General features: G+C 36.7%; 1 protein-coding gene and 1 long non-coding RNA gene across 7 annotated transcripts; one reads left to right on the top strand and one right to left on the bottom strand.

Annotated features, from left to right (window-relative positions):
- Positions 1-11,856: 11,856 nt before the first annotated feature.
- Positions 11,857-110,147, bottom strand: LOC149794750 (equilibrative nucleoside transporter 1-like). Its single transcript, XM_089964377.1, has 15 exons — positions 110,039-110,147; positions 103,679-103,853; positions 101,324-101,453; positions 93,770-93,851; positions 92,245-92,384; positions 91,150-91,244; positions 86,352-86,402; positions 82,473-82,558; positions 74,003-74,051; positions 70,144-70,241; positions 53,281-53,403; positions 45,276-45,378; positions 40,418-40,503; positions 34,389-34,585; positions 11,857-13,225 (listed from the first exon to the last, which is right to left on the bottom strand). The coding sequence occupies exons 2-15, from the start codon at positions 103,806-103,808 to the stop codon at positions 13,105-13,107; spliced, it is 1,491 nt and encodes a 496-aa protein (XP_089820503.1). The 5' UTR covers positions 103,809-103,853; positions 110,039-110,147; the 3' UTR covers positions 11,857-13,104.
- Positions 54,559-110,291, top strand: LOC149794749 (uncharacterized). Of its 6 annotated transcripts, none has more exons than XR_016422192.1 (12): positions 54,559-54,703; positions 75,687-75,775; positions 82,508-82,640; positions 85,919-86,004; positions 91,676-91,879; positions 92,586-92,733; positions 98,944-99,107; positions 102,999-103,080; positions 103,550-103,780; positions 104,071-104,168; positions 105,679-105,752; positions 110,116-110,291. It is a non-coding gene; the product is annotated as an uncharacterized LOC149794749 (long non-coding RNA). The 6 variants fall into 6 exon arrangements; XR_016422188.1 differs by having other exon boundaries at positions 103,512-103,780; XR_016422189.1 differs by lacking the exon at positions 98,944-99,107 and having other exon boundaries at positions 75,687-75,758; positions 103,512-103,780.
- Positions 110,292-121,896: the final 11,605 nt, after the last annotated feature.

The raw sequence follows: 121,896 nt of genomic DNA, 5'->3' as shown, positions 1-121,896 counted from the left end.
AAAATGAGAATGGTTTAGATTCGGAGAATCTGCACACATGTATATGCTTTTATCAGTGGAGGCACATACACAGGTAACAGTAAAACATTTTCCCTGTAATTATATAGGTGAGCTAAAAACAAGGGGCAATCAAGTATTGATCAATGATAAAAATATTACCGGATACAAATCTAGACGTAGAAAGAGGATACAAATCTAGACGTAGAAAGAGGATAGAAAAATGACAAACATCTTCTAAATACTTGTGTAATGAGTCTAACTGTAATATACTTCTCTTGGGATTCCGATCCAAGGAATATTCCTGTTGCTACTTAAGTTACACTTATGATATAGATGTAATTAAGTCTACATGAAATAGCAATAATAAAATTATCAGGCATGAGAAAATAATAATTAGCTATGATGACTGATGTCATTAAATAGGAAGGTATTTAGAAATGAAATACATAAGGCTGGTAATCAACAGCACCTATCTATGATGATGAAAATAAAATCAAAGATATGAAAAAATAAAATCAAGTATATAAAAAAATATAACTTCTGGAGAAATACACCTATTTGGTACCAGCAGTTTTCATTTAGTTCCATTCCAATGTAAAGATAATATTTTTGGCAGTTTCTGTATAATATAGAAGGCATAAAATATAAAAGCATAAAAAAGTGATAAGTGCAAAAGATTACATGTGTCAAACAGATACATACGCTAAATGCTTTAATATTTAAAAAGCCTTGTAGCCACCATCTTTGTCAGCCAAGGTTCCACTATGTTAACCATATCTACACCCTGGTGAATCAATCTGATATTTCCGTGCTTCAGATTTGTGAATTTCCACTGCGTCCAATAAAAATCAAGTCGTTCAAATTTGAACACTGTTCCTAAATGATCAAGACAAAGGGAGCAAACAGCTGGAATGGACTTATTACTACACGATTTTCCTCTGCCTATCTTTGTTTGTACAAATCCATTCTTTCACTCAAATACATCTGTAATGGTTTCTCTCTGCTACGCAGTCAGTTTCGATATTAAACCTACAAACTAGCCTTTTGAAGTCGATTGCCTTCACCAATTTCGGCAGATGTATAATGCACCGCTGTTACACGCTATTGTTTAGTTTGCATTACAAGGGGAGGCAACTCATGAAACCCAACTGATGTCACTAGGACAAAGCACCAACATATCTGATTGATCCGCCAAAGTGTGGATAGGGTTAACATATCAGAACCTTGGTTTGGCAAAGATGTGTATCTAAACCGGGACTAGAACATTAAAACCCATGTACATGTACAATAAAAACATCATATTCAGTTATGGCACAATCATTTCACAGCTCCTGAATTTTGATAATGCTTTTACCAACTACTTAAAGTAATACAATGCTTCAGTGCCCAAAAAGGGTTTAATTTCATAATCTGGCAACATACTGTATTTTTGAAGAATTACTTCTTTCTTATTTCTGTTAATCTGTTTATTATTGAGCCTATTAGTCTGCTCTGTGTACGTCAGTACATCCTGTATACAAATCATTGTTCTGCCATGGGTAAACAACAGCCAACTGATGTCGTTTTAGTACATCCTAGTATACAAATCATTGTTCTGCCATGGGTAAACAACAGCCAACTGATGTCGTTTCAGTACATCCTGTATACAAACCATTGTTCTGCCATGGGTAAACAACAGCCAACTGATGTCGTTTTAGTACATCCTGTATACAAATCATTGCTCTGCCATGGGTAAACAACAGCCAACTGAGGTTGTTTCAGTACATCCTAGTATACAAATCATTGCTCTGCCATGGGTAAACAACAGCCAACTGATGTCGTTTTAGTACATCCTAGTATACAAATCATTGTTCTGCCATGGGTAAACAACAGCCAACTGATGTCGTTTCAGTACATCCTGTATACAAACCATTGTTCTGCCATGGGTAAACAACAGCCAACTGATGTCGTTTTAGTACATCCTGTATACAAACCATTGTTCTGCCATGGGCAAACAACAGCCAACTGATGTTGTTTCAGTACATCCTGTATACAAACCATTGTTCTGCCATGGGTAAACAACAGCCAACTGATGTTGTTTCAGTACATCCGAGTATACAAATCATTGTTCTGCCATGGGTAAACAACAGCCAACTGATGTTGTTTCAGTACATCCGAGTATACAAATCATTGTTCTGCCATGGGTAAACAACAGCCAACTGATGTTGTTTCAGTACATCCGAGTATACAAATCATTGTTCTGCCATGGGTAAACAACAGCCAACTGATGTCATTTCAGTACATCCCAGTATACAAATCATTGTTCTGCCATGGGTAACCAACAGCCAACTGATGTTGTTTTAGTACATCCTGTATACAAATTATTGTTCTGCCATGGGTAAACAACAGCCAACTGAAGTCGTTTCAGTACATCCTGTATACAAATCATTGTTTTACCATGGGTAAACAACAGCCAACTGATGTTGTTTCAGTACATCCTAGTATACAAATCATTGTTCTGCCATGGGTAAACAACAACCAACTGACGTCGTTTCAGTACATCCTAGTATACAAATCATTGTTCTGCCATGGGTAAACAACAGCAAACTGATGTCGTTTCAGTCATCTGGTTAACACATCGAAACAAGTTCTTCTAAAATTTTCACTTTGTAACTAAGAAAAAATATATTTATTTGTTAAATTTATTGGTTTAGCTAGTTTCTCTTTCTTAGTTTAAAACCACAGAGTCATAATACTCTTCCCCTCCCTTCATTTTGAGTCAGAAATCCAAACAGCAGGTCAAAGTAACTTACATATACACAAACCAATTTTCAGTCTAAAGCTAAACCTCCGTGTACAGCAGGTGTACGTTTGTCAACCACTGCCTGAAACAGAACCATTTAAGTTGTACTGGTGGAGGGATTGTCAAACACTGACTGGAACGAACCATTTGAGTTGTACTGGTGAAGGGATTTGTCATTATCATCAAACATAACTTTAATAATATGTCAACCACTGACTGGAATCGAACCATTTAAGGTGTACTGGAGGAGGGATTTGCCATTATCATCAAACATAGGGATTTGCCATTATCATCAAACATAATTTTAATAATGGTCATTTAAAAAACTTAGTTGCATCATATTGACAATTTGTGCTGAAGTAGAGTAAAACACTACTGCATACCATATATATATAGTAATGGCAGTCATATCTGATGCTGGATTAGTACAATTTGTACAAATATTCAAGTCCTTAATGCTAGGATGCTTTCTGTTACGTTTAATCTAATCTTACTCAGCAGTTGTCGAGAAGCAGATGCTTAATGGTTTTTCTATTTTTAGTAATGGTGGCCATATTTAATGGCAGATGAGCAACATTTATGACAGTTCAAAGTTGTTCATGCCAGGTTCCTCTGTGCCAAGTTTGGTTGATAGATGCAAAAACAGATGAGGCACTTGAATGACCTGGTGAACTAAAAAAAAAAATCTGTCCACCTAGCTCCATGATGCAGTGCAATGAAAAACACAAATATTGTAAATAATTACCATTAGTATGAAATCACTGGTATTAAGAAAAATGGATCATAATATTTTCTAAACTCTTGCTTCAAATGAAAGCAAGTAGTGACACTGAAAGTACAACATACTTGTCAGTTACAGGACTGAGATCTGGGAGTACAAAACATCATCATCAGAAAATAATATTTCATATTTGATTTAAGAAATGTGTGTGTGTGTCTATATATATATATATATATATATATGCATGCAAACCTAACAATAGTTGCCACCCAGATTCAATTTTAAAATTGACTTGAACAAATACCATGCACAAAATATCATTAATGTTATTATTATTATTATTATTATAATTATTATATCTGAACTGTCTCATGCACTATTCATTCAAATGATAAAAAATAGGGTACATGTTGTTCTCTTCCAAATTTATATCCACACCAGATTATTGTATCCTGCTTACTTTACAGAGTGTTGTTTTGTGGACCAGGAAAAAAAAAACAACAATGATTTCACTGCTGGATGACAACTTAGATACTACTGGAAAACTGAGAATGGACTCTCTGACTGGCCAAATTGTATAAATCAGGCTTGGAAACAGCTGTAAAACTGAGAATGGACCCTAACTTGCCATTATGTATACATTAGGCTTGGAAACAGCTGTAAAACTGAGAATGGACCCTAACTAGCCATTATGTATACATTAGGCTTGGAATCAGCTGTAAAACTGAGAACGGACTCTCTGATTGGCCAAATTGCATAAATTTGGCTTGGAATCAGCTGCGCATGCTTTAAGAACAATATCCATTCTAGCCAGTTGCTCATTTGCCAAGATTGAATGAAAGTAAGATTATGTGAGAAGCCTGTGATGAACTGGAAATAAAAAAAGCCTTATATGACTATTTTTTGTGACCCATGAACTGAATCTCACCTGCCTTTACAGACAAATTTTAAATGTTAACCTCTGACCTTAATGAAATGAGATTAACTCGTGAAGATTAAGTTTTACTTTTGAAATGGCTTACTTCACAATCAAAGATATCAAACTATACTTGTGCAACTGGCACAAAAATCAACTTGTATTTCTGCTGTGAAAACATGACTATTTTAGACACCATCCAGCAAACAAATTGCTTTGACCCTGTGCCATAATGATAAAAACTGCCTCACTTTCAAATCTGACATATTGACATGTTTGAGTTGCACTGTCAGCATAACAGAATATGGTGAGTGCAAGTGAAATATAATATGCTTGCACATCGATTCACATGATATTACTTTATCTATTCAATGTCTTCCTCACTGAACAAGATTCAGGTTAGCACAGACTAAAGGTCACTGCAGATACTCTCCTGTGAAGGCAGGCAGAAACCATTGTACTGTATATACTCGCTTATAAGTGGAGTCAAACTGCAAACAACAAAGATCCTGATCTGCCATAGCATAATATACTTTCAGATCATGGTTTATGTTGTTTTACTAATTACTCCATACAATCTGTACAGACCCAGATCTGCTGGCACATTATACGACGGCATATCTGGGTTTGCGCAGTTTGCACTTGGACTCAACAACTTATAAGGATATATGATAGCTAAGAAACATTTTGTTGGTGACAATTACATACAGGACCTTTAAACAGGTAATTTTCTAAGGAAAATTAAAATGGCCATTATAATTATTTGATGAGGTTTGACTATATATATATATATATATATATATATATATATATATATATATATATATATATATATATATATATATCAACACACACACACAGACATTCATATATAAGACTAAAAGAAACAAATTATAAAGCAAATATGAATGCATCAGATCTTTGCGAGATCTTTTTTGCCAAGGAAACAACATGACAAATCAAGGAGTAGACACACAAAAATAGCATTTACAAACATATATATGAAAAACAGAATATCTATTTGCATACGTTTGTGGTAATGAAACCAAAATGTTAAAAATCCCAATGTATCCTATACAAGCAGAAAATAGTACACTTTAAACAACCCTGAGTTTGGCTAATCAGATGTTTTAATCTGACGACACTCTTTTATGTTTAACTTGCACACAGGTAACTAGAGTTGGACAGTTACAGATATACCAGGTTATAGAAATATTTTGTTTCCAGTACTTTTTCACTGTACTGTGATACTTCAGCAGTTTCTGTAAGGTATGAACAGAAATTAACGAGGAATCTTGTTACAAATTAAATGACATCAAAAGCATGTTTTCAGTTTTCATAATAAAATAATTCCAACAATTATTGTTTAAAAAATAGTTGTATTGTGAGAAATTAATTTGAACTACAAATATATTAAATGAACCTCTGTTTGACATGTGCCACATGCCAGCATATCAATGGAAAGCTGTGAAAGATATCTAGGCCAAATCCATTGAAACATTTCACATAAAGGAAAAATAAGCAGTGTTTAAAAAAACATAGGTATTTAGTAGCATATGTCAATGTGTTAAGTACATGTGTTCCTTCCTAACATAGAGAATCATCCAAAGATGTTTGGGACAGCAGTTTTTTTTTATGTAATTTATCTAGTCGACTAACTATTTTCTCATTGTTTTCAGGCTTGTTTTAAGTTTACTAGCCCTCTCTGATAAATATTTTGCCTGGGTCTTGGCATCCCAAAGTTTTCCTGCCCATTATATCAATAATATAGTAAGTAAATTGCAGTCTTCAGTGTCTATGCTTCCTATTTGCATCAACATTCTCAAGTCATCACTGTCTTTTACAGTAAGTGTATTCAGACTCAACCCACTCTGTAACTGTCACAGAATAAGGCAACACAATAACTTGGTAATACATTAGAAGTAATCAACGTAATGGATTTCTTAGATGTGTACAGTGTTACCGAGATTTTTTTTTTCTTTTCCCAACTAATCATAACTGAGTAATTGATGTATCTTGTTGGTTGTTTGCAGCGAGATACCCATATTTCATGTTCATGGGTACTTTAGCACTTTGGGTCTTTTAAATGTTCTTTAAAAAGTACTATTGTTAATGCAATAGCAAGGCAGTATACCTGGTAGTGTGTAATGGACAACCCAGCTGAATCACTGAAAAGGGGATGGAGGATCAAGAATTCATTCCTAAGATATGAATTTTGAACTCCAATTGTGAATTTAATTTGTCAGGACGTACCAGTAATATGAACTGTACTTTTTTTTCCCAACAACAGATCAGCAGTATGGTGAGATATAATTCGTTTTACATACTTGTGAGAATCTAGTTTCGAATCTAGAATCTAATCATAGTGTGTAAGGCAGTTCATTATAAAAAGTAAATGTGTTTGCTTGCTGTATATTTGTATCCATTTCTGAGTTACATTAATATTCATGGTGACAGTTTTGAGACTTGTGTACTTCATTTAACTGTTTTCATTCGTGTTTTCACTGGATCCAAAATCAATCAAGTTTCTATCCTGCAGTTAAATTTTTTTAGTAACTTGTACAACAATTAACATACACATAACAAATTCATATACAACAAAGTACAGACCATTTCATGGGGTGGGTGGGAGCTGCGATTTCCAAGACACTTTATTTATTCTTTATATGAAGATAATTAATATTTTCCCCGCAAAGAATCTACTATATATAATACTGTGTTATTCTGAAATGAATCAGAGCAATTTCTTTTTTTCCAAGCTGAAAGCCAGAAATCAAAATAAAATGTACCTGGCTCCAGCCACACACACACGCACACACCGACTTCCTACATTGAAAATATGTTTACACTTATTTAACACGAATTTCCAATAACGTTTGATGGTAATTCTTTGTTTTTTTTAATTCAGACCCAGATTTTGTGCATTTCATTCTAACGACATCAAGTGCCAACACACATTACAAACCGTAAGAGATTGATCTAAGTCTTTTATTCTGACCTAGGAGCAATCATTCAGTTAATGGCATTTTGACCAGTAGATAAGCTTTAATAGCCTTGTGTCTTGTGGTTATGAAGTGTTTAAACAATTTGGAAAACATACTGACCAAACCAAGTAAATCAGACCTAGCCACCCTTTCAAATTAAGCTTAGTCCACATCTTAACTTACTGTCCAACAAAAAGACTATCTGAAACTGAACTACTTCATTTTATGTTTATCTTTTGCAGTTAAATGTATAAACAAATCAAAGACATGTTCATACATGTTCACATGCTTTACACTGTCTATTGTAGGACTAATGCTAATATTTACAAAATCATACCAGTAACATTAAGCAAATGCACTAGAAACCTCCACTTATCCCTCAATTTTGAGGCCTTTTACAATAGAGACCATGGTACCCCCGATCCGAAGCCACCATATACACCTGATAACATGTGCATACCCAACCTTTAATTACTTAATTAAATCCCTTATATTTAGAAATGCTCCGCAAATTTTTCTAATGATGGAGCAATTTCCTCTTGAACTTGCTGATTCTAGAATCGACCCTACTTTATTCAGCGACCACTGTAGTATTATCCATATTTGTGGATCCTTTTCTATTAAGCAAATCATAAAAAGCAGTAAAAAATTATTTAAGATCAATTTAAATTTTCTAAACAAACATGATATATATCAACATTTTCTGAAAAGCACACTCAAAAACCATCATGGGTATATTAGGACTGTTAACATACCAAAACAGGATTTCTAACATTCAATCAAATATTTACAGCAAAACTGTAGAAAACAAAAGGAACCTTTATACTGGAATGAAAAATAACACACCATCCAATATAATAAGGTTAGCTCCATTCTGAGCATGGGGATACATTCTGGGACAGTATATGGCAATTACAAATATACCTATCATAGTCTAAAAGAAACTTCTGACATTACAGCTAAGAAAGTCATGAAAAACTAAGACATACATGTAGTGTACATACCTTCCCAAGCTAGTACATTTTTTAGCTGTGTCATAAGTAACTTTTAAATGCAAATTTAAAAAACATAAACACTCCAAATTAGTAAACAAAATAGAATCTAGACAAAAAAATATCTTTGCAGACAAACACTTTTATAACAGTAACATACAGAAAATATATTTAAACAAAATTTGTGTCTGTAAAACATCTGCCACCCCCCTTCCAGATGTTTGTTGAAAACAAAATTCTGTTAGACTGAATACGAACATGTTGAAACAATGCGGTGGAGAGAGAGAGAGAGAGAGAGAGAGAGAGAGGAAAAAAGGTAAAATGGATAAAAGCAAGCAAGTAATGTGCATAGTAAGAGGCCCAATATGGGCCAGAGTTCACTCACATGCCTGACATCTGTCCAATAATAACAATGACTTTATTTAAAAAGGGTAAAACATTTAGCTAAGAACTAATCTGCCTTGAGGCTCTCATACAAACATTTTTTTTATTTGACTGCATCTCTGAAGCCACTGGATATAATGGGTTTGGATGAAGGAAACAGAGCGGGCATTTCTAATCTCAACTGGAATATTATTCCAGAGCAAAGTTACAGTGTTGGAAACACTTGTAAAATAATTCCTTATTTGGTTTGGGAATTTTATACTGTTTGATAGACATGGATCGCAGGTGGGATGTATTGCCAGGTAGCCTATACTGGAATAGTGATTGTAAATATTCAGGAGCACTATTTTTGAATATTCCGTATATTAATTTGGCTTTTCTCAAACTGATTCGGTCTGTATAGGTAATATTTTTTAACTTACCAGCAAAATTTTTCTTGCTTTCTTTCTGGATTGATATTAGCCCAAAATGAAGATGTGCCAGCTTTGCTATGTTTGAATTATCCCATACTGTATTACAGTAGTCTTAATAGGGTTGTATGTAACTGTTATAAAATTGCTTTCTGTGTCTTTCAGGGAGAAAATGTCTTATCCAACAGAGAAGCCATAAACCTGAATTGACAACTTTTTACAGATATCTTTGATTTTGCAAATTTTTATCCTTCCATGTCAGACATAGTTCATCACTATCTGGATTTGTCCTTTTTTGCCGTGTTGAGATAAGTAATATTTTAGTTTTCCCAGTATTTACCACCATGCCAATGCTTGTGCACCAGTTGTTTCGTTTGTTTAGGGCATCCTGTAAAGAAATTTCCAGTTCATGCTTTGTGATTTGGATGTCTGACAATGTTGTGTCATCTGCATCGAGATCTTTTGATGATATTGAGTCCCTTAGTAAAAGTGGTAGGTCATTAATAAATAAAATGAATAGTAATGGACCTAGAATTGAGCCTTGTGGTACTCCATATCTAATTGTTCCAGGTTCAATATCCAAATGTAATAGCAGTTTGCCAAGAATTCTAGGTCATTAAAATAATTTCTGTGTAAAATTCTTCCAGTGCTGGTAACTGCATATTGTACAAGTCAATTGCTTCATGTTTTCTCTACATTTATGTTTGTATTTTCATCAGTTTTTCATGGCACATCAGCACCATTTGTCCAATATTTAAAGATCTTTAGACCAGGATGATTTGGGTCAAAGTTGGTTAACTCCAGCATTCCCACTCATATCATTGTGGGTAAATGCATCCCTTAATGCGACATGGATATATATATATATATATATATATATATATATATATATATATATATATATATATATATATATATATATATATAAAAGGGGTTACAATACAATTTATGGTCAATACTGGTGTAATGTTCCATCATTATGTAGTATGTATAATACACGACAATAAACTGATTCAGTACCAGTGACTTAAGGTCAGTTGTAATTGCTTTCATTGTCAATTTCTACACCATGGACATAATCTCAACAATATATAGCATTTAGCAATCAATCAGCGATACCTTGAAACATTACCATTTTATAGTATGCTAAGAATTACCCACATAGCCAACTTATCTCCACTTGTTTTGGGCAGTATCTCCCAACTTATCTCCACTTGTTTTGGGCATTAGTTTCCAAATTGCAGTCATAACATCAAATGAGACCCATCACGTGTATACCAGAGGTTGCAGTTAAAAATAAAGCAGCAAGACACGATGGAAATGAAACAGGAAGGGGATGTGGATGCAGAATCTTCTAGGGAGAAATGCTACTATGAAGGGTGGGACGGGAGTGGGTACAGGGGTTTTTGCCCTGCATTAGCTGAAATAGTGTTGGTTAATCAGCTAATGTTAAATCATCTTTCCTTGCTGAAGAAACCTACATTTTTGTTTAGAAATAATTTTGTTGCATTAAAAACTTCTGCTTAAAATTCATTTTGATAATTTGTATCTGATGTGTGTGTATTTGTGTGTGTATGTGTGTTCCCTGACGATTTTATGGCTTCCATCCTATAAGGTAACAATTTATTATGCAGAATCATCGGGTTCATTGATACTGAACCACTACAATTTATTATGCAGAATCATCGGGTCCATTGATACTGAACCACTACAATTTATTATGCAGAATCATCGGGTTCATTGATACCAATACCGACCCACTGCAAAACAGTTTGAATAAATGATTATGTTTCTTTGCTGATAAAAAAAAACTAATTAAAAAAGTGAAGAAAGAAAAAGATGTGAAATTGATGCAATGTGATAGAATATCAGAGAAAAAAGAAGAAAAAAAAAAGATTTCATTATAATACACAAACAACAATCATCAATAATCAACAATATCGTCAATTTAAAACAAGGATGCATTTTGATGTGGGCAAATCCCGGGGCAAGAAGGTGCTGTAGACCACAAAATACTGTACAGGTAATAAGAATAGTACAAATTAGTACAAGAACTTAAGGATGTAGACATACTTTCAATGTTTAATGGATGTAATATTTGTATTCTGTTTTCAGGATATGTTTTTATCTGCTGCATTTAGGTCGAACTATAAGCAACCTTTTTTGGGGACATTTTATAATCTCTAGCATTGTTCATATATTACATTATATCAGTAATTGTCATCAACATCTTATGATGCTATTGTGTCAGGCCATTCCCGCCATGTTGCATGAGAACTCTAAAAATCAGTTTAAAACCATTTTGTCTCTTTTCTCTGTACCTGATTGACAGCGCTTTAGACTACTCGGCAACTTTGAATGTAATTCAATAGCTGGGAGTGGGATCCCACAGGGATCACCCTTGCACATGAATCATAAGTTTTGAAATTTAAAAAAAAAATATCTTGTGCAAGTAGTAGCTGATTACTTACTTACAATATCTAGGTAATCATATCAGTTAAAATTAAACATAATACCAGTAATCATTTCAGCTAAAAGTTACCGACAGTGTAGTCATATGACTAAAATTGATTGCATATCTCTCTCTCCATCCAAACATACACACTTTCACGACAGTACAACACAGAATTTTCTACTCAAGATAAAGATACAAATCAACACAGAAACTTCATGTAAAAGTGGTTATTAAATGGCCAGGAAAGTACATCATTATACATGTGGAACACATATATATTGGATCCTTTATAGTAAACATGATGCTGAGACAGGATAATTAGCATGGAACTGGCAAGGGGGTAGCAGATTACCAACCACATTACTTTGTGTTAATGTGCAGAATGTGACTGAGTGTTCTCAATAGTATATTTCCTAACAAAAATGATTACCTGTATTTCAAGCAAATGCTGTTTCAGATAAATTTTCAGTTAAAGCATAACAGGGAAAACAGTATCATCTTGTATCAATTCTCCATTCTTGTACTGATATATGTATTAGTGTGTCAAAAGTACTGATGCCAAGTTTCAACCCTAATCAAGATAATTTCTAGCTCTCAATTCTCTCTTTTCAGCTTTCACTTCTTCCTGCCATGTCCAAAAGACACATTTACCAAAATTCAAGTAGTTCTTTGATCCCTTATCAGGACAACTCAAGACAAACACATGCATTTGTAAAATTTAAAGCCCTTTTGTCTTCCTGTCAAATTTGGTCACCTTTCTCTAAAGCATTTTTTTTAAGATGGCATTTAAAGTTTGTATCCTACTCCTCAGGATTGGTGTACTTAATGGCAGCTTACCATTATTTGTACTAAATGCTGAAATGTTGGCCACATCAACTTTAATCAGGGATTGCATGTAAACACCAAATCTACCTACATAAAGCTAAAATGAGTGTTTGGGACTAAAAAGACAAACGTGACACTCTGATCAAAAATGTTTGCAATGCGAACAACATATAACAGGAACCAAAGGTAATTTACATGATCTGTTATTCCGCTGGGTTTTAAAAATTAGTTTTATTAATAATTTTTTTCAAGAACCCCCATAGCCTAACATCATCTCTGTGAAAGCCTTTTAAGAAAGATTGTTTCTCTTGAGAGGTAAAAAAAGTTTCTTATTCAAAAAAATGTGGCCATATCTGATAGCAGAGCAACTTAATTTATATAAAATTGAAACCCAGTTAGGCCAGGATGCTTCCTGTCAAATCTGGACAAGTTCTATTGAGCAGGTTTTAGGTTTTAGAAGTATTTTAAATGTTTTTCTGTTTTAAGTGACACTGTCCATATCTGAAGGTGGACTGAAGATTCCATACCTTGACTTCAAGTATGATATAAAAATCACTGTGTTCTTCATACTTGACAAAATATGTGGCACACAAATTCCACAAAAACATTGTACCCACTCATAATCTTGATCAGTTCTATGCTTGTGTAACCATCTTCGTGATAGCCAGGGCAAAATTTACCCCCAATGTGATCCCTAACACCAGACAGAAGGCCATCAACATTCCAGCACGTCCAGCTAGTTGAGGGTCAACCAACCTGTAATATGTAGAAAGTAAATGCTGTAGTACAGTATACTTCTCCAAAAACACTTACCTTACTAATCACATTTACACAGAAAATTCCCTCCACTACCTCCAAAACCAGCACTCCCTGACAGACAATTTAAAAAAAAATATCGCCTTTCCTACTACATGACAAACAGATGAAGGGAAGTAACTTAAATTAATTCCCATTCTGTCCATTAGGTGATCTTCTGTATCCTGATGTCTACCTGTTTAATCTTGACCAAAACAGGCTGCTAGGATTTGCAGGAAAGGGTGGAAGGAAATGACAGCGACTTAACTGGGCAAGTTTTTATCCTGAGAACTATAATTTACTAAAATAATCTGTTTCCTTCGTCAAATACATGACCTAAGCACATTAATATCAGAAGAATAGATAAGAGGAGGAAATGCTTCAGCATCCAACTTATACCCACATTACTCCAAAGGAGGAAATGCTTCAACATCAAACCTATACCCACATTATTCTGTAAGAGGAAATGCTTCAGCATCCAACCTATACCCACATTACACTGAAGGAGGAAATGCTTCAGCATCCAACTTATACCCACATTACTCTGAAGGAGGAAATGCTTCAGCATCCAACCTATACCCACATTACTCTCTAGGAGGAAATGCTTCAGCATCCAACCTATACCCACATTACTCTGGAGGAAATGCTTCAGCATCCAACCTATACCCACACTACTCTGAATGAGGAAATGCTTCAGCATCCAACCTATACCCACATTACACTGAAGGAGGAAATGCTTCAGCATCCAACCTATACCCACATTACTCTGAAGGAGGAAATGCTTCAGCATCTAACCTATACCCACATTACTCTGAAGGAGGAAATGCTTCAGCATCCAACCTATACCCACACTACTCTGAATGAGGAAATGCTTCAGCATCCAACCTATACCCACATTACACTGAAGGAGGAAATGCTTCAGCATCCAACCTATACCCACATTACTCTGAAGGAGGAAATGCTTCAGCATCTAACCTATACCCACATTACTCTGAAGGAGGAAATGCTTCAGCATCCAACCTATACCCACATTATTCTGTAAGAGGAAATGCTTTAGCATCCAACCTATACCCACATTACACTGAAGGAGCACAATGATTGCTAAACTGAAAGTTCGAACTTTCAATATGAAGGTAACACAAGCAAAGATCATGCATTTTTACATGTGCGAGGTCAATCCTGTGAGATTTCACACCTAGTCATTGGCTAATGTGCAAAAGTTTCACCTTGCAAAGTCAGTCAAAGCTGCAAGGTCATGTCTAGTTTTAAAGATGTATACAGAGAGTGATAAGACTGACCTCTGTGAGGTCATGCCATGCAAATAAAAGCCAGACAATGTAGACCGAGTGTGCCAGCCAGCCTCCAGCAAGTCTTGAATTGGGAGATTCCTTTTGAAAGCTAGGCTTATCTTCACAAATCTTATCGTATCCTGTGACAGTCTGGAGTATACTGTTCTAATAACCCCAATTAGCCAAGCAGCCAGTGCTTTTGGGGTTATGCCTTGCTTTGCTGCCTAAACCAGTAGTAAAGACTTTAGTGGCCACCATGGACACTCTCGATGCACCTCACATAGCAACCGATGGCTATTACTGGCTTCTGCAGGTTTGCCTCTCTTCATGAACTGAATGAGGAGAGAGGGTGGCTGCCTATCGATGGTAATCTGGTTTACTGCATGTACTTTGGCTCCAAATACAGCACATTTAGTTCACTCACCATGCAAGCTGAACCTAGTGCTATAAGGAAGCAAGTCTTGTAATGAAAATTGTGACATGGTAGATGAGGGCTTGAACTTTGATAAGCTGAACCATGTCAAGATTGAAGAACGGTTCCATTTTGAGAACAAGGTGAGCTAGTGTAACCTGGATATGTTGACTATGGACAGACACTTGTTATGGTCAATAGCATCTTTTCCATGATATCTGAATGCGTCACAGATCATGGATTAGTATCCCTTTATTGTGATGAGCGAACTTCTTGTCTTGACAAGAGAAAAAACAGAAATCCCAGTTTACCCAGTTGATAAAGGAGAGTTGTTGTTGTTGTGGGGTTTAACGCCATTTTTCAGCACGATAGGCTATACATGGCGGCCAGTATTAATGGTGGAGGAAGAACCCGGAAAACCCCGGAAAGAACCACCGACCCACGAGAAGCTACTGGCAAGCTTTCTCACATGCCCACATTGGCTGAATCTTAGACTCGAACCGCCGCAGACAGAGGTGAGATGGCAGTGATCCGTAACGAAGAGCGCTTTAGACCACTCGGCCACCCCAATAAAGGAGAGAAACAGACTCATAACTATTGCTGAGGTGTAATAACCTTTCTTTCTAACAGATAAGGCATGAATCTCATTTTCTCCATGCAAACACAAAGGACATCAGAAAGATGGTTTAAAGGGTTAAGGTTCTTGAAGGAAGCACAACACTGGGCTCATCAGCTAAAAATATTCAACAAGATTGTGGAGATGAGGATTAAAGTCAATGGCAGAACCCTTGGAGAACTTGAGCATGTTAGACAAAGGTATCCAACAGCCCTTAATAGTAGAGACAGAAGAAATCATTGCAATCATAGAGGGACAGATAGGATGGATGCATTTCCTAGTGCCCCAATCACAAAAGATTCTCCACACTGTATGTTAGACCAAGGTATCCAACAGCCCTTAATAGTAGAGACAGAAGAAACCACTGCATTCATAGAGGGACAGATAGGATGGATGCATTTCCTACTGCCCCAATCACAAAAGATTCTCCACACTGCATGTTAGACCAAGGTATCCAACAGCCCTTAATAGTAGAGACAGAAGAAACCATTGCAATCACAGAGGGACTGATAGGATGGATGCATTTCCTACTGCCCCAATCACAAAAGATTCTCCACACTGCATGTTAGACCAAGGTATCCAACAGCCCTTAATAGTAGAGACAGAAGAAACCATTGCAATCATAGAGGGACAGATAGGATGGATGCATTTCCTACTGCCCCAATCACAAAAGATTCTCCACACTGCATGTTAGACCAAGGTATCCAACAGCCCTTAATAGCAGAGACAGAGGAAACCATTGCAATCATAGAGGGACAGATAGGATGGATGCATTTCCTACTGCCCCAATCACAAAAGATTCTCCACATTGCATGTTAGACCAAAGTATCCAACAGCCCTTAATAGCAGAGACAGAAGAAACCATTGCAATCATAGAGGGACAGATAAGATGCATGCATTTCCTACTGCCCCAATCACAAAAGATTCTCCACACTGCATGTTAGACCATGGAAATGGACAACCTCTTTGTCTGGATGATGCAATTATTAACTCTGCTTGAAAACTTGTCTTGGCAGATTGCTTGCTTCAGTGGTGTGTGTCCCATTAGGCCCAGTTCCACAAACTCTGCAACATTTTATGTGGGAACCCTGTGGGAGACTTGGAAGATGAGGAATTTTACTTTTTCCCTCCCTCTGGGCATATCTGCAGGGGCATATGGCCACCTGTAGCTCACCTGGCCACAAAAAGATTGCCCTCGTTGCTGAAAATTAACCCAGCGGTCTTTCTGTTGATATTCCTTTACCCTTTACCGGTACACCTACTGGTGTTGTGCAGAGACAGGGGCTTACATAAAGAGTAGAGGGAGCAACCTCTCTGCTGTCTGCTTTCTCACATGCTCAATGTGACCCTCAAACTGATGTGGGGAATGGCGTAAGAAAGAGGAGGATGCGCAGGGTTTCTACATAGTAGGGCTTGAGAGATATCACATGAGTGCATATCTTTTTACCAGGTCAAATTACAGGTCAAGATTGCAAAAAGACATTCACCATTGTGTGGTAAGCAGCCCTACTGACTACCCTGGCAATATGGCATACTGATTTTGAGGCAAGGTCACTTCTTGATGCTAGGCAGAGTAGGGATGAAGTTGACACATTTTTTTTACCCACTTAGACAAGGCATTAAACACTAGTCTGTCCACTTTGCAAGAAAGTGGTGCAGACACTTTTTTTTAAAATTTATTTGTTTTCTTCATTTTTTAAAGGATTTGGGGGTGGGTATTTCCTGAGGTAAAAAAAATTGTTTTGTTTTGTTGTTGTTGAGGTTTTTGAGATCTGCTTCTAACCCTGAGTTCCACATGAAAATTGCAGACAACTGATTTACTAAAAAGATGGCCATCCAAATACAGGAGTTGTGAATTTTTTCCAAGATGTGCTTAATTCCTGCAATCTTTGACGACTGTTGTAAAACTATAAAGGATGTATGCTGGTCATCTTTTTCAACATCCACTGAGGTTTTGACCTTGTATGTAGTATCAACTGCTGGTAGAGAAGGGCATTCAGATGGAGGCAATTTTCATACATATTTTCCACTTCAAAACTGAATTTTATCCTTTCCATGGTTGGATCAGAATGTTCAGACAAGTAACTGTTGGATATGCTAGTAGGAATGACCAAGTCATGTCCACGAAGTCATGTAGTCTGGCTGGTAATGCTGGTTTGGTGCAAATGGTTGGGCTGTCTTTGATGGCTCCAATTGTCATGCTGGTTCTCCAAGTACTGATACCATGGATTTGGCTGGTCCAGTTGGTCAGCCGGTGGTCTGTTGGGTGTATGGTACTGTCCTTTCTTGAAAATGGAAAAATGACTGATTTTCATGGTATGACTGTAGAGTATTTCTCACAGAATTTATGCTTCACTTTTGTTCTCTTTGCACAGCCATCATAAGTCAAAAGGTATTTTAAAAAAAAATTCTTTGTCATTTTTAAAAATAAGGATTTTGTGCAAAAAATAAGGAAATTGGGATTTTCTGAATTTGAAACAAAATATTCTGAATGATCCCAAAAAAATCGGGATAAAAGGTGTGTCTGCACATGGCTTTCACAAACAAACAAATTCTAATTCAATAACTTCTTTTGTTGTAAGGCCATGGTTTGTTTTACTGTGGGAATTAGATCTGCAAGTGTTTCTGGAGAAAAGCATATTAGGGTACCAAAGATAAAGATAGAAGATAAATGTCAAATAATATGTGAGTATGAGCAATAAATTGCAATATAATGATACATAATATAAGTGATAACACAAATGATTAATGTTTCAGGTATTTTGAATGGTATTACTAGCAACTGTCAAATTCTATTAATCAATCTTGCTTTAAAAATTCAAAAGGTGGTCATGTATTTTGCAATAATTATCTGCAAAGAAATGAATAAACATGGACATGGTTTTCACAATAAATATGATGTTATTAAAGCAAACAACTTTTCTTGTGGATTAAAAAAATGTGTAACGAAACTACAATTTCTGGGTGCGCATTAGTGACATACAATCATAGTTTGGTTTGGTTTGGTTAAACCCCCTTTTAGTTGCTTTTTTCTTGAGCCTAGATTGTATTATTAGTAAACACCCAGCCTGCTTTTTTGTTACTTAGAAAACACATCATCCACAAGATTGTCATAACTAAACATGTCAATTGTTATAATACTTTTTTATATTTGTCTCTAGTTTATATTACAAGTCATTAATTATAATCAACACATGCATATATTTGCATGCGTAAATTTATTTTAATTTAGGGATGGACCCAGCCTAGTAAAGAAAACAACATGAAATCTGTAGAGCATGCATAAAGTACACAATTTTACAAGTAACTGAAAAAACATGCACACTTCCAGAATCATCAAAACAGGTAAGAAAAGATTATTAACTGTTATTATCGTTTATTGACTTGAAAACTGTTCCCTGTACATGAATATAGCTACTGTATCAATATACAGGTACTCTATTCTATCGGCCTCCTTGTAATGTGGGAAAGAATTCGCATCTGGTTCATGCTTAGGTCCTGCTTACCAAAGGTAATCCAGGCCTTTTGTCTGACAGGGAATTTTGAGTGCTGGATTCTTATTTTTTCATGTAATGTTTAAGTGCACAATTTTCAAGTATTAGTTTCTTGCCAGCTGATCAATACTGCTGACTGGAGATAATCTATACTGAATTCTTAGATATACAATCTACTGCACATTTTTATTTGTATCCACTGTTTGTAATCAATCATCTTTTGTTCTTTTGTCTATCAGCCATGTATGTTTCTTGATTTGTCAGAAATAATCAAAAATTTAAACTTGTGAAAGTGATGCTGCATTATTTATGCCTGCTTGTACTCTATATAATCTCTTGTCTTAAAAATATATTTCTGCAAGAGACCTGTCTTATTTGTATGCCTTGCTGCATGATTGATATAAAACAAGAAAAGAAATATAGCATGTCAAAACTGTTTCAACATTTCTACTGATCAATTCAATTTATCATTATCATCGATCAGGTTTCTGCCATCATCAGGCCACAATAAATTAGTTCCATGATTTTCATCCCAACCAACCACTGGATGTACTTAAAATATTTGATACAATGGCTGTCCCTGTCCTGAAAACATTTTTTTAGTATCTAAAACCCACCTTGAATCAGATTACAAAAATGGATGAAAATTGAGGAATAATTATTTTGGGCCCAGTGTACTTTTAAGATCAACATCATTCTTGTCAACTGTCTCTTGTCAACAGCAGCAGCATCACTGGTGGCCAAGCAGTAACATGATGTACTTTTAACTTGGCAGAGTGGTATAAGATATTGTTTCATGATTACTTGCTCTTCATCATATTGGTTTAAACCCCACGTTGGCCTTTTACGACCTCTTCAGTAGTAAAATAGGCTGCCATAGATTCTCTTGTGCTGAAAATGGTGTAAAAGCTTTAATGATTACACTGGTCAACAGTGAAATCATTACTGACTTGAAAAGGCCCTAATCTGTAGTATTTTGGTGTGCCGAACACGAATATAACCGTGAAAAATTTGTATTGGCTCTCGTTTTGAAGATATTCATATACCTCATTTTCTATGTTTCACTGTGTAAATTTCTCCAGTAGGACTGCAGCAACATCCGGAATAAGGATGTAACATTGCATAATACCATCATGCTCACATCATCCACAGTTGATTGCATCATTTTCTGATGCAATGCAATACTAATGCCATGCGGCTGCTGAAGTAAGTTGACGTCAGCAGTGTACTATACATGTGTAGGCCTATTATACTAATGCCAGGCGGCTGCTGAAGCTGACGTAAGCAGTGTACTATATAAAGCCCAATCAGATAGGTTCAGCATTTAAAATATTTTAGATGTTGTGCGAGACAGTTCAAGCTACTGTTACATAAAACTTATTATTTTATCCATTTACGTACAATAAAGAACAGTAATGCCTCGAAAGTGTGTTAATACCGCGGACAATTTTTGCTATATTTGTGGGGAAGTGACATTTGCCAACCAGAAGAAAAGTATCAATTCTCAAGTGAAGAAGGCATATCATCTTTACTTCGGATGCAAGGTTGGTGACCAAGACAAGCCTTGGGCTCCGCATATATGCTGTGCTACATGTACAACACAGCTTTCACAGTGGTTGAATTGCAAAAGGTCATCAATGCCGTTTGCAGTCCCAATGGTGTGGAGAGAGCCAAGCAACCACCTAAATGACTGTTACTTCTGCTTGGTTCCTCCTCTTTCCGGCGGAATAACGAAGCGAAAGAAGTCGAGAATAGTCTACCCAAACATTCCGTCTGCATTGAGACCAGTTCCACATGGTGAGGGACTTCCTATTCCAGAACCTCCAGCAGAATATTCTCTTGATTCATCTGACGAAGACAAAGGTGAGTCGACCTGTTCTTCTCCTGGTCCATCAGCATGCAGTGATCCAGATTTTCACTGTGGTGCATCATCAACCCCACACAGAATAACACAGGAAGAACTAAATGACCTGATTCGTGATTTGGACTTATCAAAGAACAAGGCAGAATTGCTAGGATCAAGACTCCAACAATGGAATCTTCTAGAAGAAGATGTCACAATTACTGCATATCGAAAGCGCCACCAGCAATTGGAGCCTTTCTTCAGAAAGGAAAGTAATCTGATATTCTGTTCCGATATTGAGGGCCTCATGAATGCTTTAAAAATCACTCATGACCCACAAGAATGGAGACTATTTGTGGACTCTTCGAAACTGAGTCTCAAGGCTGTGCTTTTGCACAATGGAAACATTCTTCCATCTATTCCAGTAGCGTATGCTGTCCACATGAAAGAGACATACGATAACTTAAGGCAGCTACTGAATTCCATTGAGTATAACAAGTACAGCTGGCACCTCTGTGGTGATTTGAAGGTAGTTGCCCTTTTAATGGGACTGCAGCAAGGATATACAAAATACATGTGTTTCTTATGCGAGTGGGATAGCCGAGCAAGGGAAATGCACTACATGAGGAAGGAATGGACTCACAGGCAGAATGTAGCCATTGGAGAGAAGAATATCCAACACCCAGCTCTGGTTGAGGCTCAGAAAATCTTGCTACCACCCCTTCACATCAAACTAGGTTTGATGAAGAACTTCGTGAAAGCCATTGACCGGACTTTGCCAGCATTCCGATACCTGCATGAAAAATTCCCTCGACTCAGCGAAGCAAAGATTAAAGAGGGAGTTTTTGTGGGTCCTCAGATTCGAGAGCTTTTCAAAGATGACCGGTTCAACAACTTGCTGGAAGGTGACGCGAAACAAGCATGGAATGCTTTTCGCCTAGTTTCTACAAACTTCCTCGGAAATGTTAGGGCAGAAAACTATAAGGAACTAGTAGAAGACATGTTGATGAAGTATAAGAAACTTGGCTGCAATATGTCTCTAAAGATTCACTTCCTTCATTCCCATTTGGATTTCTTTCCTAGCAACTGTGGTATTGTTAGTGATGAACACGGCGAACGTTTTCATCAAGATATCGCAACAATGGAACAAAGATACCAGGGAAAATGGTCCACTACAATGCTGGCTGACTACTGCTGGACACTCCTCAGAGATGCTCCCGAACAGCTGTACAAGAGACAGGCGAAGAAATCTAAGATGTAGTCAATGACTTGATTTTTTATAGGTAGGCTATTACAGTTGACCTTTTACTATTGGAATGCATTTCGTTATGTAAACATTAATTTCTTGCAGATTACAAAAAAACTAGAGCCAATTTTGCAATTTGACTGTCATATTCGTGTTCAGCACATAAAAATTGATAAGAATTGACTAATTTTATTTCAGTAACATGACTTTTGTAAAAATTTGTTGTCCAGTGTTAACCAACAACCCGAGGTCTCGTCCCTAAATGACACTGGGTGTTGGAGAGACCTAAAAAACCAAATGAAGCAACTTATCAACAGCACCTGAAGTACTGTTTTATCATTTATGCCAGTTTATGAGTGTATCGTTTCTGACCATAGTAATTGTCTTCAAACCAATGAATATTGTCAGTTGTTTTTCTAACATCCATCAAAATGAACGGCCATCATTGTCATGTTTGCCTTTTCTGATAACTGCCATCTATACTGGTTTGAGTCCCTGCACCGGTACAATGTGTATTTGTGAAAACTTGCCAATAGCCATCTTTGTCATGTCCTGCCTTTTCTGATAACTGCCATATATGCTGGTTTGAGTCCCTGCACCGGTACAATGTGTATTTGTGAAAACTTGCCAACAGCCATCATCGTCATGTCCTGCCTGTTCTGATAACTGCATCTATACTGGTTTGAGTCCCTGCGCCAGTACAATGTGTATTTTGTGAAAACTTGCCAATAGCTATCATCGTAATGTCTGCCTTTTCTGATAACTGCCATCTATACTGGTTTGAGTCCCTGCGCCAGTAGTGTGTGTATTTGTGAAAACTTGCCAACAGCCATCATCGTCATGTCCTGCCTGTTCTGATAACTGCATCTATACTGGTTTGAGTCCCTGCGCCAGTAGAATGTGTATTTTGTGAAAACTTGCCAATAGCTATCATCGTCATGTCCTGCCTTTTCTGATAACTGCCATCTATACTGGTTTGATGTTATTCACACTATCTTTTAGATTGTTTACTGTTTCATCCGAAGATAAACTACAAGCATTACTGTCATACCACATACTGTTTTTGCTTGCCATATTTTTCTTACAATCTCTCTTTTCATTTAAATTTTTCAGTTGTCACTTTGATTTCAGAATATCTGCCTCAGTATAGCACAAAGAGGGCAAACTTGAAGTTGATGTCTTATTTAGTTTTTTGAAATTAGGACAGTTGCTTGCCCCTCATGTAGATCACATTGAATCATTCTACTATATTCACTTAAAAGAAATTTTGCAAATTTGTCATCTCGACAGCAAAGGACTGCTGTACCATTTCCTTATTCTACAGCCTCATGAAATGTAATGTCTTTCTGGTAATGTCGATGTCTTTCTGGTAACGTACATGTGAGTTAAAAACCATCTGTATTTGGTTTTTAATCAAAACCAAAAATGTATGGCTTGGCTTGAGGGTAATAATAATTGCCTACTTTGACTCTTTAGAAAGGCAACTCTGAAAAACATCATAAAGAATGGATTTGTCAATTCCAGCATTAGTACCCCACCACACTTCCTTTTCTATGTAATACTGACCAGTGACACCCAAGATCTTACTAGCATCAGGCAGGAATGATGGTCCTAATTTGTTAGAATGCCATGTGTGACTAAACATTTTGCACACAATTCAAATAAACATTCAGACAGCCTGGCAAGTCATATGCATTTAAAGTGAGGCCACCATCTAAATATTTTACTGCTGTGCACAGGGATATAGCCATGCATGCACTAAAGCCTTCTTCAATGCTGAAACTGCCACAACTGAACTGAGACATTGCAGACATTAGCGCATCCATCACCATGTTTGCGTTGAAATAGAGGGACTGTGGTTGCTCTGTTTGAACTGCAATGACATCTGCAGCAGTTTGCTCTATCATCCCCTCTCTTCTTGATGTGGGTACTTCAGTGTTTTCTACTGTCCCCTCACTGCCTGTTGTAGTTATTTCAGTACTATATCCTATCACCCTCCCCACTTTTCAATGTAGGTACTTCGTGTTGTCTTCTATCATTTCCTCACTTCTTGTAGGTACTTCAATGCTGTCTTCTATTGTCTCCTCACTTCTTGTAGGTACTTCAGTGCTGTCTTCTATTGTCTCTTGTGATGTAGGTGTTGCTACTTCAGTAATCTGGTCTTGATTAATCCCTTGACTGTTTGGCTTTACAAAGCTCATAGACGGTCCTTCAAAGATGATTTCTTGTTCTCCTTTGACTACCTCACATTCATCAATTGTGTCATATTCTTCTTCATTACTGTCCAACTCCAACACATCACGTTTTGTCTTCAAGTCTCTTGCACATTTGAGGACTATAGCAGTTTTACTCTTTCTGCCTCTTTTTTTTGTGGGAGGGGTCCATCTCTTATCTATTTACGCAATGCTGTATCCCAGTTTTTGCCAACAGTATCTATTTCTGTCATTAGCAATGTCCTTCGCTGTTTATGAAAGTCTATCAGCTCACTGATATTTCTCTTGTTTTGTGGATCCAAATGTCTCTTCTTTATTCTATCAACTTTCTCCAACTCCTTTTTTTTGATTAAGTCATCTATTTCAGATATTTCTTGTTATCCTTTTGTATTTTCTGTTATATTTCTCTTGTTATCCTTTTGTATTTACTGTTATACTTCTCTTGTTATCCTTTTGTATTTACTGTTATACTTCTCTTGTTATCCTTTTGTATTTACTGTTATACTTCTCTTGTTATCCTTTTGTATTTATTGTTATACTTCTCTTGTTATCCTTTTGTATTTACTGTTATACTTCTCTTGTTATCCTTTTGTATTCACTGTTATACTTCTCTTGTTATCCTTTTGTATTTGCTGTTATACTTCTCTTGTTATCCTTTTGTATTTACTGTTATATTTCTCAAATGGATCTTTATCTGGTGAAGATACTTTTATGGAACTTAAATCCTGTAATGCCTCCCTTCTCCCCCAAAGTATCCAGTTTGTCAACATGATTCCATCTATGAACTTTTTCTGTTTGTTTTCTTTCACCAGTTTCAAAGACTCTTCATTTCGAAATTGATAGAATTTCTGTCATACTGGTGGTTGTGCCTTTACAAATTCTTCTTCATACATTTTTATTCCATGTACTCGAAGAAGATGATACCTGAAAGACATAACATGAAAACAACAACTGACAACATTGTTTGTATTTTTTTCAATCATTAACAAGAGGCCCGTGAAGGCCTATATTGCTCTACTGGGTAAATTAATATACCTGTTGTGATGGCAAAACATAAGTTCAGAGCCTTTACCTTGTGCTGCATATATAATAGTTTAAGGAGATTTTCAAAACTGTACCTTACACAAGACTATATGGAATTTTCAATGCCATGGTGCAACCATATAGACCTCAGGGTCGTGCAATATGAAAGCTGTAGCTATATTAGTTTTAGAAAGGAAATTATTTAGAATTTGACATATTTATCATTATATGAAATATCTGACCCTCAGAGTGGGGCCATTTATGTTTTTTTCAGAGTCGTGAGTCATGCAAAAACAATTCAGTACCATGCCCAAATGCTTTATGCAAAATAGTAAAACTGCAACAATAATATTGTCAGAGGAGAAGATTTTCAATGAATATATTATATAAGTATATAAACAGAGTAATTGACCTCCTACCCCCAAGGCAAAGACATTTTTGCTTGATGATAATAAAGGTCAAGGTCAGAGACTTAGCAGGGTTCATCCGCTCTGAATATGTAAATGACATTACTATCCAATAATGAAGAAACATAAATTATATCATTAACACAGAAAATAATCATTAAAGTTTTTTTTTTAAAATATCAAAGTCATTTATGGGTGTGGGATTTTTCCAGGGTATGCTCACCACTGGTGAATGTTTTTACTAAGTAACAAAACATTAGCAATCTGAGTTTTCTGAGTAAATAAAAAGTTCCTTAACCAAAATATCAACCCTAAAAAAGGTCCCAGTCAAGTCAGCAGGTGATTTGAGCTTTGTCCCCTCAGCAGGGCAAGCCAAGATGAATATCAAAATAATACTGTAAATAGTTAGAAAAGATTTAAGGTTAACTAAAAACTTGAAACAAAACTCTAAATCAAATAAACATCCTACATTCTTTTGCCTGTAGTGTCAGGGTCACAGAGAGGGTGGGGCTTCAAAGCAATAACTTCAAAGGTTTCTGAGATACAATATTTTCTGAGTGTTGACAGCTTGACAGCAATGTTGCCTTTGCTGTAAGAAATTGTATAATACCTGTCAGCCATCTTTTCAATGGTTCCAGCAGCTCCTAAAATAGTCTCTACAGTGCAATTTGCTGTTGTTAGTCACAGGTGTTGACTGGTTACTGGTAACAATTGGGGTAGCTGTCATTTCTGGTTTTTGGGATGGCACATAACCAATTTTGTTATGTCCGAAGTTGGCAATACTGGACAGACAGTGTTTCCTTTTTCCACCTGTAAGAGCACATATAAAACTGCATTAATAATCTTACAATATGTCGCATCTGGTTACATTAAACATGAATAATATTTTCCATGATTAACAATAGATCTTACTTCCAATCCACATAAACAGCTATGTATACACAACATGAGGGCTTTCAGTTGATTGACCCAAATGTTTACGAGATGTCAAGGTAATAATGTATAATCTTATTTTAACTAAAATACATCTACAAATCAAAACCTTTCTTTTAAAAAAAAACTGCTGCCAGACAACAACATTACTGAATTTACTCATCTTGGATATTTTAAGGTTATGCAAGCTTAGTACACTTTTGGCATGTGTCAACCAACTTTGATTGCAAATTTTTAATTGATTATGTTGCTATTACTTGTATTACATACTTTATTTGGTTACTTTTCCACAAAAAATACAGTCATGTGGATATCTTCAAACTGTACAAAAATGACAGAAACCTTGCCCTTGGACCAGTCCTTGGAAATATTTCCACATGGTCACTATGTTCCAGAAGGAACAGACTTTCACCATCAATTTCATATTTAAAATATAAAAGTGCGAAATCTGTACCATTATAAGAACAGAACCACATCACTATTGAGCAATATTGCATGACATACTTCCTCGATGCTAAGAATAAAAGTGAAAAAGTAATTCTGAAATGCATGCATTGACTGGTTTAATAAAAAGCCCTTGCCATTGCTCTAACAATACCACTATATGACTTTAGAATCGCGTAATGTTGACTTTGATGCTAAAAATCATCAATGAGAAAAATAAATGAATTCAGATTATCTTTAAAATTCACTTGATACTGCAGCTAGTCAACTACATTTTTAACAAAAATACATGTATCACAGAAAAGATGATTTCCCTCAGTGACCCCACAGCATTTGTCCAGAGGTCATTCCAATAACCTGGTAATATTAAATTAGGAATTTAGATCATCCAAACTGGTTCTATTTTCAGTATACATTCTAGAATAAACATCTAAATACATGAAATGTGACAAGAAAAGAAGCAGTGAACTAGCACTCAAAGATAATGTACAGATACCAATCACTAACCATCTTGCACATATATAATATACATGAACCCAGACTAGTTAACTATACATGCATTTTGAACATACTGTAACAGATGAAGTTACTAGCAGTGTTCACTAGTAAAAGTTAAAGTCTTCAATAACACGTACTGACATATACTTGTATACAAACATGTAGCTGGAGTAGGTGTATAGGCCATGTGGTATTAAGTTTTATATTTCATCCATGCAATGTAAACATTATGAAAAGCTGACATCCAAGAAGATTCTTTGATTTCTTTTGAGATAATATTCCAAATAATGATTGAATACAAAACTGCATGTCACTTAAGTGAATGATAAAAATTGTATATATTGAATGATTGTAACATCTTGACATTAACCCTAATAGATACCAGTAATTTTTCACTAACTGCAAAAATAACCACCAAAAAAATGCTACTGCAAACATGGAAACAAAGAGAGATTCTTTTTTATAGTGATCAGTTAAGATGGTCAGAAATTATGTCATATAAATTTGTTCTGAATATGATAATAAATAGTATCAGGAAACAAAAGTATTTCCTGCAGTCTAATTCAACAGTTAATATAAGCAGAAACAGTTCTGACGTTCAAGCAAGTTCTGGTGATTATATCTTAGTCTAATAAATGACCCCCCCAACATGTACTGATGGACGATCTGATGTCACCTGTTTCATTAAAATGCTGCATACAAATTTGTCCAGAACACGCCAGCCTATAGTTTAGACACTTACCAGTACATGGTAACAGGCACATGTAGCCACAACAATTTCGAAATGACCGCATGACACATGGTTGTGTTATTCCACGTGGATTTACAAGTCGTCAAACATGGGAATGGGTAATAATAATATTTACGTATGCGAGAAATACCGGTAAGTGTCTTAAACATATACTGATGTGTTGCAGATAGAACTACATCAGACCAAATGTGAAATGGAACTGAAAGACTGAATTCCAAGATAGCAAACCTCTAAATTTCTGGATATATTCTTCTTGGATTCCATGTTTCCGTGGAAAACTTGAGAGTTCATCAATTCCCAACTGTCTAACACTTTCTTCGGCCATGCTGACCAAACACGCTGTAGAATAATGACCGAGTGACTCGAATACGGGATATGCAAACACAACGGGATAACTCGGGACGAATAAAATCAAATAACCTGTTAAAATTCTCTCCCCTGTATGTTGATTCGCAGCGATTTAGACCACAAAGAAGGAGGTTAGGTGTGATTTAAGGACTATATATTCACTTTTTCCGACACTCCATACATGTGATTTCTGATTTTGTTAACACAACCCAAACCTGAACTGAGTTTTCAAACCTACTGTCCACTATCAGAATCAAAATAGTTTCAAACATAACCTCCTACATAAATTTTTTGAAAGTGCTGTCCCTGGTGGGATATGTTTTACTGGAACAGCCCCGACTGACCAACCTTCTGCTACAAATGATATCATGGCTGAATATCATATTTTTAAATCTACTTTGCATTTTATTTTCTGCATAGGAAGAACTTTGACTCCAACATGTGACTCTAAATAGTGGTTATGAAAAGATACTTCCCTTGCTTTCCGTGCATGCATGATTTACTTATGAAATGTAGTTTTTTGGGGGGATAAGGGTGGAAGAATCAAGTAAAAGGATGCAATACTTACTTGTCGGCAATGCTTAACTTATTCTGGGATGGAATTGTCCTCACCCTTATGACAAGAATTCTTCCATCAGATGAACCTCTAGACTATCCGAGTTTGGAAAGAATCCATAACATAATACACCATTTGCTGCTTAAGTCCCTGGTGAAATTGCTGCAGTCCTTATTTTTTTCAGGACCAGACTAATATTGGGACTTTACAGCAGAGTAGGAGGAGGGTATCTGGCAATAAGACAGGTAAATATCATGTCATTAAAATTAGTTTTATACACACACAAACACACACATCCAGCTAAATTTTAATATCAGTAATATGACACCAGTCAGCAGAGAACAGCTGAATTTGCTGATGGCTTCAAGATCCGGCATAAACAAGGATATACCCACCCTTACTCCAAGTTACAAACTACATCAACCACTTTCTGTGCTATAACTATGGGCCCTAAAGAATAAATGCCTTTGCTCTGACGCATTTGGAATGAAGATAGAAGGAAAAAGTCATGTGATTGTCAAAACATGGGGTTGATAACATCCTCCAATAGTGAATGATTTAGATAGGTCTTCTGAGTAACAATGGCCTAGAATATATGGATTTAATCGTCATGAATGAAAGATCCCAGTTGGTCAAGGACTCTCTGTATTGGATACTGAAATGCAAGCAGAGACCTGTTTTCTTAAGCCGCCACACAGAATGCCCAACCTAGGCATAAAAGTTGATCTTGAATCATCCCCAGCAAAGGTCCAACTGTTACTAGGGATCTCTGACGTAAGCGGTACTAGTAAGACTCTCTGCTGTGCCCTTCTGTAGAAGAGTGTGTGCCTTGAGATTGTGGAACTGCATGGGGGTCCATGTAAGAGGAGGATATTCCCTGTAGGGTTTAACACCATTCTTCAGCACACGATAGGCTATACATGGCGGCCAGTATTAATGGTGAAGGAACAACCCAGTTAAGAACCACTAGCCCACGAGAAAACAGAAACCTGTATCCTGCTGTTATTTTGAGTGGACCAACCCATCATCCATTGTTTGACCAGACTTCCTAAAAGAGAACCCTAAAAGAGAACAAGTGAGCCAAAAAGAATATATGGAAGAGGAATGCATAGAAAATGAAAGGGCAAGTCACCAGAATAGCTCCCCACCAACATCTGGGGAGTACAAAAGACTCAACCTTTTCACTGTCTAGCCACCTCTTGACCCTTGCTAAACATTTGGTAAAGCTACATGATCATGGCTGAGGTAGGGGTGGGGTGGAGGCACAATAGTAACTTTGGCTGGGGGAGTCCTGGGGGAGTCTCTCAAAACAAATTCTGGGAAAGATAAAAGTAAACCTTATTTACCACCTTGTCAAATTACATGATCTTCTCCACCTCAGTCAACAGGTGGGAAGGGGTGCTAGGGAATGTAAAAGAAATGAGATGCCACCTCATCTTGCTCCAGACCACATCACTGGCCTAGTGGTTGGAGCATCTGCTTTGGATGCGGAAGGTTAAGAGTCCGAACCCTGGACTAGTCATACCTCACTAGGCACTCATCATAAAGAGGTCTGTGTTTTTGGATTGGTTGGCCTGGTGTCAGGATAATGTGACTCAGTGGTACATCATGCTACATGTCTGCGGCATGATGCCCCAGTGTTACACATCACTATAAGCTGTCACACTGCACACATTGCAGTGATATAGCTAAAACATTGTTAAAACTATGTTAAAAATAATTTTAAAAAAAACACAAACACTCATCTTACTCATTGTCTAACTCCCAGAGTCCACCACGACTGATATGTCATCATCTTGCTTCCACTATGGAGAGGCAGGACTTTGTAAGCCTCTCTCTATGATGGAGATAGTGGAGTAACTACTGCGGTAGTAGATACAGCCGTGCTGTGGGGCCTGGACACCTTGGGAGGCTGGAGAGAGTCAGTATATATGAAGGGATATGATACTTACCTGAGGCTGGAAGGAATAAAACACAGTAAGTATATATATAAGGGAGAGGATACCTACCTCAGGTTGGAAGGAATAAAACACAGTAAGTATATATATAAGGGAGAGGATACCTACCTCAGGTTGGAAGGAATAAAACACAGTAAGTATATATATAAGGAAGAGGATACCTACCTCAGGCTGGAAGGAATAAAACACAGTAAGTACATATATAAGGAAGAGGATACCTACCTCAGGTTGGAAGGAATAAAACACAGTAAGTATATATATATATAAGGAAGAGGATACCTACCTCAGGTTGGAAGGAATAAAACACAGTAAGTATATATATATAAGGGAGAGGATACCTACTTCAGGTTGGAAGGAATAAAACACAGTAAGTATATATATAAGGAAGAGGATACCTACCTCAGGTTGGAAGGAATAAAACACAGTAAGTATATATATATAAGGGAGAGGATACCTACTTCAGTTTGGAAGGAATAAAACACAGTAAGTATATATATGTAAGGGAGAGGATACCTACCTCAGGTTGGAAGGAATAAAACACAGTAAGTATATATATATAAGGGAGAGGATACCTACTTCAGTTTGGAAGGAATAAAACACAGTAAGTATATATATATATATAAGGAAGAGGATACCTACCTCAGGTTGGAAGGAATAAAACACAGTAAGTAGATATATATAAGGGAGAGGATACCTAAATCAGTTTGGAAGGAATAAAACACAGTAAGTATATATGAAGAGAGATGATACTTACCTGAAATAAGTATAAACTAAAATACAGCTCACCCACACACCATGAGTGTGTAACCAGGCACTGATGGGATCGTAAAGAACAAGTGGAAAACTCGCAACAGAACTCAATATTTTACAAAACAGAAATATGGACAAAGATAATAGCCTCTGAAAGATTCCAGATGTCATATTAATGTGGCTGAAGCAAAATTTAACATGAGCTGAAGGCATATTTCTCAAAGCAACCTTGCAAACATGCAATTGTGTCCTAGAAAAAGATGAGGACTTATAGGTTACTACATTTGTATGGGAAAATATGAACAAGTTTTTTGGGTGGAATACTGCATTGACCCTGAACATGTTTTTGAAGTAACTTGTGTTGATTGTGTAAAATTTTTAGGTTACTGCATTTGTATGGGAAAATATGAATGAGTTTTTCGAATGGAAATACTGTATGACCTTGCGACTGCAGTATATCCATCCGACAAAACAAGTTCATATTTTCCCATACAAATGCAGTAACCTTTTTATTATATGCTCATTTTCTTATTCTACCTAAGGCGTAACTATATAAACAAAATACACAAGAAACAACGTAAATGAATGAATGCCGTATTCCAAACTAAATACAAAAGCATAGATTCATCATTACACAACATTATTAATGCGCACATAACTCCGCCCAGATAAATTTGAACTTGTCGCGCGCTAGACATAAGTTTCGTAAGAAAATGGCATTTTTTTCTACTTAAAATTGAAATTTGGAGTCATATTATGTATGAATGCACACTGCAACAAGTTTTCCATTTGATCTGGAATGAACAGATTTTTGTATTTTTGTCGATTCTACGAAATTTTGTGATTATGGACTGGATTCATCTGTGCAAATTGCACATGAAATACATTGGATTGAAACAGCGTGGGAGAAGCGTGTTTACATTTGCAAGTGTGTTTGTTCTGTCATTAACTATTTGAAATCATAATGTGGGAAAAATATGAAGTGTTTCAATTACAATTATCAAACAGACGCTATTGAATTTAAGGTTTATTTCATTTTGAGCGCAGTAAGGAGGATGTAATTGCACTTGGGATATGGTCGAAATTACAGTACAATTTTGAAATGTGTAATCAAACTTGAGAACTCATGACATGGCTCATGTAATTCAGATTTGCATAACTAAGAAAGTACATTTTGAGGAAATTCAGAAAGTAAAACTGTAAGTACATTTTTTTGCCATTCTTATTACCAGCTAAAGGAGACAGTTTATGCCTTTATAGCTTGCATGTTATTTGTACATACCAAGCAATTTTATGAAATCTGGCATCTACCACCAAAATCCAAAACAATGTATCAAATAAGTTAACGCAGAATGTAGCAAAGCAGCTGGTATGTGGCAGTCCACGAAATATCTGCTTTAGTTCATTCAGAAACAAACTTAATCAACCAAAACATAAAGCATAAGCTACATGAGTATGTGATTTGTTTACAAAGTAGTTCATAATACCCTATTGGGCACACATGTCATGCGTGTGAGTGTAATATGAAGGTGTGCAATATCGTAAAATACTGAAAGATTCTGACAATGTCAAGTTAACAGAGAAAAAAATGAGCATATAATAATATGGAGTATGTGCCAGGGACTTTTGGGAGTAGAATGAGCCTGTGTCATGTTCTGGACTCTATACAGAACTATCTTTGGAGGTTCATCTGTGGGAGGATTAAGTGCAATGAATAATAATGTAACTCATTTTAGATCTTAATATAAACTTCCATATTAAGTCAAATTAGAAATAACACCTGTACTGTGGCAACAAGCTCTATCGGATGCAAGACCACCTCAATAATATGTGTGGATGTTGCTGATAACCAAAATCATCTGAGATGCTGATGATACAAGCTTACATACCACGTTTGATCAAAATCGGATAAGAAATATGGTCTCAAAAGTGTTCTCAAAATCAGCCAATCATATGCATGATCATCTCATTTAAATGTTTTGAAATCATTAAGAACCAAATTTATCCAAGATCTTGATGCTAGCTTATAAACCAAGTCGGATCAAATCTGATCAGAAATGTGTCCTCTATTGTATTCACAAGCTCAGTTAATCAGATAGAAGCAAGATCATCTTTTGAATATGTATTGATATCACTTATCAAGCTTACCAGTGATCTTGATGATATAAGCTTACAGCCACTTATTAGAAATGAAGCCTGTATAGCTAACTAACAAAGACTGATGGATGGAAGTTGACAGATGATGGAGAGCCACACTATGAGTTCACTTGGCCTTTGTCCAGGTGAGCTAAAAGCTGATAATACAACGAAGTAAAAGAAAACAACTATTGGTTCAGTACTTACTTGGGTCCATACATCATGGTTAAACTGCTGTAGTAGCCACTAGTGAATGACATTAGAGAACCACCGATAATGTAAGCATAGTCACTACTAATGATGACAGGTAGTGACCGCTTTGCTGGGTTGTAATTACACAGAATGAAGAAAGGAATAAAAAGAACTCGCAGAAGAACTGGAATCCACACATATTTTGGACCTGGCTGTAAGAGACGAAAAAAATCAGAAATAATAACTGTAACAATGAAATGAGCTAAAGGAAGAAATGAACACTATGCACCTCTCTGAGTATAAATAATGCACAATTATGAGTATAAACAATGCACAATTCTGAGCATAAACAATGCACAATTCTGAGCCACAGAGTAAACTTATAGGTATTCTAAACAAAACAGAAAAAGAAATATATCTTATACAGTAGTCAGATCATTGATTACTATTAGTCTGGCAAAGTTTTGTCCATAATTAATGTCACGTGACAGTAGTGAATCCTGTTACAACTGACAGCTGAATAATTTTTTTTGGGTACATTAACAGTTTTCAAGCACCTCAAAGAATGCATGTGGCTGTTTCTACTAGAGATAATCCTCCACCATCCTCCTCCCTTCCGTGTCAACCATAGTTTGCATAGACTGGCATAAACAGAAAAAAGGGAAACTACTCTTACACTATTCTTACACAGCAGTCACCTTTTTAAGAATATTCTCAAATTTATGAGTGGAATTGAAGAGATGATAATAAAAATGACATAAACAGCTATATATTGCTTTTTTTATTTTATATATTTTGGTACCAAAAAGCATAATCCATATATAGTCTAGCATAATACATAATTTGGTGGGGAAAAAAGTGTAATGATTTGCGCCAAAAGCATAATGGTTGGCATGTATGCTCAACACATTTAAGGATTTGCCAGATTTGTTGAAATGATGTACATTATGCCAAGAGATGGCTGTTCATGTATGCTTACTTTTAAAGGGAAAAATTTGTTCCTGTACTTGCATTGGTAAAGATGGTCTTATATTAAATAAAACGGCTAACAATGTTAGATTAGAAAGAAAGAAAAAAAAAAACAAGAGGTCAAAGTGGACCTGAGATCACTCAGTTGGCTGACATCTACATAACAGCTAATGGAAAGAGCAGTTGACTAATATACCTAGTCGTAGGATACTGTTCATTGACGTTTCTTCCAATGCTGTTGATTGCATATGTTATGAAAGCAATTGTTCCAAAGTTTCTCCAGTTAGTTTTTTCATCCATATCTGATGGCAAAACAGCTTCACTTGTTAAAGGCCTCTATGTCATTACCTACATTATATACATAACTTGCATGCTGCAATATTGTGAAAATACAATATTTGAAACTATCTGACACATAACAACTCTGCAATGTTATGATCAGGGGTCATGCTACAAGGCGAAGTGGGTGACTAAGTCGCCTAAAAAATGTAAACTTTGCATTGTTCTGTTAGGAAAGCAAAAACAACCATGATTTTTTAGAGGTACATCGACTGATGCCCTTAGCCAGGTTAGTATCTAGTGTTGTGTTGTAGCAAAATGGATTCATCAAGCCATCAGTAGCTAGTGATGTGTTGTAGCAAAATGGATTCATCAAGCCATCAGTAGCTAGTGTTGTGTTGTAGCAAAATGGATTCATCAAGCCATCAGTAGCTGTGTTGTGTTGTAGCAAAATGGATTCATCAAGCCATCAGTAGCTAGTGTTGTGTTGTAGCAAAATGGATTCATCAAGCCATCAGTAGCTATTATTGATATCAATTACACTGACACTCTTGCACAATCACTTGCATGTGTTTTGATAGCTGATTGATCGTTAACCCTTTCCCGAATAAGTTATAAACTATCACTGCCCAATTTCCATGTTATCCTTTAATGATAAAAACATACAAACTTGAGTTACGAAACTGTAACAATAGTATGTAAACAGCAATTTGTGTTTTAAGAACTGAATTGGTGATCTAGATATTTTAACTGCCTCTTGTACACTATTTAGTCAAACAATTAGTTTGAAACTGTTAGTGAACCTGTAAGGCGGAAATAATGGCTGACATTGCTGTGTCTGGGAAGTACCAGTCTATTAGGTTGTTTGTTTTCATAAACCACTTAGCAAATATATTCAGAATAACATACAATTCATAGAAAGCAAACCCTAGGTATTATGTTATTAAAGATTCAGCTTTAAAATGCAGTTATGTAGATCATAAACGTATGGGACAATGCTAAATTGTGGATGTCACACGTATTTGTGAAAATAATGAGAGAGAAAAGCAGCAAAGCAGATACTATTTAACCAATGGCTAAAATTACAAGTACGCAGACATATAAAACCATAAATTTGCAATCCTATCAACAGACTGTTGCAATGCAGCTATATAAAGTGAGTAGCTACATTGCAAAAAACCCTTTCTTCTAAAAGCAGCAGATTGTTGTTGTTGTTGTTGTAGGGCTTAACGCCATTTTTCAGCACACGATAGGCTATACATGGCGGCCAGTATTAATGGTGGAGGAAGAACCCGGAAAACCCCCGGAAAGAACCACCGACCCATGAGAAGCTATTGACAAGCTTTCTCACATACCCACATTAGCCGAATCCGAGACTCGAACCGCCGCAGACAGAGGTGAGATGGCAGTGATCCGTAACGGAGAGTGCTTTAGACCACTCGGGGCCCCAAAACAGATGAACTCACATGTTTGTGACAATTCAGTTGAAAAGTTCACATACCAACTATAAAGGAGTCATGTCTGTAATTTTATGCATTTCAGCATGTTATGTATGGATAGTTACAGTAATGTTTTATCGGCAACTACGATATTAGGATGAACAGTATGATCTGAAGACATTTGCCCTCATGTACACGGCACAGAGCTTATTTCAAATGCATTTAGAAATCTTTCTAAGTACTATTTTAGAAGTAGAAAGAAATCGATAAGGGCACTTGATTAAGCATTTTTACTTATTTGCAATTACAATAATGTAATGTGGTTACTCAACTGAATTTTGATATAATGTAGTTTCCATTATTCTCTTTTAACATCATATGGCCAAAACAACTTAGAAAATTTTCTACTTGAAAATAATGTATTGCTTAAATCCAATGTTAAATGCAAATATGAATACTGGAAAATAGAGGGCATGTTTCAAATAATAGAACAACACACACACACACTATATATATATATATATATATATATATATTGCATTTCTTGCTTTGCTTCCACTTTTCCTTGTTGAGCTCTCACGTCTTCCTGTTCTGTCCAAAAGGAGAAGTCGCTTCTCCCTAAAATTCAAGTCCAGCTTGACCCCTGTATGATGCCCAGTTTTATAACCAAACTGGCTGAAATCTAACTGATACAGTGTGACCCCACTATAAAACACTGATTGGGATCCAGAAAACCCAACCTTTTAGAGACAGAACCATGTTATAGCCAACAAAGTCAGCTGAAGAAAATGAAGCATCTACCAAAAGAAATGGATGGGGTGGGTGGAAGGTGGGTGAGGGTGTTCATAAAAGTGGGCACAAAACAACATGCTTCTGATTACATGAAGACAAAACTAGTCTGAAATAATACATTTGCATATTGACACCTTACAGTTGTGTAGTACAGTCCATAAAGCATTAAGTACTGCACATGTATGTGAAAAATCCATACATTTGAGTACTAATCAAATGTTTTAAAATTTATGTATCTGTCGCATCTTGTTAGATAACAAAACTAAAATAAAAAATGGTAGTCCTTGTTTGATCTATATCTCATTGTCAATAAACACATTTCACTAAACAATGTACTATGATATTGTTGCCAATAGCACATGGCTATAGCTGTTTACATGCTACATGTACTTAAACTGGCCTTGATTTTGGTCAGCTGGAGACAGCTATCATCTTGCCAAAGCTACCCAGGGGATGAATCTATTCATAGGGAAATAAAAATATGATCAAATTAAAAACTAACTTGACAGCCGATATCTATGGTTTTAAAAGACTGGATATTTACTTCGCGTTTTATGATGCCATCTGTAGCGTTCATGAGTAAAAACGTTTTTCCTGCACACAAAAAAACGTAAAGGCACTGTAAACATCTTCAAGTCACTGACTTCCTTTGAAGAGAGCTGCTTTATTGTATAATGAAGATAGTAGTCAGCTTGCTTTGATGAAGGATGTATGTGTTACTGAAATCACAGCTATAGAACAAATCTGGATGATCAAAACAAATGCCCATTTGTTATTCTGGCGGCAACATCAAATAACTCTAGATCATTGAGACTGAATTAATATTTTTTGCTTAGTATTTATACAGATTGATTGGTGCTTCAAAGGTCATCAGTTTTCTTTGAAGTTGCAACAAAACTATCTTTTTCTGGGTACATCTAAAAAATTTTTGTTGTTGTTTGATTGCTGTTACTGCCTTCAAAGATTGGTCAATTTTAGTTTGTCCAGCAGCAGGACTTTTTGAGTGGATCACAGCATACAGCAGGGCAGATGTCAGCATAAGCAGATTATGACATAACAATTCACTGTTAAGATGCTTTGTCAATATGAATGAAGGATTTGCTCACATAACAATATATAGATTCCACTGCATTTTTATAAGTTGGCAGATTCATTTATGGTGTATCCAATTTTCTCCCCATCAAACCCAAGATTATATATACAAGTTTAAACAGTCAATAATGCTGGCACAAAAATAACTATGCCCAATGAAATCCCTGAATAAACCTTTTACTTTGAAGAACACAAAATATTTTGTGCACGAGATATAGATGTACATGAAATTTCAGGAGCCACATCATGATCCTCTTTTATTAGAATTCATACATGCTCTCCGGATTCAGCCAATGTGGGTATGTGAGAAAGCTTGCCAGTAGCTTCTCGTGGGTCGGTGGTTCTTTCTGGGGTTTTCTCGGTTTCTTCCTCCACCATTAATACTGGCTGCCATGCATAGCCTATCGTGTGCTGAAAAATGGCATTAAACTCTACAACAACATCATACACGCTCTCGTTCCCAAAAATATAGTAAACTTTTTAAAAATATTTTTCCTACTTCAGAGAAGAAATTTTTGTTTCATGTACAAGAAAAATACATGTATATGAAATGTCAGGTGCCATGACACAATTGTCATACTTTATCTCTTAAGAATATTTTTTTTTTTTATGTGCAAGAAAAATACATTCATATCAAATTTTGGGAGCCACACCATGATTGTGTTATATCCGAACTTGTGTTATAACAAAGCATGCTATAGCGAGGTCACACTGTATGCCACCTTATGAATCTAACAACATAATCATGGAATGTACTACAGAAATACACAAAATTTAGGGCAAAGAAGCACGCTGCTAGAGTAAATATTTGCCATAACTCATTCCATGGGGAAATGACATTCATGATCACTTAATTGACTTGTTCGCAGAATCATGTTTACCTATTAACCGTCATTCAAGAACCACTACTTCTAATTAGCAGGCTAGTCCCACGTTTATTTTTATTTATACACAACATCAAACTTACAAACCTCACTCAACATCCAACCTATGCTTGAATGAACTGAATTAAAACATTCTGAAGCTTTTCAGTGATTGAGATAACAAGCCTAATAAATGAATAGACCTCTGACATGCTGAATCCTTGCTGAAAATGACAACGTAAAAAGCAACTCAAAATCAAAGCAGTTAGCTACTGTAAACACCATGCAGTTAAAAATATTCAAAACCAAAGGCACATTTTTTTTTTAAGGAATGACTGTGCAGCCGTTTATTCTCAAGTGAGTGTATATACATGTGCATTTGTATAAAAATAAGTTCCTTTGTATGAGGGCCTCATGGTAGATTAGTTATTTAGCTAATTGTCTTACCTTTTTAAATAAAGTAGTTTTTATTATTATTATTATTATTATTGAAAACTGAATTTTCAAACCTTCTCATTTTTCCTTACTGACCAATCTTAGCAACATTATTCATCACAACAATGTTAACAAGCAAGACATATAAATACCAAGATAAAAAAGTAAAACTTACAAATTTAACAAACTCTGACACCAAGTTCCCAATAAAAGCAAACAGGTTGAAATTCAAGAAGCAGAACAGCGTCACAAAATATTCAGCTGAAAATATAAAAATCATAGGATATCGTGAATTTACTATTTTTAATGCGGTAACAACTGTCATGTGTTTTGTCACTGCTGCAATCTTAATGACTCAATGAACAGTGATTCATCAGTGGAAACAGGATCCTTCCCCAGTCCATGAAAGTGAATCTTAATGACTCAATGAACAGTGATTTTTTCAGTGGAATCAGGATCCTTACCCAGTCCATTAAATGAGTTACTAACAAAATTATCTCCCCTACACCAACTTACAAAAAACTGACACAATTCTCAGTAACTAATCACCTTGGTTGCATTCCTGAATACTGGACTACATGTAAAATCAATGATCTGAAGATCATTATAGCTGCTATGTTAAGACATGTAAATGATGTTTATTGTTTATCATGTAAACATTTATAAATATTCAAATGCAACATACAAAACATGACTTATGATGACTAACAATTCTGGAATACTGGTCACATCAAAATGCCTGACAAAACAAAAGATGCGATATTAAGTATGGAAATATTTCTGCGGCAAAAATAGGCAGGTGAAATGCAGCTGGAGTTAACCAAGTTGATAGGAGTGGTACAATGTCAAATCATCTAAAGCAAAGACACAGCACATGGCCATTGAAACGGGTTCAGAAAAGATCCTCAATTATAACTGAGAAAACTGTGCTTTCTTGACTGTTGTGTCCACATTACATTTATCATGGATTATGATTGGCTACTCAATCTGGTCAGTGTGAATATTGGGGCAAGAGATTAAGTGCCAACAACAAGTAGTGGATGTCCACTCAGTCTGGTGGATTTTCCCCAAGTATACAGGAAATACACTCAATCTAGTGCAGGTCTGTCAGATATTTTATTGTAGCCATAGTGGGTTTTATGATTCTATTGTATTTAAGCTGCAAGTTTACACACTAAACAAAATGATGGTAGAAATCTAGAAATTTTAAACCTATTCATGACATGTGCCAATTCCATATAGGTCTCTACTTATACAATGGTAACATTTCTTGTGAAATTTATTAGTGGCCTAGCTGGGGATATATAAACAGAAGAATGTGTGTAATGCAGAAATGTACTTTTCTTGGATATCTTCCCACCCATGTCCATTAAAGAGCATACATCGGTGACTTTTCCTAGCTACAACATACATCTCTGTTGATTGTCGACGTGTACACATACATGTTAACATATACAGATGTACAAATATACTAACTGTTCTGCATCAAGCGGTAACTTCGATTTTCTTTCTTGATAACTGATACTTGATAAAAGTGCTTTGTTTTGTGGTTAACAATTATTTGTAAGTTTCCATTTTATTTCATACTAACTCCAAGATCCAACTCAAAAAGAGATTATAAACACTGTACTACTGTACATGTATGATCAAGAACATGACACGTCATTAATTCTTTCCAAAGTTTATTCCACAAAAATAATGTGGTATCAAAGAGATACATGAGATTTGCTATTTATTCTACTACCTTTACCCGTAAACTCGGAATTGTTCAAAAGAGAGTATGTCAATTTCTTTAAATGTGTGCAATTGTGTATGGTGCATTGACAGTTGTGCTCTATCAGTGACCATTCAGTAATGAACAAAATGATTTCAATAAAAATATTATTTTTACCTGTCATCACTTTGTAAAAAAAATCTACATGTACCACCAGGCACTGGGTGAGGAGTGAATTTAACTTAAATTTAGAAAAAAAGTGTAATATTCCCCATTCCTTTCTAAAAATCATAACAAGTGCATTTGTTGCATGCCATATGCTGGGGGGGGGGGGTAAAAAACATATTTAATGTGATTTTTTTAAATTTTATTTTACCAAGGAGGGAAAAAACTGCTAGGGTTGGCAATGAAAAATAGAGATGGTTGGCTGACTGGAAACACTTTTTTTTTGTTTGGCCTGATAAAGCAAACAGTATATGTTGTTGTTATTGTTGTTATAGGGTTTAACGCCATTTTCAGCACAAGATAGGCTATACATGGCGGCCAGTATTAATGGTGGAGGAAGAACCCGGGAAAACCCTGGAAAGAACCACCGACCCACGAGAAGCTACTGGCAAGCTTTCTCACATATCCACATTTGCCGAGCCCGAGACTTGAACCCACGCAGACAGAGGTGAGATGGCAGTGATCCGTGACGGAGAGCGCTTTAGACCACTCTGCCACTCGGGGCCCCGCAAACAGTATAAAGTCCTAAATTACTTAAATTAGGACAGTTCCTAGCAGCTACTGGCCAATGTCACACTTTAATGTTTCAATATAAACCTTTACAGTTGAATGAAAATCTTTCTTACTGTCACAAAACCTAACACTACAAAACTATGAAGACATCAGCTTGTGAAAATTGAAGAAAGAAAACTGAAGAGACAGAAAATGCATAAATTCTGATATTATTGAGTAAAACAGTTTCTAGCTTTATATAAAGCAAACTATATTTAATATTTTATTTTTTTCTTTAGTGGGGACTAAGCATTTAAATGCAAAAACAAGTTGTAATGGTCCTAATTCATAGCTACAATTTTTTAAAATTTTTTTCTAACTGAACACTAAATCTTACCACACTCCCACTTCCAGCTGCACCTGGAGTAGAAGTTAAATTACTTACATCAGAATTCACGCACATCATTGGAGTTGCTATGAAAACATAAAGGGCTTCTTTTTAATGAAGCTACTTAAGCTGGGATTACATCCTGTAATACAAGGACTCAAATGATGTGAATCAAAAAGAAGTAGGTAACAGCAGCCAGGTGTTGAGCTTCTATTTTTTTTTAGCACTTATGTTTCAGAAGAAGCATTAACTTCTGAAGGAAGCTTTTTTGTTGTCTGTGGAAAAACAAATTTTGGACTTGTAATACAGACTGAGAAATGTAAACAAAGTCTAGTTGTGATATTTCCAACCAATACTGGTTTATAGCAGTATACAAAATACACCATAAGATTTTTATTTCCCCCATTAATCTTTTAATAAAGTGCGTATAAGGCCAAACAAAATAATGTGTTTCTGATTGCACGTTTTCAAATTAGGGTAGGCAGGTCAGTGTTTTTTTTTCATAAAAAAGGTTAAATACATTTAATGTGATTTTTTTTTATATCATGGAGATAAAAAGTGCTAGGGTCAGCAACGATAAATAGTCGGCCAATTGGAGACATATTTTAGGTCTGTTCTAATACGCATAAAGCTATGATGTTTAAAAAGATATATTACACTACTAGCTTTCTTTTTTGTTAAAAAATATGTTTTTAAAAAATAATAAAATGATTTTTAATCTATGCAAAAATCAGAGAGAGAGAGAGTTTATGATATTAACTTTTGATCAACTTTACCTGTGACTTTTACTGCCAACATGGAAAGAGGTTTTGATAATTAGAGAGTATGCATTTTTTAAATGTCCTGCAATTATCTTCATTTTGGAATTTATCCAAAGTTTTGAAACAAAATCCCGCTTTTTATTCAGACTAAGTAAATATTAACATAAATGAACTCAAAGCTTAGTAAATTCAATAGACTGAGAGTCGAATGAGTGACCATTACTGCAATAATCAAAGTGAACCTGGTGACAATATTTGTGACAAGCTTATAATTACATGAAAAGTTCAAAATAAAAAGGACATAATTGGAATTTACAAACTCTGATCCATCTCCAGTTCCTAATAGAAAATAACTTGAATACCTGTTTAAAGCCATTAAAAGTTACAATTATATTTCATCTGTATTTTTGTTTGTTTTTTAATGGAAAAGTTCAAATATATCTAAGAAATATTATATTCTTTAGTAGTTCAAACCATGTACATGTAATATCTGTCACAATGTCATATCTAAATTGTGAAAATCACAGGTAAAGAAAAGGTAACAGTTTTGTAAACATCCACTCCATGAATGTCAGAGGTAAGTTTAGACCCCCAGAGTCAGTAATAAATGTACATGAAAATTTTTCACTTGTTATTTATTCTAATATCATCAAACTGAGGTTCATATCTGGTGAATAAACCACAGCAAATACTTCATTTTTTTCAATCATTGGGCAGATCTTGTGTAAAGGGTCACCTTGATTGTTTTCGTCTGCCAGGTGTAAATTACTTTAAATAGCTAGAAATCTATCCCTACTCATTGTTTTGCTAAAGTATGGGGCTGATATCACATCATCAGTAGCCCAATAGGAATCGGGATCAGATTTATGTACCAAACCCATTGCTACAATCAATGTGAAAAAGAGTTTTAGCTGCTCAGGTGTCACAGGCTGCCATTTCTTCATGTGACTGTTGTTCTTCAAGTCTGAGCTGTTGGTTATGGAATGCAGCATCCCATGTTTTATAGTCTGTTTAAAATCAGTAAGCATCCTGTGCTTTGTATTGTCTGATTAAAATCAGTAAGCATCCTGTGCTTTGTATTGTCTGATTAAAATCAGTAAGCATCCTGTGCTTTGTAGTGTCTGATTAAAATCAGTAAGCATCTCATGCTTTATAGTCTGTTTAAAATCAGTAAGCATCTCATGCCTTGTAGAGTTCGTTTAAAATCAGTAAGCATCTAGAAATTCTGTAGTGTCTGATTAAAATCAGTAAGCATTCCATGCTGATTAAAATCAGTAAGGTCTACGGTAAAAATGAGTTGCATGGACATGTATACTGCAGTTGCAAGTACTAAACAGAAACTTGATGTGTTCAGGTTTTATTTAGGATAGTGCTGAATTTATTTCACTATGTAGGAACATGTTAAGCAAACAATTTAAAAGTGACTGGGGGATTGAAAAAATATTTATATTACGAGCCATGGCAATCTCCATCTGCACAACTCCACTCTGGATGGCCGGGAAGATGGACAAGGTCACGAAGAACACAAAGAAGACACACAGTGCCTGAACCCAGATCTGAAAAGGAAAGAAAGCCTGTTTTAATAGACAGCCACTTTAAAGGTAATTTTCATAACCTCTGGCATTTATTTCACTTCAACTTCTATATGGGGAACACCTGCCCAAGAAAAGCAACTTTTTCAATCCACTGGCTCTTCATGCTCAAATACCTCTGTACTAACAATCGGTGCGAGAATGGAAAGTTTCTGCAGCTGTTGAAATTCGTCATTGCATGGTAATGATAATGATATCTCCCAACTGTTATTTTCTTTCCTTACACTTCTAGTATTTCTATTCTTCTAGAAAGTAACAATTACAGTTAGAAAATTAAACCAATATGTGCCTTTCGAGAAAACATCATTAGCCATGACAAGTTATCTCTTTACCGCTCCAGTGGCCTAGTGGTTAGAGCATCCACCTCGGAAGCAGGTTCAAACCCCGGCCGAGTTATACCAAAAACATACAAAAATGGTACTAACAGCTGCCTCGCTAGGTGCTCAGCATTAAGAGGTTAGTGTGAGGACTGGTTGGCCTGGTGTCAGGATAATGTGACTGGGTGGGACATCCTGCTACATGTCTGCAGCATGATGCCCCAGTGCTAGATATCACTATAAACTGCCACACTGCAGACATCGTAGCGATATGACTGAAAAATTGTTAAAGCTACATTAAAAATCCTAATCACACACACAAGTTATCTCCCTTCTGCCTGACTGCCAGGTGTTGCACATCCAAGGCAGGGCAATAACTCTTTCAATTATGTTGACATGTGGCGATATTGATGGGTTTAATGTAAATGGTAATTTATTGTAAGAAATTTTTGTAAACTGGAAATGCACTCTTGCATGAATCTGCATAGTCAGTGCTGATAATATATTGCAAGACAGAAATTGTTTCTCTAGAATGATGAGTCCCTTGATGGGACTGATGTTCTAATTGCTAAAAAGGAATTTCCATTAATCCAAGATAAACCATTTCTTCATTTTTAACTGCTTAGTGCTCAATCCATTTCTAAGCAATGACAATAGACTTTATCAAAAATGGTTGTGGTAGTGGTGATATTGGAAGAAAGTACCATTTTCATTTTGGACCATCTAGATAATCTCGACTAAAAATAGTAGGCAAAAAAGCAACTAAGCAGCTTAGTTTGACAAGAAGTGCACATCAGTAATTTACCCTATTATATGGAGATGACCCCCAGGAAAAAGCTAAAGCTGTACCGTTGTCAATTTTTGCCGATACAGTGTATAACCGATTATTAAAATTGCCCATACCGATTATGAGATCGATTATTTCAAGAAACCATCTGTTCTACAGTTAGTGAAAGAACTAGCATTTGATTGACAAGTACCATATTTACCGCATATGTTGGGACATGATAAAATAATTATTTTTTTTCCTGTCCCAGAACTTATGGTGAAACATTTTTTCACTTTGGTCATATGTCCCAAGACTTAAGAAACAAAATAAAATTGTATTGCATTTGTGCTTCCCCCCCACCCCACTGCATGTTGCAATAAAAAAGATAAATAAAACGTTGAATTGATAATAAAAAGAAAGAAACTAACCTTGTGTTGTTATCATTTATTCCTTTTTTCAACATGAGCATTTAAGAATAAAATATTTCCTTGAAATCAGTAAGCGTAGGATTCCATACTGTAGCGTGTATCAATTATGTCCAATACCACACACCACGTTGTTCACATGAACGTTGAGAAGCAGTTGTGTGTGGTTGTGCTCCAAAGTTTGAACATGTTATCTGACTGAAAACTGGAGCCAACAAAATCGCAAACAAGAGGGAAATAGTCAACCGATATCTTGAAGACGCCATTCACGCATGACACGGTGTTGGGTGCAAAATAATCAAGATTGAATTATATCCAGGTCTACTCTATGACAGTATGTCGCAAATAAAAATGATCATTTGAAAACACATTTACTTAAGTGTAACTGACAATCTTTTCACCAGCTTGGGTTACAAAATCATCCTTACTATTTACCCGCAGACGTCAATGATCCTTTGTATTAATTGTAACCACAGATGCCAAACACATAGAACATAGAAGCCCTGGTGGTGAATAAACATGACTGGCAGCAATCAGTTAACTCCTTCTTTGAACCTACCGACAAGACATCAAAGACAAAAGGTGATTTTTATTACAAAGCAAGCCAATCTCAGAAGCCAACTTTGGTTACTTTTTTTTTTTGGTAAAGGATATCAATACAAAGGTTATTTTATTGCAAAGCAAGCCGACATAGGAAGCTGACTGGATTTTGTGAAGTGAACTGATTTTTGTTTGTTTGTTTGTTTGTTTAATATACAAAGACGGCCGAGATATGGAAGCAAACTTGGGTTCTTTTTCAATTATATTCACGGGAATTTTGAAAATAAATTGAAACAATGGAACAAATTTTGACGCAATATAGTGCTTTGTGCACAGATGTCGATGAATTCGCAAACGAGAGGGAAATAATCAACCGATATATTGAAGACAACTGCCATTCACGCATGGCACGGTGTTAGGTTCAAAATAGCCAAGAATAATTTATATCCAGGTCTACTGTATGACAGTATCTCGCAAATAAAATCATTATTTAAAAAACATTCACTTGAGTGCAAGTAACAATCCTTTTGCCGGCGCAGGTTACAAAAGTATCATTACTATTTATCCGCAGACATCAGTGCACCTTTGTAATAATTACTACAAAATATGCCAAGCACATAGAAGCCCTGGTGGTAAATAAACACAGCTGGCAACCAACAGTAAACTTCTTTGAACTTACCGACAGGACATCAAAGACAAAGGTTATTTTTATCACAAAGCAAGCCGACGTCGGAAGCCGACTTTGGACTCAGAAGCCGAAATGTTTTAAAGGATATCAATATAAAGGTTATTTTATTGCAAAGCAAGCTGACCTCAGAAGCCAACTTGGGATTTTTTACGTGTGCCGATTTTTTATATTTTAGATTTGAATAAACAAAGATGGCCGAGATATGGAAGCTACTTTGGTTTCTTTTCACCAGTATTCACGACATTTTTTAAAATAAAGTGAAACAATGGAACAGTTTTTAAAGTTTACAATATAATGTTTCGTGTGCGAACATCGATGACCCAGCATCATCCAGAAGATTTGGAGCAAAATAAAATCACGTGATGAATAGATCATTTCGCCGACAATATGATCATTAACATGGATAAAACTCTAGTGTATTTTGATCGCATTCCTGGATGGACTGACTATAAGATGGGCATCAAAAGTGTGAGAATTAACAAGACTAGTGCAGATTTGAACACATCTGACTTTTGTCCTTGCAGTTTCCGCTTCAGGTGGTGTGTTGTCTCTAACATTTTTTCACGGTATGAGAAAGCTAAAAATATATTCATGTACCAAAAGAATAGATCATACGTGTGCAGGAGAAGGGTTGTGTTGATGAGATGCTGCTGCAGTGGACTGAAGAGTTTTATGTCAAGTGTACAGTTTTATATTTTTTAAAATAAAATTTCAGTTGGAGTGCAATTTCCGACATGTAATTTTTGAATGATTTAAATTGTGTCCCACAACTTACGATTAAAAAAAACAATGTGTCCCAGAACATACAGTGCACAAAAAAATTAATTTTAAAATTAATTTATGGTGTCCCAACAAATACGGTGTCCCAACATATACGGTAAATACGGTAACCATGTCCTATTTTTTTTATAACTAAACATGCCTAAAATGGGTGCAGATTTATGTTAACAGTTCAAATGTGGTCTCAAGCTACCATACATGTGATAACTAATTCCCACATTTTATATCCCACCTTATTTCTTATTGTTAACTCATATATGCAAATAAAACTCTTTACTAATTAACATATTTATTCCAAATTAGTTTTTTTTGGCACATATGCTCTGTGATATGTTTCTTCATTCCTTCTTTTAATTTAATGATGGTAATCAATGCTTATATATACGGTACAGTAATGCCAGGTCAAGCTGACTCGGTAAGTTTCATTGGTGGGAATGGAGATCATAATTTGCTTGTCGAGAAAAAATCTACAGCATTCAGTGATCATTCCTGGGATTTAGGAAGCAATTTACTAACAAGCAAATCATGTAAAGTGCTGCAAAAATAAATTTCTTAACTCCTGGTTGACGGAGATGTACTTTGTGAAGCTAGCCATAAAAGGGTTGGTGGGTGGGTGGGGCATTTAATTCCTGAATGTGTGCAACTGACGGTCGCATTATACGTCACTTATCTTACATTGCAAAGTACAATCATAGGGTTTTAGTATTAAAATGTCATTATCTAAATAAAGTTTCTTACAAAACTATTATTTGGAAAATAATATACATAATATAGATTTGCTTAATACCTGATGTTTCTATTAAAAAACGAGAGACTTTAGGAAAGTAGATATTTTACATTTGATAATGCATTTATTTCAGGTGACAACACTTAGACCTATGCATGAACGGTGATGCGCAATGCAAAGACCATGGAAGTAGTGCTTTACGGTCATGTAATGATTTATTTCGTAATATTATGGTTGTAATGCTTGTTGTCAATAAATAACTATCCCATCTTTTTCAATTTTCACTGCCTATTACATTAATAGTCTTATAAAAAATTTCACTACTTATTCTGGCGACATTTTTTGAAAATTGGCAACAAAATATTGAGATTGTCGATTTTTTTTGTGACAACTTTTTAAAATCCAGGACCATCCCTGTAATGTGTATGCTGGAAATTCAACAGCCACACGAGGCCTCATTGGCTGCCATGATTGGGATGAATGCATGCATGGTATTAATAATTTATTGTGAGCAGACAATCAGCGGTAGTTTACAGCAAGCGTGTTAAAAAGTATTTACTTTTAAGAATATAGTGTCTTTCAATTAACCCCCAAATTGTTTATTCCTTAATTTCCACTATTTAATTCTGATTTAAAATTCAAGCCATGTCAAGATGAATGTTATGATTAACTTTATATTTTAGAAATTTGTTTACATCGGCACCAATTATTTCTGCCGATACCGATTATACCGACTGTTCCAATAATCGGCCCAACTATGAGCATAGCCGATTAATCAGCTATGCTTTAATAAAAACTACCTTCAAGTTGTATCCTCCTCCTGTCTACTTATAAGCTAGCTGCCTATGTGGTGATACAGTACAGCTCACACAATTTTTCAAACCTGTGGCACTGCATCATGATGGGGGTGGATATAATTAAGACCTACCCTCCACCATCTCTTTGCACCTCCTGACAGATTTTATGTGTTATCTTATGGATAACAGCTCTGCACAACTACTACACTTTCTTGCAGAGTCATATCTGATGACCACCATGGAGTGGAGGTGGTGTCAATTAATATGGGTATGGTTTACTGTTTAAGAGAGAGATAGAGAGAGGTTTACTGTTTAAAAGGGAGAGAAAGGGAGAGACCGATTTCTCTAAATTGTTATATTTTTGGGTGTAATTTGCTTATTTCATACGGAGAAAAAAAAACTTCATTTATTAGTCACGTTTCCTAGTTCTAATAAAGATAATGTATGATACATGTTATCAGAGAATCAAGATAACCTGTTCTTATAACTAAAGGAAATAGTTTACTGTTGCCATTGTCATTGCTGCCATCTGTTGATACAGAGAAAGGCCTAGCTTTCAACCTCTCTGCCAAGGCAAGTGATGTTTAGCAACAATTTCTTTGAGAATCACTATTCCCATGCTTCTCAAGCACTGAAACTGCTGAGCATCCTCAAAAGATTTAAACATCGTCTTAAATGCTTTTGTAAACATATCCAATGACGACAACAACAAATTCAGTTCTGTTATTAACTCAATTAATGTCACTTCAGCCCTAATCACTTCTAAACCCATTCCATTTTCAACATTCCCTGCCTTAAAAAAATCCAGTAATTTTTGGATGTCCTTTTTTTCATTATTACCATAAAGCAGTTTTTTCTCACATGCTTCTCCGAGACTACATGACGTCGACAGTCATCATTGCCACCAGATTTTATTGAGAAAACAGGGCAACAAATTTCATAAAGCGAAGTTAACACCCTTTACCCTGGCTTAATGAATGACCACTTCTTGTTGCACTCCTTCCTGAATGTCCGAGCCCTTTACGCAACAGGTTTCTTGGATAGACCATTACTATCTTTCAACCTCTTATTTCTACATCTGAATCACTTAATTTCCGTGATAAGTACTCGGAACTCTTCTGATGTGATCAAATATGTTATGCAATACAGAACAGTAGGGATCACTTCTGAGGAAATCCAAATGATTAGTCTGCTTCCCTGACCCTCCACTATGGTATGCTTTGTATAGCAAACTGCAACATGTGGTAGCATATGAAGCAGGGAACCTGACAATTACGTATCATCAGTTACGTAAGTTCAGTGTCCTTTATTCCCATTAACTTCATTTAAGATTATGGTTTAATGTCTGAACATAATGAATAAAATTAGTTCTGAAATTGAAGCAACTGTAGCTTAGCAGAATATAATGACTGCCATATTCGAGTTCCTTCACACCTCACAAATTTTAGGAATACCCACAATCCATTACACCACAGTATTCTGGTTTGATGAATTGAAAATCACTGCGTGTTCTGGAAGCAATGTAGAAATCAGAAGTGCAGTGACCTTTTTTCTAAAAAATGCAGGTCTTTTTTAGTTTTCAATTTCCATGTTGCTTTTCCAGAATGTGCAAAGGAAATCCCTATATCCAGAACACTGATCATGAAACTGAACAAATAAGGACCAGGAGGGTAGGCATGTATGAACAGAGTACCAAATGGACACAATTTACATTATAACAAGCAGTTTACTGAATCACTAAGGTGAGAAAGTCTTGTATTAACTGTCATAGTCTGCAGGCTTGATTGAAAACTAAAACATGTTGAATCATTAATTACAAACTTAGTGGTTTCCGCTTTTACTTGGAAAGTGGATCCTGTGGGATGCACTGGCATGGTCTAGTTGTTGTTGTTGTTGTTGTTGTTGTAGGGTTTAACACCATTTTTCAGCACACGATAGGCTATACATGGCGGCCAGTATTAATGATGGAGGAAGAATCCGGGAAAACACCGAAAAGAACCACTGACCCTCGAGAAGCTACTGGCAAGCTTTCTCACATACCACATTGGCCGAATCCGAGACTTGAACCTACGCAGATAGAGGTGTGGCATGGTCTAGTAATATATATTCTTAATTCAAAAGAATGGAATAAAAATCTTGTGACAAGAGAAATCCCAACCAGACATCAAAGTTCTGAATTCACATGTTAAAGGATTTACATAACATATATAAGCACTTATAAGTGGACATAAATTGCAAACAACAAATATCCTGATCTGCCTTAGCATAATGTGTCTTCAGATCTGGGTCTATGTTGTTTATTCTAATGATTACTCGTAAAGAACTGTACAAATCAAGATTTGCTGGTACATGATGCAACAGCAGATCTGGTTCTGTGCAGTTTGCAGTTGACTTGACTTACAAGCAAGTATATACATTAATACAATTTACTTTAGCAGTTTCCTCTCAAAACAGAATATGACTGGCAGACAAAATGGTATTCATCTTCAATACATTTGAAGAGTAAGCACAAGGCAAAAATTTAAATTATTCTTTGATGCCTATCTGTCAGACATGTCTGTCTCGATAATTAAAAAATGTTGGAAACACCTCGATGTGAAACTAATATACAGGAAAACCACCATTTAATAAAAGATGAAACGAATTATGGACACAAAAAAGCAAATAATTACCACATGTCTTATTGTGTTTTCAGAATTGTATTGCTTTAACTCTTCACAAAAATGACAGAGAAAGCAACAAAGAATGAAATGCAAAAAAAAAAAATCAATCATTAAAATCGACAAGTATAGACCTAAATATAGCCCACTGTTGTTCATGTACCTGTTTGAAGACTTCCCAATACATTTTACACGACTTCACAAACTGCTCCCTGTAGTCAGCACACGTCATATTGCTCTTTGCCTTGGCACCTTTCACTTTATTTTGGAAATGTTGATAGAATTTCTGAAAAGAAAGTTGAAAGAAAATAATACAATGATGTCCATTTTTTTTTAGAAATCAACTTTATTTTGTTTGCTTCCAGTTACATGTACCTTTTCTTCAAGTGGTATATTGTTTTTAAATACCATACAATCTCTTGGGCTGATATTGATTAGCTGACAGACATAAAGTTAAAAACTTCAATCAATATAAAAGGTAACTGATATTTTAGGAAGACAGTTAACAAGTATGAAATGTACTGTTTTATGTTGAATTTAGCAGCTTCTCACTTAATCGCAACCACAGCAACCTGACCTGACAAAAATAACCAATGACTGTGTATTGTGTCAAGAGTGCAGTGGATTTCATTAAGTTTTGACCTGGTGTGCATTAAACTTCCATTCTACTTTCACTTTCAAAGATGATAATGCAGCATGGTCTTGCTGGATACCATATATATTCACTTATTAGTCAACTTCGATGGCAATCTGCATAGACCCAGATAAAACATTGCATAATGTGCCAACAGACATGGGTCTATGTTGTTTGTTAGGAGTAATCAGTAGAACATACGACTTTGACTCCTATCTTGCTCATACATAATGCTATGGCAGATCAGGGTCTATGTTGTTTGTTAGGAGTAATCAGTAGAACATACGACTTTGACTCCTATCTTGCTCATGCATAATATGCATAATGCTATGGCAGATCAGGGTCTATGTTGTTTGTTAGGAGTAATCAGTAGAACAAACAAGTTTAGACTCCTATCTTGCTCATGCATAATGCTATGGCAGATCAGGGTCTATGTTGTTAGGAGTAATCAGTAGAACATAGGACTTTGACCCTCATCCTGCTCATGCATAATGCTATGGCAGATCAGGGTCTATGTGGTTAGGAGTAATCAGTAGAACATAGGACTTTGACTCCTATCTTGCTCATGAATAATGCTATCGCAGATCAGGGTCTATGTTGTTAGGAGTAATCAGTAGAATATACGACTTTGACTCCTATCTTGCTCATGCATAATGCTATGGCAGCTCAGAGTCTATGCTGTTTGCAGTTGGACTTGAATTATAAGCAAGTATATGGTACTTACAGTAAAATGGGACAAGTTTTCTAATACATGTACATACATCAGGTGGGTGCATTTCAATGCATTTGAGTCAATCTTTAGTGTAGTTAAGGGCTGTTTGAGTCCACTGGTGATGAACAATGTTGGCAAAAAGCCTTTGTCCTATCATTCAGTAGTATGGTATGTAAAGAACATGAATCACTCAAAGAGACTTGTGTTATGCTGTTCAAAAATAATTTCCAGGAATCTATGGTAAGTGCTATTTTTGTGTTCTTTTATTCTTTTTAACTGCTGAGTACTGACACCATTGAAAAGATTCCTGACAAACTTCAACCACCAATTTTTGGGAGCAAAAATACTTTCAGGTCTAAGATAACTTGTCCAAGAGAGACCTCTAAGTGCAGTAGACATTTTTTGTCATGACCTTTGACCAAAAACTTGATATTATTGAAAATAATCACTGAACATTCTCTCTGACAATATCAGGATATATCCACATGGTAAGATTAACCTTCTCTATGATTATTATTATTTAAGTTCTGGGTATTCTTCTGATATATTCACAAAAGATTGATACTTACCTGTATTTGTTATCCCCCCCCCCAATCAAGACATTTGACCTTAAAATCAGTGTCACAGTATCAACTATAAAAACATGTTCATTGGAATGCAACCAAAATATAAAGCTTGGTCAAAATTCACTTGTACATTTTCATGTCACTGTATTCCCACTTGTACATTTTCATGTCACTGTATTCCCACTTGTACATTTTCATGTCACTGTGTTCCCACACTCGGCGAAGGACAAATATGCATGCTGTAACCTTCGACTTCACACCAAGTTTAATTAGGTATAGCTTACAAAACTCCTTCACAAAGGTACTGATATGCTGGTAGTCAAATCTGCAGTTTTCAAACCAATTCAAATATTCAGGATGTGTTGCAGTGAAAATAAGGCTATCCAGTCAGAAGAAACCGCCATGTGAAAAATGCAAAAAGGGCCAACAACGTGACATGTTGGAGGTCAGAAGACCTGCTAAAATACTTAAAATGCTGCTTTATTTTTTTCTTGTGAAAACTTTTTAATTTTTGAAGATGATTGCTAAGACAGCCATTATGGAATCAGATCTGCATCCTGTGAAATCTAATTACATGGTTCATACAAAAATCTCAGAAAAAATTTAAGGACTTCACAAAGGGTTCTTCTGATTTTTTTTTTATCGAAGGGCTTGCTTAAATTAACTTTCACACTTTTGAGGCTGAATACTAAAACCTCTATAACTGTATTTTTGAACTGAGCCCATCTTCCAAATTGTAATACAGAATGTGAAAAGTCCTGAAATATAAACATCACAATGTATATAATGGCATTGTCAACTAAAGTTGCTGTAATTGCTAATTTTCCAGCTCCATGTGTACTTTGTCAAACTGTACCCCATCTTCCAATGTATGTCCAATCTGTACATTTTACTTCTTCAGTGATTCTACTAAACCATTCATTTTGTCAACCAGACTGTTGAATTCCTGGGCTTTTTCATTAGACCTTGCCTAAGATAGTTTGACTCAGGGGCCCCCTCAACCTCCCCAGCACCTCAGCTTTAAATGTATTCACTAGGGAGGAAGATCTGCTCCAAAATACAGGTTTTGAACCATCAGCTTCCACAAAGAGGAGGGGGATTTGTAGCTTATTTTATATAATTTTTCTCTGTAAGAAAAAGTTACCAGAGACTTCTGTCATTCCAAAGTCTGATTCCACCCTTTTTACTCTCTAATCCAAGATTATTTGGGATCTTTGACCAAATTCCGCAGAGTTAAAGCAAATGATGACTACATTGTTAACCAGGCTTCATCTGCCATTTGTTCTGACAGGTTTATTGATAGTAAAATATAAACTAAGCTTTGGGAAGTTGAGAGTGAATACATATCAGTCTTGCATAAGACATTGGATAATAACCAAAGGTAGCCAAATGGATGCAATGCAAGATAACATTAAGTTTAAAACTAACTTTCAATATGTAATACTTACCTGTTAATACAGCATTGCTATCCTTTCTGGGACACTATGTCCCAGTTCAACCTAATCATTCCATCCTACAATGTTATTCCTGAAGAAGATTGTTTAAGGAAGAAAGAATATTGATGAGTTTAAACATTCAACATACAATTTTTACACCGTTAAGATCCAGCAACTGAACTGTGGGCATTTTCCACTGTATCCTTCCATATAACTATTCCCTTTCATGAACCATTTTGGACTAGTGAAAAGAAACAGAGGTCCATGAAAGGGGATGTGGTTCCCCACAAATGAAGCCAGTAACATTCTTTTATTGTGGAAAGGGCCCACACAATTGTATGCGATACCCAGACTGTCCATTAAAAACCAGTGTTTGGGTGCTTATTACAACCCAATGCCTTGTACATGATGCCTGTTCACCAGTCAAAGATCATTTATACCAGTGATGGTGATATGATGACAGAATCCCTTTCCACCAATCAAAGATCATTTCAGTGATGCTGATATGATGAAAGAATCCCTTTCCACCAATCAAAGATCATTCCAGTGATGCTGATATGATGAAAGAACCCCTTTCAAGAATTATCATCAGATTTGTCATATTGAAAGCATGACTCTTCCTACTTTTAGGAAGGCGTGATCCAATTTTATTCGACACTGGAGACTTTTCCTTGAGAGGGGCCAAGGATATCTCCCTATAAGAAGCTGACAACATTGGTTTAGGTGTCACTGATCCAATGCCTTTAGGTGATTTCCAAACCATGGGAAGCAATCTTGATCTCTCTCTCAATGGTGACGTTGACTTTCTTACAACAAGAAGTTATTCTGACCCATCCTGGGAATAAAGAGGCACATCCTGACATGAGGAGGAGGCAATAGGATTCTTGTTCCTTCCCCTGTAAGCACAGCAAATTTAAGCAAAGATGACAACCACTGGTATGTATCCACTTAGCACACAAAAAACAGGTGGCATCAGTGTCCCAATGGGGAATTCTTGTGCCTATATTTACAGCCACCTTGTGACATAATTACTCTTAAAACACACACACACACACACACACACACACACACACACACACACACACATCTAGAAGAAAACAAACCCCAAAAACAAAATGAATTGGAATTAAAAATGGGTAGGAGATACTTACCATGACACCAGCCCTTTACTTTGGTACCACTTCATTAAGTGAGGTTCAAAAATAGTGAACACAACAATAAGACTAGTTCCTCTTTGGATGTGTTCCACCAAATGAACAAAACAAGTAAAACTAAAACACTTAAAAATAAAAAAATAAATGTTAATGAAATTCAAGGGTTTATAAAGGGACATCAATGCAAATTTCAGGACTTTTCACTGACTTTTTCAACTGTTCACAATGTTCAAGGGTTTATCAAGACCAGATATTGGATTTGAGGGTTTCTCAAAGTCCATGTGAACCATTAATTAGGGCATGATAATGCATTTTCAAATGTGCCTATTAAACTTCACTGTCTACCCTAAGTGTGTTTTGCTCTATTGTGCCAAGATAGTTTTGTCAAAAAAGTCCAAAAACATGTTTTAAAAAAAGATATAAAAGCAATGGTCTGAAAACACAGTCATCTACTTAGGACCATTTAAATTGTATGCAATTTAACGGCTATTAGTTTAACATTTGTGCGATATTGTGTTAAAATGGATTCAGGACAGATGGAAAGACAGCATCAAAACAGTATGCCCATTTCTGTTTTTGCAGTGGAAAAAAAAAGTGCACTGATGTGCAAAAAAAATAAGACTAACAAGGAATGAATTTTTTTTATGAATGGCTAAATTATGAAAGCTCAAACTGAGATCTGATGGCATTTGTCTATGTAGAAAATTAATTCTTCCTTGAGGGAAAAAGAAACTTTTCCTTAAAAATGAGTTCTAGTTTTTTGTTAGCTTTAACATTACCTCAATAGGACATTGCTATTTCATTATATGCAGAAATGCCCCCCCCCCCTCTTTTTCAGTCCCCAAAAGCCCACAACACTGTCTGGGTATATGGCAGGTATGATCTATTCAGTCACATGTACAATACACAAAAAACCAGTTGTGTGTTATCTACTTTTATGACAGTGTACAATATATTAATCAACAGTAAGGTTTACTATTGAATTGAATCAACATTGATTCCTACTTAAACTACATAAAGAGCTTTCTGTGCAGAAGCATGTAAAATCAATAAAGTTGTGAGCTAAATACAAACACTCAAAACTAACTTATTAAGGCATAAAATGTACCGGTAATTGACAGTGGCCTTCTCTGGCTGCATGGATGTAACAAAGATACATCCAAATATAAAATTTCACTATTTAAACATAAGGACCGCCTAATACGTGAACCTGAAACAAAAATTCTTAAAAGTCACTGATGCAAGAAACATAGGTCACAGACACCTATGTCTGTAACAAGGATGTAGTACATTTCAAAATGTACCCTCTCCTTTTTTTCGTAATTGTAGGTGATACGTTACGCATAAAACATTACAAAAACCTGTTTAGTCACGAGATAAATGCAAAAACTTGAAAAAGTCGGTAAAATATTAAATACTGATTACTTATAAGCTTCATTTGTGTTAAGGGTTTGGTATCATTAGCAATTTCATGATTCTAGCATGAATAATGTACTAAAATTAAAATCAAATTTGAAGCCAAGTCAGAGAAATCTACAACATGGAACATAAAGATCTACAAAGGAAATGAAACAGTAGTGATCATCAAACTGTGCCCCCCCCCCCAACCAAATTTTGTGATTCTAGAAAGGACAGTACATACACAGCATGCAGAAAACCTATTTGGTGATAACCTAACGGAAAATGACAAAACTTACATGTCTGCTAAGTCTAAAATGTAGGAAACACCAATCTGTTTCTCTGAAGCTTTTGTAAAAATAGTGATGTACTGTATATAACCATCTAATTCAATGGTTCAAACATGAAGTTAAAACATATAATGGTACCCAAGTGCGAAGCATAAAAATATAGGTTACAGTTAACGACTCTGTTATGAGTGTAGTGTTCATCAACATGCATCCCCTCATCAAATCTTAATTCTTTGCGCATGTGTAATATTATGTACATAAAAAAACCATGGTCATGAGCTAAATGTAAGAGCTTCATCTAAGTCAGTGTAGACAAGTGGTTCACAATGATCTAATTTTGTTGTAATGGTGTGGTACTTATACAGATGAAAACAATCATCTAATCTGAATAGTGTTTGCAAAACAAACTTAAAACACACAAATTAAAATCAATTTCTGCGGCATGAAATCTGGGTCACAGTGACCATTTTTTTTAAAAATGATGATCAATATGCTTCCCCTCATCACATTTCATAATTCTAGGTATAAAATTATCAATCAAGGGTGAAAAAAAAACAGAACAAAAGAAAACCTGGTTCAATAAAAGATGAAACATAACCTTTACACAAGACAGTAAAATACAGATCATAAACACCTTTTGCTGTAAGGGTGTTGTACTAAATGAAAGCTGTGTAATCATCTAGTTTGATGATTTTACCGTCAACAGAGCTTCAGAAATAAACTTATTATATAAAATTTAGCCAAAGTCAGTAAAATGTGAAATGTGGGTTTTTGAGGTCCACTTCTGACCTGTTGATTTTAATCAGAATGACGTAGTTGCAGTCTTGCAGCTGTCTCATGTACCATTGCTACCAATTAAGATATATATACACACATACATGTATACCACATACATTAAAATACATTGCATTTAAAGTGTTGGTATAAAGCAAGTTGATATACTAATCAAATTGTTATTCTGTTTTCTAAATGAAATGAAAATGGTACACAATTTCATCGGAATTCTTTCTTTTTTTCCATTCCCCTCTTCCCTCTTGTGCGTAAGGGACAAAAAAAGCACAAATCTGGAATGCGAGAAAAGCATTGCACTGGATGAAAACATTAAAACTGAACTTGTACCAACTAACCTACAGTACTGTATGTACTTGTGTATAAGAAGAATAATTTAGGAAAAAATAAAGACCTGGAAGAAGGGGGGCAGTTTGGATTATCCACGGGCCAATGTCTAAACTTGAGAGTTTTTAGGTCTTTTTGTTGATTATTGTAAAGAACATTCTCATACAGATCAACTAACATCAGCATCAAATCAATTTTAGTTTTGTGTTTTAGCTAAACAAACATAACTTTCCACATAATGGAAAGCTTGATGTTTTGGCGTGTCCTATGTTGATAGTTGGCAAATTTGTCTTTTGTTTTGCGACAGCAGTACAGGCCTGTTAATCATTAAAATCCTGAAACTGGCTTGTGTTAAGAGAGAATTGACTGGCAACTATACCTGAATACTGATGTGTAATTGCCTTTTATTCCATAATATCAGCATGATTACTGTAGTTTTTTAAAACGGGGTGTAAGGCATACCAATGAACTTTTCAAAAGCCAAGTAGGGAGACTGAATAATAAAAAATAGAGATTGGGACCTAAAATTGGGAGGTTTTTGTGGCATTTTTAAAACCTTGTTTTCACTAAATATTGATCTATCTTCCTGGTCCAATATGCATGAAAAAAGACTCGCAGTTTCTCCCTGTGACATGCCCTATTTTCCCCCAGGACGTGCTTTATTTTCATATTCTGGTCAGCTGTGGTCAAACTGCACAATAGCTAAAGATTAGTCTTACATAAGCAAGCAAGGAAGCCAGGGCAACTAATTCAAAGTTAATCCTTATCCATGCAACTATTTTGTGAAAATGATTGGCCCTCCGTTGTAATTCAAAGAAACCACGTTCTACATACACTATTGTATGTTACGCAAACACCAGCAAAGGAGTCCCAATTTTTTATTCAAAATAATATGTTGCACCAGTGGAAACTTTTCATGTTGAAGTGATGAAAAAAATAAACCAGAGTTCATTTGAAACTTTCACTGGAGGCGTTATTCAGGGCCTCCCAACCGATATTGACACCAACATAAGCACAACAATTCAACGCAGCTAAACATGAAAGGCATGGAATAGCTGTTGATTTGTCTGGGACACATCAACGGAATTATTCCAGTTTTTCCCACAATTCCAGTGCTGTTGTTGGCAGTGGGTCCTATGGATGCATAAGTGGTTGCATTAGGGGATGTCAAAACCGCATTTGGATGGATTTAAATAAACTTTGTTGGGGATGCATTGCACCTACAAATAAAACAGAAAAGTTTCTCAACTACCCAGGCAGACTCAAAGACGATCAGAACTTTGGTGATGGCATCAATCAATCAAGCACATCTGAGATGTCTTTATGTGGGACAAACATGCGTTGATGATTCCTCCCGCATGAAAAATGGGCATAGTGAACTTGGATTCATCAACAAGACCTGGAACTTGTTGGGTCACGTATGAGGTAAAACTGCTTCTTTTCTATTTTAACTAGACAGACTTGTGCTTTTGTTAATTATTCAATGGTGGCTTTGCCCTTCAACGTTCCCGGGTAGTTCGTGAACCACTGCAGTTTTATTCAATGCTGCTATTGCAAACTGGAAGGACAGCCTAATGTGCATGGGTAAGAGTTCTCCATTATATGGAGTAAATTCCATCTTTAGAATGTCACCACAGGTCGATCTTCCAAATTGTGCAAATCCATGTCTTTTGGTGGTGGTGGGGGGATGTGGTTTGGTAGGGGGTAAAAGTGGTTGGAAAGCGTTTAGTTGTGGGGAAAAAAATAAATGATTGGGGATAATATAATCTATACTTATGATTTAATGTTGAGTGAGTAAATGGTAGTTTTCGATTCAGTTCACTTGGGATTACAGTAAAACCTGTCATGAGCGACCTCTGCTATAAGCGACCACCTGTCATTTCCGACCACAATCGTAATGCACGGATCGATTTTACTATATAAACGCTCTGTTATGAACGACCATCTGTTGAACGTGACCAGCGACCGCGATTTCTTGGCAAAATATGCATTTTGACACTGCTATGAACGACCGCATTGCCAAAAAAACAAAACAGATTGACACCACTGACCTTAACTTAATCCTTTGTAAACACTAGAGCTCGGGATAAATGTAGTATGCAAACAATGTGCACATTAAATAACACTATAGTTGAACAACCATATATCGAGATAAACACCTCTAACCATCATTTAATCCTTTGTAACAAAGACTGCATAAATAGTAAAGATTGCTCTAATAAAGTATTTAAAAAGAATTTGTCTTGCTACAGTACCAGTTTTGTGAAATTTACAACTCCAGCGTATGGTGTCATTTGTAAACTGCAGTAAACCAGACTAAAGTACATGTCACTAACCGCCATTGTAGTGCCAAAGTCATGAGAATAGTCAGTAAGAGTAACATCAAAGGGAGTAATGATGGATATACACAGTCAATTTAGAGGTTTGTAGTTTTTCTTTATCTTTATGAAAACTTACAAAACGCCGGTAGTCCTTATGTCCCAGTGAGAAATCGTTTGAAAGGGCTTCAGTGTAGGTTGAGTACATTGTTTGTCTTTCCAGTTAATCCATAATGCCTGGAGCGTGAAAGAGCTCATTGTCTTTAATACTAGTAAGTGAGAATCATTTCTGGATTTTTTAAAAATTATTTTTTATTTCTTTTGTTAGTGTTTCACCAAGCCACTATCTGTTTACCTGGGTGCAGATGGTCGCAACCTTTGTTTATCGAGCTATAACGCTGTTGATTTAAACTTTGTCTCAGAATAAATGTATTGTTTCTTGATGAGTTAATTATGTCTTTTGGTTTCATTCATTGGTACATAATATATATTTATTCCACATTTCCCCAAAACCTGATCAGAACCAATAGTCTTTATAATATCAACACTAATAACAATGGCAGAATCTCCACTGAAAAAAAGAAAAATTTTAACACTGGAAGAAAGGATTAATGTCATTGAAAGAAATGAAAAAGGGGAGACCGCTCGCAAAATAGCAGTCAGCTTAAGCGTCGGTAAAACGCAAGTTCAAAATGTAATCAAAGACAAGGAGTCCATTAGAAATGAATTTTGTACATTTTAATGTGATGTTGAAATATAAATTTCATTCTCGTTGTTTGATAGATGTATATCTTTATTATATAAAGATATTTTGAGAGGAATGCATGCAATATTTAACAAGATTTATGAATAAAGGATATGATACATGTACAGTGAGCATGGGAATTATTTATTGTTCAACAATGCTAACTATTGACCCTGAAAACCAGTCCATTTTCACACACCTCTTATGAGAGACCACCTGTCTTGAGAGACCGCTTTTGGTTGGCAGAAGGGGCGGTCTCTCATAACAGGTTTTACTGTACTCAGATGTGTTCTACTGAATCACGGGTTAGTACTTCACACCATAATTCTATGGAAACTCAGCTCAGTCAACTGGAATTTTGTCCATGCTAAGTTTCGCAGACAATAACGGCATTTATTTTGTTTTCTCTCAATTCAGTACAGTTAAAAATGTATAAATGGCTAGAAGAAACCCTAATTCTTTTGAGTTAACTTCAAAGAGGTACTGTCTATTTTAGCAGCCTTATACAGTGTTGTATACGCTGATCGACTTTCAGGGTGTGACACTCCGGATGCACCATCATTTGGAACAGAAAGAAAGAAATAGCCATTTTGATCCCTTCAGATTTGCATTTAATGAAATGCAAAACACCAAGCACCGTAATTTAATCAATATTTTATTTACTTCACTCAAGTTCAGAATATCTTATCATATTTTTTTTAGTTATCAATTTTGGGTGCATGTTTACTTTTCTGATGCTTACTGTTAGAGAATTACAGAAATAAATCTACCAGGATTTTATTAGCAGCAATGATCTAGTTCTTTGTCTGATTAATTATGTGTTGAGATAAACAAATTATTCAAAATTTACAATAAAAATCTATGTATTAAATGGATGTATGCATCATAATAAAGAATCAGAATTTTATATTGTTGATTTAGAATTTTCATCCAAAAATAGTGTGTCAGAATTACTCCTTTTTTCTTTTTTTAGCTTGGGGGGGGGGGACACACCCCATATGGGCGTTGCCCTGGACCCACAAGGGGTCAGTCATGACCCCCTTGAACTGGGGCCTACTTTTCATGCTGTGGTTATTCCTAACTTTCACCATGTGTTTTTGTAGTGATTTGCAAAGAGATGGAATAGTTGTTTACATCCTCCTTTTGTAGTGATATTTGAGTTTTTGACTTCTTCCCAAACTCTGATTACATCTAAAGGTAATATTATCTCCAATAACAGAAGCAGCTTTGTATGTTGTTGTTTGTTGTAGGGTTTAACGCCATTTTTTCAGCACACAATAGGCTATATATGTCGGCCAGTATTAATGGTGGAGGAAGAACCCGGGAAATCCCTGGAAAGAACCACCGACCCTCGAGAAGCTACTGACAAGCTTCTCACATACCCACATTGGCCGATTCCGAGACTTGAACCCACGCAGACTGAAGTGAGATGGCAGTGATCCGTAACGGAGAGCGCTTTAGACCACTCGGGGCCACCAGCTTTGTATGTACATTGGCCTACTTCTGAAACTAGCTCTGTAAAAACTAAACACACCAACAACAACAAAATCCCATGAGTTCGAAAGTTGAGCTATATATAAGAGTGGGTTCATTAATTCATTTGGCCCCATTCCCGACTGTACACTTGATCTGGTTTCTGCATTCAGTGGCCATTCCCGCCTGTAGTCTTGGTTTGTTTGCTTTGCTGCATTTATTGGCCAATCCAGTCTCCAGTCGTGGTGAATGTGTGTTAGATATGTCTCTGATTGGTTACAAATGGAGTTTTTCCAAGAATCAGACTAATATTAAACCAATCAGAAATTTTACTTTCGTTTGTGCAAATTTGAATTGTTCAGAAGCCTAGGGTTACTAATTGAGAGCAGTTTCACTACCCATGTGCTGTTCATGAAAAATCATAAATAATGGCGGTCTTAAGAGTGATTTTTAATGACAATGAGTGAAAATGAGGAGTTTCTTGGTTTTTTTCTCAAAAATATTGAGCAAGCAGAGGAAAGATATGTTCAGCAGTTGGATATTTTGCGAGATTAGATTCGGACAGAAGTTTCTGAGATTGAATCGTCAGAAGAGGATGTTGATAGTGATGATGATAGGGCTGATGACATATTTCTAAAAATGTTGCACAGTTGTGCAAGACTTGGACAAATAGGGAAAAAAAATCATCACTGTGTAGACAAATTCATTTGGAATAACTGGTGAAAATTTCATGGATTTTTATTGGATATAAGAAGAGAAATTAAGGCAAGAGTGAATGCATGTGCATGATGTTTACAAAATTTTCCAAATAAGTAAAAACTCTATGGGGCACAAGCAGCTAGACACAGCTTACTGCTGCTGGGGTGTAGCAGCTGTGATACTGATAACAATGTGTGTGTTTGTGTGTGTGTGTGCATGTATGTATGTATGTATGTATGTATGTATGTATGTATGTATGTAAAGGGGAACTTTATAACGCAAATAGATTATTATGCTTTTTCTCTCACTTTTTAGACCGCTTCAGTGGCCTAGTGGTTAAAGCGGCTGCCTCGGATGCGGTAGGTCATGGGGTCAATCCTCGGTCGAGTCATACCAAAGACTTATAAAAATGGTACTGACAGCTGCCTCGCTTGGTGCTAGCATTAAGAGCTAGTGTTACGACTGGTCAGCCTGGTGTCAGGATAATGTGCCTGGGTGGGACATCATGCTACATGTCTGCGGCATGATGCCCCAGTGCTGGACATCACTATAAACTGCCACATTGCAGACATCGTAGCAATATGACTGAAAAATTGTTAAAGCTACGTTAAAAATCCTAATCACACACACAAACAGATCAATGCTTAATCACCTCAAGGAATCTGTGTTGTGTGGAGTTATGGATAGTCGAATCAGCTGGAGGCCTATGTTCCAGGTGTACACATTAATGGCAAGTTGTGTCATTCAAATTTACTGATGTTGGTAGCATATACAGGATATCACATGTTACCAGAATCAAGTTTACCTAGGTGATGTTTGCATTTTTGAGGCTGATCTATATGATCACTTGCAAGATGTAACGCAGACAAAATTGCCCAGCCAAAATCAGTTACATTGTTCTTCACCTTTATCACTGCCCGCAGTGAAAGGAACGCCAGCCTGGTATATAACTCAACCCATGGAAAGGCACGTACTGGGAAATCCTAACATGAATTTCTCGGGTGTAATCATCAAACGTCTTGAAGAATGTTGAAAAACTTTCATCAATTTCATCATTGATAACCTCAACGTCTTTGCCGTTTAAGATGAAAAAAGTACCACTAGTAAAGTATCCACGTAAGATTTTGATTGGCTGTTGGAACCCATGGTCTGGGAAGCTGGTGAGATAGTCAAAAACACAAAGAGAATAATGTTCTTTTTCAACCAGAATGTGAGTATTGCTAAACCCACATGCTGCAATGTGCATATGAACCCCGGATACATGTTCAAGAAAAAGTTTGAAAGTGTCATTGCCAGGTTTGTATGTGTGTTGAATGATTACTTGGTTGTTGTTGTTGAAGGGTTTAGCGCCATTTTTCAGCACAAGATAGGCTATACATGGCGGCCAGTATAAATGGTGGAGGAAGAACCCTGGAAAACCCTGGGAAGAACCAACGACCCATGAGAAGCTACTGGCAAGCTTTCTCACGTACCAACATTAGCCGAGCCTGAGACTTGAACCCACGCAGACAGCTGTGAGATGGCAGTGATCCGGAATGGTAAGCACTTTAGACCACTCGGCCACCCCAAATGATTGCTTGGTAATCTTAGAAATCACTGATACACTTGTGTGACTTGAACTTGTGGGCTAGGAATCATTGATGAGTATATGCGATGGCCTCAGCGACAATAGTAGCTGAGAAAAGACAAGAGTCTTGTTCATTAGCATTTAATTTTGTCCCATGTGATGGATGAAGGAATTTTAATAAGTAACTGCATGGCTGTTGCACGAGGCTCCTTTACAGTTGGACATAGCTCATTCAGATTAAGTCCTAATAGCGCAAGTGTATTTGCCTTTCTTGCACCTTTTGGTATCCTTATTCCATGGTCTCATGTCAGTTTTAAGGTGGGCATACTCTTCTAATAACATCATCATCTAATTGCTTATTTGGTAATGAAACATGTAGCATCATTTTAACCTCACCAGAATTAGGAACAGCAATCGCCTCGATCTTGGATATTATTTCATCGACTTCCAGCTCTACTACCTGGACAGGATCATAGACTTTTCCCTTAACATCAAGACATTCATTTTGGCAAGTCTTCGCCAGTGCACATGATAATACTCGCATACAGATCCACATGGTTGAGCCTATGCCATAATATTATGTGTATAGATGCAGGCCTGGATAAAACTTCAAGTCGGTCTCGGCCCAAATGAAATCATGAAATAATAATGCACTGGCTCAAACACAGCCAGACTTTGTACATTTGTATTACAATATCAAACTTACTGTAGCGCTTGTAATCTCACAGCTATGATTTTTGCTTCACTGAAACTTAAAGTGGATTCAAAGAATTTCTCCCATTGTCTATGCTTGTCCGCTACTGCAGCATGCCTTTTTTTTTACGTTTTTTAATTTCGTGGTGTTTGATTTTTGTAACACTATCATTATATATGTTTTTTTTTTTATGTTATAGGTGTTGTCTAATGTTGTAAAGCGCTTAGAGCTTCTAAAGATTATAAAAGTCCTGATTATTATTTTTATTATTAGAGAACATCAATTCTGAAGGATGAGTGTGGATGCCATTATTATATCCCCCATTTTTCTAACAGATGTGTGATTTGCACATGGTGATCTTTTCTGTCTATGTTGTCTGTACTATATTCACTGGGTATGCAAGATATTTCATCATTTTTAACATTTCAATCAAGTGTAAAAAATAATCGATTTGACTCTTGTGTATTTGGTTCTTTCAGATGATTATAGTGTACATGTCTTGTTTTATTGATGACCTTATTCAGATCAAGGTGGACATCCCAAGTGCTAGAGATAGCTACGTAACAGAAAAACCACAAACACGTATTACTACGCTCAATTAAGATTTCTGTTTTTTAATGATGCAAACACAATAACATAACAAATAATTAAAATTTCAATTATAAGAGGGTTTTTTTCGCACACACACGTTAATTAATCATTATCTGAGCTGGTATCTGGTATGGTAATTTCTAGGTCTTGAATTATAAAATTAGCACTTTCACAAACAGTAATTTTAGCAGTTTTGACATTGGCGTGGGCCGGTTTACTGTTGTTGGACTTAAAGAAAAAATTCTGTGCCTCTAAGAATTATAGGCAAGTTGAACAAAATTAAATTGTTTCAATCCAATGTGTCTGCCAAGACAAATGTCAAGCTTTTGACTCTGTTCTGGGAATTCCACTGCTGATGAAACATTTAGTGGGGCTCTCATGGAACCTTCTCAATGGTGCTCTCAAGGAGGGCAGTCATGCGAAATGGACCTGTGTTTGTATGTGCTTGGTAACTGTATGCACCAGTGCAAAAAGGGATATGGATGATAAACCGCAATCTCAAAACACCTATTATACATCTACTCCTTGGCACCCTTTTCATTTAAGATAAAGCAGACATCATTCTAAATCTTTTGATGAAAAGCCTGTCATAATGATCATCAATTATGGAGGGTAGTGGCAACTAGATTTTTAAGATAGTCATCAAGGAAGCCATACTGGATGTACAACTGGAACCATTTTTGTTTAGGAACAACTAGGTATCATAAGAAGTATACTGGTGAAAAACCCATGCTGATATAATCATCCATTGGATAACATTCTGAAATGAAATTAGAAGTAATACTGAACTGGCACCATTTTCGTTCAAGACAACTGCATATAAGTCCTCTGGTGAAAATCCCACGTCAAAAAGATGTTCTGTTCAAACAGAGCTGTGAGAACACAATTTTAAATATGGCCACAGCAATGGCAATATTGGACATTATATCTACACCATCTTCACTAAGAACAAACTGGACATCATAAGAAAAGTCTTTCAATAAAAGCCCCATGTTGATATGACCATCCATTCAGGATGAATAGCGATAAAGATTTTCATGATGGCCACTGTGGCAGCCATATTGAACATCAGATCTGCACCATTTTCATTTAGGACCAACTAGGCATCATAATAAGTCTTTTAATGAAAACTCCATGTTGACATGACTGGTGGATTTGTAATAACATTTTCTTGATGGTTGCTGTGACTATCAGACTGAATATCAGATAGGCACCCCTATTCCAGATAGATTTAAGCAGATTTAAATGCAGTTGCCTTTATGATCTCGACTCCATGTAAAATCTCTGCTACTGTTACCCCCCTTCCCTTAAGAAGAGACTATTTATCTGATGTAGTCTCCAATATCTTTTAGGACTTGGGCAAAGCTGACAGATTACATCATGACCTACAACGCTGGGTTCAAGGAAGGACTTGGGCAAAGCTGACAGATTAGATCATGACCTACAACGTTGGGTTCAAGGAAAGTAAGCAAGTAGTTTGATACAGTATTGTGAACAACATAAGCAAAAGACAGACATAAGCATAAGGCAGAAATAAGCAAAAGACAGACATAAAAACTGTATGACTAAATGTTACACACTGAAATTGAGCCCTAATTACATATTTTACTAATTAAATATAATAAGTACTTACTGTCAGAGGTAAGACAAAGTAGGCATCAAATGCAACCAGGAGGATCACTATGGCAACAATAAAGTAGTAGACTGCAGCGGTTTTAGGACTGGGAGAAGCTGGAAAAAAAGTAAAATTCCATTTTATTTTACATTGATCCCTCTATATCAGTGGTTATTGACCCATGGGTTGCAATCCAAAACTGGGTCGGCATGCAGTTTTGAGTGAATTGCCGAGATTAACTTTACCCATGTGTTTTTTTTTAGCATTTTGATGGGTGATGAGGCTAACATTACAAACTTAATCTGGAGTGCCGCCAAAAAAGGATGCGAACAGCTCCTCGTTTAACTTGTACAAAATGTCCTTTATCAAATTTCCCAAACATTTACTTGGCTGTGGTGACTTCAGATGCTTTATTTGACAAATTTATGTTCATTGGTATATCAATAATGTAAAACCATATCGTGCTGTAGCAATTGAAGTAATGTGCCTTGTCTTGTCAGTCACCGAAATGGACGATCTGACCTGATCTGGCAGGATTTACAAAATGCTACACCAACCAATGAACGGTTATATCATGAGCATTCAGGTGAAGTGTCATGCCAAGATCCCAGCAGCCAACCAGGCCTCACCTGGGCTTGACTCCCACAACAGTCATACCCATGATCCTCCTGGCCGGGAAGCCCACAAAAGTCATACACATGATCCTCCTGGCCGGGAAGCCCACAACAGTCATACACATGATCCTCCTGGCCAGAAGCCCACAAAAGTCATACACATGATCCTCCTGGCCGGGAAGATTTCTTCCTGATTAGAGGCATCTCCCGTCCGTATCATCACTCACTGAAATCTCCATTGTACGTATAATTATTACTGAAGAAGTTAATGTTATAGGCATTTTGCACACTTTTCTTCAATGTTCTATATGCACAGTAATAATTCCTGCAAACATGTGACTGAACGGACTTAAACAAGATCCTGGATTAATAATTTGGCAACATATGTCACATTCTTTAAAATGAAAACAGTATCCTTTATTTTAAAAAAAAGATATTAGGTTGTAAATGTAACTCTAGTATCTGACTATCTCCAATAGCGTTGTTTAGTGAGCTATAAATACTGTTATGTTGTCATTTACCAGCTAGACATTGAGCCATTGGCCATATTGTTTTCAAACATATAAGTGTTCAGTAAAACTTGTTGTTTTCATCATTATCTAAGTTAAGTGATAACTACTGTGTTGTCCATGAGGGACTTTTAAATCATGGTTGCGAAACAATGTTATGGAAATAGGACCGACTATTCCAGCCTCTGTGCGCTGTTTACCATGTAAAGATATATGATAAATAAATAAATATTATTATTATTTCTGTTGTTTTATAATTTGATCTTTGCATGATTCAGTTGTAAATCTTTGTAAGTGAATACAAGAATAAAGTACTTTTTAATAATAATTTTTTTTTAACTATGCCCATTTTGAAAAGAGTAAAACAAAATAACCCTTTCAAATTTGATCTTAAACAACCCATATGCTATGAAAAAATCCAGTGATTTTAACAGACAGCAAAACAATTTTTTATGTGTTAGAGCACAAGCGACACCTTCAATTTACTGCTATTATGTTAAAGAAATGACACAAAGACTCAAGGGACCGGACTCTTAAAAAGATTACAAGATCACATATCCATTTTCATCAAGCAATTAAAAAACTAAGGATTAAATAATAATATGTTGACTCAAATTCAGGGTAAGTTGGTGCATATGCAATTTGGTAACCCATCATTTCTACACACTCTGTTGTATTTTCTGTTAACGTTGTTGAATTTAGTAGAAAAAAATTACTAATCTTAAAATAAAAAATAAGTTAAATTTCAAATTTCTTGAAAGTACAATAAAACAATAAAATTAAATAGATTAAGAATCTAAAATGGACCATAAAATAACATTTTGTGTACATAAATATTAGTGTGCATTAAATCACAAGAATACATTTATAAATAGTGCTTATGATGTGCACAAATAGAACAGAATAGCCTCAAATTCAGGTTGTTCAGCAGCTGGAAAAGTATTTACATAGCGATCAACCAGATTAATTACTGCTTCATTATACTGATTAAAAATTAATTTGCTTTATTTATTTTCTCATGCTTTTCTGGACATTTAAAAAAAAAACTGATTGAACGACAACAATAAACACGCTTGTGCCTACATAATTGATCTGTGTTTATAAATCGATTACACACAACAAGCGTGCTTGACAGAGGCATTTATTAATGCATTACCTCTAAGGTGCACACATTATATCCCACCCCCACCCCCCAAGTTTGTTTGCTTTGTTTGTTTGTTATATAAAGACAAACATATATTGTCGCCAAACTGCACTGGATCAGTTCTGACAATGAAACCATAATAGTTGGCAGAACAACTCCATTCTGCTGATCCTGTTGATCAGTATTCGCTCATCTAGCAAATATGTTTGAACTCGGTCTCTAATTATCGCAAAGATGAACACAAATATTGTCAAATCCCTGCCGAAGTATGAATGCCAGCAAAAACTACATCTAATTACGACTAGTTTGCAATCAAACGTATCTTAACCAACTACAGATATTGTTTATATTATTAAACAGTTGTCATGAGGCAGTCATACTGTATCCGAATGCTACATCCAAAATGAAATATCAACCGAAAATAGAAAATAATATATCACTGTAAATTCTGAAGAACAATTCAGTGAACCAAGACAAAAACATAGGTACCATCTATCGTAAAGATTTTTAAAAGAAATTATTGATGCATATGCTACTATAATGTCGGCATTTTTCTTATCATTAGCTTGCATTTGTTTGTCCAAGAACCATTTGGTCTTCTGCAATTGTTCAAAATAAAGCCAGCTATGTTACTGTAATGTCAGCAATTTTCATATCATTAGCTTGCATTTGTTTGTCCAAGAACCATTTGGTCTTCTGCAATTGTTCAAAATAAAGCCAGCTATGTTACTGTAATGTCAGCAATTTTCATATCATTAGCTTGCATTTGTCTGTCCAAGAACCATTTGGTCTTCTGCAATTGTTCAAAATAAAGCCAGCTATGTTACTGTAATGTCAGCATTTTTCATATCATTAGCTTGCATATGTTTGTCCAAGAACCGTTTGGTCTTCTGCAATTGTTCAAAATAAAGCCAGCTAAGCTGCTGAATATATAGTTATTCACAAATGTATTTTTCTCCTTATTCGTTTCATTTCACAATGTTTCCAATACCTAATTATTAGCTGTTAAAACAAGCAGTCTTGTGTCAGTATATACATTTATATGAAAATAATTAGATATTTATCTTTTTGCCCAGATAATATTACAATAAAAATATATGATATCACAATAAAAATGTATGATATCACAATAAAAATGTATATCACAATAAAAAATGCATGATATCACAATGAAAATATATGATATCACAATAAAAAATGCATATCACAATGAAAATATGATTGGACTTTTGCAAAACAGTCTTAGCCATTTTCAGTATCCTTACTTTCCTGAAAACTTTTTAAAAATAGGATCTATAAATTTCATTACATAATAATGGAATTATCCTGAGACGGTTTGGGCCACGCAAAAAATGTGTTTTCTACTGCACTGATTTGAAAATTAGAGTACGTAGATAGCTATTTTTTAATCTTTTAAGAAAAACATTATATTATAATGAATAGTATATTTAATGTACTATGAACTTCAAGTACATGGCTAAACAAGCTAAACTGAATGCACAAATAAGTTTCAGGATTTCTGGGGAATTTTTTTTTTCGAACAGGAAAAATTGATAGGGTTTTGCCTTAACCAGTGGTGCAATTGTACTTTTCCTTTGAAAGCAACTTACCTGCTATTGATATAACATTAATGACGGATGTGAAGATTCCACAAAGATTCTGAAATAAAGGACAAGAATAAGTAAAACTGCTATCTATGGAGTATAAATTAAAAGAAATGACAATTTCGGGGTGGAAATGCAACCTTCCATTTTAAACAAGAGTACCACAAATGGTACATTATGCAGGCATCTCATGACCTTAATTCAGCTAATGACCGTGACGTATGAATTTAAGTCCTGATTATTGCAAGGTATGGTGATGACCTGGTTAAAGTTTTTAAAAAATATTCCTTTTGTGTTGGATTATTTTTCTTGTTATGAAATCCTGTTAAAGAGTAGAGTATATTACAGTATATTACTTGACAAACATAAGTTGTAAAACATGTTAAATTCAGTCATCATCATAATGATTACAATAACAATATAAATAAAGCACAATTTTGTACTGAGGGAGTAGAAGCAGGTGGGAATTATATTACTAATTGCAATGCCATTCATGATTACAATGACATCAAGTACAACAGAATTATTAATTACAACATCAACAATCATAATACTGTTTTTGATTTTTGCTACTGTTGCTGCCGCCCTTTTCATCATCACCACCATTACATTGTCTATACTTGCTTATAAGTCGAATCAAACTGCAAACAGCGAAGATCATCTGTCATAGCATAATGCACCTGCAGTTATTTTGAAGATATGCTCCTGACAAACATGCATTTTCCCTTCTAGTGACCTTGACCTTGATGCAGGGTGCATGGCCATAGGTAACACAGGTTAGTCATGACACGTTCATTCAAAAATCTAAGTGGTTCAAAAGTTATACTCTGCACAAGGATATCAGAATTATGTTTTCTATTGACACGACCTTGATGTTGATATCAGAATTATGTTTTCTATTGACACGAACTTGATGCTGATATCAGAATTATGAATTCTATTGACACAACCTTGATGTTGATATCAGAATTATGTTTTCTATTGACATGACCTTGATGTTGTTGTTGTTGTGGGGTTTAATGCCATTTTCAGCACACGATAGGCTATATATGGCAGCCAGTATTAATGGTGGAGGAAGAACCCAGGAAAACTCTGGAAGAACCACCGACCCACGTGAAGCTACAGACAAGCTTTCTCACATACCCACATTGGCTGAATCCGAGACTTGAACTGGCGCGGAGGTGAAATGGCAGTGATCCGTATCGGAGAGCGCTTTAGACCACTCGGGGCTCTGACCTTGATGTTGATATCAGAATTATGCTTTCTGTTGACATGACCTAGAAGTTGATATTAGAATTGTTTTCTATTGACATCACCTTGATGCTGAGGCTGGGATGTGGCTATGGTATGTGAATGATAGTCTAGTTATGATATATACTTGCATGCAGTTTCAGCAAAACATCTTCAGTGGTTCAGAATCTGGACAAGCGTACAGGTCACAAAATTACATTTTCCCTTGAAGTGGCCTTGGCCTTGAGGCAATGGGTTGAAGCCGGTTATGAGAGTTAAAGGTAATGATACTTCAAGTGATGCTGCTGGCATATGGCATCACTGGTACAAAACTGAAACCTTTTATGCCTGTGTGCCTTTTATTAAATCTGGTTGAAATCTAGTGGTTTTTAAGAACTTTAAGGTAGCTGATGAACAATAAGATCCTAACTTTTACCATATATCTAACTTACCCTTACAGCTGTTCCTGGTAAAAGAAGCTGAAGTATCAAAGAGACTGCCATCCTAACTGATATCTGCCTAACAGCTATGTGTAAGATACGTCAAGAGGTCTGGTCATTATGTTACTTTCTGCTGCAGGTTTCTGAATGCTTTTGTTTGGTTATGTTATATAAACAAATGTTTCAAGTTCATCTCATTTTATATCATTATCCATTTCTGTTGGCATGTCTTCATCATTTATCTCATTCTGAATGGCCTTATTGCCAGGTCACTTTCTGTTAAAGTTAGTCAAATTCTGTAGAGTACTTTTCAAGTTACATCAACGGTTTTCTATTTTTACTAACATCAATTTGACAGCAAATCAGTCTGTTTTTTTTTTTTAAATAAGAAAGTCTTCAAGCTAGTGTGCTTCCTTTCAAATATTGTCAAGTATATTTTTTAAAAGAAATTATTACAAGTGTTCATATTTTTACCAAATGCTGCCATATCTAAAACTTTAAGAAACGTGGATCTTCTTCATCCCAGGATGCTTTCTGGCAAATTTAGTTGAGTTGCTGATTTTTGTAAAATAGTCCTTTCAAGGATTTTTCCTTTTACGAAACAGTGGCTACACATATTTTTGAGTAAAATGTTTCTTCGATAATATTTACCCAATCATAATACCTTAGGATTACAACCAACTACCATGCTCTCACATGCTGTAATCTTTAAGCAGGAAAGCTAAAAGTTGTCTGCACATAAAGGTAGAAGTCAGACATAGTGATCTCCCTTTGATATAAGGACTGGCACCAATAATCCTGTGAGTACTTCAGTTACTGGAGCAGAATGCATATTCTCTTAGAAGGATGTAACTGTGGGGAGGCTGGGAGGGTGGATCCATATTATGATCAGGAAAGTATTATTCAAGAAACATATTTTACTTAAAATATGTTTCTTTTTTAAATACATTACCCAATCATAATACCTTAGGAGAGGTCATCTCTGGTGCCCAAAAGGCAAGTTCTATATTGAAAACCCAGCTGGAGCATTAACTTCATATAGAGAGATAAAGTTTAGGAAAAGGGACCAATTTCCTCCTACTAGTCCAGTGGAAGCCATCATGCTGCATCCATCACAAGCTGCTGAAACATACAGGAAGGTAATAAGCTGCACTGTCTAAATGACCCCTCTATGGTGACAGATCTCTGAGAAAGAAGCTATAAAAGTTAATTATGCCCCTATCCCATGGCTTGTATAATGTCAGGTAGGGAGCAGTTTCATGTGAATATAATACTTGTGACTGACCTAACTTCACTGAGTTGAAATGTGTAACAAATTAATATGATCTTGAGTTAATTCTCCACCATCTTATCCAGGATGAAAGGGCCTGCAATATGATTTCATCCTTTTCCTCTTCTAGAGGTAAGAACAAACTTAATCTCCCTCTCTGCACCAGTTAGTTCTTTTTCAGGTACCCTTTCAAAGATCACACCAGGTCCTGTGTATGACCTTGAGTTGATGGTTCCAGGCTAGAAATAGGTTTCACCACAAAAGAATGACCATGGGCAGGAACCTATTCTTGGTAATAAAAGCTGGTGCCATCATGAGGGATTGACCACCACGGAATGAATTGACCCTTCTGTATGTATTATCCACCACGGAATGAACTGACCCTTCTGTATGTATTATTAAGTCATGAGGGATTGACCACCATGGAATGAAGTGACCCTTCTGTATGTATTAGTAAGTCCTGAGGGATTGACCACCACGGAATGAAGTGACCCTTCTGTATGTATTAGTAAGTCCTGAGGGATTGAAAACCATGGAATGAAGTGACCCATCTGTATGTATTAGTAAATTCTTTCAAGTCAGCGGGTCTGCTAATACATTTAGCCTGAAGAATACGATGAAAAACTTGTTGTCGATGGCACAACCTTGCAGTATGCAGAAGTCTGGGGCTATGGTTCCTCCTTGCCTTCTGTAATAATTCACCACTGGATAGTTGTCTGACAGAATGAAAACAGTTTCTATGAAATTTATCCTCGCACATCAATTAATATTTTCAGTATAGCTTTCATCTCTAGGATGTCGATATGCAATAAACAAACCTGAATGGCCTAAACTCCAGTGGCCTCCTGAAATAATGAAAGATGTGCACCCTAACCAGCTGTGCTTGCCTCCACCCTGTCAACTTACTTTTTACCCGCAAGGGAACTCCCAACGTTAGCAAAGTTTTATGATTTTTGGAGATGGGACCTCATATGCATGGAGACTGTTTGTTTCAATGGGCAAAGTTTCAGCCTTCTTTGGGAACAGTATAATTTGTAACAGTCTCATAAACAGGCAACCTAGGATAATGAAGTCCACTATCTCCTTCAGTAACCCTAGTAGGTAAAGGTTTTGTGTAAGATCTGAAGCCACTGTTGAACTGATTTTCAATGGGCACTCCTGAGGAGACATACCCCGTTCAAATGTGTTTTGAAATCTGTAATAAAGTGGATAAAATACTGAGTTGGTATGACATCCAATTTTTTCCTTGTTCAAGAATTAAGGATGAGGAGTGTAACAAATGATTTCACATCTTGATTCGAATGGATGTTTTTAAAGACTTGTTATGGTAGTTGGTTGTCCAATATGTGATGATGGTCCTAAAGTTAACCATTATTCTGTCCAGATCCAGAAACTGACCATTACTCTGTCCAGACCCAGGAACTGATGTTGAGTCCAAAAGGGAATACCATGAACTGGTAAAATGTCTCTCTGAAAGCATACAGCAGGAACATGCTAGAAGATTTGTGAATCGAGATATGTAGATACACGGACAGCAAAGTTGCCCTCCTGTACAGTATTTGAACCCTACCTTGGTCCGCTTCTTCCTGTTGAGCCCTCACTTCTCCCTGATTAGGCCTATGACTGGGTAACAACTGCTGTTGGCTTTTGGGACCAGGAACAGTCTTGAATAAAAGCACATTAATTTTATGTTGTGAATGATCTTGACCATCCTTTTCTGGAGAAGACTATTAAATTCTCACTGCTGGATATTAGCCTTGAATGGGTGTTTGGGTACATCTCTGAAGTGACCCTAACAATGGATAAGCGACACTGAATGCAATATAAAGGCAGTCTGTAACCATTTGCCAGGTCAATTCATCACTGTGGCAAATTCTTTCCCATTCGACAATGAAGAATAAGAGTCCTTCCTCCACTGGGATATAGGATAATGGTGGCATGAGACTGTGATAGTTTTTTTTGTTATCAGGAGGCTGCTGTTGAGAGAAACTGAAGTAAGAATGATTTACTTCTCTCTTGTCAAGATCTGCGTTTGAGAACTGTGGTCTTCTTTGTATACACAAGATTGGTATGACTGCTTTCCTGTCTGCAGAGTCCTTGGTATGTTCTTTTTATTTCTTTTATACCTTCCTTAAAAATATCTCCTCAGTCTCTGGGACTGTGTGCGTGTGAGAGATTCGTTTCTTTGATGGCTTGTTCATTTATTTCCTTCAACTGGCCATTGAAAAAGAGGTAAGAGAAGAAAGGCTGCAATCTTAGCTTGAGTCTTTTAAATAGGTACAAATGGTGAGTGCTGTATCTTTCTCTGCCAGTTTAGACTGGTCAATGCTGTTTTGCAGCTTGCAGTACTTGAACCAATAAAAAGCATGTCATGGTCGGAAAAACTGCTTTCAGCTTCTTTGAAGGCTGCCACTGAGATAATGTCCAACATGGAGCTTATTGCCATGACATTCTTGACCAAATGTGTGATCAATAGACTTTCAGACCATCTGCACTGAGGAGGGTTTGACATTCCTGGGTCTGCTGGGGTGTCTACATGAGACACTGGTGTGTGTATCTGGCAGGGGTGTCTATATGAGACACTGGTGTGTGTATCTGGCTGGGGTGTCTACATGAGACACTGGTGTGTGTATCTGGCAGGGGTGTCTGCATGAGACACTGGTGTGTGTATCTGGCAGGGGTGTCTACATGAGACACTGGTGTGTATCTGGCAGGGGTGTCTATATGAGACACTGGTGTGTGTATCTGGCAGGGGTGTCTACATGAGACACTGGTGTGTGTATCTGGCAGAATCTGTTACTAATCTTTGATGGTAGGCATCACTGCAAAAAGTCTATTAACAGCACAGTCATGCAATTATCTGTGTATGCAACCCAATACATCAGCCACATGATCAGACTCGTAGCAAATAGAGTACCAGTTCATCTTTCAAGATTGTTATATCAAATGAAGCTGAATCTGTGGGCCAGGATGTTGACAGATAAGAAGGAGGGCACAACCCAAATGGTTGCAACTGAAAGTCTTCTTTGACTAATGCCTGGAAGGCAGTCTTCTCTTGGCAACATTAGGTTAGATGATGAAACTTGTAAACATACTTCATCATCTTTTGAAGAAGGTGGTGATGCAGATGTAGTTGTGAAGATTGTCTAAAGTGGCGGCTAAAAATATCAGGTCATCCAGAATGGGATACAGTAACTTTGAGATTATCACTAAGCATGTCCTCCCTTTCAGTGGCATAGGCATGTGAAAGACCTGAATCAATGGGGTATTGTGGGTATATGGGCCCTGAACTGAGCATAGGCTAGATTGAGTAACTGGTCGCACTATAAGGGGTATGTCGCTGATTCATGAGATTATCACTAATCAAGTCCTCCCTTTGAGTGGCATAGGCATGTGAAAGACCTGAATCAATGGGGTATTGTGGGTATTTGGGCCCTGAACTGGGCATAGGCTAGATTGAGTATCTATGAGGGGTATGCTGCTGATTCATGAGTGCTAGTGTTCATTAGTCAGGTAGACATGCTGGGCAAGGACATTACCTCCACTGACTTAAAAGGAAGATTGACTGTACTGTTGGGCTATTGCAATCTGATTTTGTATGACCAAGTACAATCACTGCAGAACAGTGCAATTTGTATCTTTCCATGTTGTTGTCTGGTTCTTTATGCTGGGACAGGTTATGGGATATTTGATCCACAGAACCAGTCCTTACTGGCATCATGGAACAGAGTTGGCTTGATTTGATCTTGATCTTGTTCATATGTAGCCAGCAGAGATTATGACTGCCAAAACGATGTGGGTCTGCCAAAAATGGATGGTCAGGTTGAGGCAGTGTGGTTGCAGCTGTTGCTGAAAGGGATTTCCTGGATCACTTTTTGGCCGTTGAGCCTTCTGGATTCAGAGGAAATTATTGACAAGTTGTGAGACAGCATCAATACTAATGATGCATTCATCTCTCGGACTTCAAGTCTATGCTTTCCCTTTCTGTTTTGACTGTGCTCCCAGCACAGACGTCCATTGTCTTTCAGTCCAGCCTGTGCATATACAAGACATTTCTGGAGTGATAACCCATGCATGTTACAACATGTACTATGGTTATCATCCATGCTTTTCCAGTGTTTACATCATTTGCATTTAGTGCTGACCATGGTCTAAAACCTGTAAAACCAAAATAGGGCAGGAAATATTAGACCAGTGTAGCCAGTCATGTGCCCTGCTTTAAGAACTCATTGAGTAAACATTACTGGGCTAGTACACCATATTGTCGAAAGTTACTTGTAAGAAAGGGCCAATGTAGCAATCAATACAGGTAAAAATAATGAAGCACTGCTTTTAATAATTAAGTGGATGCTATCATATAAATTATCTAGTGAAAACTTGCCCATAAGAAAGACCCAAAGACACTACCTATACAGATAAAGTCACTAAAGCACTGCTTTAACAACTATGAAGCGGACACAAGAACTATACTCTATGGAAAACATAGTGATATGTATCCAACTAAAGCAGAAATTATACAGCAATATGCGTACACCATTGATTAAAATAACTACTGCAACCGTAAGTTTTCTATATCACAAAAATGATCTGCACGACGTATTACCAATGTCCTAAGAGGATGACTAGTAGGTTGCATATGGCATGTTTACAACAATGACGAAAATTTTCAATATAAAGAAAGAAATACTTTGCCTTCAAAAGAAAGGATCAAGAACAAGTTGGAAATATAGCTGGACTACACATCTCTGACAAAAGGAATTCCTCCAGCTTGCTCTAGTGTCAATTATTTTTTTGCCAGAATTCCTGAAGATAGTTTGCCATTGACTCTCATCAGAATAGAGCATGCTACTCCACACAAATATAAGTAATAACTTAAGTATTCATTGGATTTAGAGCCAATCCCTTTGTCAAGGGGAGATCACTGTCAAAATGCCACATAAGCTGGTAGACAAACTTGAAGCCTTCAGAGAAATTTGTTTTTAGCCTGGGACAGTTGGATTTGGGAGACATTACAAGTACTCCTAAAGCATCGTGATTGGGGAATGTATTTAAAAAAAAGAAAATCAGCATATTTTATTCTAATTTTGAAAGCTTTTAATGTCAGAATGTGTTTGCTTGAAGTCTGCTAATTTTTTTTATTTATTTTAAGTCTTGTTTCTATTTTAGCAATGGGTGAGATATGTCACCCATTGCTAAAATAGAAACAAGACTTAAAATAAATGGCAGAACTGCATCATCTGTACAAACTCTGCCAAGATATTGTTTGTCCAATTTTGTTAAATTCTGTGGAGTGGATATTGTAAAGATGTTGAAAAGACTTTTTTAAATTAAATGATAGATTGGTATCCATTAAACAAATATGAAATACCATGATGAAAGATCCCAGTAAAATCATATGAATTGGTCATGTGCCTTTTGAGAAGTTGTCAACAGTAATTCTGATCAATGATGACTGAAGGACCATAACATCAACTCACATAGCCTTAAATTAAAATATACCTAAGAAGAATAATTTATTCCAATATTAGCTACTCACATTTCCAAGTACAATAGCATTTGTGTACTTCATAGGTAGAATAGCTGCCTGACCAAACACACTGTTCTGATAGACTCCTGCACAACCTGGAAATGAAAAAAATAATACTGACATAAATGGATGTAGCTGGATGCAAGGTGAGGGAAAGGAGACAGGAAAAAAGAAAGAGTGAGTTTTGAACTCTTAGTGAAAGAGGTCATTTTATTAATTATAGGAGAAATGTTTCAAAAACTTGCCAAACCATGTCCTTCACTTCTTGAAATGATGTTACACAGTCTAAATCCATATTTTACTTTCGACTTCAAAGGTTTTATGTACTTAAACTCATGAACTCACAAAACCGATAACAAAGAGTACTGTTAAAGATAGATACACCCACACCGTGTGTGTGTGTGTGATTTGGATTTTTAATGAAGCTTGAACAATTTTTTCCCCACCTGTATTGCTATATCTGCAGCGTGGCAGTTTACAGTGATGTCTAACATTGGGGCATCATACCGCAGACATGTAGCATGATGTCCCACCCAGTCACATTATCCTGACACCAGTCCAACCAGTCTTAAACCTAACCTTTTAATGTTGAGCAACAAGCAAGGACATGTGAGTAACATTTTTATAAGTCTTTGGTATGGCTAGGCAAGGGTTTGAACCTGTGACCTGCATCCATGGTGGAAGTTCTAACAACTTAGGCCACAAGAGCAGTTTCCATACCATGTTTCATATTTGAAGGCTATAGACAAGCATGGAGGTTATTGACCAAAGTGTCTCAGTGATCCTAGACATTTCCATACATGCCAACCCCTGGCAAGGAAAAAGTGTAATCCAAGTGGACAAAAAGAGATATCCAAGCAGAAAAAGAGTAATCCACATATAAGAAAAAGAGTAATCCACATATAACATGATAAAATTCAATGAGCATATGTACAAAATGATTTATTTACCTCTCTGATCTTTTAACATTAATTAGTGATTCAAGTTTTCATATGAAGCACTTTTAGCTTTAAAAAGCAACAGACTCATATTGCACATCAAAACAGTTTGTACCAGCTGAGACTATGAATGTTTTGCACACCGGCAAAGCACTTAGTACCAGGTTATTGAGCCTGGATCTGAATCCAATTTTATTTTTATTAACAATACTGAACAATCTCTCACAGTCAGCATTAGCTGGGAAATAAGATGAAAAAAATTAACTCTGTCAGTATTAAGTTCATTGTCAGGTAGAGTGACAATTTGATACTTCAGAAGTTCTTTTAATTTATCAGCAGCCTTTCCTGCAGCATGGTGCATCAAATGACAGAGACAACCTGATATGTACAATGATGGAGACATTTGTCAAAATATAGAATGCAACTCCTTTATGAATTCCAGTCATCACTGATGCACAAGCTGAAAAACCCATACAGTTCTGCCAACTTATATAATAAGTAATATCAAGCAAATAAAAAAAAATGTTTTCTCCAGTGGGATCTACTGTTAATTCTGGAAATGAGTGAGCACTCTGACTTCGCCCTTTTTTTGTCGAAGTCTCTTACACAGACTAGGTACAGCTTTTTGTCATAATTACTACTCATGTCTGTTGCAATACTAAACAACCCAATTTTCATGGCTTCTGCAATTTTCAGTGAAGTATCTTCTGCTAAACACCTAACAATATTAGATGATTTTGTTCTTGCACATGCATATTTTCTGCAATTTTGGAATCAGGAAACATCCGTTTGAACAAAGGACCAATGTAGTCTACTACTGCTAGGGGTAGTCTGTGTTTTATTAAGAACTTGGTAGATAACGCTTCTGCATTTATAAAATTCATGTCCACAATTTAGTTCTGCTGTATAAAAAGAAGTTACCTCAGTACTGGACTAGTAAACGAGCTAATTCAATGTTTATTTGTTTTACCACTATGACCAATATTAAAATCCTTTCCATGCAGCCTGCAAGGGGCATAATGATCCCTAGAATGGAATGCTGTATTGTGTAATTCATGTATTCATCTCTGAATTGGTTTTTCATCTTTTCCTAATCCATCTGTGACATTATTTTAAAGATATTTTTGCTCTAGCACACGCATCAACTAGAATAAATCTGACTTGACCTTTAGCACCAAATAACTACACACTGGTTCTGTACCAGATATGAATTAGAACAAAGAATCTGTGAGCAAAGATTAAAAGTTAGAAAACCAGTGTTCTCTACTAACTAAGCCATACAGCTGCTATAAATAGAAACCAAGGTCAAAAATTGAAAGTAGAAACCAGCTGTTTCTTGGAAACAGGGCAACTGGTATAAATAGAACATAATGCTGTTAGGAAAGTGCATGCAAGTCTTCAGACAAGTGTACTCTTATGTCGTAGTTACATAGAAGCCGTCTGTTCTGGAATACGGTCTGTGGGATTAATGGGATGTTAATCAAAATGAGAAAATAAATTATTAATTTTTTTGGAGGGGGTTATACTGATTAAGCGTAATCCGAATACAGTTACGAGTAAGGCGTAATGGAGTGAAAAAAAGTGTAATGATTATGCCAAAAGGATAATGGTTGTCATTTATGGTAATTTTTCTTCACAAGAATCTGAATACTCCATTTTAATCTTTTGTGTTGATTATTAACACTTCTCTAGAAGCTTATTTTCCCTTTCGTCTTTCGTTTGGTTCCCTGACTTATTTTACTAATACTAATGAAACCCAGATCCATATCAAACACGGATGAACCGATTAACCATATTTTTTTCCGGAAACATTAATTTTTTGCTTGTATGCCATATGTTCATATTTTAAGGGTAATTTTCGTAAGACTTATGGCAAAATCGTAAGATAAGGCATGTCTGCAAGCCACTCAGAAATTTAGCAACAGATGTGTGTGTGATTATAGGATTTTTTAATGGAGCTTTAACAATTTTTCAGTTATTGCTATGATGTCTGCAGTGTGGCAGTTTATAGGGATGTTTATCATTGGGGCATCATGCTGCAGACATGTAGCATGATTTTCCACTCTATCACATTATCCTGACACCAGGCAGACCAGTCCTAATACTAACCTAATAATGCTGAGTGCCTAGCGAGGCAGCTGTTAGTACCATTTTTATAAGTCTTTGGCATGACTCAGCTGGGGACAGAACCCACGACCTCCCGCTTCCTAGGGAACAACAGATGGTAGAGCTATTGTGTGGAAACTGTTTCTTCTCTCAGTCACAAGAACCCATAATCAATAGGTTCTACATTATCTCAACTACACCCTCCAACTGTAGATGGTGGACAACTTGAGTCATTGTGCAGAAATTAACTTGGAATGAGACACGCAGATGAATGGATGGTCAGTCTGAGAGAGGGGCATAATGCACTCCACCTTATGGGGGTGGGGGTGATCAAATAAAAAGAACAATTAATTTTTACCATGAGAACAGGCAGAATTTAAATATCACTCAGTGAAGTACTTTTAATTTTAGTGCCAAACAAGACCTGCATGCAGAACCCAAGACCGAAGCATTGCCCAAGCATGAGACCTTGACCCCAAGATCAAATGGATGAGAAAGTATGATTCATTCCAAGTATGAACAGAATCTAAAATATAAGTAAACAAAATACTTTAAGCAAAACCTAAATGCAAATCTTCTATCACAAATCTTGACCTGAGGAAAGTGTTTACAGAATGAACCATCTTAGTTTTGTAATGATTGATCCAAAGGAGCAAAATTCATCATACGGTTTACAAAATATAAGCAAATTCAAAAGGTTTCAACAAAACCTTAACACAAATTTTCTATCTCTGTGATCTTGACCAATGGGTCAAAATGGCAAGTAATGTTTACATACATATATAAATGGGATGGAAAGGTGGTAAGATGCTTATCATTTTAAAACTTAATTACTGGTACTTACAATTTAAGATGACAACAGAAACCATTGTGATAGCAAAGAACTCCTTTGGCCCTGAAAATAAAAATGATTAAGTTCCATCAGAATGGAACGGCCCATTTTACATTTTATGCACTTAATATATTCGTAAGAGACAGGCCCAAATAATCTCCAGGTATAAGAACAATTCACCATATCTTTACATGAGACCATATTTTGTTGAGCCTGTCTTTTACTGAGTAAGACAAGACATAAAAACACTAGAACGGGTTTAATCTAGGGCATGGTTAAATGGACATATTTAAGCTAGAGTGATTATTAGGTAAAGTTTCTGTTGGTACATACAAAATTGGCATCAAAATATTCGGTACGTACAAAATTGGCATCAAAATATTCGGTACATACAAAACTGGCATCAAAATATTCAGTATGTACAAAATTGGCTTCAAAATATTCTTTAACTGCTATGTAGTTGACTTCCATATCAGAACTGCCCACTGGGTTCAAAATGTCAGTTTGTTTACAACAGATACAAAGTACCTCGGAAGAAACTCTATAAATACTGTAACTATTTGTACACATTTCTTGTGCTACGTCCTTCTACACATCAATGTTATAAAATATTTCCGTAAAGCAGATTTTCACTGTGGCATTAAACACTTATGTGAGCAAAATTAAAATATCAGACACAACAAAGCGTTTGGAAAACCCATACACTTTCAGATATTCTTGCAGTGTACCCAAAATGAAGACTAAAAGACAGAATCATATATTCGAACTCAACTATCACCAACAGCTGACACTATCTGTATTGACCCTTTGTATCTAGTTATTCTTCAAATGCTCCAACAAAGCAAGGGCACTGAACCTATCAACAATGACTGTCACCAGTGCAAGAAAGGTTGGCCACTATGACCTACTTGTTCTAATGGTTAGCAGTACTTATGGCCCGTGAAATTCACCCAAATCGCAGACCTGCCCACCCTTACAAGATCTTCCCAATAAGGAAGATGATTTTTTTGGTAAGTTGGACCTGTGTCCAGTACGGTGCTGCTATTATCAGGCACCAAAAAGCTCAGAAGTATGATTCAAAACTGATGCAGCAACAGTAAATATTGTGTTTAATTTAAAAGTTTAAGTAAAGTTGAACTTTAATTACCTCCAGTACAGCTTCATAAATTGCAGTTCTAAACCCTATGGAACTCAATGGTTCTTTATATCTCTCAATTTCAAAGAACTGTTAAAAACTGAGATCTCTTCATCTTTCCTGACATGCGACAGACTCAAATTAAAACATGATGTCCACTAAATAAAATTGTTCTCTTCCTGCTTTTCCCATTCAAGAATCTTAATATTCCATTTCATCTGTCTACACTATTAAAACCATTTTTACAGGTTTATTGTCCCTTTCTTCCTGTTATGTCACTTGTTTGATGCCATTTGTAAAATTAAAAAATAAAAATAATAAGCAAAGCTTGATTATGCAGATGCTGCCATCTTGATCACAAAGTATGTGCAGCTTAAATCATCTGTATGTACTATGGTAAAATAAACCAGTTCCTTCTGTATGTACTATGGTAAAATAAACCGGTTCCTTCTGTATGTACTATGGTAAAATAAACCGGTTCCTTCTGTTATGTACTATGGTAAAATAAACCGGTTCCTTCTGTACGTACTATGGTAAAATAAACCGGTTCCTTTACTAATTCCACGGAATCTAGTATGAAACTCTGATCCAAATCAAACACAGACATACTATTATCCAGATTTTACCACAAATAATCGTATTTCCCTTAATTTGTCCTTTTTTCTGTAAATCCGTATTTTAAGCATAATTTCCATAAGACTTACAGCAATATACAGAGAGCTTTGATATTTACCTGGCAGGTATTTGATATTTACCTGGCAGGTATTGGATCTAACTAGATCTCGAAACAACTATATACTATCCAAATATTATTGAAATCTTCAGCAAGTACCCACAATTATGTCAGATCAATTTGTTTTCAGGGTTGGTAATGCTAATGCTAATTAAAACATAAGATAAAAATGAAAAATGTCAAGTATTATATTCGTCATGTATCTATTATACTACCTGATACTAATTTGCATTATGTGCAAATAACTATATATTACTTGTCATTAAATTTTCAGTACAGGTAGTGCTAAAAGATACATTTAATGAATATTTGTTCCCACCTAATGCTGAGGCCACAGTGACGAAATCAGACTGTTACCCTTGTGTCTGAGCTGCAGAATTACTAAGCACAAATGTAAAGTAAACACAGGTTTGTGCTCATCTCACCTAGGGGTTTCTTTAGCATTTTGGTTAACATTTTGATTTGTCCTAGCTTTATTTTTAATTCACACCACATAGCCAGTGTTGTGCTCACAAGCCATTAACAAAACTATTACTACTCTTAAGTCTCTAATGCAAAAGTCATTAGAGTAAAAGTGCAGTAAAGGGGTAAAAACATATCAGTGCCAAAAACCTTGACTGTGATAAACAAAATAGTCAAATAGTCAAACATAAGTGTACCATGGTTCATCTATGAACCTTAAACAGCTTTAAAGACATTAAGCAGAAAAAAGCTATCATGAAATATACATGTATAACCTTGACCTTGTGAACACTTGACTGCTATTATTGCATTGCTGCATCTGTTGTTTGTGCAAGTCCCCAGTCCAAAGACATATTTCTTTCTTAAAATTATTAATCATTTATATAAATTAATATAAAAAATTGTATACAGGTCTGATATCTTAGTCCACTTTCCACAGTTCAATATCATCCTTCTCTGACCTAGACAGACAATGAAGGATATTAGAGAAGGAGTGAAATGTTCAATCATAGCAGGCAAGTAATATGCAATTAGTTTTATCCTCCCAAAAACTACATTTTAACAGTAATAATACACTGCCTGCCATTACAAAACTGCTGAATATGCTAGCCATGAAGGAGGTAGATGACCTAAAATACAGTGTCAAGTGAACATACCATTGTTTTCTTGCCAACTAGAGGCTGGCTTGTACAACTGGACCTAACGTATAAATAAGCTAGCTCTGGTGCACCATGAGCAAAGATAACATGACAAGGCAACCATGTCCATGATGTGACCAAGTGTGGAATGAACAGAGCATCAAGAAATGAGGGACTAATTTCCTTCTTAAAGAAAGGTCATTAAAACCTGAAGCCCATCTCCCTGAGACTTAATTGAAACATATAGAAGGGGAAGGGTATCAAACCAACCCCATTTCCTAGGGAGGATGCTAAAATCTGGGACCTCGACTTTAGACTGCTGTCCAGTGTTCATTACACTGAGCCTGGAACTTGGTGACCACAGACCCAATGCTTGGTCTACTGTAACAGAACATCAGTGACTGAACCTTGAAACATTTCCCAATGCCCAGTGAAGAACTCGCTGTGAATGTCACTTAAAACTACCCCTGACTGATGAACAACATAACCTCAATTTAAATTCAGGTCTACTCAAGTATGAACACCTCATTTCACCATCTTCACACGCCAAGGCTCTGAGGTGTCAACCCTATCTACACATTGGCAGATCATTCACATGTTTTGGTGCTTCGGGTCTGTGAATTTCATTTGATGCAGCGGCAAGCCACCACATCTAATCAAAATCAAGTTGTTCAAAGATCAAGACAAGTGCAGCACACAACTGGAATGGACTCATAAATAAGCAATTTTCCACTGCCTGTCCAGGTTTACTCACATACATCCTTTCCCTCAAATACACATGTAATGGCTTCTCTCTGGTATATAGTCATACTTTCAATGTTAAACTTAAAAGTATCCTTTGAAGTCAATTGCTTCCAACATTTTTGGTCAACGTAAAATGTATCACTGTTATATACTACTGGTTAATGGCATTACATCCTAAGGGAGACAACTCATGAAATCCAATAGATGTTGCAAAAAAGCTCTGAAATATATACCTAGGTGTAGATAGGATTAACACACTGGACCCTTGGCAAGTGTAGTCACTTCCCTTGCATCAAGAAGGCAGTACTAACTGCCAATATCCTTCCAAGTGTCAGTAATTCCACGCTTATAGAAATAGCTGATATCCATATTTCACTGACCCCTTTCTTATAAGAGCTGACAATTTCCCTAAATTTGTGTCATAAACCCTTCTGGGAAGGGGGGGGGGTGGTGTCTATTAATGACAAGAGGAAGCAGCAAGTCTCTTCTGCCTGGCTTTACAAATACAGTTGCCTGGCTTTACAAATACAGTAACTTTTCACCAAGTCCCATATCTTGTCAGGCCAAAGACAACAAATAAGACAACCAGCTGTGTGTACACATGCAGCACACACTACACAGGTGGTATGTGTATCCGATGCAGCCTTTTTATGACTGCATTTGGCCACACCTTGAGGCATTTTGAATGTAGAAATGAAATACAAGCAACAACAAAAAAATGAACCGGAACAATAACTGGGTACAGAGTTCCTGCAGACATAACTAAACCAAATTCCATAACTTTTCCAGAGTCATTTCACAAAACTCATGGACCATAATATCTATGAAAAGAAACCATTTATCAACCTTAATTGTGTCGTGTTTGCAACAAGTTTTTTTTTAATTGAGTTCTCTATGAAATGAGCAGTTATCATTTTTTTTTAACTACATGGTCAGAAATTCCATGACTTTTCCAAAACTCTGCAAGGTGTTGAGAATTTCCACACCTTTTCAAGGCCCTTGAAATGTATTTATTGAATTCCAAAACTTTTCCAGAATTCCAGGACCCACACGAACCCTGCAAACAGACTCAAAGAAGCATAATTTTGTTATACTTACATTGACTGCTATCTACAATGGCCAGGACGACTGTCAAAATGAAGACTATTACTATTATAAATATAGCCATAGCTATTCTCCGGGTAGAGGCTTGCCTGGAAAATAGAAGACAAGACATTACAAGTGCTTCAATATCTCCCAATGATCAAAGAAAAACATCTGCTAATCTGCATCAAGTTTAAGACATTTACGGATATAATACTTAGTGGACATTAATATGAAGAATACTGGTTCATAAAGGACAACTATAAAGGACCAGCTTTTTTTTAGATACCTATCCTCCATACAAACAACATCTGTCCATAATGAACAAAGATGTATGATCCTTTGTCCTTTATAATCAGGTTTCACTCGTCAAATGGACAGAAATCAGAATATAAGCTGTTGCTTTGTATATTCATAGTTCTGAGATGGAAAACAAATATAAACCGTATTATAAGACAATAGTATAAAATATAAACCGTTTTGAGAAAATTCAATATTATTCTGCAGTTAACCAGATCATATTTTTGATGTTTTAATCAAGTTACAGCAGAGGAAGGGGCTGCCCAATCAAAATGATTCGTCTGCCACTGTTTAGTCCAAGGTACAACAGAGAAATGTGCAGCACAAAATGATTTGCCTGCCAATGTTTGCATCAAGAGGTTTCTGCATAATCATACTAAAGAAGTAACCTGGAATAGATAAATAGATGCAAATAACTTGTGGGGGAAGGGATGGAGAGAAAGAGGTAAGGAAATAATTATGATGATAAACTTCAAATATGGAATCATGAAAATGCATTCCTAAAAATACATTCACCATTTTTCTCAAACTGCAATTATTTAAAATTTCCTATGTTCATTCAGAGATTTAGAGTAAATAACTTCAGTATATGAAAGTCATCTTCTTCAATGACATTATCACTACAGTAAAATGCCTATTAGCTAGATGAACTTTGAGACAATGATTTTGCTGAGAAAATGTGTTTTTACCCATCAGAGATTTTAAAACAGGTGTGGGGGGTGGAGTGGAGGCACTGTGGAAGTCTGCACTAGTGAACATTCCTGTCAATCTTGTAACAATTAAAAACATTTGTTCCCTAATATGACTTACGCTCCAAACTGGACGAATGTGTTGAGTGCACTGATAACAACATTAGAAACTTGAGATGCTATTCCCAAGTAAAACAAGAACTCCAATCTGTAGGATGCATGATGGCTAATTGGTGTATCCAGCTTGTAGTTCTCGAAATACTGCAAATAAAATTAAGCATAAGTTCAGCGTGTGAAGTCTGTCAAACAAGGCCCATGTTGAGTGTGCTTGTTGTAAAACCCCATCTTATATTTTTTTATTAACGGTCCGATCGCTATTTTACTGTCCACAAAGACCAAAAAGAATACTGAATGTTTTAAGTCTATGCATTTATGATTAAAATAAAACCAGCACTTTTTCAGAACCTTTTGGAAGCTTCAGTGTTGTTGGCAAAGATGGCCATAAATGACTGACAGATTCATGGTTCATAAATGATTGACAGATCCATGGTTCATGTAACCTCAGAGACTTGTTTGTCAAAGACGTTTTAAAGCCTTCCGTAAATTTTCAGTAAGTATTTTTTGTGTGGAGACAGAACTTAATCCACATGTTGCTGTTTATCACTGCATAAATATGCATGAAAGTATACACATTATCAACAAAGCATGAGGCACACTAAATCTGATAACTGTGTCATGTATCATTTAAACCACAATTTTATTCCATTTTATGTGCTTATCTATTCATTAATTTAGAAAATATTTTAATTTTAAAAATTATGTGATAAAAAGTAACATAATTTATTCAGTTTTAACGTTTTGTATTCACTAAGAGAATACAATGAATTATGAGAGATACTCAAGGAGTATGTCAAGAAATTCAAAGATTCTTCAAGCACAAAGCAACATTTTCATAATTGAAAGACTGTTCATAAAACGAATATTTTCATAATTCAAAGACTGTTCAAGCATATATTTTACTTAGGACCAACTAGACATGAAAATGAAGTCTTTCAGTGAAAATTCCATGTTAGTATGATCATCCACTCAGGAGTTGCGATAACATTATCTTAAAGATGTCTATCATGGCAGTTCTTTTGGATCAACACCATATTCATTTAGCACAAACCAGATATCATAAAGTCTGATATATCTATCCATGTAGTAGAAGTCGCAATAACAAGATTTTCAAGACAGCCATTGTGGCAGTGATATTGGATGTCAGTCAGATCAGCATGATTTTCATTTACCAACTAGACATCACAACAGTGAAAATCCCATCCATTCAGAAGTGGTGATAACATACATTTTCCATATGGAAACTGTGGCAGCCATATTGGATGTGCAAGCCATACTATTTTTGTTTAGGACAAACAAAACTATGGGATAAATGTGTTGTAAAGTTTCAAGGCAATCCTCCAAGCAGTTTAGGATGAGTAGAAATAACAAACTTGTACTAACAGACAGAAGGATGAAATAGCATTCCATCAGCTCCTTGAGTCTATTATCAGCCCCTGGGAATACATAAAAACTTTCAATTGTATGCTATCCTTGTTATCACAGAAGTACTAGGATAACAAAAATGAGGGGGTGGTCAGTAAGCTCACCGATTTGGCTGTGATGAACATGTTCCAGGGCATCAGTACTCCCATGCCATGAATCACCATTATAATGAATACCATTCTGTACCTGAAAGATAGACACTGATCAAATAAGCATAAATCAGCTTAGAAATTTCATGTTCAACTGTACTGTCACAAACGAATCCCTAAAATCCATGCATCTACCAATTTTCAGTCAATTATTACATAAAATTTGATCATAATAACCATAAATCTGATAAAATCATACAGTTCTATTGATTATCTTGACAATATATGCACCGAACATCATGTGATGTCTTTACAAGTTTTACTTATTTGCTTGCCAAAGAACTATATTCTATCTAAATATACCATAAACAGAACAAAAGTTATGTTACAGACAAAAATTATAATCAAATTAATTTTTAATTTTCTCTGATGTAAATGAGGTAATAATGCACATCGTTGTGTCATAGATATAATCTACCATTACTCTTTTACCATGGAAACAGACAAAAAAAGTTTCATTCTGTTTTTTTTCTCCAAACGTGACGGAGAGCAGAGTTGGGACTTGGGCTTGAAATTACTATGAAAAGACAGGATGTAATTTAAACTTCAATCTGATGCTATCTCAAAGATATACAATAAAAAAAACTCATCCAATGTGAACACACTGCACAATTTGTAAATGGCTAAGACAAGTAGCTAAAAATAACGGTTCAATGGAACAATACATCTTGTTTGCAGAAGAGGATCGTGAGTATAATGCTGGTGTGCACACATGGATGAGGTCGGATAGGTATGTTGGACTGGAGCCTGTCAGTGAAACAGCACAGAGACCAAATTTTGTGTTTGATTCTGGATCGAATGGATAGCCAGTGTAGGGTACAGTGCGGGGGGGGGGGGGGGGGGGGAGGTGTACTCTGATCGTGGTACTCGAAGGATGATCCAAGCAGCTGTGTTTTGAACTTTTTGAAGTTTCTGGAGAAGATATTGAGACGAACCAGACAGAATTGAGTTACAATAGTCGTCTTGAAAGTACTAAGGAACACACAAGTATTTTAGTGGCATCACAACTGAAAGATAATTGCGAATGGAGCTGAATCATCTCAGCTCAAGATATGCAGGCTTGCATATGATCATGAGATGTTGGTGCAATGAGAGAGTGCTGTTGAGAGTAACACCTTGGTTTTATATTGAATGTGTGAATTTAATGCCATGTTGCTGATATTTATTGTTTGAGGTAAAGGATGTGAATGAGAAAGTCTTTGTGTTGTAATCGGAATGACTTCAGTTTTATCATCATTCATCTGCAGCATGTTACATGTCATCCATGATTTTGCATCGGAAATGCACCTCTCTACACCTTGGATGGTAGCATCAACTTCAGTTGGGTGGCTAGATTTGTATTTTTGAGTGTCATCGGCATACAACTGGTGAGATACTGGACGATGATCTATGACACTTGACAGCAGATGAGTGCATAGAAAGAGAACAGGTCCAAGAACAGACCCCTGTGGAACTCTACAACATAGATCAACTGGGCTGGAGTGTATTCCATTTGCAGACACAATTTGTGTCCTGCTGACCAAGTAGGACTTGAACCACAGTAAGGCTGTATCATGAATGCCAAATGCATGCTAGAGTTGGTGAAGTAATATATCATGGTCTATTGTATCAAATGCCTCAGACAAGTCAAGGAGGGTGAGGACTGTAATTTTTCCACTATCGAAAGCAGAGAGGTAGTTAACTACTTTCAGAAGAGCAGTTTCAGTAATAACATCAGTTTGTGAAGGCAATATTGGATCTAAGCATTCAAGCAGCAGTGATGTTGGAATTGGATCAAGTTCACATGACTTTGGTGCACTCTTCATCACGAATGTATGTACTAAATCCATAGAGACAGGTTCAAAAGCTGCTAATGGTTGCTGCTGAAATTCTGGATCTAACTTATTGGCAGGCTTTCCTGCAGCAAGGTGCATCATATGACAGGGACAACCTGATATGTACTCTGATGGAGACATTTTTCAAAATATAGAATGCAACTCCTTTATGAATTCCAGTCATCACTGATGCATTATCAGCTGAATGGTATCAGAGGTCATATAGTCACGTGATATCAACTATAATCAAATTTCCAAAGTTGAATTTGGACATATTATATATTAGTCACTTAATGTTTGTAAATAAATATAATGCACACTTAATTGTCAACATATTTATTCTGAGAACACTGACCACAAACCTGTTGGTTTCGCAGCAGGGTGGAGAAAACCACTTTTCAAGAAGTACCGAGCACGTATCAGCCATGTTTTTTGCTGGTGTCTCATGACTACAACATTGACATGTGCTCATTGCATTGTGATTCTGGTTTTCTTCAAACTGCTGGAACATTTACAGATTTTCGGTCATTGTTCTCATAATAAACATTTTGAGAAGTTTATGTTTTTACATTTTTCTATAAAAATTACAACTTTCATTTTAAGTTCGATTTGTTTTCCTACAGCAACACTAGAAATGGTTGATACCACGTGACTGTATGACCTCTGATGTCATGTGAGAGTTGTGTAGTCACATGACTAGGAATGCAAACGGCCAGATCTAGGTCGAATTTCAGCAACGATGTACTTTTTTCGTCTCATCTGTCAGTGGATTAAGTACATAACGTATGCTATGATCACAATTTCTGAGAAAATAAATCACATTCCTATTGATTTCATGCAGGTATATCTTGATGAAAGGTTATTAGAGTTTGCTATGCTGGCTAGTAAGCGGCTACTCCATGCAGACACCAAATGGTGTTGGCAAATTCCAACTTTTCGACAGGAAATGGACTCTTACCCTACACCACAACATGATGTCCAAATATCAAAAATGGGAAGACAAGGGTCAGAGGAAACTTGGACTACTGCAAAGACACATTCAGAGATGACCCAGCAGGATGAGATCCACTGATGCACTGAACAATCCGAGGCTATCATCTATATCTTATTGGAAATGGCCTCAACGTGCTTGACAATTCATACACCCAAACATGAGGAAGATATATAAGGTTATGGTGGGTGAGAAATTCCATACCATGATGGACAAACAGATGGGATCGACAAAGATCAGACTTTCCCAACTGATCAGAAAGCCTAGATGATTTTAAAAGGATATGAAACCATTCTTGCCTCTGACTAAAACTACACTTCCAAAAGTTAATATGCCACGGAAGTAGATAAAGTAATGTGAAACTGGGAGATGACACAGTTGATTTTTTAAAGGTCCAAGGACTTGTGTTCAATCCTAATGGGAGAGTACAAAATTGATTATCAATTCCCTCAGGCAAATTGAATCTGATGCATCAATTTTGAATTTCATTGGAAGAATGAATTGATTTAGATGATGTAGGTCAATGAGCAGCCCAAGTTTCCACTGGTCTTCCTGACCAGAGAAAGCTTGCAGTAAAACCATGGAGATTTGGATTCCGAACAATTCCCAGTACCCACCTGTTGATGAGCACCATGGTTTATTGCTGTTAAAGCGTGTCCTTTACTGAGTCTGATGGTACTTCCATCAGGAATTGAGAGGGCAAAATGAGACGATTTGGCTTGCCCACTCACTTTGCAGGAGGAGACTGATCCATTGCTCAATGAACTGCAAGAGTCTGGTGCCTACCATAACGTTGCCTGTGAGTGGCTGGGGACACAAGTCAGCAGTGTGAGGATGGTGACTAAGGGGGATGGGGTAGAAACTTTGTTTCAACCCCCTCAATGTGACTGCCTCTGAGATTGATTAACAGATTGTCTCCATATATAGCGTTAGGACCGAGGTTGGTTTTGTGTTAGTGAAGCAAATGAACCTGTATCCCTTCATCTCCAGTCATCGTGCCTTTGATGATGATGCATTGGATATGATTTATAAGTTGATGGTGGCTGTGCAAACAGGTGGAGGGGCAGTTATTTTACTACTTGCCTCCGCGCATCCCTATCTTGACACCAAACAGTAAAGGCAAGCTAGAGAGAGTGGTTCGCAGGATCAGGACATGATGTAGCTTGAGTAAGGTTGAGCATAAGCACAAAGCATTTACCACTGCATGGTGGTCCACCTGTTAATCACTGTTGCTATCCTATCCCAGGCGTGCTCATTGCAGGCCTTCTCCACAAGTATGAAAATCAGCTGTGAAACCCAGACCAACAATGAAGATGTGACTACTATACTGCGAATAAGCTTTGAAGGGTCTCGCATATTGTACCAAACAATGTACTTGTAACTCCTGAGATGGCATTGATGGTTAAGAAGTCACAATTTCCTCCATTTCTCCAGATGTTAAGCGCAGCCATAAATCAGCACCTAGTATCTACATTGAAAAGGGGCCCCAATGGCATCTCCCACCATTCTGGCCAAAGACTCAGTATCAGGAGGACTGCTCGAAACATCTGTATTCTCTGTCATTCTGATTGTCCACATCTCTGTCTTCTTTTGTAGTTTTCCACAGCACTGTCAGAACAACCGGCACATATGCTGCAAGCAGCCAATTAATGTATACTTTGTATAGGTGAGGCACAAGTCATGAAAATCAGCGCAGGCTAACACATTTTCTGATCATCGATTCTGACATGACAAAGAAAAGAAAAGAAAAGAATTATTAATAATTAACAGCATTAACAACACCAGAGACACCTGTTATACAGCTTTATTACAATCTTGCCATTTACAACCATGCAGTCAGAGATCACAGAAAACTAAATCTACATTAGTTCAAAAATTCACATATCTGAAAACAATAAAAATTCAGTGGATGGGTGAAATTTAGCAAAATTTTCCAAATGATTTCAGAAGGCACTTTCAACAATTGTCAGTTCACAGTGAAAGTTTAAAACTGGCGCCAACTGTTGGCAGCAAGGGAGGTAATGGGCAAGAGTTATTGTTCTTTGTCTATATAATATTGACAAAGATGCATTTTCGACTTCTGGGAGGGCTAGATTCTAGTGGGACTAATATGCCTAAGCCTAATGTAATAGGGGACGACATTCAAACGAGAAATTGTTCAAAATAATTTTAATGGGAGCAAAAACAATTTTCAATGACTTTTCAAGAACTTAGAAAACTAAAATTTAGTTAGGGGTATTGGGGATACAATTAATTGTATTGGGGATACAGTTAATTTGAGTGATATAATACTTACCTGTTGCTAATGCAATGCTTACTTTTAGAGGATAGAAATTACAAATCGTCCACAACAGAAAATCACATCTTCTTATTAGAAAGAACAGAGACCCATTATGTGTCTCAGGTCCATGCACAGTAGGCATCCTCTTTCTCAGGGATACAGACTACTTGCAGGACATCAGAGCAAGGAATCTGGCAACATCAACAGGTAATTTAAAATTATAACCACTCACCCCCTCTACATTTTAATATTACTAATATATCCCTCATCAGAAAGCAATAAAACCGACAACTAGCTCCCAACCAGTGAAGCATGTGGCGTGTGTATCCAAAGGAGTTTCGCAATACATATGAATACCCAGACTATGCAACATTCATTTTTACTATTTACTAATCAGGAATAAATCATGAATATTGTTAATGATAATGAATGGTGTGAGACATACTTAACAGTTTAAAACCCATAATACATTATCTGTCAATGAAGTATTGATGATAATGGCTGGCATGGGACCACAAAAGCACTAAATTTATGATAAGGATAATATGTAGTGTGCATCCAATGAAACTTATTTATGATAAGTAATGATTGGTGTGAGACCTCTGAAACATGGTGATAATGATGGTGTGAGCTTCCTAAAGAAGTCTAAGAGTCATGTAAAATCAGTCAATTTACCATCAAACACCCCTCTCTCTCTCTCTCTTTCTATATATATATATATATATATATATATGAGAAACAAAGGTCACAACAAACTGTAGATATGAAGGAAAAGACCATACCTACCCAACCACAGAGCTGCCAATCCTACAGACTTGCAATTAGTGAAACAAGGGATAAAATTAGTGAATTCTGAACACAATTAGTGGAAAATTATACCATGACACTAGCTTCAGCAACTTTTGATGGTCAGTACCACATTATATGAAAATCCCAAAATAAAAATAAAACATATTATCTACACTGATTACAAATTTATTTGCTGCCAAAATAACTGATATACACAAACTTCACGCTATTTGTCATAGTATGATGCCGTGGCAGACTTGAAATTCCTCAATCAGGCTATGGTAAATTTGTTTTCAAAACAGTTCAGGCTTCTTGCCTGCTGTTTAATCTTGGTGACTAAAATTGGAGCAAATTTTCAGCACCTAAGGAGGCATTAAAGTTTTTCTTATATTTCCAAACAACAGAAAATACTCTTTTATTGTCATTGTTGCCATCTCCAGCTGAGAAATAAGGTTATATTCAACAAGAAAACTCACAAACAATACTTCAGCATTGGTAGCTTGCAGGACTCGAGTAGTTGGCTTCAAGTACTCCAGAGCTGAGATCTGCTGTGGGTGCTCTTAATTTCCCCAATATCTACATGCTTTTTTGCTAGCACTGTTCTTTTTCACATCATTCTGCCACATGCCCACATCTATATTATTATACAGTACATGTATGACAGGTAAATTGTACACAATGATATGAGCCCTTGGGTACATTCCCTATTCCAGAATTCGCAGCACACTACTGTGCAAAAAGCATAATGTCCATTGAGGTTGCATGGCTGAATGCAAGGCCAATTTTTGGTGTATTCCAATCTGTACTTTGCTCTTTGTGGAATACATATCCTTTCCCTTGGAGGCGAAAACATTTTAACTAGTGTAGCTTAATTGCGAAATACAATTAATCCAGAAGATGAAACGTCAAAATATTAACAATTAGTGGTGCCAGCGCATGAGCTGCAAAATATGAACTTGAGCAAATTATGAAATATGCTAATCTTTCACCATCTAAAAAATTCCCCCACTCAAAAAAGCTGTTTTCATTTAGTGTTTGCTTAAATAAATTACAGTTGGTATGAGTATGCACCTGTGCCATTTAATCAAAAAACAGTTGGACACCGGTTTTGTTCATGAGCACTGGGAAGACTTCTGTTCTAAATATAGATTATATATTTTACAATGCTTGCTACAGGCAAACTTAACAATTGGATATAGTTCTAAGAACATTGTGACTAGCAAATTCAGGACCATTATTATTATTTTCAATGACTATTTTGACTAGCATTTAAAGGAATAAAGTTATTTTATTCCTGATTTAAGCCGATTGAGAATAAAGAAATTCGTGATCTTTTTGCATGCAACATGAATCTGTGAATCACTACAGAGAGTCGTGAAATTCATGCCAAAATCATGAATATTGGCAGGTCTGCTACCAGCCCATAAAGAAAGACAAATAATTGAAATAATGATGAACATTGAACAGCTATGACATACTCTGTTGCTGAAGGGGAAGACAACATCAAAAGGCAGTGCCCAAAAAAGTAAACAGTACAAAAATGGATCAAACTTGTAAGAGAACAAAACCTACAATATTTAATGGACTGATTGATCCAGACAATAAAATTACTGCATAAATTTCAAACTCTCCACCTGTCCAGCGGTTCCTGTTCGATGTGTGCCTTGCCTACTTCTGGGTCTGGTGTGAAATTCACACCATCACATCCAGGATCCAGGGTCACAGGAGACAGAAACTTTTCCTTCTCCTCAAGTGTTGATGTCTCTGGAAATGAAATATTTTAGTCAGTGCTGCTTCATCCATTTTAATTACGGTGCAACTTTTACTTAATTTTGGACTGCAGTACTGCAGACATTTATGTACCCTATAATGATCAAGATGTGGGGATTTTATAAATTTAGTGGGGACACTTTGCAAACTGTTTCGCCTAGGCTCATACAAAGTGCAAAACAGAAATTCCATTTAAACATACATGGTCGGCAAGAATGGCCTTTTGTTTAAAATAAAAATCTACATGCTTGATCCTCTGCACAAAGTTTAAATGAACAAATATACAAAATTCTAAATTGATAATGATCTATTTTTCAAAGATTTTCAATAATGTATGTTGTGTAGAATTAAATTTATGTTGTTACCATCTATTTTGCAATGAACTTGACATTTAACTTTTGACTGCAGAATCCATGAGTGTCTTTGTAATTCCAAAGAGTATGGCTGAGAATAAGATTGTCACATTGTAAGAAAAACCAAAAAGATTTATTTTCTTGTAATATTTTTTTCTAATAAATGGAAGTTTCTTATCATCAATGCAAAAGTAACATGCAGAGATATCCTCTTTTTCACCAGCCACAGTTGTTATGTATATTTGATTTAATTTATATTTGATTTAATTTAATTTAATTGTTTGTTTGTTAGTTTTTTTCTCTCCATTACATGCTATTGTAATGTAACTTTATTTACTGGATCTGACATTTTCCAGAAATCAGTTTGACCTGGGTATTTTGGGCAAACACTAATAATAGAAACTTTGTATCTAACGCTGACCTAATTCCTGACTTTTTTCCGAATTTTTAAAAAATATTCTTTCTCAGAGTAAAATCATTGGTTTTAGTCAAGGCCATACTGGGAGTATGTGATGTTAAGCATGTAAAAAGCTTCTTTTTGTTCTTGAAACATGACGATATGACCCTCATATGGGTCTGTTTTGTGTCTAAATTAGTGTGCAACTATTTTCTTTTGAGAATTTAATCACTTGGGCTAAAAGCCATTGACACTTAAAGGTGATTTGTTGTAACCAGTTTGAGCTGAAATTCTATTTTATGGAGTTATTAATTCTTTTCCCTGGAAATATTTAAGTGCTCATACAGAATTCTGGAGAAAGACATTTACTGAAATTTTATTCAGAATTCAAAACGGGAATATTATTTACTATGGTTCAACAAGGAACTGTTGACACATCTGGACAACAATGACTACTGAACATATCATCGTCCACTATCTTGGATTTTTTATCAGGACTCCAACTCAGATTCACTTAGGACTTTTTATTTCTAGGACTTATAATTTTTAATTCTTGGATTTATTTTTGGATTAGATTCTTAAAACCGTAAGTTCTTTTTCTCATTTTTACCTTGTTTTTCTAGAGAAATAAATTATTTGTTAATGTTTACAAAGCTTGTTGTCTTCACTCTTTTCTTGTTACTGTTTTAAAAGGCTAAAACGTAACAGTAAAGATATATTTTTTCTATTTTTAGCTGTATTAACCTTTTGACCATCAATGAAAAGGCCACTTTACTTTTCTTCTTTCAGTGACAGTGGTTGTTGTATTTGACCCTTTCACCCACAAATCATTTTTAGCCCAAGTTCAAGCAATCAAAACAGTTTGGTCAAGGTAAGTGACGCATGTTATTCTACAGAAACCATTTCTTCTGACAGCCACAATAAACTTTCCTTTGATCTTTGGAACACAAAACTGAAAACTCTTCCTTACCTCAAGTGCAAACAAAACACAAAGTATGGCATGCTTTTGAAATGAGGTGATTGTGCATAAATCAAATAATACAAATAGCTCGACAGATGATAACAGGGACAGTATAAAAATAAACATCACCATTCAAAATGGCCAGATGCAAAACTAGAGATCCAGGTAAGCAGACTCCAGCATTGGCTTGAAAGTAATTTCATTCAAGACAAATAAATAAATCTTTTTAGAATAAACTTACTGGCTAGCATTATTATCTTCTGGTTTCAGTTAAGTTTTCATTGCAACACAGTTTGAATCAATTTATCTGTTTATTTTATTACTTTTTCTTACCAACAAAGGTTTATTTTATGACCTACTGGAAAATTTACATCCCAAGGATTTCAATCTGAAACAACTTAGCATCCAGAGCTAGTTCTTGAGAGTCAGTGGGGTGTGCAGGAAATGCTTTGTGACAACTCTGATGAGGAAATAATAATGCCTCTGACACAGCCAAAGAGATGCATACCAGATGTTGTCTTTCCATTTCGTTGGTACGAGGAATCATGGTCATGTGACGCAGATGATACAAGCTGGACTGTTTCTTTCTTCTCTCTGTTAATACCAACTGGTGAGGAAACATTGTACTTGTTACTCATGTTCAACAGATTAATTCAGCTCTCAATTCTGTTGCGACTACAAATCTGCAAACAAAAGAAAAAAGTGAAAAGGCATTTTCTGGAAATGTACACTTTGATCTTTAATCTAAATTATCCACAACATCTTTTAGCTTAGAGAAGATCATTTTTTAATACATGATTGTTTTTTAAAAAACACAGCACATCCTTTCAAGTCAATATGGTCTTTAAAATTCACACTATCAATGTCTCTCAACTATCAGCAACACAATTTTTTTTATAGATTTGCTTACTGTAGATGATTAGCCTAGAGTGCTACGTCATCATGGGTCTTAAAGTTAGAGACTGGTGAACAAGTAAAGAAATACACTGACCTTCAAGGTAATGTAGATGTTTTTGCTCTTTATTAAAAATGCATTTAATGTACAGTTTGAAAAAAAAATGTGGGAAATGATAGTTAAACGTGGTAATCATGTGATCTGACTCTTGTATAACATCACTGGACTACATCAGATGAAAAACTGGTTAACCAATTTGTAACAGTGAAGATGGGGCACAGTCATGTGATATTCTTGGGGACGTGTTCAAAATAGTGCAGGAGTCACATTACCAGGTGAAGTGGGCTACTAAGTTGCCCAAAAAAATATCAACTTCGCCTTCGTCTGTTAGGAAAGTGAAAACGACTTTGCCCCTGATTTTTCTTTCTTCAAGGTACACTGACTGACCATACTATTTTACATGCCCCCTTGCCTTAGCAAGGTTAGTTCTATTGTTGTGTTGTAGTGAAATGTATTCATCAAGTGATCAGCAGCTAAGCCTAGTTTCGATATCAATTACGTTGACAAACTCTTGCACATTCACAGGCTTTGATAGCTGATTAACCCAATTAACCCATTCCCAAGTAAGTTGACAGCTATCGCTGCCCGATCTTTGCATGTTATAAGTTGATGATACAAAACATTAAAACTTGTGTTTCTAAACTTTAATAATAGTATGTAAATTGCAATTTGTGTTTTATGAACAGAATCAGTGATCTGGATATTTTAACTGCCTCTTGCAGACTATTTCATCATAAAATTAGTTTGAAACTTATGTGAACCAGTAATGAGGAAATAATGATGGACATCGCTGTGTCTGGGAAGTGCCAGTTTATTAGATTGTGTTTTTGAAAAACATCAAATATATTCAGAAAATAATATACAGTTCATAGAAAGCAAAGCCTATGTATCATGTTATTTAAGATTTAACTTCAAAAATCCAATTATATAGGTCAGAAACATATAGGACAATGCTATGTTGTAGAATTCGCAAAAAGTGTTGTAAGGTCTAACTTGTTTTCTGACTTGAATGAAAAAAGCAGCAAAGCAGATACTATTTAACCAATGCCTAAAATTACTACAAGTACATAGTACGTAGACAAATAACTAAATAAAAAATTTGCAATCCTATCAATGGACTGTTGTAATGAAGCTATATAAAGTGAGTGGTTACATTATCAAAACCGCTCCTTCTAAAAAGAGATGCACTCACGTCTGTGTTCATTTGGTTGTTTTAGTTCATGTACCGACTATAAAGGAGCCATGTCTGTAATTGTATGCATTTTAATGTGTTATGTATGAATAGCTATGGTAATAATGTATCTGCAACAAAGAAATTAGGATGAACAGTATGATCTTAAGATACATGTGCATTTGCCCTCATGTACATAGTACATGGGTTGTTTGAAACGGGTTTAGAAGATTTCATTATTGTGAACTTTTAGAAAGTACTTTTATAAAATTATTACGGGTAGTTGATTAAGCATTTTTACTAGCTTGCAATTACAAGAACATAATCTGGTTACTCAGTTAAAACTTTGTTAGAATGTAATTTCTATTATTCTCTTTTATAGTCATATGACCAAAATAACTCCACTTTCCACTTGCGTACGGCAGACTCCCGCCTTTGTGATTTTCTGCGTCCCAGGTAAAAAATTGGCATCCAGATACGCGTATTTAAATGTTTCAGAGATCTCTGATGGTGTACTAAGAATATCATCTGGAAAGAAAATGTAACCACTTATATGACTTCTTATTAGAAGTTGATAATTTCAAAATGTTGATTAATATATTGAGGGCATATCTACCATTTTCGACTATAAAACGAGCGATATATCAATATTTCAGTTACCAATTTTGATCGTGATTTTCTTCAAGTTTTAAGAAATGGGATCATTTTTTATTTATTTACTGGTTTAACAAAACGGATTCCATGCTAAACCCTGTGTTATAAGCGTGTTCATGAGTTATCAAGGGAGTGGTGTATATTGAAGTTTAGATAAATACTGACCTGCAACCATTTCTACCACCCCCCCCTTTTTTTCTCTGATAAAGAGGGAGGTCTCCCTTAAAATAAAATCCTGTAATCTCTCCTTAAATTGTATATGGGGAACAAATATTGAATTTCTCTTTTTTTTTTATTATGCAGAGATATTTAACCAGTGAATGAAGATGCTGAAGGAATAAATTAGCATAGAATGAGCTATGGGGTTCAAAATGTTTAAGTTAAAAATGTGTAGAATAGGACTGTGTAGTCAATAGTTTTTGTCCACTAACAAATTCAAGTACTTGTGGCTGCAGCAGTCTTCTGCATCTACAGAAGTACAATATGATTTTGTTGGTATTCAACCTTATTTCCATGCCTCAGTTTGTTCTAGGTGAGATTTTCTTTGCACGAGGAAACTGTATTATTTCTTCTGTTTTGAAGACATCGTAATGTCTTCCCCACGTTAAGAGAAATGAAATTGAAATATTGTAGAAAACAATGTGAGTTCAATGGAGCCACCTTCCAACAATAGAAAGAGCATCAAGTTCAATGTGTATCAATATGTATTGTATCACAGTCTGCGTATCATGAATCATATCGATACACAGCACAGGTGTATCATTTTACCCCTAGCTATAACACCTTGAATTGTGTATTTATTTAACTCATTCGGCCCCAATCCCGTCTGTAGGTGTGATCCGGTTTCTGCATTTATTGGCTGATCCCGCCTGTAGTCATGAATTGTTTACTGCATTCTATGGCCGATCCCGTCTCCAGGCGTGATGAATGTTTGTTAGATACAACGTCTGATTGGTTAGAAATGGTTTATTCCAAGAACTAAACAACTATTAAACCAATCAGAAATGATTTTACTTTCATTTGTGGAAATTTGAATTGTTCTGAAGCAAAAGGCTAAAGTTTGAAAGTGGTTTAACTACACGTGTTCTGTTCATGAAAAATCGTAAATGATGGCGGACGGAAGAGTGATTTTTGTTGAGAACAAAAATGTGGAGTTTCTCGGGTTTGATCACGAAAATATTGAGCAAGCTGAGGAAAGATATGTTCAGCAGTTGAATATTTTGTGAGATTTAGATTTGGACATAGAAGTTTCTGAGATTGAATCGTCCAAAAATGATGATGCTGACAGTGATGATGACGAGTTCTTGCGGATAAACGTTGCACATAAGTTTGTAATTACTGGATAAATAAGTTGTAAAAGACTTCGACAAATAGGGAAAAAATTACACCAATGTGTTGACAAATTCATTTGAAATAAATGGTGAAAATTTTGTGGATCTCGTTTGGATATAAGAAGAGAAATTAAGGTAAGAGTGAATGCATGTGCACGATGTTTTCAAACAGGTAAAAACTATGGGGCACAAGCAGCTAGACACGGCTTTGTGCTTCTGAGGCATATCAGCAGAGATACCGAAAACAGTGCTGGGGCCGAATGAGTTAATATATTTTTCCTGAGACATATCAGGCAATATACACTGATGTAATTACATTATTATCAGTGGCTGAATATTCTTTCCTACATGGAATCACTAGGTATGCTCAAGCTGGGAGGGGAGATAACTTCAAGCAGCTTTTTGGAAATTAACATTAGACCCAGAGAACAAAACAGGTCTTTTTCTTTTTTGCACTTTAACCTGTGTTCGCATGATAAAGTCTTATATAGAATTATTGATTTTTATGTAAAGCAAAAGCCTCAAATCCTGCAAATCTGGCCCCATTATAATTTTAGCATACATTTTAAGGTAAGTAAAGGCACAACAAAATTTTAAAATTGCATTTGATCCTCTAATACGGCCAAATACATGGTCAACAAATACATCTCTTGAAAAAGCAACATTTGTATCCTTTTCTAAGATAATTTTGAAATGTTTACCTGATGTGTCATGCCTGAAATTGAGTAATGAATTATGTGGCCCAAACATGTAATCCAAACCAGAAGATGCAATGCCAACATGACAGTATTGCCAATAAGATGCAATTCCAACATGACAGTATTGCCAATAAGATGCAATGCCAACATGACAGTATTGCCAATAAGAGGCATTACCAACATGACAGTATTGCCAATAAAAGGCATTACCAACATGACAGTACAGACTACAAAAATGCATTACCATCATGACAGTATGGACTATAAAGATGCATTGCCAACATGACAGTATGGACTATAAAGATGCATTGCCAACATGACAGTATGGACTATAAAGATGCATTGCCAACATGACAGCATGGACTATAAAGATGCATTGCCATCATGACAGTATGGACTATAAAGATGCATTGCCAACATGACAGTATGGACTATAAAGATGCATTGCCAACATGACAGCATGGACTATAAAGATGCATTGCCAACATGACAGTATGGACTATAAAGATGCATTGCCAAAATGACAGTATGGATTATAAAGATGCACTATAAAGTGTTAACTCATGCCCATACCCAAAATACATTTCAGAGACAAATCTAGCAATTAATCATTTTGTTAGGATTATCAATAAATATATAATATCTATATTTTATTTGAATTTTCTTTTTTGCATTTAACTGCAATAATCTGTTTTCTGTTGACTAAATGTATAACCCAAACAAGACAAATCTAGTACTAAAGTGACTGTCCCAGATCATATTTTGTAAGTTTGCTTAATTTCTGTAAACATGTTAAAGTATAAACAGTTCGTGGCCAGTTTAATTAACATTGTGTTGAATGATGGAAATACATACTTTGCTGAAATTCTTTTATTCTTGTCATTTGTTTGGGAAATTTCAGGTATATTCTAATTTACCATATTAAATTAAAACATTTCACAAAGAAAGCATGATTTTATTTCATCCAAATAATTACAGTAACAGACAATTACAATTTCAACAAAGAGGTCACTTTAGAATGTGAGGTATCATGGCCTTTTCATCAGACTGTAAATTTACATCGACAACATATCCATTATGACAAAATTCTTTTGTGTCTGCTATGACATAGATTCCACAGTCAATACCACTGGACTGTTGCCGGATGTTCTCATGTGAAATATCTACACTGTTATTCCCATTAAAGAAAGGCATGAAACTGGCTCTGTGTAGAAGAACTTAACAAATTTTAGTCTATTTTTACTGTCTACAATGCAGTGTAAACTGGGAACACCTAAATCGGTTAAAAGGATGATAAGAACTGAACAAAATTAAGCCATAGAAACACTTTCCTCAATATACGAAACATAAAAACAGGTCTATTTGCTTGTGTGAGAAGTTAAATTTAATAGAAAAGAGACATCAGAGTAAGTCGGACTAAAACAATAGGACTTTAATTTGTAGCAGTGCTTTGTTATGGGCTACCAAGTGTGCAAGATATGCCCGAAAATTTGACGATGTTAGTCGACATCAAAACACTGCGCCATTATTCAGGCAGTATGACCTCGACATCAAAAACATACTTATCTGGGTCGAGGTCTTACTTTGCAGGACTAATGCTGCTATTGACTTAAAATATGCATAATACACAATAAACGTGCGCAAGAATAAAACTATGGTCGAATGTAAAGTGACACGTGACTGTACATGTTTTTGTTTAAGTTTTTGTTTTATTTTTAGTGGGTGGGGGGGATATCCACTAAAATTTTACCACCTTAAATGGAATGATCGATGAAGAATCAACAACTCAATATATTATCCATAAAAACAAACTAAAAGTCAGATATAAAAAAATGGTAGTACTAATATCATTGTTCAAAAAATACTTCTTATTCTTTCTGGGAGGGGGGGAATGAATGAAGTTCAACCTTCGTCACTCGTGGCGGAACTCGGTCAATCATAGCACGTGTTTCTATGTTTACAACTACACTACTGTGTTTCAGCCTAAATAAGAAATTGCCCTAAGGTACATATTTAACTTACAAGCATAAAGACCTATTTGGAATGTGTCAAAACTTACACAGATGCTATCTTAATAATCTATTCAATCTATCGGATGATTTCGCTCCAAAACTAACAATGTTCCTATTCCGACAGGTGTTGACTAGAAAGGATCGTTCCGGAAAAAAGGTCCGGATATAGAAAGACCGGTGACAGCTTAAAAGGATCATGACCGAAAAGGCCCAGGTTAAAAAGGACTTCTTAAAAAGATTGTTCAAGAACAACAACAGCAATAATAATAATAATAATAATAATAAAAATTTCCATCCTTGTTTGTGTTTTTTAAATTTATAAATATGCATCTAATAATTTTTTTCAAGTGAGGTCGACGATGCGCAACTCTTCCTCACTTTAAACCAGGGGTCTCAGACTCAAGCCAACCTGAGGACCATATGAGGTCATTTTCGATGTCCCAAGGGCCGCACCACCTTTGTTGTCTCTCATGACACCTTGTGACGCCAATCATTTTGTGAGCTACATGATACGGCTTGGTGGGCCGCGTGTTTGAGACTTCTGCTTTAAAACAAATTAACGCGCAAGTCACTTGGTCATCCTTCTTCCCAAAGTCAAGTAGCGACGGACAAGCTACGAAATTGTGGGTATACTGGTAGCCGTATCCGCGGCTCAGGTATGTGGTCGTTCTTCACTGACACGGAGCAGCAGTGGAGTTCGACAGCCCCCTGAGCAACTAAGCAGCTCTTTTTAGCATTCCCACTGCTCATGTCCATGAAGGGGCTAGCAAATGTGCCCTAAACATTGCCTGATCCATCTTTCTCTGGCCAGCTAATCGCCTCTGGCAGGGACTCTACACCAGTCGTCGAAACACTACAAAGAAAAAGATGAAGATCATTCCTCTCAACCTCTAAGAATGAAACGTCACACGGGTTTTGGACAGAAATGATGCCGACACACCTCAGAGAAGAACTGACCTGGTAGGCAGATATCTAGCCAGATTAAACATCGACATTGCAGACTAGAGTGAAACACGCCTTTCGGGAGAGGGCAAACTTCGTGAAAGGGGCGCTGGCAACATCTTCGGTTGGAACAGAAGAGGTAGTGAGGGGCGACATGAGGCCGGAGTTGGCTTTGCGGTGAAGTCTTTCATTGTTAGCAAGCTCGGTGGACTTCCAAAGGGTGTGAACGACAAGCTTATTTTCTTGAAACTCCCAGTGTCGAATGGGAAAAAACATGTCACGATTGTCAGCGCTTATGCTCCAAACATGACCAAGCCGGAGGAAATAATGGAAAATTTTTATGAAGAACTCCACTCTGTCATAAAGCGGATTTCCAAATCTGACAAGCTTATCATTCTTGGTGACCCCAATGCAAGAGTTGACTCTGACAACATCTTCTCGGAAGGGGTCATTGGAATGTATGGCGTCGGCCGTTGCAACAGCAATGATCATCTATTGACTCATACCTGCGCAGAACATGAATTGCTCATCACCAACACTGTCCTCCGCCTCCCCACCCGCAAAAGGACAACATGGATGCATCCCCGATCTAAGCACTGACATCTCATTGACTACGTGATAGTCAGGGAGACGGACAGGCAGGATATACGGGTGACCAAGTCTATGTGTGGTGCAGAATGTTGGACTGACCCCTGCCTTGAAGTCTTCAAATAAACATCCGTATTCAACCTAAGACACGCACACAAGGCAAGAAGACTCCAAAGCGGTTGAACAGCGATAAGCCGAAGAACTCCAAAAAGACCTTTGTCAGCACTCTAGAAAACCGTCTACAATTGAACCCTCTTGGACACCCAAAATGTGGATGCAGTCTTTGAGCGACCCTCAGAGGGCTGGTCTAAAACACCGCGACAGTGATCTTAAGGCCCATCTTCAAAAAGCACAAATATTAGTTTGATGAGAATTACGACGACATCAAGCGGTTGTTGGATGAAAAACATCGGTTCACAAAGCGTACCTAAATGATAAAAAGTCTACCTTAAATAAAGATGTCTTCAATAACAGCTATAAGATTATTCAACAGAATCTCCGGAAAATGCAGGACCCCTGGCTGAGAAACAAAGCTGATGATATCCAAGGTTACGCTTACTAGCATAATAAGAAGTTTCATGACACGTTGAATGAAATCTATAGTTCCTCATTATTAGGATCATCCTCTCTTCTCAGGGCGGAGAGGAACACGCTGAACACTGACAAGGAAAACATCCTGGAAAAATTGGGCTCAGCACTTCATTTGCGTCTCGAGTCGCCCAAAATCCATCAGTGATGAATTCATTGATCATCTGCCCGAAATTTCAGTCAAGGACTCACTGGATGACCCACCAATCCTGTTATAAACACAGAAAGTGATAGTCTGCTCTCTAGCGGAAAGGCTCCTGGCTCATACTCAATCTTAGCGGATATATACAAGGAAGGCGGTGCAGCTCTGATCCAAAGGCTACATCAGTTGTTTCAGATCACGTGGCAAAAGAATCAATTCCACATGAATTCAAGTAGGCTACTATGATACACTTATATAAAGAGCAAAGGAAATCATCAGACCTGTGGCGAACACCTAAGCAGATCTTTGCTCTCTATCGCAAGCAAGCAAGATACTCGCCAGGATTCTCTTCAACCGTCTCACATCGCACCTTGACCAAAGACTCCTAGCAGAAAGCCAGTGTTGATTCCAGAAAGAGCGTGGAATCATCTACATCGTATTCGCTACTAGGCAGTAGAAGAGCCAGGAGCAGAAATATGACCTTTTCTCCACCTATGGCGACTTGACCAATACCTTCGACACTGTTAGTATAGAGGAAGATCATGACCATGTTCCCAAGACAATTTGCCGGCATGGTGCAGGAATTACACGACGGCACGGAAGTTATAGTCCGGGAAAAAGGTGAGATGTCTGAGCTCGTTCCTGTCTATAAAAGGAGTGAACCAAGGCTGGTCACTGACGCCAACACGTTTCAGTCTTATGTTCTCAGCCTTGCTCGCTGATAAACTTCAGAAATGGTGACGTGGAATCGTCATCAGATACCGAACTGGTGGCAAGCTGTTCAACCTCAGTAAGGTCACGACATACATCGTCAGAGACCTTCTATTTGCTGATGACTGCACCATCAACACTGGCTCAGAAGCTGACATGCAACGCAGAGTCGACAAATTGTTTGATGCTTGCACGAATTTGGGCTTTACGATCAACACAAAAAAGGCTGCAGTAATGTATCAGCCAGTTACAGGAAAACCGTATGCTGACCTAAACATCACAGTCAAAGGATACAAACTGAGTGCAGTAAACATGTTCACCTACCTAGGAAGCACACTGTCGAAGAACGTTGTAATCGATGATGAAATTGATACCAGGCTTGCAAAGGCCAACGCAGCCTTCGGCAGATTACACTTCAATGTCTGGGCAGAAGAGGCACTAGTCTACAGACAAAGCTGAAGGTGTACATACCGATAGTACTCCAAACGCTATTACACGCCTGCGAAACCTGGATAGTGTGCCAACGCCATCACCTTTGCCTTTCAGGATTCTTACTTCCGCTTATAAGCCCTCGTATCTATCAAGTACCTTTGTAGTGGTTTTAGTCAGTTCAGTGTTTGGTTTCCTTTTTAGTTGTTCAGCTAATGTTTGTGCTTTTACTTCCGATTCTAAATTCTCTATATCGACGCCCTTGCTTCTCAGGACTATGTTTTTAAACACGTGAGTAGTGAAAGGGGTGAGATTAGCGTCAATGGGAATTAGCATTAAAAACACCCCCTGGGCGAGATTAGCGTCAATGGAAATTTAACATTAACCACCCTGGGCGAGATTAGCGTCAATGGAAATTTAACATGGGCAAAAAACCCTGGGTAAGATTAGCGTCAATGGAATTTAACATTCGAGAAAGGAAAAAAAAGGAAATATTGAGATTAGCGTCAAAGACATTCGAACAATGGAAAAAAAAATATCGATTCTAGGGACAAAGGCAATTGAACATGGGGAATAGAGTTTGGGTCTGTCTAGGGACAAGGGGAATTGAACATGGGAATAGAGTTTGGGTTTGTCTAGGGACAAAGGGAATTTGAACATGTTAGAAAAAAAACTACTTTAGGGACAAGGGGAATTGAACATGGGATTTTTTTTTTAAAAAAAAAAATTTATAAAGGGGTAGGCAATCGAGAGGCTATCTCTTTTCGAGAAATGTGGGTGGCCCTGAAAAGGGCCTTTGGGTTTCTTCTTCTTCTTCTTCTAACACTTCCACTTCTTCAACCATCTTCTCACTTTTGTCACTATTCCTGTCTTCTTTTTCTCCTTTTCTGGCATCCAGTCAGGATGACCTAGAGCTCTAAACTTTTCCTGAACTTTTATCCAATTCTGATTCAACCTCTCAAACTCTGCCTGTTTCTTTTTGTTTTCCACATCTTTTCTTTCTTCCCTCCATTTCTCTTTAATCTTCTCTACTTCTTCCTCCATTACTTTTCTCATCAGATCTACCCCTTTCTTCACCTTTTCCAATCCCCATTTTACATTCCTCCACTCTGTCCAGTACAATATTTTTTCTAGGAAGCACCGGACTTTGATGACATTATCCAGTGCTTCCTTCAAACTTCCCACTCTGAAGTAAGGTGGGTTAATGAAGCCTTTTGACTTATTGACTTCTTCTTCAATCATCCCTGCTATGATATCTCTTGCTGTCTTTAGGCCTTGAACTTGACTGGTTACAAAGTCTTTCATATCTCCATGCCTCCATTCCTCTTCTATTCTTCCTACAACATATTCTACATCCATTATCCAGAAATAGATGTCTCTCAATAGATTAAATAGAACTGATACTTGAGTCATTTTGTCTCAGTTATTCCTTAGAATGGTTCCAACATCAAACTTTGTGGGTTCTAATAGTGAAAGCGCGGACGTGATGGACAACATCCCCCTAAAAACATAAAATTGATCTTACCTAGATCATGACCTAACATCGCGCGGACGTGAAAGAAAACATCCGCTACTTTTCTCATTTCATGTAATATACTATCCACATAAGTGAAGCAACAATAAACTAACCCCAAATCTACTATTTACACACGCAAATCATTAAAACAAACCCAAATCTACTATCCACACAAGCGTACGTGAGCTGTTACAAAACCCAAACTATACTCTCCACATACGCTAAGAAACAATAAACAAAATCCACACAATCGTACGTGAGCTGTTACAAAACCCAAACTATACTCTCCACATACGCTAATAAACAATAAACATAATCCATAATCTACTATCCACACAATCGTACGTTAGCGGTTACAAAACCCAAACTATACTCTCCACATACGCTAAGAAACAATAAAGAAACCCATAATCTACCATTCACACAAACTTACGTGAGCAGTTACAAACACAAACACACAAACACATACACTCGCACTATGAAAAAAGAGTTAGTGTTTATATTCACACTACTCTACCTACACACACACACACACACACACATTGGCAAATTGATGGTTATTTCTTTTCTAGAGTATTGGGTAGCCCTGAAAAGGGCTGGGTTTTTTTTGGAACTTCATGGACACCTGGTTAATGGTGGCACCTTCCAGGCCTGGCGCCACATACACATCTTGTTCCCCACTTGCTTTTTACTTTTTGGGGGGAGAGAGCAGAGGCAGGATATGTGGCTTCAGAATCCCAATTTTCGGTTTCTGGGATTCTGAAATTTCTTCTTCTTTTCTCCTTTTCCTCCTCCTCTTCTTTGTATCTTCTCTCCTCCTCTTCTTTGTATCTTCTCTCCTCTTCTTTGTATCTTCTTTCCTCCTCTTCTTTGCATCTTCTCTCCTCCTCTTCTTTATTTCTTCTTTCCTCCTCCTCTTCCTTCTTCCACAATGGCCTCCGCGGCCAGTTCGTTCAACAGGCGCCTGGCATATTCCAGATGCACATGAAGTTCCAACAGTTTCGCCAGTCTCGTGTTCATTCTGGTGTTGATCAATCAACAAGGGTAGCTGGACTGCCGAACGAGTTTCAATTTATACTAAAACTGCGGACGTGAAGGAAAACATCCCCCTAAAAAACATAAAATTGATCTTACCTAGATCATGACCAAAAAACAACGCGCGGACCTAAAAGAAACACTCACTCACTTTTTTATACTACCCATTCCTATTCTAAAATTTTTTTTCATTAATCACTCCAATATACTATTCACATACGCAAAGCAATTCAATCAAACCCCCCAAATCTACTCTCCCCACACCTCAAACAGTCAAAAAAAACCATGATCTTAATCTACTATCCACATCAACGTACGTGAGATGTTACAAACACAAACACACAAACACATACCCTCACACTATAAAAAAGAGTTAGTGTTTATATTCACACTACTCTACCTACACACATTGGCAAATTGATTGTTATTTCTTTTCTAGAGTATTGGGGTAGCCCTGAAAAGGGCTGTTTTTTTTTTGTTTGCTATGGCAATCTTTTAGTTTCTAAGAATGCGATGTCCTCTGAGGATAGACTTCCTGGCGATAGGTCTGCTTCTTCGGAAAGAGAAGAAGAACTCTTTGGTGTCGATACGACAATCGACAAAACCTCGTTCAGGTTCAGGTTCCTGCTGCTGTTGCTGCTGCTGTTGTTGTTGTTGCTGCTGTCTCTGAAGTCTGTACTTCTCTGTCCATTCTTCTTTCTCCCTGTTCACTTCTTCTCTGAAGAGTTCTTCTATCAAGTCTTCAGTGACTTTTAGCATTCTCACATTCTCTATCTCTTCTGGCTTCGGTATCAGACTGTGTCTGACCCTATGCAAATTCACGTAGGCTTCGTTTAGCTTAGCTAGTTTGGAGCACATCTTCGTAGGAGGATGAGTCGACAATGGACGGTTAGACTGGAAACAACCCGGTTCTTAAAGTCAAAGCGCAGACGTGAAGGAAACCATCCCTCCACGGTTTTCGAGCCGCAATGTTCAATGAGTGTCATGAGAAGGATAGTAAGAAGTCAAAGAGCATGAATCAAACATTCTTATAGCCAAACAAATCACAAAGGCATTTTTTTTCAAAACACATCATTTTTTATTCAAAAATCACTTAACACTAACCAACAACTCTAACATTTTTTTAACAATAATCCAACAATATAACATCAAACATTTTTTTCAATTTACACTGTACTTTAAACAGGGTTGGCAAAGTTGTGAATGAAATTGTGATTTCCACTGTTGCAAGTCATTGAGTCATGGATGGACACTACGTTTCCTGGCTTAAGACAACAAAATAAGCATACTAGTCACAAAATCAACGATTTACTTTCTCATCGTTTCTAGAAAAATCACGATCAAAATAAGTCACTAAATGTTCTTTTGCTGATAATAAGTGATCAATTTCGATCTCGACTTTCTCTTTGAATTTGTCAAAGAGGGTTTTGATGTAATGAATGTCTCGAGTCGTTAATGGAGGACAGAAATGTTCACGCAAGTCTTTATACCACCAACGTAACACGTCTTTTTTAAACAGACTCCAAGCTTCGTCCAGATATTCGTTGAATTTTTCTTCTTGACTGATGTTTTGACATCCATAGTAATCATGCTTCATCCATGTCGTAATTGTGTCTGCCAGGTATGTAGCACAGTAGGAGACCAATTGCTGTTCTTGTTCTGGCCATCTCGACTTGATCACGATGTCCTTTTCGTCTTTGTGTTGGGATTCTCCTTCCACGGTCTCCTCACATTCCATCTTCAAAGCTTCTCCACTAGGTAAAGAGGGATAACAGTCTCCCATGGCTTCTAGTAATCTAGAATGACTTCTCTCAAACTGTTGATTTCTATGGTATTATCGAATTCTGCATACAGGATGACATTCAACGTTACATCATCATCACCGATTCTGTTTCCGAACTGAATTTCCACACGAATCTGGCCGGATTTTATAGGGTGGAAATGTCCCTCGTCGCTGCCTTGGTCTGGAGTGAAATCAAAAGCCCACAAAGCATAGCCTCCGTCATAATCGTCGTACGTAATGCCGTGACTGGTGTTGGTTCCTAACTGTCCCGTGGCTTCGTACAAGGACAAGTACGATCTCAAGTAATTCTTCTTCTCAAAGTCAGGTTCGAAAGGTCGGGTACACAAGGTCTTGCCATCGCGACTGACTTCAATCTTGGACACGTTGAAGTGATGAAAGTTGAAAGGATTTTTAGTGATAGCTCCGTTGAAGGCTTCATTCGAGACCATACCAAGGATCAAACGTTTGGGTAGCTGTCCTTGGAACAGATGATCTTCGATCATGGATCGCTGTCCCCTAGGAATGGTGAAAGTTTTCACTTCTACGCGTCGGATCGGATACTTGGCGGTCGTTCTGCTCAACGTCCGTCTGATGTCGTTACCTACTTTAGGTTACACTTCCACACGACGTACGTAGAGTCTGGCTTCTTGGATTTTGGTTTTGTACTCGCCAGCATCAGCCAATAAATGGAAAGCGGTACTGCTCCGATTCAGTCTCAGGCGGACATCCACCCCGTTCAGCAAATATTTTTCTTGCAACCACATGTCCAAATGCAAACGATCCATCAGTTCTAAACTTTGGTTGGGTCCTATGATTCTCCTTCTTCGTTCTACAAATCCCTCATTGGTGGTTGTTTTTGATTTGGGGTCAGCTTCAAGACCTGTTTTATCAAATTCACCCGCTTCGTCAGGTTCCAATAGCACGCAGGCATTGAGATGAGTGTTCTTGGCGTCTATTCCGTACGTCAAGAGATTTTCCAGGTAGGCACGGTAAGGGTAAGTATCCATGCTGCTGCTAACCAGTTTGTTGTTCAAGTACAAGTCCACTGAGCTGAACAAGGAATGCATGAAATTGTTGACGGGAGCTACTGGCTCAGTGTCTATAGCATTTCCATCCTTATCTAGAACTTTGACTTTCAGGTACAAGTAACTGCTATTCAGATCGATGTAATCTTCGGGCTGTCCCTTGATTTCAAACTCGATGGGAGCGGAATCGGTCAATGAGGAGACGGGATGAAATTCCACCCATTGGGATTCTTGCATGGTCATCATGGTGGGGGGCATGGCAAACAGATCCAGTTCCGTCTTGGAACAGGCGCAAGACTCTCGGTGCATCATTTTTTTGTTGCAGTGTCTCAATAATCGAAAACGTCTAAGTCTCGAACGGTTCTTCTTTTCTTGGCCTTTCTAGCTTGAAGTCTGGTGAAAGGGTGTTTTCTTCGTCGTCTCTTTCTGCCTTGTCCTTGCTGAATGCTTGACTCGGTAGCGTGCAGGGCATTTATAGGTGTGTCTTGTCGGCCCAAAAGGTCTTTACCCGTTTGCAGCAAGACATTTTTGCCTGCCCTCATGAAGGCTTCTTTAGGGTTTTGTTTGTCGATGATGACATTTTGGAGAAATTCTTTGCCTTGTGTCAGTGCCGCATCTTTCAAGGCGTGCAATCCGCGTGTCACCATCGGTTTCAACACCGGGCCACCGAACGAAAGGCCGATTTTAACATATCTCCTAAACCGTGTCCTCGCTGTCGTGCAACCCCTCGATACACTGGATACGTGACTTACGAGTCGTGAGAGAACCGTTTTCGAAAATGGAGTTTCACCGTGACTTTTCCTTTGGTGAATGGAATATTTTGTCCCAAATCTCCTTTTATAGCAATGTTGACCGTGTCCAAATACGACTTGCTGACAGGCAAATAATGAGGATGCACAAATTCCGGGTGGACGTGATAGGTATTTCCACCTTCCTGGTCACTGGTCGTGGTACTATCCACTTTGAAAGGAATGACACGCAGTAACGGTACAGAGGTGTGTCCCACCACGTTATACTCCACCACATCGGAGTACACGAACATCAAATTCAGTCCTTGGTTCAGTTCTACAGGGAATCGAAAAAACTTGTAAAATTCCGTATTGCTGTTGATCTTCGGTTTAAAATTTGGAGCCATTTTTGTGTCTCCACCTAAAATATCAAACAAGTCACGATTAAAACTGATGGACAACGTTTGGGTATCCTGAAATTTCATCAGTAAGCTACGAGCTACTTTATGGTACTCCAGGGTGACACTTTTTTTGACTCTGTTCAGGGCTTTGCCAAAGGCGAACTCGAACCTGGAAGTAATGGTGTCCACCAAATGTTGGCCACTAAAATAAAACCCTGCCGAAATTTTCAAGGTGTAGATATTGAAGGGTGAATTGTTGGATGGTCTTGTGTCCCCTGAAAACCCGATGTCATTCATGGCTTCTTGTAATAGTTGGTTCAGGATTTCGACCTCAAAAGTGTTTTGCTTTTCGGTGATGTTTTGGATTTGTGTAGGGTGAATCATTTCTACTAAAGCCACTTCCCAATGGGCTTCGTGATCTAACTGGATGGCTTGAGGTAATTTAGCCGTGTAACAGCACAACGTGTTGTGGGGAAACACCTCCATGGAACTGTCACTGGGTAAGGTTAAGTAAAATTGGTTTTCGTGACTCATAATTCCAGAGTTCTGTGGCTGTCCGAGGGGTTAGTGGATGTCAGAGGCGTGTCTCCGCCCAAAATGGGGTTCTGGTTGTGGTTGTTGTTGGAGTGGCGACTGGCACTAGCACTGGACACAAGGTTCCCGTGGTTCCCGTTCGAGGAGAATTTCAGGGAGGGATTGGGAAGAAGGTAACCGATGCAACTGCTCAATAAAATGGTCCACAATTGTTTGTCTCCTTGTTGCAAACTCAAATTGGCAATGGCTGCCCCGATGACACAATACACCACGAAGATTTGGCAGAAAAAGACGATTTGCGTTTTAGGCACACGTTCTCCACACCACACCCACAAGGGTTGTTTTTGTAAATCTTGCACAGAAGAACTAGGTGAAGGAGGAGTGGTCGACGTAGCTGCGTCTGCTGTGTGAAAGGGCATGATGGTCACTTCTTTTTATAGTCGATGACTTGCGAAGCGTCGATCCAAGAATCAAAACTGGGTGGATATCCTTTCCAACGTACTTTGACTTCTTTGACACGTCGTTTGCCCACTTTACGGGTGCTGCGTTCGAGAATGCTTTCGATGTCGTACACGTCGTCTTCTTTTTTGGTGACACGTTGTAACCCGGGCAAATAAAACGTTCCTTTGAGCACTTCTCCGTTCATGTCTTCCAATTTGTAGACGGCAGGATGACGGCCATGCACTCGTCCAGTGACGCGAAACAATTCGGTCGTCCAGTTAGGTAAGTAACCTTTGTCGAAAGTGCGTTTGGTTTTGCCAATGCGCACCCAATCTCCTACGGCCAACTCTCCACTTTTCTTGGGGACAGCCCTCGTCGGGGACGTACCAAGCAGGCGCTCAAACACCAACACTTCGTTGTCGGGAGTCACGTCTTGCGGGGCACGTCCGATGCTTCGATGGTAAGATTGGTTGTACGCTTGCACCAGGTGCGGTAAGATGTCGATGTACTTCAGAGTGTGGTGATGCGTAAAATATTTCCACATACGTTCTTTCAAAGTGCGTTGAAAACGTTCCACGATGCTGGCTTTGGTTTCGGGATTCTCGGTGGTAAAAAAATGAATGTCACGTTTCTTTAATTCTTTTTGGAAAGCTTGGTTCAGAAATTCGGTGCCTTTGTCCGTTTGCCATCGAAGAGGGTGACGACCGCTTTGTTTCAACACCCGTTGCAGGGCTCGCACTAACTCGCTGCTCGATTTGGAAGTCAAGGGCACGACTCAGGCAAATTTGGAAAAGACGTCGATGACACAAAACAAATATTTGTAGCCACGATTGTAGCTGGCCAAATGAGAGACATCGGCTAAATCGGCTTGCCATTGATGATCGATGCCTTCCACTCGGGTGCGACTTCTGGCAAACTTGCGTCGAATGGGTTTGTGTAAAGTGTAGGTAGCTTGTTCTTGTAACCATCGTTGCACTTGAGGTAAACGGAGACTTTTCAGTCGCGTGTTGGCAGCACGATACAATTTTTGAACTCCTGCGTA

Source organism: Sinohyriopsis cumingii, chromosome 7, assembly GCF_028554795.1.
Source record: "Sinohyriopsis cumingii isolate HCF-2022 chromosome 7, ASM2855479v2, whole genome shotgun sequence".
Lineage (NCBI taxonomy): Eukaryota > Metazoa > Mollusca > Bivalvia > Unionida > Unionidae > Sinohyriopsis > Sinohyriopsis cumingii.
Note: the sequence above shows the minus strand (reverse complement) of the source record. Positions and strands in the feature narration are given on the sequence as shown.

Bases quoted from the DNA above. Each gene is read 5' to 3' on its own strand.
- LOC149794750 (XM_089964377.1), bottom strand. From the start codon at position 103,808: ATGAGTAACAAGTACAATGTTTCCTCACCAGTTGGTATTAACAGAGAG. The intron at 101,454-103,678 runs GTATGCATCTCT...TTTCATTTCCAG, and splicing joins AAATGGAAAGACAACATCTG to AGACATCAACACTTGAGGAG. The intron at 70,242-74,002 runs GTAAGTTGCTTT...CTTTTTTTCCAG, and splicing joins TAATGTTATATCAATAGCAG to CTTCTCCCAGTCCTAAAACC.